General features: G+C 46.0%; 5 protein-coding genes and 1 pseudogene across 8 annotated transcripts; 5 read left to right on the forward strand and 1 right to left on the reverse strand.

Moving 5' to 3' along the window:
• The first annotated feature begins 14,612 nt into the window (after positions 1-14,612).
• On the forward strand, positions 14,613-26,834 carry MPZL2 (myelin protein zero like 2). The gene is made up of 6 exons (XM_027082187.1): positions 14,613-14,849; positions 15,830-15,996; positions 16,263-16,473; positions 19,243-19,390; positions 22,667-22,742; positions 24,962-26,834. Exons 1-5 carry the CDS (start codon positions 14,792-14,794, stop codon positions 22,728-22,730), a joined length of 648 nt encoding a protein of 215 aa, XP_026937988.1. The 5' UTR covers positions 14,613-14,791; the 3' UTR covers positions 22,731-22,742; positions 24,962-26,834.
• A 126-nt stretch (positions 26,835-26,960) lies between these two features.
• On the forward strand, positions 26,961-51,778 carry MPZL3 (myelin protein zero like 3). Of its 2 annotated transcripts, none has more exons than XM_027082186.1 (7): positions 26,961-27,432; positions 27,868-28,040; positions 38,162-38,328; positions 43,333-43,543; positions 44,891-45,056; positions 46,574-46,634; positions 50,755-51,778. In XM_027082186.1, exons 2-7 carry the CDS (start codon positions 27,968-27,970, stop codon positions 50,779-50,781), a joined length of 705 nt encoding a protein of 234 aa, XP_026937987.1. In that variant the 5' UTR covers positions 26,961-27,432; positions 27,868-27,967; the 3' UTR covers positions 50,782-51,778. The 2 variants fall into 2 exon arrangements, with proteins under 2 accessions (XP_026937987.1, XP_026937986.1); XM_027082185.1 differs by having other exon boundaries at positions 27,925-28,040.
• On the reverse strand, positions 40,014-41,028 carry LOC113607108 (egl nine homolog 2 pseudogene; annotated as a pseudogene).
• JAML (junction adhesion molecule like) lies at positions 45,029-87,580 on the forward strand. Of its 3 annotated transcripts, XM_027082183.1 has the most exons (11): positions 45,029-45,056; positions 46,574-46,634; positions 65,233-65,295; positions 68,159-68,313; positions 69,887-70,112; positions 73,886-73,998; positions 77,548-77,785; positions 81,411-81,549; positions 83,842-83,902; positions 85,381-85,464; positions 87,084-87,580. In XM_027082183.1, exons 3-11 carry the CDS (start codon positions 65,253-65,255, stop codon positions 87,174-87,176), a joined length of 1,152 nt encoding a protein of 383 aa, XP_026937984.1. In that variant the 5' UTR covers positions 45,029-45,056; positions 46,574-46,634; positions 65,233-65,252; the 3' UTR covers positions 87,177-87,580. The 3 variants fall into 3 exon arrangements, with proteins under 3 accessions (XP_026937984.1, XP_026937982.1, XP_026937985.1); XM_027082181.1 differs by lacking the exons at positions 45,029-45,056; positions 46,574-46,634 and adding an exon at positions 51,979-54,745; XM_027082184.1 differs by lacking the exons at positions 45,029-45,056; positions 46,574-46,634 and adding an exon at positions 64,223-64,247.
• Positions 87,581-96,396: 8,816 nt separating this feature from the next.
• Positions 96,397-109,919, forward strand: SCN2B (sodium voltage-gated channel beta subunit 2). Its single transcript, XM_027082188.1, has 4 exons — positions 96,397-97,291; positions 105,858-106,024; positions 106,326-106,536; positions 107,225-109,919. Exons 1-4 carry the CDS (start codon positions 97,222-97,224, stop codon positions 107,422-107,424), a joined length of 648 nt encoding a protein of 215 aa, XP_026937989.1. The 5' UTR covers positions 96,397-97,221; the 3' UTR covers positions 107,425-109,919.
• Positions 109,920-120,153: 10,234 nt separating this feature from the next.
• SCN4B (sodium voltage-gated channel beta subunit 4) lies at positions 120,154-139,383 on the forward strand. The gene is made up of 5 exons (XM_027082189.1): positions 120,154-120,555; positions 128,163-128,335; positions 129,299-129,527; positions 131,249-131,378; positions 135,703-139,383. Exons 1-5 carry the CDS (start codon positions 120,495-120,497, stop codon positions 135,794-135,796), a joined length of 687 nt encoding a protein of 228 aa, XP_026937990.1. The 5' UTR covers positions 120,154-120,494; the 3' UTR covers positions 135,797-139,383.
• The last annotated feature ends 1,339 nt before the right edge of the window (positions 139,384-140,722 follow it).

Consider the following 140,722-nt stretch of genomic DNA (forward strand, 5'->3'; position numbering starts at 1 on the left):
GTGAAGTAAGCCAGAAAGAGAAAAACAAATATCGTATATTAACACATATACGTGGAATCTAGGAAAATGGTACAGATGAACCTATTTGTAGGGCAGGAATAGAGACGTAGACGTAGAGAACGGACATGTGGGCACAGGGAGGGAAGAGGAGGGTTAGACGAATTGGGAGATTAAGTTTGACATAAATACACTACCATGTGTAAAATACATAGCTAGTGGGAACCTGCTGTTTAGCACAGGGAGCTCAGCTCAGTGCTCTGTGATGACCTAGATGGGTGGGATGGGGGGATGGGAGGGAGGTCCAAGAGGGAGGGGATAATATGTATACATATAGCTGATTCACTTCATTGTACAGCAGAAACTAGCACAACATTGTAAAGCAACTTTACTCCAATTAAAAAAAATAAAACAATAATAAAACACAAATATGTAAACTGTAAAAAACATAACATTTATGAGATAAGTGGAAATTTTAACACTGGATATTTGGTATTTAGGAAATGTTAATTCTTTTTTTTTTTTTTTTTTTTTGGGGTATGTGGACCTCTCACTGTTGTGGCCTCTCCCGTTGTGGAGCACAGGCTCCAGATGTGCAGGCTCAGCGGCCATGGCTCACGGGCCCAGCCACTCCACAGCATGTGGGATCTTCCCAGGCCGGGGCTCGAACCTGTGTCCCCTGCATCGGCAGGCGGACTCTCAACCACTGCACCACCAGGGAAGCCCTAGGAAATGTTAATTCTTTTTAGGTGTGACAATGGCATTGAAGTTATATTTATGGGTGAAATGATTTTTTTCCATTTGTTCAAAATAAGATTGGATGGATAGGTGAAGGTATAAGTGAAAAAAAGTTGACCGTGAGTTGCTGATAATCGGGGCTGAGTGATAGGTCCCTAGGGGTCATTATACCATTTTGTATACTTTTGTATATGTTTGAAATTCTCTAAAGTAAAATGGTTAAAAAAAAAATTGCCTTTGACTTTGTGGGGCTTTGTGAGAACCCATGGGAAGAGCTTTGGTTTTAAATACAGAACCCCCAGAATGGGCCATAGTTCTTCCATTTATTTTGTAGTGGGAGTGAGCTGGATAGCTGGGCAAATCGCTTCACATTATCCTCCTCATTTTCTTCATCTTTAAAAAAGAATAGTCATAATTAAAGGAGGTGATGTCTTCAAATGCTTTGCAGAGAGCTTTGCAGATGGAAGCTTCTAGTATCAAGTATCTGTGAATTCCTTAAAGCCCAATATGGCATCTTTTAATATTTCTTCAGCACAGTGTGGGGCATATATCAGTTGCTCCTTAAGTGTTTAGTCTCAGTTTTCTTATTCAATCAAATCATTATTTATTAAATAAATGAATGGATGAGTACATTCCAAATTCTAGGTTTCAGAACTCTAGGTTGAATCATCCATTCAGTAGTTAAGACCTAGAATAAATGAATAAAAGTAGGAGACACACCCTGACAATTATGATTTAATACATTACATTGTACATATTCAAATAGAATCTATTATATATATTATAGATTATATTTGCTCCCCTCCTTTCATGATGGCTACTAGGCTGAAAACAGTGGAAGGTGGAAAACTCTTGTTAAGTGTAGATTTTTCAATTATGGAGAGGATCTTTACTGAGATATAAAAATAAGCAAAGTTAAAGCTGGGACTTGGTTTTAGGTCTTCACCCTTGGAGCTTTTTTGGGTTCCACCAGAGGGCGCTCCATACCTCATGGCTTCTCTGAGGTGTGGGAGCCCAGCATGGAGCCCACAGGAGCCTATCTGGTAGGTATGCAGTCACTCCTTTAGCAAATGTACATTGAGCCTCTACTATGTGCCTAGCATGTTTAGGTGCTGAGGACACAGAGATGAAAAGACCTGGACCCTGCCCTCAAAGGACTCAGTCTAGAGTGGAGACAGACGTGTAAACAAGTAATGATGGCATAGTGCAGCAAGGGCCATAATAAAGGTGTCACAAGGTGTAAGGAACTATTAACTCTGGCTCCAGGGCTCAGGGAAGCCTTCATAGAATGTGAGCTTAATTTTGAAAAGCAAATAAGAATTCATCAGATGGACAAAGTAGACAGAATAGCATGTACAGATATATATGTGAAGGTAAGAACACATATGTGGTTAGTTTGACATGGCCAAGAGTGAGTTTCAAGGAGCCTGGAAAACGTGGAAGTGGGGCTGGATAGTTGGTGGGGCCAGATCATGAAGGGCCTTATTCCGTGAAAAGAGAAGAGCCTCTGAGTGTTTTTTTTCCTTCTTTCTTTTGGCCCTGCCTCTCGGCATGTGGGATCCTAGTTCCCAGATCAGGGATCAAACCCTCACCCCCTGCATTTAAAGGGTGGAGCCTTACCCACTGGACCTGCAGGGAAGCTCCCCTGCTTGTGTCTATATCCAACTCCGTAACCACAGGAGCGATCTTAAGCTCTAGGAGGGATTATCCTCTCATCATAGTTACGCACAAAAGAGTTCTTCAGTTTTTTTGTCTTTGAAAGGCTCCTCAGGGAGCATGTACACACTACACAAGATCTTCATTCTCCTGATTTTATAATCAGTGGTGTTTGGTTACTCACTTTCTCACACTTTTTGGATTTGATCTATGTGACTTTTAGATGTGTTGGAGAATCAAACTAGCTCTCAAAAGCGTGAAGATTTGTCATCGTTAATGATCTCAAAAAAATTTTTTTTTTGGTTCAAGATGCTAAGGCCGTTCCAGAAGAGTCATTCTAGAAAGGTTTGGAATAATGTCAGCATCATTAGAGTAAGAGCTTGCACTCAGGGTGACAGCTTTAAATGATCATTTTTCGCTCTGTCTTTGAAAGCTTCATTTCCTCTGCTTACTGCTAGTGTAGCCCAGCAGACACTGACACTCAGAGGGTGTATAACATGGGGGCAGGCTGGAAGAAAACAGCAACGTTGCTGAGAATTTTCCCCTGTCTTCCCCTTTCAGGAGCTGGAAGCTGGGGAGGCGGAGGGGAACCCCCCAGGGGGCTGGGCAGGCGTGCTTTCTCTATCTGGCTCTGACTCACCAGGGAAGACACATCCTGTTTGCCTGGACAAGCAGCCGGGCTGCCCTTTCCACCCAGAAATGCTTCTGAGCCGACAAGTCCAACCTGCTTGTTCCCTTGCAGGCAACAGGCCTCGATGGGAAATAGAGGGGAGTGCAGAGAGGCTGAAAGGCCTTAGCTAACTCAGCACCTTTGCTGCTTCTCAGCATTCAATGGACCTGTGATGAAAAAGAGTGGTTCTGAGGCCTTGCGACATCTGAGGTTTTCTGAGTAAGACTGAATTTTGAGGATGAAGCACGTTAAATCAGAACAGTAGACTCTTCGATGGTTAAGACTAGAAGGGTCCTTAGAAGTCAGTTGGTCCAACCCCCTCGCTTTATTAATGTGGAAACTGAGGACCCGAGAGTTTAAAGTAGGGTGACCCCTACATCCCAGTGTCCCTGGGAAAGCCCTGTTTTATTTTTCCAGTGTAAATATCAATAATGCCACTTTCAGTCTCAAAACAGTTCCAGTTTGAAGTGAACTAAGTCAGACAGAAAAAGAAAAATATCATATGATATTATTGCTTATATGCAGAATCTAAAAAAAAAAAAGAAGATACAAATGAACTTAATTTACAAAACAGAAACAGACCCACAGACTTAGAGAATGAATTTATGGTTGTGGGGGTTGGGGGGAGGGATGAATTGGGAGTTTGGGATTGACTTGTACACACTGCTATATTTAATATAAAATGTCTTTCCATGAAAAACAAAAACAAAACCAAAAACCAACTGTTCCGGTTTGGACAGTAAATTATATGGTCACCCACCCCCACCCTAAGAGAAAAAGAAGGCTGTGAATAGGTGGGGAGCAGTAAAGAATGTTAAAGGAAAGAAACAGTTTGAGAAAGGTATAGAGATGAAAATAAGAATGAACTTAGGATGGTAGAACTCTTTTTCAGTGATTCTGCTAAATTACATTTTCTTCATAAAGGTTTTGCTTCTCAAGATAAAATAGAGAGGAATAAATATTAAAGTTTTGGTAATCTACTGTTTATTACTAGTACCATGGTTAAATTCTCTTTGGCTGTTACAAACAAATTACTACAAATCATTCATATAAAAATACCAAAGAAATAAACTAGATTAGGGGAAAAACTCAAAATGGTAGACTTTTTTTGGTGAAAGAACACCTTGAGTTGACTTTGGTTTTATGAAGAAGAAAGAATTTTTAGTCAAAACTTATGCTTTCCCCATTATCCCAAAAGTACTTATTTCTCAGTAGAACTCAGTTATCACTTTTTGTGAACAAGTTGGAATTGTCATGTTACTGTGTATTTGATTTGCTTTAAGATGAACAATAAATTTAATTTGAAAAAAAAAGTGCTTGTTTCTGCTAACCTGAGATCAGCTTACTCAATCACCAGTGTTTACTGAACACCTACAGTGTGCTAAGTACTGTGTCTGATCAATGAGACAGAGCATTTTTTCCAAGGAACAGGTAAACTTTTTTTTTTATTGAAGTGTATTTGATTTACAATATTGTTTTAGTTTTAGATGTATAGCATAATGATTTGTTTTTTGTTTTTGCAGATTATATTCCATTATAGGTTATTATTAACTTATTAAGATATTGGGTATAACTCCCTGTTCTATACAGTAAATCCTTGTTGCTTATCTATTTTATGTACAGTAGTTTGTGTCTGTTAATCCCATACTCCTAATTTGTCTCTCCCCACCTCCGTGTCCCATTTGGTAACCATCAATTTGTTTTCTATGGCTGTGAGTCTGTTTCTGTTTTGTATATAGATTCATTTGTATTATTTTTTAGATTCCACATAAAAGTGATATCATATGATACTTGTCCTTCTCTGAGTTACTTCACTTAGTATGATAATCTCTAGGTCCATCCACGTTGATGCCAATGGCAATAGTTGACTTTTTTATAGTTGAGTAATATATATATATATATATATATACCCCACATCTTTATCCATTCATCTATTTTTTTTTTTTTTTTTGCAGTACGCGGCCCTCTCACTGTTGTGACCTCTCCCGTTGTGAAGCACAGGCTCCGGACGCGCAGGCTCAGCGGCCATGGCTCACGGGCCCAGCCGCTCCGCAGCATGTGGGATCCTCCCGGACCGGGGCACGAACCCTTGTCCCCCGCATCGGCAGGCTCTCAACCACTGCGCCATCAGGGAAGCCACCATCAAATATTTTCTTTTAGGAGAGATGCAGAGAAGAGGATGCCTAATGTTTATTTCATTTACTTGTGCTTCAGAAGTCTCAGAATGGTGGCAGTGGTAGTGATGGGGAGGGAAGGAAGGCACCACTGGTCAGAGAGTGGCCTGAACATACAATGGAGGGCTGACTGTAGACATGCTTGATACATTCTTTTTTTTTTTTATTTTGGCCGTGCTGCGCAGCTTGCAGGATCTTGGTTCCCCAACCAGGGATTGAACCCGGGCTCTGACAGTAGAAGCGTCGAGTCCTAACCTCTGGACCACCAGGGAAGTCCCATTTGATACATTGTAATGAGAAGGGGCAACTGGTATTGTAGGAAGAGTTCAAATTGGCTCTGGAGTTGACTTGAGAGCTGGGCAGGCCTGGTTTTGAGTTCTGACCATGTCACTAGGTAGGTGACCTTGGGAATGCTACTTGACTTTGGCCAATTTCTCCTCTCATTCCTGTCACCAACTGTGTCAGACCTCCTCTCCCTTTCCGACTTCTGCTCCTCTGTCTCCTTGCCTCATCCTAGGACAGTGACCTTTCTTCCCTAGTACACAAATGAAGTAGGAACCACTAGATGAGAATTCTCTCAGGAGGCGAAAAAAACTTTATAAACACACACACACACACACACACACACACACACACACACGCACGGATGAAAACTTCAATTTTTGGTCCCAACACTTTCACTTTCAAAGTTAGCCAAGTCTGTGCGCAGCCTGGGCTTCCCCCTTATCTAGGTTGACCATATAAATTATCTTCCACACTGTCACAGTGTGAAAGGGGTACTATTTTTTAATTTTAATTTTTTGGATACCCTGCACGGCATGTGGGATCCTAGTTTCCCACTCAGGGAGTGAAACTGTGTCCCCTGCATTGGAAGCGTGGAGTCTTAACCACTGGACCACCAGGGAAGTCCTCCGAAAGGGGTACTATTAACCATTACAGCAGGACAACAGGTATAAAGCAGGACTGTCCTAAGCATCCCCTGAGCATTTTTTAAAAAATATTTATTTATTTAAAAATATTTATTTATTTATTTAATTTTACTTGTTTTTGGCTGTGTTGGGTCTCCATTGTTGTGTGCAGGCTTTCTCTAGTTGCAGCGAGCAGGGGCTAGTCTTCATTGCAATGCATGGGCTTCTCATTGTGGTGGCTTCTCTTGTTGCAGAGTATGGGCTCTAGGCACGCGGGCTTCAGTAGCTGTGGCACGTGGGCTCAGTAGTTGTGGCTCATGGGCCCTAGAGAGCAGGCTCAGTAGTTGTGGCGCACGGGCTTAGTTGCTCCAAGGCATGTGGGATCTTCCCAGACCAGGGCTTGAACCCGTGTCCCCTGCATTGGCAGATTCTTAACCACCAGGGAGGTCTCTGAACATTCTTAACCTCTTGTTAACAATGAGGGAGGTACACTTCCTCCTGTTTGCTGGCTCATTCCAGGAAGCATTTTAACATGCTAATACTTTCCTTTCTTAAAACCAACAAATGAGCCAAAAGCTAAAAAACTTCTTTCTACCACATTGCCTTCCAGCTACCGCCTCTTCTGCTCTTCATAAGCTCTGACCATAAGTAAACCCCTTCCTCACTCCCGTTTACCCCTGCATCGACTGCAAAACGACCTCCACCTTTACTACTTTTCAGGTGAAAGTGCTTCCACCAGGGTCACCAGTGGGTGATCTAGTGAATACTTTCAGTCCTTATTTTACTTGACTCTCAGTAGCATTTGATATTTTGTATCAAAATACAAAATTCTTTTTTGGAAACCCCCCCTTTTTTTGGAACCCCCCCCTCTTCCTTTAGCTTTGGGACACCACTCCAGTTATTTTCTTCTCTCTCTCTTGCGTTTACCCACTCTCTTCAGAGATTCTCCTTTTCTCTTGTTCCTTAGGTGATGTTCAGCCTGTAGGTTCTGTCCTAGGACCGCGTCCTTTCTCACTCTACAGTGGCCCCACAATTGCCTTCTGGAAGGGCTGGAGACCTCAGTCTGGCATCTCTAGCCCAGAGCTCTCTTTGGAGCTCGGATCCATTTTTCCCATTTTGTACTGAACATCTCTGCTTGGCTGTCCCACAGGAACAGCAAACTTGACAACTCCTCATCCTCTCCATTTCAGAGAAGGGCAGCCACTGTCCACCAAGTTACCTATGCTAAAAATTTGAGAATTATTCTCCAACACTTTCCCTCACTTCCACTTCCAATCATGTACGAATCTCCATCTATTCTGCCTCCTTCGTAGCTCTCAAATCCCTACTTCTCTCCATTCCCTCTGCCATTGTTTCAGTTCCTGTCAAATCATCTGCCTGTTGATTACTGTTCCCAGAAGCAGCTTCTTGCTTTCGGTCTTGTTCCTCTCCATTGTCTCTCTCCAAATTGTAGTTGCGTGACCTTTTATTTTTAATTTATTGATTTATTTTTAAAACTTTGGCTGTGCTGGGTCTTCGTTGTGGCACACAGGCTCTTTGTTGTGGTGTGGGGGGCTTAGTTGCTCTGCGGCATGTGGGATCTTAGTTTCCTGACCAGGGATCGAACCTGTGTCCCCCGCATTGGAAGGCAGATTCTTAACCACTGGACCACCAGGGAAGTCCCACGTGATGTTTAAATATACAAATCTGATCAGATCACTTTCTGCTGAAAAGTTTTCAATGTCTTCCCATTGCCCTCCAGATAAAGTCCAAACTCCTTAACCCTTATCAAGGACCTTTAGGGTCTAGCCCCTAATTAGATTTTCAGCCTCATCTCTGGTCATTCATTCTCCTTTTCCCCCTTTTCTCTCCACCCACAAGGGCTCAATAGGTATTAGAATGAATGAGTCTCTTTGTGCCTCAATTTCCTCATCTATAAAATGGAGACCTCTGCTTGTCTTGCTATTATGAGGATCAGACATAATATCTGTGACATGCCTGTGGTGGTTCTGGGAACATATTAGGCACTTGATAAATTGTAATTTTTAAATAAATGGTAATTTTTATTTGTTAAAATTGATCAATATTCTAAGGAATGATGTCTAAACTAGAATGATGTAAAATAATGACTCTCATTTTTTTTCTAAGTTTGCTGTTGTCGTTTACTGAATGCTAAGGAAACTTGGTAAAGGAGGAAGCAGATTTTTGCCAACATTTTATTACGAAAAGCTTCAAACATGCAGAAAAATTGAGAGGATTTTACAGTGAACACCTATATTCCCTGTTTAGGTTCTTCAGCTAACATTTTACTATATATCAATACATGATTTATATCATATATCTATTCATTTCTCTTTTCATCCCTTTATCCACCTATCCATTAATATCTTATTTTTTGTATGCATTTTACAATTTCAGACATCAGGACACATCCTCCTACATACTTCAGCATTAATGAGAGTTCAATATTCATTTATAATTCCTTTTAAGAATACATTGAAATAAAATTTGCAGACAATGAAACACACAAGACTTAAGCACATACCATTCAAAGAACTGGGCAAATGCCTAAGCCTCTATAACCCAAATCCATATCAAGATGCAGAACATTAATATCACTCCAGAAATGTCCCTCATGCCTCTCCAGTCTATTCCTTCCCCCACTCACTCCCCCAAGGGCAAACACTGTTATGATTTTTTCCCACCAAACATTAGTTTTTTCTGTTCTAGAACTTCAAATAAGTGGAATCAAAGAGTAAGTACTGGGACTTCCCTGGTGATGCAGTGGTTAAGAATCCACCTGCCAATGAAGGGGACACAGGTTTGATCCCTGGTCTGGGGAGATCCCACATGCCACGGAGCAACTAAGCCCGTGCGCCACAACTACTGAGCCTGAGCTCTAGAGCCTGTGAGCCATAACTATTGAGCCCACGTGCCACAACTACTGAAGCCCACGCACCTAGAGCCCATGCTCCACAACAAGAGAAGCCACTTCAATGAGAAGTCCGTGCACCGCATGGAAGACTAGTCCCCGCTCACCGCAACTAGAGAAAGCCCACACGCTGCAACGAAGACCCAGCGTAGCGTAGCCAAAAATAAATAAATAAATAAATAAATAGAAATCTTCAGACAAGTTGGAAAAAAAAGAGCAAGTACTCCTTTATGTCTGGCTAATTTTGTTCAACATAATATATTTGAGATTCATGCATGTGGTTGTATGTATCAGTAGTTTGTTCCTTTTTATCCCTGAGTAGTAACCCATCGTACAAGTATTCTATGGAGTATTTATCTATTTTTCTGTTGATGGACCCCTGGGCTGTTTCCAATTTGGGGTATTATGAATAAAACTTCTCCAAGTAGTCTCATACAAGTAATTTTGTGGATATCTAACTTCATTTCTCTTGGATAAATACCTAGGAGTGAAATTGCTAAGGTGGTTAGCTTTATATGAAACTTACCTTTACAAGAAGCTGCTAGACCTTTTCCCAGTGGTCATGGGAACAGTTTTCAATATGTTAACTAAGTATAACCACAAACAACTAAATTTACTGAGCGTTTTCTATGGGCACTGCACATAGAGCTTTACTTAAATACAGCATTTCACTTGATTCTTATACTAAGCCTATGGGGCAGATAGTATTAATTAATTAATTAATTAATGGCTGTGTTGGGTCTTCGTTGCTGCGCACGGGTTTCCTCTAGTTGCGGTGAGCGGGGGCTACTCTTCGTTGCATTGTGCGGGCTTCTCATTATCGTGGCTTCTCCTGTTGCGGAGCACAGGCTGTAGGCGCACAGGCTTCAGTAGTTGTGGCACGTGGGCTCAGTAGTTGTGGCTTGCAGGCTCTAGAGCACAGGCTCAGTAGTTGTGGTGCACGGGCTTAGTTGCTCTGCGGCATGTGAGATCTTCCCGGGCCAGGGCTCGAACCCATGTCCCCTGCATTGGCAGGCAGATTCTTAACCACTGCGCCACCAGGGGAGACCTATGGGGCAGATATTATTCTCATTTTACGTGTGAGATAATTGAGGCACAGAGAATTAAATAACTGCCCAAGGTCACACAGCTAACTAAGTGGCCAAGCTTGGATTTGGATCTAAGCAGGTTGGACTCCAGTTCCTATGCCTCATGCTTCCTAATATTTACTAGCAAAACAAAAAAAAAAAAAAAAAGAAGAAAAAGAAGTATAAGAAGAGGCTATTTCTTTTCTCAGGAAATGAAATAATTTCCTAAGAATGAAATTGGTCATGGTAACCAAAAGGTACCACATTCATCAATAAGCACTATGTAAATGTAAATTCTCACCCAGTATTTAGATGTAGTGCCTATGGTAAACAGGGAGATAGACAAATGCCTCCAACAAGGTCTCTTTATCCTCCTGGGAGACTCTTCAAGTTTATCTTTAAAGACACCCTATCTCTCCAACCCTGTGCAAATCCATCTAACTTCTCTTTAGAACATGAAGGGTTAAACATCAGAGTCTCTTCCTTGGGCTGTTTAATAAGATTATGACGCCTCTCCTCTATAATTAAGAAAGGAGTCTGAGGCTTTACTGGAGAAGTGTACATATAAGACGCCAAGAGGTGGGGAGGTAGAAGAGCATTCCTACCCGTGGTTTCACTAAGCCGTTAGAGCTCAGGCTCAGATCCAGACTTGCCCTGGACTATCTGTAGGAACCTGGAGGCAAGGAGGAGGACCCAAGGGAACACACCTCTTCCTTGGACTGAGAACCCACCTCTCATCTAGGACTCTGACATTCTCTCTCATCTTTGAAAAGGTCTCTAAACCAGAGGAAGTTAGAAAAAAAACAAAGGAGCTATAGATTGGAATTGCTGGTTAGGGAAGGCTAGGAGTCTGAGTCTTCTGAAAACACGTAATAAGTTTATATTTTCATTCTGGCTCCTAGGCCAGGGGCCTTATGAGACGGTTGGTTGAGTATGTGGTGGTTGATGTCTCAAGGCCTTCCCTCCTTATTTGTTTTTATTTATTTATTTTTGGCTGCGTTGGGTCTTCGTTGCTGTGCGCGGGCTTTCTCCAGTTGCGGCGAGCGGGGGCTACTCTTCGTTGTGGTGCACTGGCTTCTCATTGCGGTGGCTTCTCTTGTTGCAGCGCATGGGCTCTAGGCACGTGGGTTTCAGGAGTTGTGGCACATGGGCTCAGTAGTTGTGGCTCACAGGCTCTAGAGCGCAGGCTCGGTAGTTGTGGTGCACGGGTTTAGCTGCTCTGTGGCATGCGGGATCTTCCTGGACCAGGGCTCGAACCCATGTCCTCTGCACTGGCAGGCGGATTCTTAACCACTACGCCACCAGGGAAGTCCCTCCTTATTTGTTTTTTAACCATTAAAAAAAAATTCTAGTTAATTTACATGCTCAAGTGTACAGCAAAGTGATTCAGTTATACCTTGTTATTTTTTATGGTTCTGGGAAATACCAAATTCTCTCCTCTGGTCACATGTTAGCTACTCCCAACGGATATATTTGTCAGGATCAAGTCCATACACCTTCAGATGGCGAATGAGGACCCTCAACATCTGGGCCCAACCTCTCTCCAGCCTCCTGAACTGCCACTCCTCCCTATGCACTAGATTTGAGGAATTGCTTGCAGGTTCCTGTGGATACCACATTCCACCCATCTGTTTCTCTGCTCTCCTCTCTATTCAGCCTTTTAGGACTGGTTCAAAAGTCACAAATACGGTAACTACTTGCTTACATACACACCCCACCTCCCAATTCTCTTTAGACTGATTCTTCCGCCCAGGCAGAAATGTCTTATTCTACTTTAAAAAAAAAAAAAATTTATTTATTTATTTAATTTAAGAAGTCCTTCTTATTCTACTTTGTATTTCCAGCCTAGCATATAACAAAAATTTCATAAAGCTTTTCTAGTAAGAAAGACATATGGACCAAAACTTTTGAGTAACTAAATACTTTATTTGAACCATCCCAAGAGCTCAATTATTTGTTTTCCTTGCTTCACAGAATGCTATTTTCATCTTGTGGTGAAAAAAAACATTTTTGCCTAGCATGCTAAGAAAACAATTTTTACAAATATTGATACAGGCCGGTTGTCCTCTTTGTCTTCTGAGCCCCCAGTGAGTTTCCTACTGACCAAGGTCTCAGTATCCATCAGAAATATTTTTAGGAAATGTGTAGGGGAAGGGACAGATGAGGTGCTTTCCAAACTTAGTATGCCACGAATTTTAATGACAATCAGAATTTTTCTCTGGAAAAGTTTAGAGGAAAAGTAATGTCTCTGAAAACTTCACTTTTCTTCTCTTTAAACTCCAGAACTCCTCTTCCTTTTCTCTCATTTGCCCAGATACAAACTGAACTGTAACTTAGGCCTTACCCAGATGCCTCCTGCTCTGGTCAGACTCCTGCTGATTGGCATCCTGGGGACGCTTAGGGACAAACGTCCTTTTTCTTTAGTGTTTTCTCTACTTAGCAAGTCCAGCCCTTGGCCTCTCCCCTCCCCACCCAGGGAGGAGAACCGGGTGACTCTCCTGCTAACTGGAAGGAATTGGGTGTTGCCGGGCACACAGCCAGGAACTTGAACTCTGCTGAGGAATGGGGTCTGGGCAGCGGCTGACTCCCCAGAGCAGTGCTGGCAGCCAGCTCACAGGGCTTCTGGCTACCTGGGAGGGGGGAAACTTCTCCTCCTGACAAAGGAGCAGTTTGTTCAGTCCTTCCCGCCCCGATTCCTCTCATGCTGCTGTTCACTGCATCCCTGAGCCTTTTGGTAACCCTACCTCGGACCAAAGTTTGCAATTTGTGGTAGACTTCAAAACCTCAGGCTTTACCTCTCCAGAGCTGCACTGCCCTGCAATTTGAAAGCCAACAAAGAGGCTCAAGTTTCCTTAACTCCTTTTCTTTCAGGCTCCTGGAGCTGAACTCTTTGGACCTACATACCAGAAAAGCTCTTTTATCCTATCACCATTTGAAATGTTTCCCCAGCATTTCCGACCTAGAAGCTGACAAAGGAGCTAAACATTCTGTGTTCAGAAACACTCTTCCCAGGACACTCACGCTGGGACACCGCTGATCTTCACTTGGGGAGCCCCTGTTTTCTCAGTTCTAATGGGGACTGATTTTTGCTGTTGTTTACCTTTCTTTGCTCCATCATCATGACATCTTTCTCCTGCTGCTTTTCTCTCCTCTTTTGCTTTTCTTCTTCTTCCGTAATCTGCCTCTCTCTTGGTGGAATTTTCTCTTTGCTTCCCTCTTTATGCTGTTTTATTTTTTCTAGTTAGCTTGCCCCTTCCTCCCCGTCCTGGAAACTTCTTTGTTCCAGGGTTTCACTAGGAGACTTTATGAATCACTAAAGAGTTTCTAGATTGCTAATCCAGGCATGAGGGCAATTTGTTTCTTCTGTTCTAGGTTCTGGTCAAGCCTACTTCTTAACTGTGTGTGTAATCTTCATCCCCCTCCTACTGCTGTTTCCACGCTGCTTCATTAACCTGTAACAATTACCCATCGTCCTTCCAGACAAGGAGGCACCTTTGCTCATTTAAAGTCCTCAACGCTTTAGATTTCTCAGACAGATGGCTGCCCCCAAAATGGCAGATAAAATCAGAGCTACAAAAAAGTTATTAGGAAAAACTTTTCCTTGAGAGTCCTCTGTCTGATTGTTCACATTAGCTATTATTTTGTGGAAAGAGAACTAGATTTAAGAGTCAAAAAAGGGGACTTAAGACTCTGCATTTCCATTGCAGAGGACATGGGTTGGATCCCTCCCTGGCTGGGGAACTAAGATCCCACATGCCGTGTGGCCAAAAAAAAAAAAAAAAGTCAAAAAAGTTCCAGTTCTGCTACCTGTTGGCTGTGCAAATCACTTCTCTGGGCTCTTAGCGTCTTCACTGGTGAAATGGGAATGCCTCACGGCAGTGTTGTGTAGATAAAAGCACTTTGCAAACTGTCTTGAGATAGGCTAAATGAGCTGGGATGATGTCCTGATTCCTCTTTAAATCCTTCAAACGTAAAGGGTCATTAAACACTGAGATTTGTTTTGGTCAGTCTATTTTACGTGGGTCTCGGGGAAAGCTAGCAGCTAGAAAAGGTACGGCAATCCTTGTGGTAACATTTGGCTAAAATTGAGGGTGTAAACTGTAGGACTTCTTGAGCACAGAGGGTCCTAAGGAATTCTGATTACTTTGGATTTGGAAACCCAGTTTCCGCTGCTGTGGCCCAAGGGAGGTGCTTTGATAAGTGGAATCACTGCAGGTAGGTTCAGCATTCACTTCTCAGACGAGCCTGAAACCTGTTTTTAAAAAAACGTGTGTGTGTGGGCCAGAACCAAAGCAGCCTGGGACATTTCAGACGGGCACCACCTCCTCTGGCTGTTTTCAAGGCCATCCAGAGGCCAGGGTCCAGATAAACTGAAAAGTTAAGACAGGACTGCATGGGACTTTCTGCAGGCGCGCTTGTAGCACAGAGGGTGGGAGGGAGGAAAGGAAGGAGGGAAGGAGGGCGTTGGGAGCTGAGGCCCCACCTTTCACTCCAGCACCGGCAGAGCAGGAATGACTCACAGGCACGGGTGCTCAGGTTCCCATAGGTGAGGGACTGACTCCCCTCTCCGGAAAAACGCAGTGCGCTTTCCTCCTGGAGTGGCCTTGGCGGGGTGCTGGAACGCTCCGTCTGCCCGGTCTGGTCTCTGGGGCCAGGGCTGGGTTTCCCTCATGTATGGCAAGAGCCCTACGCGTGCTGTGCTTTTTCTCCTCGGCATACAGCTCACAGGTAAGAGCTCGCGGGCTTCTCTGAGCCTACCTCCTTCACTGCCTACCTTGTAAAGTTAGCTAATTGTTGAAGAAGTTGCAAGAGCTTTGGAGCTCTTTGGAGCCTGAGCCACAGTTGCATTTCATTTTAGTTTTGACTTTAGTGAAACTGAAGTGGTGGGTTGTTTGGGGGGAGTTGCTTTTGGAAAAACAGGTTTAGGTGTGTTCTCAGGTGCCAGTGATTCAGGCACAGAGAGAGTTTTCTAATCTCAGGTTACACACCATTTTTTGTGGCTACTCTCAACCTCCCACTGCTGGCAGAACCTAGCACTTCGATTTCTGTGTGTGGGTCTTGCCTGGGGCTCTCGGCAGCACTGGGAAAGCTGAGATTGTTAAGGAGAGAGACCCACTGGGGCTTTGTAACTGCCCCAACATGCACATTCTAAATGTAAATATCATGCTAAAAAAATGCCATGTGGTATAAAGGTTCCAGTGGCGCAGGCAAGCTAAACTGTCTGGGACTGATTAACTCAGTTTCTGCAGAAGACTAGGAACAGTGTGAAATTCACACAACAAGGACACTTTCTGGAAAACTTACCTGCTAGGGGACCATCAGACACATAACATACAATGCTTAATCTGAATACATGTCTAATTCATGTTCTGATTAGTTCTGATGGTTTGTTTCTGCTTTCAATTTTATTTGCCGATGTTTGTAGTTTGTTTACAGCAGTGTTGAAGTGGGTACCATGAGGCTAGGGTATCATGCTTTGGAGAAAGCGAGAGCGCTGTGTGGTATTTGTAGTTGTTTAAGGAATGGGAGGGTGAAGGTTGCATGTAGGTAGGAGTATGCAGACTCTGGGTGAAGTGAGTTTGAGTGAGAGCTGAGGCATCTCAGTTCTGTTTGATGCCCTACTCATACTTTTATTTTGGTAGTGTCAGCAGAAATTCTCTTAATACACATCTCCTGTTAACCCTTCCTTTCCCTTTTTTTCATTGCAGCTCTTTGGCCAATAGCAGCTGTGGAAATTTACACTCCCCGTGTGCTGGAGGCTGTCAATGGGACCGATGTTCGGTTAAAATGCACTTTCTCCAGCTTTGCCCCTGTGGGTGATGCTCTAACAGTGACCTGGAATTTCCGTCCTCGAGATGGGGGCCCTGAGCAGTTTGTAAGTAAGGGTCCCTTGGTTAGGAAAATAAGCCAGTCCATTTCTCCTTGCCCTTCCTGTATTTTTCTTAGCAACAAGCACAGGGTAAAGCTGGGAAACAAATCAACAGAGAGAACTGAGAGGCCGGCGAAGGGGAAAGCAAGAGGTTCTTGCAGGAGAGCTGCAGATGGGGCAGTCAGTCTTGCTGGCATTTCTCTTCGGGTCCTGCCATCTCAGCCTCCCTTCCCAGGTACCAAATAAGACCTCTGGCCATTTCTCCTCTCTAGGTTTTCTACTACCATGTGGATCCTTTCAGACCCATGAGTGGGCGTTTCAAGGACCGGGTGGTCTGGGATGGGAACCCTGAGCGGTACGATGTCTCCATCCTCCTCTGGAAGCTACAGTTTGATGACAATGGGACATACACCTGCCAGGTGAAGAACCCACCTGATGTTGATGGGCTGATAGGGGAGATCCAGCTCAGCGTTGTGCAAACTGGTAGGTGATGCAGAGAAAAATCGTTTTGGAAAGCGTGAGAGCTTGTAGAAAAGAGAGGGGCAAACTTTTGTGATGGCTGAAAGAGTAGAGAGAAGGACCAACCCTTTGGATCTGGAAACTGCAGAGGGAGAGTGAAGAGTCTTGGGGTAAAAAAGAAGAAGGCTTTGTTTGGCTGTGGAAAGAAACAGAAAATAAAGGGACCTAAGGAATCTGTTACAAAAATGGCATTGAGATCGTGAAAGGGAGAGGAAGCAACCCTCCGATAAAAGGCTAACACAATAGGTCCATTCATTCACTCATTTATTCACAAGGTACTATTGAGTACCTATTCTACATCAGGCACTGTCCAAAGTTCTTGACATGTACTATCTCATTTAATTCTCGCAACCACTGTTGGAGGCAGATCCCAATAAGGGTAGTTATTGTTTATTGAACACTTCCCATGTGCTAGGGGATTTACATATCATATCTAATCTTTACATATCATATCATTTTATTGTGCTCTTAGTGTGCTTCCCCCCCCCCCCCCATTTTACTAATGATGAAACCGATGCTCATAGAGGTTAAGTCACTTGTCTAAAGTCATGGAGCTCATAAATGGAGTCACTCAGAACTCAAACCCAAGCATCTCTGTCTCCAAAATTGTGCTCCAAACTAAGGCACTGTATTGCCTGCAGTTCTATAAAGGACAACCTGGAAAACTGCCAGACAACAAAAAGCAAAGACCATAAAACTTACAAGTTGTAAATTTGTGTTTGAGTCACTGCTACAGTTTACCAGCTGTAAATAACTTTTCTTTTTCTCCTGTAAAGTGAGAATAATATGGCAAAAATTATGGTGAGGATAAAATGAAGTAATGAAAATAAACCCCCCAAACTCTTGAATTGTACTGAAAATTATAATAATTACCATATATTGAAACTTTATTATGTGCAGGCACAGCGTGGAACAATTTACATGAGCGATTTTATATTTTATAAGAACTCAAGAAGTGAATATTGTTGTCTCTATTTTATACATTGAAGAAACTGAGGCTCAAAGAAGTTAATTACCCCAAATCACACAGGACCTGGTACTTTTTTTTTTTTTTTTAGGACCTGGTACTTTAACCTAGCTGTCTCTGCTGTATGCTCTTAACCAACACACAACATTACTACCCAAAACGTAAAAGCCTATACAGTGGTATCATTTCCTCCTTTCATTCCTAGTATCATCCTTCAAGGCCCTATCAATAGAGAGCTGTATGACCTTGGAGAAGTCATTTGAGTATTGAAAGAAGTAATGTAATGTCTTTGGCTCTCAGTTTCTTATCCTGCAAAATGAACAGGTAGATAAGAACACATGGTTCTTCAACATATTGGGATCACTACTCTTAGAGAACCTAATGAATGCCATAACCCCTGTTTACCACAAACAATGTACACACACAATATGACATGGATTCTGTGGGCTTGTGCCCTGCCCGCCCCCCATCTTCCTTCATAGACTCCAGGCTAGGAACCCCTGGGCTAGATATTCTCTAATGTCTTTTCTGGCTCTGAGTGTTCATTGAAATTTAAGTCAGAAATTAAGGTAAAAATTAAGAGACCCAGGCTTCACAGACTCTAGCCTGGTTTAGGGACCTTTCCCTTTGGGTTCTCTCTTCCATCATATATCCACTAGACTATAGTTACTGATTTACTTGTCTATCTTTCCAGTGGGCATGAGTTCCTTGAAGGTAATGTCTCTTTTGGCTTTGTATTTCCATCAGAGTCCCTGGAACATAATAGGCCCTTAATAAGCCTGAATAAATGACTGACTGCATGACAGAGGAGAGAAGGATTCGGGGAGAAATAGTTTAGACACTGGATTCGATTAGGTCAGCAATAACTTTACCCCACTAGGTAGATCAACTGGCCAAGTGGTTCTCAAACTTTTAGCATGCGTCAGAATCATCTGGAGGACAAATTAAAACAGATTGCTGGGTGCCCCCTGTAATTCATTAGGTCTGGGGTGGGGCCTGATAGAACTCGCATTTCAAAGTTTTCAAGTAATTCTGTAGCTGCTACTCCTAGAACCAAAGTTTGAGAACCACTAAAGTAGTCTGTATGCTTTTCCTACTTTTTTTTTTTTTTTGGCCACACCACACAGCATATGGGATCTTAGTTCTCTAACCAGGGATTGAAACTGCATCCCCTGCATTGGAAACACAGAGTCTTAATCACTGGACTGCTAGGGAAATCCCTGTATGGCTTTTCTACTGCTACTAGACTTTACAAAATTAATATCGTAGAAGAAAGGAAGATTTCATTTAAAGATGAAAATACACCCTTAAATGATTCCATTTAAGGAATAATATCTTGGGACTTCCCTGGTGGTGCAGTGGTTAAGAATCCGCCTGCCAATGCAGGGGACACTGGTTTGAGCCCTGGTCCAGGAAGATCCCACATGCCGTGGAGCAACTAAGACCGTGCGCCACAACTACTGAGCCTGTGCTCTAGAGCCTGTGAGCCACAACTACTGAGCCCGTGTGCCACAACTACTGAAGCCCACGCACCTAGAGCCCGTGCTCCGCAACAAGAGAAGCCACCGCAATGAGAAGTCTGTGCACGGCAACAAAGAACAGGCCCCGCTTGCCGCAACTAGAGAAAGCCCGCACACAGCAACAAAGGCGCAAAGCAGCCAAAAATAAATAAATAAATTTATTTTTTAAAAAAAGGATGAATATCTTTAGATTTCATTATAGTCTTCCTCTTTTCAGAACCCCAACTTGATCTTTTCTCCTTACAGTACGCTTCTCTGAGATCCACTTCCTGGCCCTGGCCATTGGCTCCGCCTGTGCACTGATGGTCATAATAGTAATTGTGGTGGTCCTCTTCCAGCATTTCCGGAAAAAGCGACGGGCTGAAAGAGCTCATAAAGTGGTGGAGATAAAATCGTAAGGCTGGGCAGTTCTGGGAAAGTCTTCTTTTAACACTGTTTTATGGCAACTCTTGGTATTTTATAGTGGGGCTAAATAATTGTTGGACAGATGTTCTTCCTCTTGAGTTAATCTTACATAACAGAATTCAAATTCACAGGATGGATAAATTAGGGTGTGAATTAGTAACTTTAGCTTTTTTTAAATTGAAGTGTAGTTGATTTACAATGTTGTGTTAGTTTAAGGTGTACAGTAAGGTGATTTTTATATATATATATATATATATATATATGTATGTATTCTTTTTCAGATTCTTTTCCCTTATAGGTTAATACAAAATATTGAATATAGTTCTCTGTGCCATACAGTAGGTCCTTGTTGGTTCTCTATTTTATATATTATAGCGTGTATATGTTAATCCCAATCTCCTAATTTATCCCTCCCCACTCTTTCAAACAAACAAACCGTAAGTTTGTTTTCTATGTCTGTGGGTCTAGTAACTTTAGTTTCTTAATTTTATAGAAGATTTTATTATAAGCTTTCTTTACTATGCAGGATTTGATATTATAAAAATTTACTTATATAAAGCTTTTCTAGGATATTCCTCACTTTAAAAAAATTAATTAATTTTTGGCTGCTTTGGGTCTTCGTTGCTGCACACGGGCTTTCTCTAGTTGCGGCGAGGGGGGCTACTCTTCGTTGCGGTGCGCGGGCTTCTCACTGCGGTGGCTCCTCTTTGTTGCGGAGCACGGGCTAGGCGCACGGGCTTCAGTAGTTGTGTCAGGTGGGCTCTGTAGTTGTGGCTCTCGGGTTCTAGAGCGCAGGCTCAGTAGTTGTGGCACACTGGCTTAGTTGCTCTGCGGCATGTGGGATCTTCCCGGACCAGGGCTTGAACCCTTGTCCCCTGGCGGATTCTTAACCACTGCGCCACCAGGGAAGTCCTGGATATTCCTCACTTTTAATGTAAAGCATACATTTCTAAGAACCACTGGGCTGTCAGCAGGGGCTCTCTGAATTAGTGCCTAGCAAAGTCAGCCATGCTGATATAAGGTGCATAATATATTTTTTTATTGAGATAAAATTTACATATAATAGAATTCATTATTTAATGTTCACAAAGTTGTGTAACCATCACCACTAATTCCAGAATATTTTCATCACCTCCACAAAAGAAACTCCATACCCTTTAGCCATCACTCCCTATTTTCCTCCCTCACCTGCCCCTGACAACTACTAATCTGCTTTCTGTCTCTATGGATTTGCCTGTTCTGGACATGTCATATAAAGGGGATCATACAATACGTGACCTTTTATGTCCGGCTTCTTACTTATTTATTTATTTATGGCTGCGCTGGGTCTTCGTTGCTGCGCGCGGGCTTTCTCCAGTTGCGGCGAGCAGGGGCTACTCCTCATTGCGCTGAGCGGGCTTCTCATTGCCGTGGCTCCTCTTTGTAGCAGAGCAGGGGCTCTAGGCGCACAGGATTCAGTAGTTGTGGCTCACGGGCTCTAGAGCACAGGCTCAGTAGTTGTGGCGCACGGGCTCATTTGCTCCGCGGCATGTGGGATCTTCCCGGACCAGGGCTTGAACCCGTGTCCCCTGCATTGGCAGGCGGATTCTTAACCACTTTACCACCAGGGAAGCCCTGTCTGGCTTCTTTGACTTAGTATAATGCTTTCAAAGTTCATCTATGTTATAGTACTTCATTCTTCCTGTGTCTGCATAATATTCCATTGTATGCATATACCACATTTTGTTCATCCATTCAGTTGATGGACATTTAGGTTTTCCCCACTTTTTGGCTATTTCGATTAATGCTACTATGAACATTCATCTACAAGTTTCATGGGCATATGTTTTCAATTCTCCCGAGTATATAACTAGGAGTGGAATTACTGGGATATGTAGTAACTCTGTGTTACCTTCTAGAGGAATTGCTAGACAGTTTTCCAAAACAGCTGCACCATTTTATATTCCCACCAGCAATGTATGAGGGTGCCAGTTTGTCTACATCCTCAACAGCACTTGTATTGTCTGTCCTTTTGATTATAGTCATCTAGTGGGTGTGAAGTGGTATCTCATTGAAGTTTTCATTTTCCTAATGATGCTGAGCATCTTTCCATGTGCTTATTGGCTATTTAAATATCTAATTTGGAGATGCACCTATTCAAATATTTTGCCCACTTTAAATTTAGGTTATTTGTCTTTTTATTGTTAAGTTTTAAGAGTTTTTTTTTTTTTTTTTGCGGTATGCGGGCCTCTCACTGTTGTGGCCTCTCCCGTTGCGGAGCACAGGCTCCGGACGCACAGGCTCAGAGGCCATGGCTCACGGGCCCAGCTGCTCCGCGGCATGTGGGATCTTGCCAAACCTAGGCACGAACCTGTGTCCCCTGCATCGGCAGGCGGACTCTCAACCACCGCGCCACCAGGGAAGCCCTACGAGTTTTTAAAAATATATTTTGGAGTATACAAAAGCGTCTTATTATATATAGGATTTGCAATTATTTTCTCCCCTTCTGTGGGTTGCCTTTACACTATCTTGATTAGTGTCCTTTAAATTTTGAAGAAGTCCAATTTATCTTTTTTTCTTTTGTTGCTTGTTTTGTTGGTGTCATATCTAAGAAACCACTGTCTAATCCAAGGTCAAAAAGGTTTATGCCTATGTTTTCTTCTAAGAGTTTTACAGTTTAGTTCTTACATTTAGGTCTTTGATTCATTTTGAATCAATTCTTGTATATGGTGTGAAGTAGGAGTTCAAATTTATTCTTTTGCAGTTGTAATTTTTCAGCTGTCCCAGCACCATTTGTTTCTTTTCCTCAAGAAATATTTACTATAGTAAATAGAACTGATTTTTAAGGAGACTAATGAACCCAACTCTGAGTTGGTTTGAATAGAATACGTTCAATAAAGTTGACTTCTAGGTCAGTCTTTTTTTGTTTTTGTTTGTTTTATTTTTTATTTTATGCTTTTCTTTTTTGAATAGGAAGTAGAATTAGAGGTAGAATAGTAACGGTAAACTAAGGTGTCTGCTTTAAACCTGGAGTTCCAAAATAATATTCTCTTCTAGAAATATTCTGAAAAGTGTCTAAGTTCAGATACCCAGGGTCATGTGGAGGTATGAGTATTATTAGATAGCGCTAATAGGTTTAGTGCTCTGTAAGCTTGGATCTACTCCCAGGTGCATACAATTCTTCCCCAAATTTGGGGGAATATATCACACCTGAACCTTTGTAGGATTTGCCTCCCTTGCTTCTTGCCTTTTTCCCCTGACATTGGTTTCTGCTTCTATGTTACAGAAAAGAAGAAGAAAAGCTCAACCAAGAAAAAAAGGTTTCTGTTTATTTAGAAGACACAGACTAACATTATTATATGGTAAGGTTCACAAATGGGTTCATTTCCTTCCTTAGCTTTTTTTGGCTGCATTGGGTCTTCGTTGCTGTGCGCGGGCTTTCTCTAGTTGCGGTGAGCAGGGCCTACTCTTCCTCGCGGTGCGCAGGTTTCTCATTGCAGTGGCTTCTCTTATTGTGGAGCACGGGCTCTAGGGCAAGGGCTTCAGTAGTTGCAGGACGTGGGCCCTAGAGCACATGGGCTTCATACGTTGCAGCACGTGAGCTCAGTAGTTGTGGCTCTCAGGCTGTAGAGCGCAGGCTCGGTAGTTGTGGCTCACAGGCTTAGTTGCTCCGCGGCATGTGGGATCTTCTTGGACCAGGGATCAAACCCATGTCCCCTGCATTGGCAGGCAGATTCTTAACCACTGTGCCACCAGGGGAGTCCCTCCTTAGCTTTCTTATATGGCTCATTTCTACTGTGGATCTCCCAGATTATATGATACGTGTTTCCTGTATGAAATTAGAGGAGTTGGGCAGAGAGATAAAAGGCTTCTTTTGTGTTATCGATAGCTTCCCCTTTGAGTGTGTTTTGTGCAAAGGACAGGAAGCTAGACCCTACTACCAGTAAAGCTGAGAGAATTCTATGATTATTTGAGGCTTTGGGGTTATATTTACCACCATAAAGAATAATAAATTAACTTTCAACATGTAAATACATTTTTTTAAATGAAAGAATTAATATCTGCTTTTATTCTTTTGTTTTATTGTAACCTAATCATGGCATTTAAGAGAGTGACTCAATAGATATGCTTGACATTTTGACAGAAGAACTTTTGTATTATTTGGAATTGATTTCTACTACTCTCATTTAGTTATTGGGACTATGAATCCAATTTTAGTGGTGTTTAGTTTTGTTTTTCCAGTTTTTAGGTTTATTAGGCTTAAAAGGTAGGATGATTTACTTTTCATATGATCACAATTTCTTCTATTCTCTGAAGTAGGTCCACTATTATTATTTGCAAAAAGAGCCAAATTTTTATAGCCTAAAGCTCCAGTGAAAGTTCTCAAGGATTTATAAAATAGAATATGGAGAAAAATGGTTCTATTGTAAACCTAGAAAAAAAATCTGGTGTCAGAGAGATTTTTACCAAGGGCTATATTTAAAATCAAGCAGATTTTCTAATAAGCCAGAGTCATGGAAAATAAAGATGGAGGCTGTTTAAGATTGAAAAAAATTTAAGGATTCCAAAAAAGAGGGGATAAATGTATATATATAGCTGATTCACTTTGCTGTACAGCAGAAACTAACACAATATTGTAAAGCAATTATATCCTAATTTAAAAAAAAAGTTTAAAGAAGTAACACAATCAAGTGCAGTGTACGATCCCTGACTGGATGGATATTAATTTGAATAAACTAGTTATAAAAAAGATTTGGGGGGACATTGGGCAAGTCTTAATATGAAAAATTTCAATCTGGACAATAGGGAATTATTGTTAACTTTTATTAGGTATAATAAGGGTATTGTGGTTACACAGGAAGATATCTCTATTATAAAAATGCATATTGGAGTATTTAGGGTTAAAATGTCAGTAATTTGTTTTAAAAACTTTAGCCCCCACCAATATATGTATTTATAGCAAATACGGCAAAAAAAAAACCCTTTAAAATTAAGTGATAGTGAATTCCATACACTGCCTTCTTTACTTTTCTGTATATTTGATTTTTTTTTGCGGTACGCGGGCCTCTCGCTGTTGTGGCCTCTCCCGTTGCGGAGCACAGGCTCCGGACGCGCAGGCTCAGCAGCCATGGCTCACGGGCCCAGCCGCTCCGCGGCACGTGGGATCTTCCCGGACCGGGGCACGAACCTGTGTCCCCTGCATCGGCAGGCGGACTCTCAACCACTGCGCCACCAGGGAAGCCCCTGTATATTTGATTTTGTTTATAATAAAGGGGTTGGGGTGATGGTGGGGGGGGGGAGAGAGAGAGAGGAATGAATGCATGTGAGTGAGCAGCTATGGATCATCCAAGTGTCCATGCAAGGCAGAGACTATGAATTAAGGACGCTGACTCAGAGAAATATGTAATAAGGATCAGGAAATTTCTTTTAAAAGTTAAGTTAGAAGAGGACAAATATACTTACGAATATTTTCCTTCAAGATGGAGAATAGATCATATATATATGTATTCACAATGCCAGGTACTCCTATTGCACTCTTGCCATATACATTATCCATTTAAACTTTTGTTTTGTATTTCAGGAAGCTGAAGATTTCCAAGAACAAGAACCCTGAGATAAGTTGGTGTTAATGGAAGCTTTTCTTTGGCTTTTCCAGTTGTGACCTGTCTTCCAACCAGCTCTGCAGTATATAACCACCTAGACAAGCAACGTTCCTCTGGTGCCAGCATAGGGCCCTTCTTGAGCAGATACCAGCAGACTCACACACAGCCCTGTTACTAAGGTTTTATTTAATTTCAGAGTACAAATATTGTATTTTTTTCAAATGCTCATTAGCTTTTATATACTAGGAAGCTACATTTTTGCCCTTAAACACTCCTTGTGGATTATGATTTGTATACATATCTATTGGCATCAAATGGGATAAAAGTCCACTTGTGTGTCATAACATTTCCTTTAATATAGTAGTTTCCTTAGAGCAGCACTCTTGCTACTAAAGTTAACATGTTTACTCTTTCCTTCTCACACTCTCAATTAAAAGGTGAGCTGATTCTCCCAACTGTTTTTGATTGATTAACAGAAAATTCTAAATTCAACCTGTTAAAGAACAGTTTGATTTTTAGGGCTCTCCTTAAGTATGGGACACATCTTATTTTATTGAATTTCTTTCAATACCCTAGATGGCAGGTTTTTGTTTTTGTTTGTTTTTGGTCAATTGATCCAAGGTTTACAGTAGTACAAGTCTAAACCACAGAGTAACTAGGGAAGGTTACAGAAGTGCTAGTAGATTGACAAAGGCCACCTCAAGATGAATTGCTTGTCACCTTTTTTCTCTGCTGTGACAAGCAATCAACAGCTCAGATCTTTCATGAGCAGTGAATGACTGTTTAGCTTACTATAGTTTTTCCCCCAATTCAATTATTTATAACAACAGAGCAAAATCTATGCTTATTTGTAGATTGGAATCATTAAGCAGTTAAATGGAGTTTCTGAAGGAGTATATTACAATTAAAAAATTTAGGGCTAGTGAAAAAAATCACCCTAAATGATAATAATTTTGTATGGTGTTATACAAAGCTCTGAGAACTGGAAGACATTAAATTTTTTTCTTTTATTTATTTTTTAATTCAGTTGCTTATTTGGGGGGAGGATTTGGTTTGGGGGCAAAGAAATACCAAAACTAACAGAATGTAACCAACTTTTTTTTTTTTTTCTCTTATACTAGTAGATAAAACAAACTTTATAAGTGGGTCATGGAAAGAAGAGTGCTTTTCAAGAAGTGTCTAGTCTCCCAGTGTCTTTCCAAACTTAAGCTACTGCAGCACTTATTTAAAGAATAGAAAACATCTAAATGTTTAGGAACCTCTCCCCCTACCGCCTGCCCCCCATGTTTACAGCTTGATATTTTCAGTTTTCACCAACTAGGTTGAAGATGTTATTTCTTTTAAAACTGGAATTTCCAAATAGTTTATCTGTATTTAAAGGTGATGAGCTTTGATATTTTTTCCAACACTAAAAAAAAACCTGGTATAATTTACATGTGAACCTTGATTCGAAATGCATTCCATACCTGTCTCATTTTGCCTTTTATACTGTCTAAAAGAGTACAGTTTCAGTACCCAGTTTTGAAAGTAAAAATTGGATTTAAAGTCTCTATTACCTTTCACATTTTCTATTTTTCTCTATAATTCAACCTTTGAAAATATAGTAATTGGGCATTTCTTCAAACAGATGGCCTGGGTGATGTTCCATAAATGTAAAGAGGTAGTTAAAAACTCATGGAAGGTGTTTCCAGCAAAACTTGTAGCTTTTCTGTCTTGGCTAAATATTCAAGGGTTGATATAGCCCTGCTGTTCAGTGTCTTTTACTTGAAGAGAACTTTTGTATTGTAACTTATTTTTTATTGTGCTTTAAACACTATGTAAATAACCTTCAGTAATAAAGCATTACAATTATATAATTTGCTTTTATGCAAATCTAAAATTTTTACATAGCAGGTCACAGAAAACTGATGGGAATACATTTTATCTTCACTGAAAAATTTTCTTAGAGGCAGCCTGGAAGTCAATAATGGATAGAATTAGTTTCTACTGGATAAATAAACCTGTATGAATTTCCACATTGCTTCAAATAACTGAGAATTGGGCACAACCAACTACTTAGTTTGGGGACTCTTTTGAAGGAACAGTATCATCTCTTCCATTTGATACTCTTACACTACCTTCTTAATAGAGAAAACTACCAGCTTTCAAGTCTAGTAAAGGAATGGGAGTTGAAAAACGGAAAGTTATTAACTTTCCCAAAAGCTGAAGCATATTTTCGTTCCTCTCTTGCTTTCATTAAATATACATAGATTCCAGGAGAATAGGTTGACTAATGATTAGAGCAGGGTACCATCCCATCTCTTTTTCAGAAGAATGTGACACCATCTCTTCATTTCACTTCAAGCACTTCCTCACTGTTCCAACCAAAAGTGGCACAAATCTCAGCTCCTTTTTGTAATGATTTCATCATTGCCACTGTCAACAGCAATTTAATAAACACCCAATTTAGGTAAGTACTGAACTGGATGCTGTAATAGCTACACACACAAAAAATGAACATGAACCAAACAGTCTTGAGGCACAAATTGACAGGAAGGCCTAATACATATTTATCTATTCACTGACTGATCCTGTATGATCTCCTAGGTCCCTCTGAACTCTAAATTTATAGAAATCTATTCTGAGAGCATTCAAATAAAATAATCTGTAGGGAGTAAAAAGGACTTCTGGCTTAGAGTCAAGGGGATCAAGACGATTAAGTGCTGCAGAATTCCGTAAAAATAAATAGTAAGTTCTCCAAAGCCTGTCCGACTTCATTTTCGAGCAAACGGGAATAATGAACTCCTACTTGAAAGTTAAGAATCGCTGACTTGAAGTGAGCAAGTCCAGGTGTGGCTCTGGAAAGAAGCCACGTTACTATGGCAACTTCGAATCGCCATTTTAGGTCTTCTCGCGCCCTCCCGCCCTCGCGTCACTTCCGGTGTTACCTGTGTGGTTACAGGGAGCCGTAAACAAGGTGTGCAAACTTCTGGAGAGCTGTCGGGATGCTGCAGAGCGGGGCGGCTGGAGGCCGTGGCTGTGCTCTGTGCCCACTGCTGGGCGTCCTATTCTTCCAGGGTGAGTGAGTCGGCAGCGGGCTCGGTCGCACTTCCGGCCGGGGGCTTAGGGAAGATGGTCGCTTTTCCGGTTCCGGTGGGGGTCTCAGGAAAGACCCTACTGCGCTTCTGGGAAGGAAGGAAGCGGGAGGGCGTGGGGACAATGTTCTCTTCTCGTAATCAACACCCACTGAGGGCCGTCGGTAGCCTGTCCGTACTTTCCTGAGCCCCTGGCAGCTCGATCACTGTGCGTTGTATTGTGGTGATGGCACGGCTAGATAGAATCACGGAGGGCACTGGGTTTGGGGGCATCCGGTGTTGTCTTATGAGTTATCAGTGGTTGACTCGGCTGTGGTTTTGTGGGCCGTATATCCTGATTAGGAAAGGACAATTCTAGTCTTCAGGAGTTCCAGTAATTTTGTGAAAGAAAATGATGACTGTTGGTATTTTTTTTTTTTTTTTTTTGTAGGTGATTGTCAGGGCTTATGAAGTAAAACATTTATGAGTCACAGAAAGGATGTGCTTTGATTGCATTGTAACAGAGATGCATGTGTTGAGGAAAAGAAACTGCTCTGGTATTTTAATAACAGTTTTTTTTTTTTTAATACAAGGAAGGGAATATCAATTCTGTTAAGATTTTAATCTATTAACCAATATCAGAAGTATAGTATTCACGCTATCACATAATGTTAAAATTTGGATAAGTTTTGCTTTCATGCAATTTTCAAGTTGCATAAATTTCAGTCAACCTAATTACCTTCATTTAGGGTGCAATTATTCCCTGGATTTGTGTGAGTGTGTGTGTGTGTCTTCCCCAGGAAATCATATGTTAGTAGAGCTAGCATAGGAGTGTATTGTTAACTTCATAAAATTTCCCTGTGGGTAATAGGAATTTCTGAAGGGGATCTTTGATATAAAGGCTTCAGGTGTGCTAAGTCTCAGCAGGTAGGGCTAGGGAGTTTTAATTTATTTGATGACTAGTATTTATGCTGCCAGCATACTCCCTGATCCCTCCCAGCTGCCTGTGTCATAACAGGTGTCCAGTTTTTCAGCTAAATTATTTTGCAATATACTATTTAGGCAGACCTACTGTCACTCCAAATAATCCTAAATTCTTTTCCAATATACTGTTTAGGCTGACCTACTGTCACTCCAAATCATCCTAGTTTCCTCTCTCTGTCTGTCTGCCTGTCTCTCTCACACACACAGAGAAATGTTCAAATATTGTCCTACTGAAAAAAAATTCTAGAAATGGTGGGTGGTTTCACAAACTTGATGTCATTTCACATTGAAAACTGTCCATCAGTTCAGCAACCAAATAATTCAAATGTTAAAAGTTGAGTCTATGATCTGTATGTATTTGTTCATTTATCTTTTGCCTAAACCCCCCCACCCCAAAACCCCAGCTTTATTGAGATATAGTTCACATGCTGAACAATTTACCCATTTAAAGTGTACCATTCAGGGAATTCCCTGGTGGTCCAGTGGTTAGGACTTCTTGCTTCCACTGCAGGGGGTCATGGTTTCGATCCCTGGTTGGGGAACTAAGATCCCTCATGATGCACAGCATGGCACGGCCAGAAAAAAAAGGCGTACCATTCAATAGTTTTTAGTATATTCACAGTTGTGCAATTATTATGACAATCAGTTTTAGAACATTTTCTTCATCCCAAAGAAACTCCATAGTCATTAACAGTCACTCCTCATTCTTCCCTCCCCCCCTGCCTCTGGCAAACACCAATTTACTTTCTATTGCTGTGGATTTGCCAATCTGCACATTTCATAGAAATGGAATTGTACAATATGTGTTCTTTTGTGACTAGCTTTTTTCACTTAGTATGTTTTAAGGTTCATCCATCTTTGAGGGGGTCTTTTGTTTTGAGTCTCTTAGGTAATAGACTTTGGTTTCATACCAGTTTATTTGCCTTTCCTCTTCATATTTAGGACCCGTTAAATTATTAACTTGTTTGAATTCTTCCTAAGTTATAAGTATGGTCCTGCTATATCAGTTGTCTAAGTATGTAAAACCAGTAGATTAACAAGCCTAGGGCTCTTACACTTTTCTCTTTTCCACTTGAGTGTGCAATTTTATGAATCAGTTTGACAGATTTGTATTTTGGAAAATTGGGTGTATAAAATTGGGAGTTTTTGTCATTTTTTCCATTTCTTCCATGTATAAAATTACTTATGGTTAAACGTGATTTTCTTGTTTTCCTCCCAGATTAAATTTCTTTTTAATTATTATAATTATTTCTATAGTTGGCTGTTTTTACCTGGCAAGAATGCTTTTTCCCTCTGGGGAAGAGATAAATATCCATTAGCACATTAGGCCTAGGGTGAAAGTTTCTGAATGAATGTAACATTGGATTGATATTTTTTTCTTCTTATTTTACTTTTTGAGTGGAAGAGGAAAATTATTTTATATCCATTGATTTTAGAATAATTGTAATTTCAGTAAAACAGAGAAAAGTGCTTATAAGTGTACAGCTTAATGAATTTTCAGAAACTGAACACCCCTGGGCAACCAGCACCCAAATCAGCATGTAGATTGTTACTGGCATTCCAGAAACTTTCCCTGTGCCTCCTTTCAGGCATTCTTCCTTCTCCTCCAGGGGGAACCAATATCCTGATGTATAGATTAGTAGTGTAGATTTGTTTAGTTCATCCATGGATGTTATGGTTACTTTTCTGTAACTATATATTTAAGACCTGCTTATCCGGTGTTTAGATTATGTGAAGTGACTTTACATATTGATAGCTTTGTGGCAAAATTATGTTCATGAATATGGAGTTTATATATATTAAGAAGGAAGAAGCTGCTAGTAGGTAGTTTGATTAAAGGTGTACTTGCTGTAATTCAGTAACCAAAATTTGCTCAGAACTTGTAATTTTTATGCTTATTTTGTGACAATTTTTGTTTTATAAAAGGAAACTCTTGGTTTGGTTCAGTTGAATAAATATTACTGAGCATCCATAATGTGCTACGTTCTATTTCAATGAGCTTAGGGTCTATCGAAGAAGACAGACAAGTCAGCAGATAATTTTAAAATCTAGTGCTAAGAGAGAAATGCACTAGAAACCATGGCATCACAGAGGAAGTGCCCTTAATCTGCCAAGAGGATACAGGGAAGACTTCCTGGAGGTGTCTCCAAAGTTAAATCTGAAAGAAGGATAAGAGTTAGTTAGAGAAAGGGAATGAGGAAAATACCAGACATAGAGAAGAGCATAAACAAGGCATAGAGGTAACTTTCCAAGAAAATTTTCTGAAACTTACTTTGATTAGATTAACTTAAATCCCGTGTTTACTCCAAATATATCTCTGTGGTCAGGAGAATGGTGTGCTGGAGCTACCTCCTACTGGCTCTCAAGAGCCAATCATGCACATGTCTTCCTAACTCAGCATTCAGAGACTTTTACCTTCATAGCTTGAAATTAGCCATGGTGGGAGTATTTGTACCACAGAAATTTTGAAACCTACATATTTGGGTTTTCTATTTTTAGCTGTTCACCAGCACGCCTCTGGATGTAATGATTAGTTTAGGCCAGTCTGAGTTACCTTCCAGAGCTGGGAGGAGGGTCTCGTTATTCTTGGTTTGCTCCTCTCTCACCAGATCCATTCACTTCTCTTCTCTGTTTTGCCTCCTCCCTGGAAAGCTGACCTATAAACCACATCCTCCAGGCTCCCGTCCTCTGGGTTCCAGTTAGGTTTGGTCAGTGGGAGGCATTGGCAGGAGATTGGAGGGCAGGAGGAGAAAGACATTTTTCTTCCCTGCTCCCTCCCTGTCATGGTGCCATGGCTGATAGTGGCAATGATCCTCTGTGGCTACAGCTTCTGTCAAATGGCCCACAGATCCACCTCTTACCAGGCTTCAGTAACACCGTTCCCTCCCTTTGCCCCTTCAGGCGTGGAGTGCTAAAGGCGTTGTGCCTTTGTTGGCTTCCTTGATGCTGAGAAAAAGTCCCTTTGAAAAGTGACCCACACGCTTTTCAAAGTTTTAGCTGATTTTGCCTTCTGTTTCCTGCCTGGACCCTGACAGAGGCCGCTACCCCCAAGCTCATGGGCTATGTAGGAAAGGGTGGATATCTAAAGAAAATCTGGGTATTGTTAGGAAAGGAGATGAGGGGAATGGATATTGAGCTGGTAACAAGAGTTCACTACCTTCAGTTTGGGTTCCTGTGGTGGTGATAGTCAAGTGGGTATATCCAGTAATATTTGGACACTCAGAGGCAGGTCATGGCTAGCAACATAGTTTGGGGAATCATTAGCCTATTAGTGGTTGTGAAATCTATAAAAGTGGGTAGGATTGGCGAAAGAGAACATGTTGAAAGAAGGACCATGGGCTCAGGGTGGAACTCTGAGGAACACCAGTGTTTAAGGGATGGGTAGGAAAGGAGGAGCCTTAGGAAGAGATTTGATAGAAACTAGCAGAGATGTCGAGTGTGTGCGTGTGTGTGTATGTAACACAATCAGTGTGGAGAGTTGGTTGGAGGGAGACTAATTCTGATTTATAACTCTAATCCATAGTTCTTTTTTGCTCTAAAGCAGGGTTGGCAAACTTTTGTAAAGGGCCAGATAATATTTTAGGCTTTGTGGGTCACACGATCTCTGTTGCAAGTATTCAACTTTGCTGGAGTAGCACAAAAGGAGCCCTAGACAATACATAAATGAATAAAGTTGGCTGTGTTCTAATAAAACTTTATTTATAAAAAGACGTTGTGGGCTAGATTTGGCCCATGGTCCATAGTTTGCCCATCCCTGCCCCAAACCAACTGCCCCCTTTACATTATCCCTTGGATATCTCAAAGGCACCTTAAACTTCTCCAAAATCAAGCTCATGTTCTCCCCTGCCAAGCCTGGTACTTTTCTAGTCTTTCCTGTGTCAGTGAATGGTATCACCAAGCCAGAAATATGGGAGTCATCCTCAATGCCTCTCTTTCCCAAACATTCCACATATGATCTAACACCAGTTCTTGCTGATTTTACCTTGTATTGTTGTCTTCCTAGTTCTCTCCATGTCCACTGCCACCAACTTAGTTCAATCTTTCCTTATTTCTCACTTGACTATTGTAGTAGCTTCCTAAGTAATCTCTTTATATATACTCTTAGTGCCTCCTAATCGTCTTCCCTAGAGTGAGGTTTTAAAAATGCAAACTTCTTCATGCCCCTTCTCACTCAGTCCCATACTTAAGTATTTTCCATAGCTTCCCATTACTCGAATAAGGACCCAGATCTCTAAGGTCCTGCCTGATCTAGTTTCTGCTTACCTCCTAGCCATGTCTCAGTCTTCTCTCTCATGCTCTTTGTGTTGCTACCATTCTGCCTTTCTTTTAGTTCCTTGACTGACTGTGCTCCTTCCTGACACAGGACCTTTGCATACACAGTATCCTCTGCCTGGAATGCTCCCCCTCTCCTCACCTTGTTATCCTTGCTTCAGAACTCAACTCAAAAGTAGCTTTTTTCAGGCAAGCTTTCATTAACCAGTCCCTGCTCCCCTATCATAACTGCTACAGTTCTCATAACCACTCTGTCTTTTCTTCACAGTGCTTATCAGAGTTTGTAATTATACATTTGTCTTTATGACTGTTTGATTAGTGTATTGAACTTCTGCTGCATTTTAAGCTCCAAAACAGGGAGTGTATGTATTTTGCTCACATTTAATCCTGAACTTAGAGGGTGGCACAAAACAGACGCTCAATAAATCTTTGTTTGAAGAATGAGTGAATGAATGAGTGTATCATCCTGGAAGCCTTGAGACAGAGAAGGTCAAGGAGCAAACAGTTACTGCTGCAGAGGAATCCAGTAAAATCAGGAGAGAAAACTGCCTATTGGAGTTTTTGTCCCTTTGATTTTGCTGTTTTAAGACAATAATGCCTTTTACTAGAAGTGGTAGTGGAGTCCAAATTGTGCTGTAGGGGTCCAGAAGTGGATGGGAAGGGAGGAAAGGGAGACGTCAGATATAAACAACTCTTTCACAAACTTGGCTTAGGGTAGAGAGGGCAGTAGTTGGTAATGAGTAGGATTACAGGGTTAAGGAAAATTTGTTGTTGTTTTGTTTTATTGTTATGTATTTGTTTTTACAGATGGGAGAGAATTCTGTGTATTTAGAGGCTGAGGGGAGAAAGCCCCTCTTGAAAGGGAAATGTTGAAGATAGTAGAGAGGGTTTTTATTTTTTTTCTTCTTTCTTCCTGGAGCAAGGCTTGGAAGGGAGGGATCCAGGCAGAGAAGAAGGGCTTGACCTTGCGTAGAAAAAGGGACACCACATCCTTTCAGATTGGAGGTAAGAATGGGTGCAGATGCAGGAAGATATGTGACTAAGCAGTTTGTATGGCTTCAAGTTCCTTGAAGAAGAGAGACATTTTCTTCTGAGAATGAGGGGTTTATAGGTTGCACAGAAGATAAAAGAGAATGGCAAAGTTTGAGGGGTCAGAAAGAGGAGATGACCAAGGCTGGTTAAAGAGTCATCATGCCTCATTAAGGACTTAGCTGTGGATGGAACTGATGAATTTCTTATGGTAACTATCGGTGCAGTGGTGTGATTTTTCTCCTTCAGCGCACACCAGCCATAGTCTAGAAGTGGTCATCTAGGGCTGAGCTTTTCCTGATTCTGTTTAATGGGAAGGTAGGTGTCTGGGGGATTTAAGAATGTTGAAAATACTGTAAGAATGGGGATATGAAGAGAGTGGGTGACTAATAAGCACACTTTGTTCCTACATGAGAACTTTTGGTGACCTGTCCACCTCTTTCTCTTGGTCTCTCTCTGCCTTCTCCCTTCCCTCTGACTTTTGCTCATAAGGTACTTCCTTTAATTTAATGGAGGAAATTGTCTTTACAAATTGAGTGCAAGCAATGGTATATGTGCTTGAGTAGCATTATGTACTAAATGTTATGTGAAAATTGAAAAATAGTAACAAACTGCATCAGAGAATTTGGGAAGGCATCACAAGGGGGGTGATATTTGAGATGGGTTTTGAAGGGCGTGAGTATTGGGGATGTGGTTACCAGGCAGGATTGGTAGGGATGGGGAGAAACTTCCAGATAAAGACATATTCAAAGAAAGTCACAGTGGCATGAAGGACATAATAAATTTGGGAAATGGCAGGACATTCTGGGCATAGTGAAGGGGATGGGATGGGTAGGTGGGCAGAGTAGCAGAAGTTGGGGGCCAGATTGGCACTATTTAGATTTTATGTTATAGCCCAATAGAGAATTACTGAAGGTTTTTGAGTGTTTGTGGTGTTCATTTTAATGATAATAGTTAACATTTATTGAAAGTTTCAATTTCAGGTACTATGCTAAGCATTTTATGTGTTACCTTCTTTAATCTTCTTAGATCCTCACAGTGACACAATGAAGTAGGTCTTTTAATTATTCCCACTTACCAAGTGAGGAAATTGAATCTTGAACAGGTTAGGTAACTATGATCAAGGTCTCACAGCCAGAAAGCAGCTGGGCTAGAACTCAAGTTCAGGTCTGTCTAATTCTAAATCTAAACTTTAAAGTCTCTTTGCTATACTTATGTTTTGGGATATATAAAGAGTATATAAAGGATATATATCCTGAGTATATAAAGGATATATAAAGAGTATGGGGAGTGTGAAGATTATCCATTCATTTCTGCCTTCCTTTTTTTTTTTTTTTCCCTTTTTTGCGGTATGCGGGCCTCTCACTGCTGTGGCCTCTCCCGTTACGGAGCACAGGCTCCGGACACGCAGGCTCAGGGACCATGGCTCACGGGCCCAGCCGCTCCGCGGCATGTGGGATCTTCCCGGACTGGGGCACGAACCCATGTCCCCTGCATCGGCAGGCGGACTCCCAACCACTGTGCCACCAGGGAAGCCCTCTGCGTTCCATTTTTTAGAGCTTTATCTTAAGTCATGAGTAAAGTGGGTCAGGAGTGAGGGCTTAGGAGAGAGTAGGGATTGAGAGATGAAGGCTTTCCAGGCAGAGGAACAGCATTTGCAAAGGCATAGGAGGAATAACAAGTTTAGCATGGCAAAGTCAGAGAGGATGTCTTGGATGAACCAAAGGTAGTCCTCATCTTTGGGATGGTCAGATTCTTAGTAGAGTTGTGAGCTCAGTCTTGTTCTCCTGCTATTTTTTTTTTTTTTTTTTTTGGTCTCCTGCTTTTAAGAGGAATGTGAACAGACTGGATTGTCTAGAGAGGAGCAAGAAACATGATTCAAAGCAGCAGAGGTAAAGGCACTGGAAATGATGATTCATAAGTATGTCTCTGATAGGAAAGTTTGAGAGACTAAGGACAGAACTAAAGAGGTGTCAGTAACGATGATGAAGCTATCTAACGTGCATTGAGCACTTACTCTGGGTTAGGTAGGCTTCTTAGTGTGGTACATGTTTTAATTCATTTATCCTTCACAGTGACCTTCTAAGGTAAGTGTTATTATTATCTTTCCTACCAGGATGAGAAACTGAAGAAATCAAGTAAACCTACGAAGGCCACAGAGTCAGCAGGTGATAGGGCTGGGATTTGTGTCCTTTCTCAACCAGAGGGACTGCTGTTTTCCAGGATGGTGTGTGGGTTTGCTCTCTTCTGAAACCTTGCTGCTCTGTTTGCCTTTGGCCTGCCAGGTGAATCATGGCTCATTGTAGTGGAGAAGGAAGCAGGAAAAACAAAGTGCTGGTGGCTTCCTTTCCTAAAAAATGGCTCCCTAATGGAAGAGAAATTTCTACCACTGTTCTGTGAAAGCAGAGGGAATGGTCAGAAGAAAGTGCCAACTCTTTTGGGGGAGATGGGATGTCAAAGTTGGATATACGAGGGGACTTCCCTGGTGGCAAAGTGGTTAAGAATCCGCCTGCCAATGCAGGCGACACGGGTTCGATCCCCGGTCTGGGAAGATCCCACATGCCGCAGAGCAACTAAGCCCGCAAGCCACAACTACTGAGCCTGCGCTCTAGAGCCTGCGAGCCACAAGTACTGAGCCCACGTGCTACAACTACTGAAGCCCACGTGCCTAGAGCCCGTGCTCCACAACAAGAGAAGCCACCGCAATGAGAAGCCCGTGCACCACAATGAAGAGTAGCCCCCACGGGCCGCAACTAGAGAAAGCCCACATGCAGCAACAAAGACCCAATGCAGCCAAAAATAAATAAATAAAATAAATAAATTTTTAAAAAGTTGGATATACGAAGTGGTTTTGGAAAGAGGAAGTCTCTAAAGAGTTTAAAAATGATATCTTATTTTTACATTTTAAAATGCATTAAATTGTAAATTTAATAAACTTTTTCCTCCCCATGATTTACTTTTAATGGATGAGTGATTCATTAACGAGCCTTAAGAAAGGGAAAAACAAAACAAAACTAGATAGAACCTTGGCGTAGATTTATAAAAATTATTTTTTCTTTGAAAAAAAATTCCTATTCTTGTTTTCTACTCTTATTTTGCTGGTGGTTGAGGCAGTGATAGCTTCAGGTTACAGTCGTGCTGTACTTGGGGTAAATCCCTCAGACCACAGCAACTGCCGTATTCCTGGAGTATAAGTGTGTCAAGGGAGTGGGTGGTGTTGCCTTTTAGCCTTCTGTGTGCTGACCCGCTTGGCTGTAGTTAATTTATCCACAACTCTGTATTTGGAAAAAGTGCTGATGTGACCAGGTTTTAAATTTTTACCCAAACATTCATTCTATGATTTAATATCGTAAAATGACAAAAATAGCACCCTTGATTAATGCAGATATCTGCTCCTTATCCTTTTGGGTCTGCCTGAGAAGACATTTATTGCTACAGCTTTCTGATGAGAGCCCTAAAAGTGATAAATAGTGTTTCTAGGGCTTCCCTGGTGGCGCAATGATTAAGAATCCGCCTGCCAGTGCAGGGGACACGGGTTCGAGCCCTGATCCGGGAAGATCCCACATGCTGTGGAGCAACTAAGCCCATGTGCCACAACTACTGAAGCCCGCGTGCCTAGAGCCCGTGCTCCGCAACAAGAGAAGCCACCACAGTGAGAAGCCCGCGCACCTGCTCGCTGCAACTAGAGAAAGCCTGCGCACAAAAACGAAGACCCAATGCAGCCAAAAATAAATAAATTAAAGAAAGAAATAAAAAAAATACGGTTTCTATATTGTTCACTCACGTCTATATATTCCACCCAGTGTACACATTTTAAATGTTTGGGCTTGCTTTGACTAGGTGTTTACATCGTCCTTTCCCTGGAGATTAAAGCAGATGCCCATGTCCGGGGTTATGTTGGAGAAAATATCAAGTTGAAATGCACCTTCAAGTCAACCTCATCTATCACTGACAAACTCACCATAGACTGGACATATCGACCTCCAAGCAGCAGTCGCACAGAATCAGTAAGTGTATAATTTTAAGGATATTTCTTTGAGCCTTCTGTGGTCAGCAGCTCTGGAATCCTTTTATTTTATGTCACAGGTACACCTTAAGCCTTCTCATCTTAAAATAGAAGATGAGCTTCTATTAAATAGAAGGAGATGAGCTTCTACCCTATATCACATTCATCTGGTCATATAGGGCTTTTTCTTCTTCTGTGTAAGAATCTTGCAAATAAGCTACAGGAAAAACAGTCAGAAACTCAGAGGAAATGTGGTTTAGTTTTGTTTCTCTTTTTTGTTTCTTTTTGCTTGGCTTCATAGCTTGAGTTTCAGATTTGTTTTACTAAAAAGAGTACCTCCAGGCTGTTGGACAGAGAAATTCTATAGGTCCCAGTCTTAGACATCCTTTTGCTCAAAGCTGCTCATTTCCTGTCCTGTGAAGTTGTCTCAGTGGGTGTTTCTGTTTGTATATCGGTACTTGTCGATTTGTCTTGGCACCTTCTCCCAGTGTATAAACATCTGCACTGATTTATACAGCTCCCTTTGAAGGAAATTATAGGGCACCTTATGTTGATGACAGATGCTGTTGATGACAGATGGTCTTGCAATATTAGAAGCAATATATTTTAATCACACAGATAAAACACATTTATGGCTCAGATCCCATTGCGGATGTCTAATTGAAGATGCAATGCTATTAAAAAACCCTTTTTCTGTACGCTTCCAGCCATATCCTAGGTCAGGATACTTTTTATCGAGAATGTGAATATCAGAGTGGCATGTAAGATTGTATTTTTGAAAGTATCCTTGATTTGTTTATCCTGTTTCCTTCATTAGAAGTACTTTCCCTTTGATTTTAATGTATAAGCTTTGGATTTTGTTTTAGGAACCATTATGGATTGCCATGTAGCATCTCTCAGTAACTGCAGTAGGTGCTCCAGTTGTCCTAGTGAAGGTGGCTCCAGTGAGCTAGGCTGTATTTGTGGTCCCTTTTTCTCCCTTCCTTCCTTTCTTCCTTCCTCCTTCCCTCCCTCCCTCCCTCCCTCTTTCTCTTTCTTTCTCTTTCTCTCTCTCTCTTCCTTCCTTCCTTTCTCTCTCTCTCTCTCTTTCTTTCTTTTTTTTCTGAGGTGAACTTTTATTTCTTGGCTGACAGGACTTGCAGACCCATGCTCCTCCCAGCACCTTTCATCCTGCCCAGCAGCGGCAGCCTAGTCCAAAATGTGCCATGGCCAAAGGGGCTGGGGAGTCACTTCCCATTCCAGGCTGGAGGAGTGGGGGGCTTGGGGATACTCCCCCACAAACCTTTGCCAGCAAGAGGCCATGAGTCACCCCAACCCCAAATCCTGCATTCTGGTAGGAGGTGGCAGTGCCTCCTTCCAGCTCTCCAAACCTGAGAGGGGCATGCATGACCAGACAGGGCAGGACACAGACCCCCACCTCCAGTAACGGCAGTCCCCAACACCGGCCTCTGCCCAGGTCACAACCCCAACCCCCATCCCAGGGCAGCAGAGGTCTCTCCTGCTCCTTGGTCCTCAGCGATGGATGGAGCCCTCCACACCAGGCAGAACAGAGGCAAAGACAGAAGCAGCGGCAGTGGCGGGGAAGGAGCAGGCACCGAGACTGGTGGGACTGGGGCCCAGGGCTCTCCCGAAGTCAGGGCAAGCTGTCTGTACAGGCAGCTCTGGGGCTAGACACTAGGTGGGCGTAGTCGGCTGTGATACGGGTGCTTGGACACCTTTCTGTCCTGATGCTATAGCTGATACTTGTCTTTGGCTGCTGCCTGCTCCTTGGCATCAAAATACCAGACAGTGATGGCGTACCTGGTGGCATGGGCTGGTTTCACCTCATGGGGGTTCCGCCGATCAGACCAGAAAATGAGCAGCCAGTCAAAGAGTGGCTCAATGTTGGCTACCACAGGACGGCCCTCAGGGAACATCTGCAGCAGGCCACCATGCACCTTGACGTCCCAGTTCTGATTCAGGTAATAGATGCAGGTGATGCAGCACCCATCGCCATACGGATTGTCAACGTGTCTCACGTACCCCAGCCCGTTACCTGGGTAACACGCCACATGGCCTTGGTGCGCCCATTGATGACGTAGCTGCCCAGCCTCCCAGCACAGTGGCGGATTACAGCATCCACGTGGGCCATGAGGGCACCGATGCTTTGGCAGCCTGGCTCATGGCCTTCCACCCAGGCGATCTGCTCCCCACGGATGCTGCGTGGCAGGATAGCCCGCTGGCTCATCACGCAGGCGCCCGCCCCGCTTCAGGGCCTCCACCTCTGCCAGCACTCAGTCACCCAGTGCCGCCCCCAGGAAGCTGTCCTTGACGCAGATGCCATAGTACCGCATGCAGGGCACAACATAGCCCAGGGCCAGGCGCTCAGGTGCAGCGGGCAACACCTCCTCCCTCAGCCCGGCGCTGGCCTCACCGCTGCCACTGCTGCAGCCCTCCCCCTCTGCCTCACCTCCCGGTTCTCCTGCCCGGCCCAGGGCCGCTTGCTGGGGGCGGGGGCATCCCCACCATCCTCTGCCCATTTCCGTTTGGGGGCCTCGGCCGGGCGCCCTGGGCTGCCAGGCGCTGGCACCCCTTGGTGACCAGTGCCCCATCACCGTCACTCCGCAGCGGCCGCAGCTCGCCGCCAGCCTGCCCACCGAAGCCCTCCCGCAGGGGGCTGGCTGTGGCGGAAGTAGCTGTGGCTCTGGGGGTCCCACTCCCCGCCGAGGCCTCACCAGGCGCTCCCGGACGGTGGTAGGAGGACAGCAGGGGACAGGGCAGGTAACTCTCCACCCCCATCCTGGCCCTGCTAGGCTCCAAGGGCTCTGACACCGAACCCGGCAACTGAGGGAGAGCCTGACTCAGGGGCTGCGGCTGGCGCGGGCTGTCCACGACAGCAGTGTCTTCATCCCCCGGGCGTGGAGGGCGCGGCCCAGGCCCCTGCTGCCTCCCTCCTCCTCCTCCTCCTCCTCCTCCACTTGATGCAGCCGCGCGCTGGGGCGCTGGGCCTGGCGTGGGGCAGGATGACGCAGGACAGGTGGCAGAGGCCTTTCTCGTGCCCTGGGGCTGCTTGCTGGTCCCCAAGTCCTCTGCTGTCCCTCGGGGCTTGGGAAAGGACCTGTCACGGTGGCGAGGTTTTTACTCCCGCCTCGGCGCCGCCGTTTGTGCCAACCGCCCTGCGCAGCACAGCATGCCATTCCCCGCCCCACCACCTGCGACGCTCTGCCTTCCTCCCTCCCTCCCTTCCTTCCTTCCTTCCTTCCTTCCTTCCTTCCTTCCTTCCTCCCTCCCTCCCTCCCTTCCTTTCTTTCTTTCAACTTAAAAAAAAAATTATATTGAAGCATAGTTGATTAACAATGTTGTGTTAGTTTCTGGTCCTTTTTTCTTTAGACTTAAAATAGGTCACTTTATTTTGAGTGGTCAGGAAACTATGGCTGGCTTCATATGGCTCTTCCTCCTTGGCCAAAAGTAGGACAGTACAAACAGTGGGGATCTTCCTGGGGCAGAAGCCTTAAATGCAAACAGCAGTTCTCGTATGGCGCTGTTCTCTGTGAGGCTAGTTGGGAAATCAGCAAACTCATCCAAGTTGGAATTAGTGGACCCTTAAAGTTGCATAACACTATGTTGCAGTTACGTGATCAGTCAGGATTCTGTCAAACTAATCAGTTAGCAGGATTTGAGTATCACTAGTTTAACTTGAAACTCACAGGTCGGATTAATCTTGCAGATTCACAGCAGGCTTTGTTTTGTCAATAAGGAGTTTCAAACCCTTTTATACTGATGCTGATAATCAGAGATAGGTATTCTTTAGCTCCCTCTTTGGAACATTCTACACATTTTATTATTTACTAATATCTGTATTTCCCACTAGATGGTAAATTCCGTGAGAGCAGGGACTGTGCCTGATTGGCTCCCACTGTATCATTTTGCTTAATACAGTGCCTAAGGGCACATAGTAGGTGTGCAGTAAATATTTGTTGAATGAATGCATGAACAAATGAACCAAGAAGTGATTCAGCATCTTCTCTGGGAAGTTGCTTTTCAAAATTGGGCAATTCGGTGTTTGTAAGTGCCTGGGTTCTTAAGTGGGAGGTACCAAGTAAGAAAAGAACTAGGAAAGGCCTGAATCTTGCATAAGAGAGAGAGAAAGATCATATTGTATTGTAGTGCTTGCCCAGCCTACCACCAAATATAATTAGGTGTTTTTGGTGATGAAATATATGATTACCAATCTGAAGTAGCATTGTTTTAATTCAATGTATATTCATCGAATGCCAATCATGCATCTGACTTGAGGTTTTTATTAATTGCCAAGATAGATAACTTGAGAGAGGCTTATGTTACAGCCTCCCGGTGATTTTGAGAATAAACAAAAATCTCCCCTTTCCCACTTATTAGCTGTGTGCCTTCGAGTAATTCATTTAATTTCTTGTTTTTGTCCTTGTTTCCCTTTCTGCCTGCTCCATGTATAGTTCAGTGTTGTTGTGAAGCTCAAATGAGTAAACGTATAGAAGTAGTTTGCACACTATAAAGTACCATATGAATTAGATGCCACTTTAGCATAGGGTTTCTCAGCTTTGGCACTGCTGGCATTTTGATACAGATAATTCTTTTTTGTGGGGGCTGTCCTCTGCTTTGTAGGATTTTCAGCAATATCCCTGGCCTCTACCCACTAGAAGCCAGTAGCACTCCTCCCCGTTGAGACAACCAAAATTATCTCCAGATATTACCAAGTGTCTTGAGGGCAAAATTGCCCCTGGTTGAGAACTGCTACTTTAGGACTTGGGGGAGAATTTAAAAGGGGTTCAAGAATTAGGATCCCTGGATTCTTTCATCAGGCCTTTTTTGGGACAAGTTTTATTAGCCTGTCTTTTAATCTATAGGATGGAAGTGAACAAAACATAAAAAAAAATTGTCCAACTGGGAAAACCCACTACACATTTGTATTTTATTTTGGACCCACTTAGCTTTACGTTTTCATTGCATTTTCCAAATTAACTTTTTTCTCATGGTGTTGCTTTCTTAGATTTTTCATTATCAGTCTTTCCAGTACCCAACCACAGTGGGCACGTTTCGGAATCGAATTTCCTGGGTTGGAGATGTGTACAACGGGGATGCGTCCATAAGCATAATCAACCCTACCATAAAGGACAATGGGACCTTCAGCTGTGCTGTGAAGAATCCCCCGGATGTGTACCATAATATTCCAGGGACAGAGCTAACCGTCACAGAAAGGGGTAAGCTAACTGCCACCAACCTTCTTCTGTAGTGAGTGCTCTCTGACTACAGTAGTGGTTTGTGGGGAGATCAGTGAGAAGCAAAACTACCTATCTTCATAAGCCGGTTGGTCACTGGGACATTCTGCCATTTTGAATTGTCTGAGGATGAGTTTTTTTACCTTTATTTTTCAAACTGACTTTTTTTCAAATATCGTCATAGTTTCTCCATTATCCTTTTAAAATTTTAATTTCAGGTGACCAGAGGTCTTGTGGAATGTATGGCAAACCCCTGAATAAATGGAGGGTTGCTGTCTGTGTGAAATAGAAGTCATTCTGGTTTCCCTAATGTGTTCATACCCTCAGTTATGAGACTGTGTTCTTGCCTGTTTCTTGAAAGGGTACCTCCTCTAAAGACGGCGGCAGCACATTTCTTTTATGTTGCAAAGAGCAACTGTTTCCTTTTAGTGTGAAACATGAGGAGAGTGGGTTAAGGGTTGACCTTTTTTTCTACACTATTCCCTAGTGACTGTTGAGTGGTCATTCTAGTCCTTATTTGAATTTGAACCAAAGATTTAGAGATTCAGAAATGACAAGGTATCTATGGTTCATTATAGATACCTTGTCATTTCTCAAATCTTTCTGTATGTCTCTCTCTCTCCCTCCCCTTCCTCTTCCTTTTTTCTTTATTTTTTTAAGGCAACTCATAGGTTTCAAAGACATAGGAACGTTCATACTGCTGGTAGAAGTAGAAACTGGTATAGTTTTTCTGGAAGACAGTTTGGTAGTATAAATCAGATGCCTTAAAAGTATATACCCTTTGATCCAGTAATTCCATTTTAAAATTTATTAAAAAAAATAGAGCTAAATATTTATATACAAGGATGATCATCATTATATAACTCATAGATTCAAAGAACTGGAAATAATTTGAATATCTAGCAATAGAAGATCGATTCAATAAATTATTTAATATGGTAGAATACTATGCAGCTATTAAAAAAATCACACCTGGAAGGAATACTTATGGAAAATATTTATAATATAGTATATAAAAAAGAGGCTAGAAATAGTATGTAAACTATGATCAATACTTCTGAACATGTACTCTCCTCCCTATATTCAGACTCATACCCACATACTCCTAGAAAGAAGATTGAACGGGTAGATATTGACATATTGAGCCTAGGGAGTGGGATTATGGGTAAAATTTAATTCTTCTTTGTCCTTTTGTGTATTTTCTACTGTTTCTACAATGAATTTATGCCCTTTGTAACCAGAAGAAATACAAGAGCAAATGTAAGACTATCTCATGTCAAAGGAAGCACTTTGCATGTCCCTCTCTTTGACCTCTTTTTCCTCCTCCAGGTTTTGGCATGATGCTGTCCTCCGTGGCCCTTCTTTCCATTCTTGTCTTCATTCCCTCAGCTGTGGTGGGTGTGCTGCTGCTGGTGAGAATGGGGAGGAAGTCTGCGGGGCTGAAGAAGAGGAGCAAGTCTGGCTCTAAGAAGTCATCTATTGAGGTTTCAGCTGAGTAAGTCCAGCTGCAGTCCTGAGCAGTCAACCCTCTTCAGAGCCCTGGCTTGTGGACAGTACCCAGGCTTCTGCATCATGCCTTCCTTTCTTCCAGGCTGAATTTAGTTCTGCTGAAAGGGAAATGTGTGGATGTTAATTTGGAGAGAGAGATGGAGGGATTGATAGCATAGTCCTAGTCTCTTTTTTTTTTTTTTGAAATGAGATTGTGTAGTGCTGTGGTTCTGAATATAAATTCTGAAGTGAATCTCTCATTCCTTCAAAATGGACAGGAAATTCCAACAAGTCAGTTATTTTCCCCTTTTCCTTGTTTTGGCACTGAGCTGATGTCTCCTGACAGAAGTGCCTGAGCAGTGAGAGAGGCTTTAGAACAGCCAGGGAGAGCAAAACAGTTTAAATAAGTGAGAACTACTCTTGGTCAGCAGATGCTCGGAAGGGGCTAATTTGATTCTGGTTATCAAAAGCATTTGCCAGTGAGCAGGTGTGATCCAGTATTTTCCCTAAGAACAAATCCACCAAAAAACAGGTAACAGAAGTCTACATAAAACCCTGTTGATTCTCCATTATCTATATCAGGGGCTCTTAACCTGGGGAGAGAAGTCTTACTTTGAGAGAGTCTAAAATCTTCTTTCTGTGTGTGTGTGCATGTGTGTGCGTGTGCACATTTATTTAATGGGAGTAACAGTGCCCTTTACAAGGAATCTGTGGCCCCACAAAAAGGCAAAGAACTCTTGGTAAAAATACTAAAACGTCTATTTCGAAGCATGGTCTAACAAGATCCTTTATGATCTAACCCTAAGTTGCATTGTTTCTTGCCATTTCTTCTCATTTGCTCCACATTCCAACTACAGTGAGCCGTTTCCTTCTCCAAACATACTATACTCATTTAGACCTTTTAAAAAATTTTCAACATGCTTTCCTCTTACCTAGGATCCCCTCCCTCCTTCCCTTGTTTGCCTGGAAAACTCTTCCTTATCTTCCAAGACCCTGATGAAATGTCTGCTTCTCAAGAGTTTCCCTGACTCTTTCAGGGAAAACTGATCACTCCCTCCTTTTTGCTGCCACAGCGGTTTGACCTTAACTCTATGAAAACATTTACCACATTGTATTCTAACAAAATGAGCTCAGGGGACCATGTTTTATTTATGTCTTTATCCCCAGCCCAGCACAATGCCTCTGTCATGGTTGGTGCTCAGTACATTTCTAAATGAACGATTGTGACTGGCTCCTATTTATTGAGCACTTACTATGTGCCAAGCACTGTGGTACCTGTTTTACATGTACTTATTTTGCATTTACTCCTAACCATTACCCTTTAAGTGTAGCTGGTAATGTCTGCATTTTGTAGATGAGGAAATAGGTTCCTGGAGTTTAAGTCATTTTCCCAGTCATCCTGCTAGTAAGTGGCAGAACTGAAATTTAAAAACAAACCTGTCTAACTTCAACACTTGTCCTCTTAACTGCTCTACCATACTGAGGATAGTGATTGTTCACATTTGGTTTGTCCTCTTTCTACAGCAGTGACCAGGAGAAGGATGACTGCATGGGCAAGCTTTGTGTCCGTTGTGCCGAGTGCCTGGTAAGTCCATGCCATTTCTTCTGTTCACTGTTCATGCTTCATTTTCCTGCTTAATTAATGGAATCCTTCACCCTCAGAGGCAGCAGAGGATATGCAAATAGGTCTGAAGCAAAGTATGAACCAAGGTCTTTCCCCAAAGCATTTTGGTCTCAGGGGACCCCCACCAATTCTAAGCATTATTTTATTTTCTGTCTTACGGGCAGAGTGGTGTCCTTAGGTTAGGGAAAGGGATTGCGTAGGCAGCCTCTGCTGACTGACAGGCAACATCCTGAAAGAGGAGTGTCCTATGCTGCTGAGGTCATACTAGGAGACCTGGCTGGACTGGCTGAACCTAAAACCCTGAATTGAACTTTTCTTCTGAGCCTCAGTTTTCCCCAGTGATATAAACTTTTAGGTGACTCGATGGCATTTGTCAATAAGACATACCCATGTTGCAAGGCTTGAGTTTTGATTTACATTTCAGAAAACTGTCATCCCTCCCCCTTTGGGTGCTTGCTGTGACTGGTAGGCTTGTGTGCTGTTCCAGGATCCTAGGAGGGAGAGAGACTCTCTGATGTGGTACTGTTGGAAACAGGTCAAAAGCAACTCATGATCTAATACAAAGCATACCTGTCATGTCAGGGTTTAAACTTGAGCCTTCTTTGTACTTACTGCCAAATTCAGCACTTGGCCGGATGACTGCAGCCCAATTACTCACCACAGTGTTCCTTTTTCTCTTTCTCTCACGTACTTGAGTATTATAGGTAAGATGAGAGAAAGGTGGATAGGATCTAATTCCAACCCTTTGGGATTTGAATATTTTTAATAACAAAAAATAAGCTAATGTCCTGAAACTAATACAACATTATTAATCAACTATACTCCAATATAAAGTAAAAATTAAAAAACAAAGAAAAAAGAATCACTTTGCTGTACACCTGAAACTAATGCAACATTGTTAATCAACTATACTCCAATATAAAATAAAAATTTAAAAAAGTAAATAAAAAACTAAATAAGCTAATGTTCATAAGATTATTGTCCACATTTCAGATATTGATTTGTTCAACAGTTATTCTTCGAGCATGTATCTGACATGCCCCAGCTGTGATTTTAGGTACTTCGAAAACAACAGTGAACAAAACTGACAAAAATCCCTGCCCTCAGAAGAAATTACATTCTTTCCATTCCTGGAAAACTCGTGGTCTGAGACACAGTTGAAATGTTACCTTCTCTTAAATTGGGTACAAACAATAACAAACTAAATCCTTTAAAAATTAGTAAAATATATAGTATGTCAGATTGTGCTTAATGCTGTAGAGAAAAAATAAAATAGGAAAGGGAGATGGAATGGCTGGATAAGGGAGTATGATACCAAATAGGATGGTTGGGGGAGTTCCCTGGAGGTCCAGTGGTTAGGACTCTGTGCTTTCACTGCCGGAGCCCGGGTTCAATCCCTGGTCCGGAAACTAAGATCCTGCAAGCCACAAGGTGTGACCTAAATAAATAAATAAATAGGATGGTTGGGGACACCCTCACTGAAATGATATTTGAACAAACACTTAAAAGTAGAAGCAAGCAACTTGGCTATCATGGAGGAACATTTCAGGCAGAGGAAGTGGTTGGTGCAAAGTCTCTGGGGAGAGGCCATGATTGGCATGTTCTAGGAGCAGCACAGAGGCCAGTGTGGCAGGAATGAAGTGAGCAAGGCAAAGAATAGTATTTCTTCGGAGAGATAATGTCGTATCTTATAGAACATTATAGTGAGTGTAATCACCTAGAATTTTATTCTTTTTTAAAAATAAATTTACTTTTTTTTTATTTTTGGCTGCGTTGGGTCTTTGTTGCTGCGCATGGGCTTTCTCTGGCTGAGGCGAGCGGGCTCTCCTCTTCGTTGCGGTGCACAGGCTTCTCATTGCGGTGGCTTCTCTTGTTGTGGAGCACAGCTCTAGGTGCACGGGCTTCAGTAGTTGTGACACGTGGGTTCAGTAGTTGTGGCTCACGAGCTCTAGAGCACAGGCTCAGTAGTTGTGGCACATGGGCTTAGTCGCTCTGCGGCATGTGGGATCTTCCTGGACCAGGGCTCAAATCCGTGTCCCCTGCCTTGGCAGGCAGATTCTTAACCGTTGTGCCACGAGGGAAGCCCTAGAATTTTATTCTTAATGAAACAGAATCCACTGGAAGTTTTTGAGAAGAGAACACTTTGAACCGATGTATGTTTTAAAAGGATAATTCTGGCTTCTCTGTTGAAAACAGGTGGTGAGGGACCATGACAGAAACAGAGTGCAATTAAGAGACTTTAGCAACAGTGCAAGTAAGGGAAGAGGGTGATGATTTGGACCAAGGTGGTGGTGGTGGTGGAGGTGGTGAGAAGTAGTTGTTTTCTGGTTATAGTTTGTAGGTAAAGCCAGAAGGACTTCTTGACGAGTTGCATGTGTGTGTGTGAAAGAATGAGAGGAGTTAAGGATAAATCCAAGGTTCTTGACTTGAGCAACTAGTAGAACAGAGTTGCCATTTTCTAATATGTACAAGCCTGTGGGTGGAACAAGCTTTAAGGGAGCTTAAATTTGAAATACTTATTAAACATTCAAGTGGAGATGTGGAGTAAGCAATTGGTTATATGGGTGTGGAGTTCAGAAGAGAGGTCTAGAATGGAGATATAAATTTAGGAGTTATTCGTATATAGAGACTGGTAGAGATATTTCCACCAGGGAAATGAGAGTAGATAGAGAGGAACTCAAAGGACTGAGCCCTGGAGCTCTCCAAGGTTTATAGATGGGGGAGATGAGGAGAAATTATCAAAGGAGGCTGAGAAGGAATGTCCAGTGCGGTGGGAGGAAAACCTGGAGAGCTCTGTATCCTGGGAGCCAAATGAAGAAAGCGTTTCAAGGAAAAGAAAGTGATTAACTGTGTCAATTGTTCCTGAGTCAGGTCAAGTAAAATGAGAACTGAGACTTGATTACTGGATGATCTGGTAATGTGGAAGTCATTGGTGGCCTTGGCAAAAGCAGCTTCAGTGGAATAGTGGGGATGAAAGCCTGACTGAGGTAGGGTCAAGAAAGAATACAAAGAGATGTTTTGGTGAGAGTGGGTATAAATGACACTTTCAAGGAGTTTTGCTGTGGAGGGATGCAGAGAAATAGGGCAGTAGGTAGAGAGAGGTGTGTGTCAAGGGTTGCTCTTCTTTTTACAATGGGAGAAATTACAGTACATTTGTATGCTGATGGGAATGAGCCAGTAGAAAGTGAAAATTTGATGTTACAGGAGAGGGGGGAGGATTGCTGGAGTGACTTCAGGATCTAGTGCACCAGTGGAGATGTTGGCCTTAGATAAAAGCAGCGAGAGTGTATCCATACGAAGAGTAAGGAAGGCCAAGTAGGTGGGCCCAGATGCAGGTGGGTGGGTAAATATGATGGGAGCTTGTGGAAGTTCCCTACTGACTGTTTCTCTGTTCCCAATGATGGGAGAAAATAAGGTCATCAGCTGAGAATGAAGTGAGCTGAAGGTGTTGGAGGTTTGGAGAAAGAGGGAAAGATATGAAACTAGTCACCTAGGAGAATAGGAGAATCAGTGGACTAGAGAAATGTGGTATGCCAGGTAGTACTAATGGCCTACTCGAGCTTAGAAATCATGAATACAAGTTTGAACAATAAAGATAAGAATAATAGTGATAGTAGTTCATCATGAATGAGTGCTTACAAATTGCCAGGCACAGTGATGGAAACTGAGGTTTAAAGAAGTTAAATACCTTTACTCAAGGTCACATAGCCAGCAAGGGGTGGAGCTGGGATTGGAACCCAGAGGTAGACTGACTCCTAGCCTAAACTCCTAGCTACAGTCTTGCACATTTTGCTACAGACAGGCATGTTTTCATGTGTGTTGAGGTTTTAAAAAATAGTCACCCAGGAAAAGGGAACCCTTAGGGTTTCAAAGCAGAAATTAGCCCAATAGATACCAATTATAATGAGGTCCTGTGATGCTTCTTGGGAATTTAGGTGGGTTGAGTCAGTGCCATTTCACTGTTGATGTCTCCCCTAGCCAAGTTCCATCTGGGGGACCCTAACGTGTGGTCTTTGCCTGAATTCTGACTGTGGCATTGTGCTTCATATACACACCACAACTACTGTTCTTTCCCCTCCAGGATTCAGACTATGAAGAGACTTATTGATGAAAGTCTGCATGATAGAAGAAGAGTCACCTAATAACAGAAAATATCCCATTCCACTGTCAGCTAAAGCCTCCCAGAGAAGTGGAGCTGGCTTGGACAGTAGTGATGGAGAATTCTGGAAGCCATCAGTGAAGACTTTAGGAGCCATTTATTTATTGAAGAAATGTTCTTTTTGTATTTATAAACTGTTCAAAAACTCTCAGAAGAAACTTATAACTACCCCTTTCAATAACTTATACTCTAATTGAATGAAGGAATTCTTTTCCTAAATAGAAAGATACTTTTTGTTTTGCCTTTGCTCTTGAATGTATTACATGTTTTCTTCCAATTTTTTGAGGGAGAATCCTAGATGTTGGCCACACTGCTGATGCCAAAATGTGTACATATATTTAATGAAATGGAGCTTGGAGCTTCCTGATGTGCTCCCAGGCAAAATGTTTGTCTGGGATAGCTATTCTTTATTTTTTGCTCCATGAACATTTTCAGCTGTGAGTTAGCATACAGCATATACTCGTTGGTTTAATGATCTCATCATCAATTGTGTTTGCGAGGCTTGGAGTGCATAACCCCAGTTTTTTTTTTAGAGTTGGTAGGCTTGGGAGTCAGTGGTTTACTTTGACTGGGTTTTTAAAGTGTTAAAGTGCATTCAGTTTACAATTAAGGAAAGAAATAATGAGATAGAGGGATTCCTTTCTTTTGTCTTACTAGGTGCAATTTGTTATTTTACTTTCTGACAGCTGACTGATTTATGATTTCCTTCTTGACTTTTCAGATCAGAGGCAAGAAAAACTCTTCAAAAGGTTTTAGTGGGGCTAAGTAGACTATTTTACCAGTAATTTGCAATGAAATCATCTTTTAACCTACGCTGTTCTTCAAAAGTTGTTTGATTTCTAAAATGCGGAAAATATGAGCAAACTAATGTATTTACAAACCGTTTTTGCATAATATTTGAGATAAGGAAGTGAGGGTGTGAATAACCTATACTTCCTCCTTCTGTTCTCCTGATACCTTCTATGAGCTTCCTCCATTCTACTGCAGCAACATATTTCAAATTTTAATTTACATGGGATTTTCTAGAAGCCATTAAGAAATATGTATGAGCAACAACTACTGAGCTTATGTGCCACAACTACTGAGCCTGCACGCCTAGAGCCCCTGCTCCACAATAAGAGAAGCCACCATATTGAGAAGCCTGCGCACTGCAACGAAGAGCAGCCCCCACTCGCTGCAACTAGAGAAAGCCCAGCAACGAAGACCCGACGCAGCCAAAAATAAAAATAAATTAAAAAAAAATGTATGACATATCAGGAAGGGTTGACTGTGCAGTCCTCTGTAATAGAGGGATGGAGTTCACTTCTTAATTATGAGAGACAAAAATTATCCTCTCTTCCCATCTTTGATTTTTTAACAAGGTAGCCCGTTTCCATGATTTTTTGCTAGGTGGCTCAGGAGGTTTCCATATTATAGCATAATATACTGTATGCTGTGCAAAAATCACTTTTATATTTTTTTGCTAAGCCCTATTTTTAAAAATTTGGGTTATTCTCATAGATTTGGCCTGGCCTCTTTTGTTAATCTAGTCCATCGATTAGAGAGTCTGATTAGTTAATAGATGTTATGATTTACCTCTGGTCATATAAAGAAGAAGAGGCAAAGGCGAGATTGGCAGTCTACATTTCCAGTGGTTAAATCTCACAGTCTTGGGCTACTTGTTAAGTACGTGGATGTCTAGGGCCAATCTAGTGAGACAATCTGACACCTCAACACAGAGAGGAAAACAATTTGAGCAATGAAAGTAAATAATTTGGGCTCTAGGACATTTGAAGATAGAGATCTAGCTGTGAGGTAGAATTTTTGTGGGTCCTCATTTCTTTGAGAAAGAGATGATGTTATAGGAACCCAGGTAAAGTCACATCCCATTGAATAAAGAACGAGTTTTGGCTGAGTTTTCTTGTAATTTCTTTTCAGGCATGTTATGAGGATTAATGCAGTGGGATATGTTTATCACAGTCTTAGGGCTGCTCTCAGTTTCCTTCTTCAGTCCTTATATTGAGGTCTGGGTTACAGCTTTTTTTCTTCAAAGGAGCACAAAGCAGTGTTGGGACACATGCATTTTAAGGATGGAAGGAAGATTAAGTTTTTTCTTTTTTTAACTTACTGTTTTAATATCTTCTAATATCTTTAATATCTTCTGTTTAATATCTTCTATTTTTCTTTTTGCTGCTCCATGAGTTCTTATCACATTCTATGGAGACCAGCCTTGTCTAGAAAGGGAATTGAATTCTGAAAGCTTCAGAGAGGCTTAAAAGCCTTTCAGAATTTTTCTTTGCCTGCTGAAGTCTTTACTTGTGGTTACATTACTTTATGAGTTTTGTCCATTGAACTCTTAATTCTGTTACCAAATGTGAACTTATAAAATGCTTTGTGTTTCCCATGTGGCCTGTTACCTCAAGCTTCTTGGGGGCACATTCTCTGCAGCTCTCAAACTGGACTCTGGTGCTTCATGAGGGGATGTTGCACATCCTTGTTTAGAAAAAATTCTGGCGGCCAAATCCTGAATCTGAATATTCTTGTGTGTCACTCAGTTATGGTTCCAAAGGGGACCTGTAAGAAGACCAGTAGGGCATGGACCAACACTCTCATTTAATTGCACAATTTAGAACTTTGCTGCAAGACGAGGCAGCTCCAACCCTTTGACTCCAGTGTTGGACTGTTAACTGCTGCATTTCACTGTGTTTGTTGTTTGTTTGTTTGTTTTTGTAGGAGGGTATGCACTATTGGGTCATGCACACAGACGTGTAACTCTTGAGACCTTTACCACATCATAGTTAATAAACTTCTTTGCACTTTCTGGCTACTTTTTGGTGTATATCTACATATTAGATGAGAGCTGTCCTGTTAAAGAGAAGGGGGGTGGTTTGTGGTTTTCAGCATCAAGTAACCATTCATGACTGAGCCGTACCCCAGCAAGAATCTGCATAGATTCCAAGGGGTGCTGCAGCCAGCTCACACCATAAGAGCTGATTGTTAAATTTTTAGGAATTTTGCAGGCCAATTGTTAAAGTGTTGGTAGCTTGAAATAGGCCATGGTGGGGGTATTTACTCAATTGCTGGCTTATCAGCACACCAGTTTTCAAGAACCATGTAGCATAGCCCTGGTAAAGAGCAAGCATTCAACAGCTTTTCAAATGATACAGGACAAGTTCCAAAAAACAAGTATGCCCATGTGTGAGGCAAGCCAGTGCAGGCAAGGTTGAAGGAGCATACACTGAGAACACTTATTTTCAAGTGGCAACTTAAAAGCAAAAGATACCTCAACGTGAAGAAGCTTTGAGTTTTTATCTAGTCACCCACAGTATTCTCTGGGGGAATAAGATGCTTGTTGTATTCTAGAAATGCTGATATCACATGGTCAGTGGAAACTGACATGCCTAGGTGGTGAGTTGGAGGACTGGGCAGGCACATCTTTGGAAGCAGGGATTGAGTGATTGGCTATATTGCCCCTCTGTGTTGAGAGAAAAAAAATGAAAGGTTGCTATATTTTAGATACAGAGCAAAATGTTTTGTGTTAATCTTAAATTTATTTTGTTTGCAAGAGGCTGATTTCTTTCTCAGCATGTTTGCCTGGGACCGTTTGAGATCCCACCCTTGGAGAGTTTGTAATCTAGAAGGGGAGATGACACCTGCAGAGGTCTGGAACATGAGGCTCTCCTCAGTAAGGTGAATTTGTTACCTCATTTTAGACTGAAAGTGTAAATAACAAGTGGGTAATAGGCCAGATGACTGAAACAAGAACCTTGATTTAAAGGTTCCTGTTTGTGTCTCTGCAGCCAACTCAGAATGCACGCATTGGTTTGCTCTGAGCTTGAACTTCTGTGCAGGCAGAAGTGTCTTCAGTTGGACTTGGCAATTGCAGTTGTGGGAGAGCTCAGTGCATTGCTTCTCCTGGCATTCCTCATCTTGGGTAAGCAGTTTCTTTGTATTTCTTAAACAGTGACTTGAACTCTTCTCACTCAGAAGAAGGCTGGTTCTAAAAGTATTCATTTAATGGCAATCCTTTTGGATTGTGAGGCCACAATCCCAGAGCTGTCAATTTCTGCAGGAGGACTGCCATAAGGTAGTCTAATGCGGACACGTTTCCTTTCTGTAGTGTAGAGTAACTTGTGTTAAGATGCTCAGAGAAAAAAGGAGTAAGGTTTGCTCTTAATAAAAGAGTAAATGATAATGATAATGATGATGATGGTGATAAGGCTTTAGCTTTTTTTTTTTTAACATCTTTATTGGAGTATAATTGCCTTACAATGGTGTGTTAGTTTCTGCTTTATAACAAAGTGAATCAGCTATACATATACGTATATCCCCATATCTCCTCCCTCTTCTGTCTCCCTCCCATCCTCCCTATCCCACCCCTCTAGGTGGTCACAAAGCACCGAGCTGATCTCCCTGTGCTATGTGTCTGCTTCCCACTAGCTTTCTATTTTACGTTGGGTAGTGTATATATGTCCATGCCACTCTCTCACTTCGTCCTAGCTTATCCTTCCCACTCCCCGTGTCCTCAATTCCATTCTCTATGTCTGCGCCTTTATTCCTGTCCTGCCCCTAAGTTCTTCAGAACAATTTTTTTTTTTTAGATTCCATATATATGTGTTAGCACACAGTATTTGTTTTTCTCTTTTTGACTTACTTCACTCTGTATGACAGACTCTAGGTCCATCCACCTCACTACAAATATCTCAATTTCATTTCTTTTTATGGCTGAATAATATTCCATTGTATATATGTGCCACATATTTATCCATTCATCTGTCGATGGACACTTAGGTTGCTTCCATGTACTGGCTATTGTAAATAGAGCTGCAGTGAACATTGTGGTACATGTGTCTTTTTGAATTATGGTTTTCTCAGGGTATATGCCCAGTACTGGGATTGCTGGGTCATATGGTATTCTATTTTTAGTGTTTTAAGGAACTTCCATACTGTCCTCCATAGTGGCTGTATCAGTTTACATTCCCACCAACAGTGCAAGAGGGTTCCCTTTTCTTCACACCCTCTCCAGCATTTATTGTTTGTAGATTTTTTGATGATGGCCATTCTGACTGGTGTGAGGTGATACCTCATTGTAGTTTTGATTTGCATTTCTCTAATGATTAGTGATGTTGAGCATCCTTTCATGTGTTTGTTGGCCATCTGTATATCTTCTTTGGAGAAATGTCTCTTTAGGTCTTCTGCCCATTTTTGGATTGGATTGTTTGTTTTTTTACTATTGAGCTGCATGGGCTGCTTGTATATTTTGGAGAGTAATCCTTCGTCAGTTGCTTCATTTGCAAATCTTTTCTCCCACTCTGAGGGTTGTCTTTTTGTCTTGTTTATGGTTGCCTTTGTTGTGCAAAAGATTTTAAGTTTCATTAGGTCCCATTTGTTTATTTTTGTTTTTATTTCCATTTCTCTAGGAGGTGGGTCAAAAAGAATCTTGCTGTGATTTATGTCATAGAGTGTTCTGCCTATGTTTTCCTCTAAGAGTTTCATAGTCTCTGGCCCTACACTTAGGACTTTAATCCATTTTGAGTTTATTTTTGTGTATGGTGTTAAGGAGTGTTCTAATTTCATTCTTTTACATGTAGCTGCCCAGTTTTCCCAGCACCACTTATTGAAGAGGCTGTCTTTTCTCCATTGTATATTTTTGCCTCCTTTATCAAAAATAAGGTGACTATATGTGCATGGGTTTATCTCTGGGCTTTCTATCCTGTTCCATTGATCTATATTTCTGTTTTTGTGCCAGTACCATAATGTCTTGATTACTGTAGCTTTGTAGCATAGTCTGAAGTCCAGAAGCCTGATTCCTCCAGCTCCGTTTTTCTTTCTCAAGATTGCTTTGGCTATCTGGGGTCTTTTGTGTTTCCGTACAAATTGTGAAATTTTTTGTTTTAGTTCTTTGAAAAAAGCCAGTGGTAGTTTGATAGGGATTGCATTGAATCTGTAGATTGCTTTGGGCAGTACAGTCATTTTCACAATGTTGATTCTTCCAATCCAAGAAAGTGGTATATCTCTCCATCTGTATGTATCATCTTTAATTTCTTTCATCAGTGTCTTATAGTTTTCTGCATATAGGTCTTTTGTCTCCTTAGGTAGGTTTATTCCTAGGTATTTTATTCTTTTTGTTGTAGTGGTAAATGGGAGTGTTTCCTTAATTTATCTTTCATCATTAGTTTATAGGGATGCAAGAGATTTCTGTGCATTAATTTTGTATCCTGCTACTTTACCAAATTCATTGATTAGCTCTAGTAGTTTCCTGGTAGCATCTTTAGGATTCTCTATGTATAGTATCATGTCATCTGTGAACAGTGGCAGGTTTGCTTCTTCTTTTCTGATTCCTTTTATTTCTCTTTCTTCTCTGATTGCTGTGGCTAAAACTTCCAAAACTATGTTGAATAATAGTGGTGAGAGTGGACATCCTTGTCTTGTTCCTGATCTTAGAGGAAATGGTTTCAGTTTTTCACCATTGAGAACAATGTTGGCTGTGGGTTTGTCATATATGGCCTTTATTATGTTGAGGTAAGTTCCCTCTATGCCTACTTCCTGGAGGGTTTTTATCATAAATGGGTGTTGAATTTTGTCAAAAGCTTTTTCTGTATCTATTGAGATGATCATATGGTTTTTCTCCTTCAATTTGTTAATATGGCTTATCACATTGATTGATTTGTGTATATTGAAGAATCCTTGTATTCCTGGGATAAACCTCACTTGATCATGGTGTATGATCCTTTTAATGTGCTTTTGGATTCTGTTTGCTAGTATTTTGTTGAGGATTTTTGCATCTATGTTCATCAGTGATATTGGCCTGTAGTTTTCTTTCTTTGTGACATCTTTGTCTGGCTTTGGTATCAGGGTGATGGTGACCTGGTAGAATGAGTTTGGGAGTGTTCCTCCCTCTGCTATATTTTGGAAGAGGTTGAGAAGGATAGGTGTTAGCTCCTCTCTAAATGTTTGATAGAATTTGCCTGTGAAGCCATCTGGTCCTGAACTTTTGTTTTTTGGAAGGTTTTTATTCACAGCCTCAATTTCAGGGCTTATGATTGGTCTGTTTATATTTTCTATTTCTTCCTGGTTCAGTCTCGGAAGGTTGTGCCTGTCTAAGAATTTGTCCATTTCTTCCAGGTTGTCCATTTTATTGGCATATAGCTGCTTGTAGTAATCTCTCATGATCCTTTGTGTTTCTGCAGTGTCAGTTGTTACTTCTCCTTTTTCATTTCTAATTCCATTGATTTGAGTCTTCTTCCTTTTTTTCTTGATGAGTCTGGCTAGTGGTTTATCAATTTTGTTTATCTTCTCAAAGAACCAGCTTTTAGTTTTATTGATCATAGCTATTGTTTCCTTCATTTCTTTTTCATTTATTTCTGATCTGATCTTATGATTTCTTTCCTTTTGCTAACTTTGGGTTTTTTTGTTCTTCTTTCTCTAATTGTTTTAGGTGTAAGGTTAGGTTGTCTATTTGAGATGTTTGTTGTTTCTTGAGGTAGGATTGTATTGCTATAAACTTCCCTCTTCGAACTACTTTTGCTGCATCCCAAAGGTTTTGGGTCATCGTGTTTTCATTGTCATTTGTTTCTAGGTATTTTTTGATTTCCCCTTTGATTTCTTCAGTGATCTCTTGGTTATTTACTAGTGTATTGTTTAGCCTCCATATGTTTTGTATTTTTTACAGATTTTTTTCCTGTAATTGATGTTTAGTCTCATAGCATTGTGGTCGGATAAGATACTTGATACAATTTCAATTTTCTTAAATTTACCAAGGCTTGATTTGTGACCCAAGATATGATCTATCCTGGAGAATGTTCCATGAGCACCTGAGAAGAAAGTGTATTCTGTTGTTTTTGGATGGAATGTCCTTTAAATATCAATTAAGTCCATCTTGTTTAATGTATCATTTAAAGCTTGTGTTTCCTTATTTATTTTCATTTTGGATGATCTGTCCATTGGTGAAAGTGGGGTGTTAAAGTCCCCTCCTATGATTGTGTTACTGTCAGTTTCCCCTTTTATGGCTGTTAGCATTTGCCTTAAGTATTGAGGTGCTCCTATGTTGGGTGCATAAATATTTACAATTGTTATATTTTCTTCTTGGATTGATCCCTTGATCATTATGTAGTGTCCTTCTTTGTCCCTTGTGAAGACTATTTTGTCTGATACGAAATTTGCTATTCCAGCTTTCTTTTGATTTCCATTTGCATGGAATATCTTTTTCCATCCCCTCACTTTCTGTCTGTATGTGTCCCTAGGTCTGAAGTGGGTCTCTTGTAGACAGCATATATACAGGTCTTGTTTTTGTATCCATTCAGCCAGTCTTTTGGCTGGAGCATTTAATCCATTTACATTTAAGGTAATTATCAATATGTATGTTCCTATTACCATTTTCTTAATTGTTTTGTGTTTGTTATTGTAGGTCTTTTCCTTATCTTGTGTTTCCTGCCTAGAGTAGTTCCTTTAGCATTTGTTGTAGAGCTGGTTTGGTGGTGCTGAATTCTCTTAGCTTTTGCTTGTCTGTAAAGATTTTAATTTCTCCATGGAATCTGAATGAGATCCTTGCTGAGTAGAGTAATCTTGGATGTAGGTTTTTCTCTTTTATCACTTTAAATATGTCCTGCCAGTCCCTTTTGGCTTGCAGGGTTTCTGCTGAAAGATCAGCTGTTAACCTTATGGGGATTCCCCTGTTTGTTATTTGTTGCTTTTCCCTTGCTGCTTTTAATATTTTTTCTTTGTATTTGATTTTTGATAGTTTGATTAGTATGTGTCTTGGCATGTTTCTCCTTGGATTTATCCTGTATGGGACTCTCTGCACTTCCTGGACTTGATTGACTATTTCCTTTCCCATATTAGGGAGGTTTTCAACTATAATGTCTTCAAATATTTTCTCAGTCCCTTTCTTTTTCTCTTCTTCTTCTGGTACTCCTGTAGTTTGAATTTTGGTGTATTTAATGTTGTCCCAGAGGTCACTGAAACTGTCCTCAATTCTTATCATTCTTTTTTCTTTATTCTGCTCTGTGGTAGTTATTTCCACTATTTTACCTTCCAGGTCACTTATCCATTCTTCTGCCTCAGTTATTCTGCTATTGATTCCTTCTAGAGAATTTTTAATTTCATTTATTGTGTTGTTCATCATTGTTTGTTTGCTCTTTAGTTCTTCTAGGTCCTTGTTAACTGTTTCTTGTATTTTCTCCATTCTGTTTCCAAGATTTTGGATCATCTTTACTATCATTACTCTGAATTCTTTTCCAGGTACACTGCCTCTTTCCTCTTCATTTGTTTGGTCTGGTGGGGTTTTACCTTGCTCCTTCATCTGCTGTGTGTTCCTCTGTCTTCTCATTTTGCTTAGCTTACTGTGTTTGGGGTCTCCTTTTCCCAGGATGCAGGTTCGTAGTTCCCGTTGTTTTTGTTGTCTTCCCCCAGTGGGTAAGCTTGGTTCAGTGGGTTGTGTAGGCCTCCTGGTGGAGGGGACTGGTGCCTGTGTTCTGCTGGATGACACAGGATCTTGTCTTTCTGGTGGGCAAGACTGCATCCGGTGGTGTCTTTTGGGGTGTCTGTGACCTTATTATGATTTTAGGCAGCCTCTCTGATAATGGGTGAGGTTGTGTTCCTGTGTTGCTATTTGTTTGGCATAGGATGTCCAGCACTATAGCTTGCTGGTCATTGAGTGGAGCTGGGTCTTAGAGTTGAGATGGAGATCTCTGAGAGAGCTTCCGCTGTTTGATATTACGTGGAGCCGGGAGGTCTCTGGTGGACCAGTGTCCTGAACTTGGCTCTCCCACCTCAGAGGCACAGGCCTGACACCCGATCAGAGCACAAAGACTCTGTCAGCCACACGGCTCTAGTTACAAACAATGAAGCAGGGCAGTCAGGCAGTTTAACACAGCTTGAGTTCAGCAACCACCTTACACTACGATCTTCATTCAAATCTCAAAATGAACTCACATCAGATTTGTCCTTAGTCAGCAGAAGACTCTCAAACTCAACTGTGTTGCTTCCTCCTTCTTACACGTTTTCTCACATCACATCTTAGTTTATCACCTGCTCTACGTATCTTTAAATGGTTCCTACTCCTTCTTCAAGGCTTTAGCTTTTAAGTTGCTTGTGGCTTCGGGTAGAGCTGTGACTAGCTGTCCTTGGACTCATGGCAGAACTCTTCCTGCACTGTTTCTCTTCTCCCCGTCCTAGACAGGCCAATATTTAACCTTAAGAAGTCAGGAAGTTAAACCTCCCTAGAGAGCTAGGCTGTTGTCTATACTTGCCACACCCTCTGCATAGCCCTGATCTCAGGAAAGATGAAGTAGGATGGTTTAGATAGAGCCCATTCTAAAGGAGAGAGCAAGAGTAATGACTCTCAAGGTCCCCTTCAAGTACAAGGTTGACCGATGTAACTGAGACTGTATTATAAGAAGCCATGTAACCTACCAGTCTGTACTAAATGGTCTTGGAAGGAAAAACAAGGATGCATTTTAAGAGGTTCATGCCTCAGAGTGGTTATGTGGACTCGTATACCTAAAAACATCCAAAATCCTGGAGGTACACAGTGATGTGTAAATTGAGGGGACTTAGCCTTGCAGGTAGAGCAGCTGTCTGAGTGAGGGAGGGCAGTGAGGTTGTCTGTGTGCTCAGTGGTTGCTTGTCCTCACTAGGGGCAAATGCTTTGACTGAGAGAGAGAATGCCTCTCCCTTATTTTGTCTTGTAATATTGTAATATTTGGGGGTCATTTCCACATCCTGTGTTGTAGTCTCATTGTCATGAGTCTCTTTTCTGAAGATCTTTTTTTCTGTTATAATTGTGCCAAGGACAACAATTCCCCTACACTGGGGAAAAGGGGGTCCTGATACTTACAACTCCCCAGGAGTGATAGAAAGTATTTGCCAAGAGTTATATTGTGAAAGAGCCATAAGCTCAGGTCCAAACATTTGGCCAACATGTGAGATAATTTACTATGCAGAATTATCTCAAGAACATGCTGGTGAAGAGATAAGTCAGTATCCGGGAAAGGAAGCAGGCTAAGTTGAGGATTCAATTGGAGTCTATCAAGGTGCTGAAGGTGCATCTGAATGCTTTGGTTAGATTTTTAGAGACTGAGATTAATATATATATATACTGAATTATATATCTGAATGATAAAATTCTGAACTATTATATATGTGTGTGTAATATCTATCTATCTGTATTATATGATAGGAATTTCTGAATATTTGCCAACTAACTAGGAATCTTCAAATTTGACTAGTGTTCTTGGCCTGGTTAGGTGTTATTAATTCATCTGATGAGTGGTCCCTGGGCTCCCACTCTGCGTCTTACTCTGCGCTGGTGTTGGAGATGCACTGGCCCATAGCCACAGCTCTTGGCCTCGTGGGGGTGAGGGTGGAGAGCAAGACTTTAATCAAACAAGCATATAAGTAAATAGATAATTAGAAGTTGTGACAAATGCCCTAAAAGAAAGAGAAATGGTACTATTAAAACATGTGGCTAGGGTCTTCCCTCGGAAGGGTGGTTCAGGAGAGGTTTTCCTGAGGAAATTACATTTAATTTGAGATATGAAAGATGAACAGGAGTTAACTAGGGCAAGGGGATGGGAAAAGCATTCAGTCAGGGGGAGCAGATTAATCTTGTTTTGGTAAATGAAGTTCAGGGAAGCTTTGCTGTAAAACATTGATTACTTTCACGCACATGGAAGAGCAGTACAGGCTAGTAAAGAGACAGGCTCTGATCCAGAATGCCCGGGTTTGAATCCTGTCCTACCACTTGCTCTGTGTTATTAGGCAAGTCACTTCACCAATCCGTGCCTCAGTTTCCTCATTTGTAAAACCTCATAGGGGGTTGTGAGAATTAAATTGGTTAATGCGCAGAGCGCTCAGACAGTGCCTGGCATATAACCTTCTCTAGTCTATTGAGTATCCACTACTGATTTCTAGTGTGGTGCTATATTAACTAGGGGGAAAAAGTCTGACCCTTTAATGTTAAAAATGAGGCCTGGGGAGACTGAGTGGTTTCCCAAATATCAAAGAATTAGTTAATGGAATGTCTGATCTAGGAAGATAATTTTTTAAAAACTTAATGCTTTTTATGTTAAATCATTGCTTCTCTATGCATTCACACAGAGTTCTAGTGGTGCACTTGAGTACTTAAGACTGAAAATGGGTATCTTCTATTTATCAGATTTTTGCACACTTCTTAGAATTTGTTTGAAAATGGTTTGGGTGTGGCTCTGTGTGTCTTGAGGTTGGTGACTAGATTCAGAGTCTTTTTGGGGTCTCCGGTTTCCTCTTAGAAGAGAGTGGTGCATTTGCACGATGTCTAAGTTGATTTCAGTTTGATGGTTGTATTGGCAGCTGTCAGCACTTGTCCAGTATATGCCAGGCACTTCACTGATACTGTAACATGGGCGTGGGACACTCATAAATGAGACGCACATGGTCCTGCCCCTGAGAGTATAGATAACTCTACACTGTAATCAATGATTACTCCTCCATGCAAATGGCGCACTGCTTTGGGGAATATATGAGAGCTGTTTGCTGGGCAGTGAAGGGAGCACAACCAACTCCCTGGAGAAGAATTCATCCAGAACACAACAGGGATCTTAGATATCTGAGATATGATGAATTAAAGTTATGATATAAAGGAAGCCCTTTATCATGCTCACCCATGTATGCGTAGGGTAAGGCATGTGTCATGCAGCAGGAATAAAGCTGTGGCTATCCTGAGAGCTTGTATTTTCATTAGAAGTACTCATATTTGGGGAAATTTAATGTGACTTTTGGTAATCTGAGTCAGTGTAATTGTTATCTACATTGTAGTGGAATTCAAGAACTGAAACTTAAGAAGTTTCCAGTTCATTCTGATTCATCATTTGCCGTTCTTGTAAAGGTAGATTCTCAGAACCCAAAATCTCCTCTAAGGCTACAAACTCTGTTTCCTATCTGACTTTTAGGCTATAAAAATAGGATCTCATGTGGTAATGCTTTCTGTTTTTCAAAGCACTGTTATCTGCATTATCACATTTGATCCTTGTGTCGTTATCCCCATGTTATAGGCGAGGAAACTGAGGTTCAGCAAGGTCAATGGACTTTCTGCATAAGTGAGACCTAGGTAGGGCCACCTTAAACAGTTTGACCCTGATTTTTCAGATGGAGGACTTTGTTGATTAGAATACAGGTAAGAAATCTCTTACTGTGCTGTAGAGCCTGCAAACCACAACTACTGAGCCTCTGCGCCACAACTACTGAAGTCTGCACACCTAGAGCCCATGCTCCGCAACAAGAGAAGCCACCGCAATAAGAAGCCCGCGCACCGCAACGAAGAGTAGCCCCCGCTCACCACGACTAGAGAAAGCCCGTGCACAGCAACGAATACCCAATGCAGCCAGAAAGAAAGAAAGACAGACAGACAAAACAGCAAACATCAAACAGACAAATTATTAAAAAACAAAATCTCTTAGGTAATCATTTTTTATACATTAAAATGGCCACCATACGTGCTGGACTTCCAGCAGAGCTGGGTAGGGTACTATGATGTTAATACACAAAGAAGACCTTTCCTCCTAGCATATTCTGAGGTGGAATTACTCCAAGATGTTAGGGGTGCAGGGATCATGACGGAGACCAGCCACAGTAGTAGGTAGGAACCCAAGGCTTGTTGAATTGTAACTCCTGGGAGTTAGGGTTCTTCTGTTTTGTTAAGAAAATTGCAGGGCATTGTGCAGACAGTGAATTCTTTCCCAGGAGCTGGTGGATGCAGTGAAATTAATACCACAGAGATAATATAGATGTTTTAAAAGTACTTTTGCCCATGCACAACCCAATTCGCATTCTATCCATGCTATCCTGCCTAAAAAAATATAAAAAAAAATCTCACTGTGGACCTTTCATGTGGCTTCTTCGTGTCATAACTGAGTTTAAAAAATGTCCTCGTATTTGCGTATCTCTTTTCTTACATGTCCAGAACATTCTTTATATATTTAAAGGTAGTCATTTTAATTTAGTTGGAGAGATAGGTAAAAATTTCAGGCTGAGTATCCTGTAATCTTTTGTTTATGTGAAACTCTCAGGTTGTAGATTGTCTAGGGTTGTCACCTCAAGGCTATCCTGGAATTGTTTGCTTTTTTTCTCTTTAAAAGCAACTTTCATCTAATCTTCCCTTATAGCCAGTCTGAGGCAGCCCGCAAGTGACTCTCCAAACACCACTCTGTTTTGCTTCATCATAGCAGTTACCAGCATCCACTGTTTCTTATTCATTCATTTGCTGCTTTTTTCCTCTCCATCTCCCCTCCACGTGCAAGCTGCTATCAGCCGGGACCTTGTCTTCCTTGCTACGTGCTGCAGCCCAGTGCCTCAGACAGAGGCTGACTCACAGAACTCTCCATTGATGTGTTAAATTAATGCACTTCTCTTGACACTATTTTCTGACTTTTTTTTTCTTTTAAGGTTGAAAAATTGAGAGCAGCATGTTTTACCCACCGAAACTCATCCTGGTGCCGGTGTTACTCAGTAAGTAGAAGCCAAGGGACCAAGGAGGGTATTTGATTTCTTGTAAGTCTCATGCGTGTTCAGAAGCCAGTTTTATATATTTTCATTTCCCCTTGCTTTGTTGAAAATGGAAACCCCAACCTGGAACTTCACAGTTTTGTTGAAACAGCTGTTTTGCTTCAACAGCTGTTTTAGAAGCCAGGTAGGAGACTCTTCCTTGGAAAGCTGAATATTCCTCTGCTGCTATTAGAAACAGAATGCCTTTGGGTCCTGACTGGGTGTTTTAGGACCTTCCTATGGGATACAAAGAGAGTTTCTCGCTGGTATTCCTGCACTTTAAATTGTTATCTTTAAAACCACAGCTAGTCTCAGATCAGGAAATGAAATTACCAAAGGGAGTCCCAGAATCCCTGTAATTGTTTTCGTGCTTTAGCTACACTAGTCTTCTTGCAGTTCCTCAAATGCGCTGAGCTCTTTCCCAATTTTGGATGGTTTCTTTTGCCTGGAACCTTCTCTCCCCACCTCACCCTAGCAAGCATGCCTAAGCCTTCCTTATCCTTCAGGTTTCTCCTTAAGCTCCACTTTTAAAAAGCCTGCTCTGGAGTCTCCTGTTCCTACGGTGCTCAGGGCTGCTTCTTCTTGCTAATCCCATCTCTTTCTAACTTTTTCATCCTTTTGTCCCCTTGTCTTCTCTTTATCCCATGGATATAGCTCTGTTGGAAGAATAAATTAATGAGATGCTTTGCTCTCATAGCTTTTTATTTTTTTCTCTTTTTTAAAAAACTTTAAAAAATTATTTGGTTGCTCTGGGTCTTAGTTGTGGCAGGCGGGCTCCTTAGTTGTGGCATGTGAACTCTTAGTTGTGGCATGCATGTGGGATCTAGTTCCCTGACCAGGGATTGAACCCGGGCCCCCTGCATTGGGAGCATGGAGTCTTAACCACTGTGCCATCAGGGAAGTCCCTATTTTTTTGTCTTTTTAAAGTATGGTTGAAGTATGGTTGATTTACAATGTTGTGTTAATTTCTGCTGTACAGCAAAGAGATTCAGTTATACATATACATGCATTCTTTTTTATATTCCATTATGGTTTATCACAGGATATTGACTATAGTTCCCTGTAATATGCAGTAGGAGCTTGTTGTTTATCTATTCTATTTTTCTCTTTATTATTAGTTTTTTAAACTTTGCATGGTGACCTAAACACTGACTCAGCAAAGTGCACAAAAGAATTGTCTTTGCTCTAATTCCAGGCAACATAGCATGTGCACAAACATGCAGTCAGACATACACACACACATGAAACTGGTATGTATTAGAGAATTTTTTTCCCCATGGAATCAGGGTTATAAAAATCTCAGAGGCTATTTAGACATTTCCTGGGTGAAGCAGCCTGCAGGTTTTTGCCCTTCCATCCAGAGACTTAACAATCCAACCCCGTGTGGAGTGGCCTGGTGACATCAGGGGGTATTGTACTTCTTGGAGAGGTTTTCCTCCCCTGTAGAAAGTCTCAATTTCTTCAGCCATTTCTGTACAAAGGTTACCTATCAGGTATAAGTTTCTCTTTGCTTTGGTTGTTGCTCTTGCTTTCTAGCAAACTCATTTAATTCTACAGACAGTGCTCTTCATATTACATTAAATAAGCTTCTTATACCTTTAACCACACTTAAAGTTGCTCAGTTCTTCCTTACAGGAAAATTCCAGGTCGCTTTTGCAGGTACTTTTGATTTCTTTCAAAAAATAATTCCCTCCAGAGAGTGGAGAGTTCATGTTTTCTTTCACATCCTCCCCACTGCGTGTTGCCTGCTGTGGGCAGGAAGTTAACACTCTTCTCCCGGGGCAGCAGCTTGGATGGAGAGGTTGGCACATTTTCTGTTTACTCCAAAATTCGTTCACTTGGCTCTTCTTTGATAGGAACTGGCCAGCATCTAAATGTGTCTTTCTTGCTATGGTTATCCCTTTGCATAGAGCATGTCCTGTGAAAACAGAGATATCCATGTAATGGTTTTCTCTTTAGAAATGGTTTTTTCTTTAAGGGAAAAGAGAAATTACTTGAGCAATGGACAGATAGTGGAGGGGTACCGCATGGGCTAACCCTAGAGACTGGAAAGCCAGGGCTGAGGGCAGAGCTGGAGGAGGGAGGTGGGGAGAAGGCAAACAAAGGAAATTCAAGGGAGGAGCTGTGCTCTGTCCTGGCCTAATTACAAGGACCTGCACTACAGCCAGAATCAGCCAGCAAATTCAGAGATAAGCTTTTGTAAAGGAACTAAAGAAGGAGAAAGGCAGAGGGAAGCAAAAGTACCTGTGAACTGGCTTTTCAGTTCCCTAACTGAAACTAGGAGCCAGAGACATCCCATTTCCTGTTTATGGATGTCTAAATTCATGACCTGAAAGGAGAGACTTCAGGGTTTCTCTTCTCTTTTCTTCTTGTTTTCTTTTTGTTTTGTTTCTCTGGCCATGCCACACCGCTTGCAGGATCTTAGTTCCCCGACCAGGGATCGAACCTGCTCCCTTGGCAGTGAAAGCGCAGAGTCCTCACCACTGGACCACCAGGGAATTCCTTCTCTTCTTTCTTTAGAAAGGAGATTGCAGGGATGAATCCTAGAAAAAGGGAAGGGACTGGCTAGGAGCACGGGACCAGTTAGCATCTATATAGCATGAAGATTGTAGAACCCCTCTGACTTGAGCTATGTGGGGGGAACTACAGAGTATTTCTCTTACCCTTGGGAATGCCATGCTGGTTGGAATGAAGGGCCTCTGAATGCTTTGTCCACGTTGGGTCATCTGGGGTGGAAAGGTGCATACACTTGGAGATTAATACTAGTTTTTGTTGCTGAATGTATTTGTCTGAATGATGCCTCCTCTTGCCTTTTCCACTTCTGTAGGTTATTTCTTGGGCCTGAATGACTTGATTGTTTCCTCCGTGGAGCTAACAGTCCACATGGGTGATTCAGCCCTGTTGGGATGTATTTTCCAGGGCACAGAAGAGAAACTTGTGACCAAGGTAGACTGGATGTTCTCATCAGGAGAGCACTTCAAGGTAAGAAGGAGGAAACACTGCTGTGTATTAAAAGTCCCTGGCCAATGGTGTCAGAATGTGGGGAGAGGGAGAATCAGGTCATCCAGTGCCATGAGACGGGGTTGCAGGAGCTTGGGCTCTGGAGCTTGCCAGAACTGAGCCTCCTCCTGGCCTCTTGGCTGTGTAATCAGCTGGGTAAATGGCTCAAACTCTCTGACATTCAACTTCCCCATCTGTGAAGATGTAGGTGATTATAATAATGGTAATGCTTACTTTTCAGGACCTTGAGAAGCTAATGGGAGACATGCACATAAAGTTCTTTAGTTCCTTTCCTCTATTTCTCCCATTTGTAGAGTAGCATAGGTGGGTGGGAGGGTGAGAAGAGTGAAAACTCATTGGTCTAGACAAAAAGAGTTATGGGCTAGGCACAGGAATGGTATCACAGGAATCTTTTCTTTGGGGAGGGGGCAGATTCTTTCAGCCTCCACTGACCCATTTATGTGCTGGGGAATCATCTCTTTCTCCTTCATGGCTGCTTGAAGTGTTGGCATTAGCAGATTCAGCATGGCTGAGTGAAGGCCTTTCATGGGAGCTCTTTGGATTAGGAAACAGAGTGTATTAAGCCTCACCTGAGATTCTGTGGAGACACTTGTATGTCAGGATCATTTGCAAAATATGTCCTAAGTAATATATTATTGACAATAAAGTCCCAATGTTTGCAAATGAAATATCGCTTTTGTAGCTCAGAGCATGTTATCCCTATCATGCTACTGTCACTCAAATTTTTATTACTATTTATTGTTATAAGAGGGAAATACCCATGGTCTAAGTGGCTCCCCCTCCCAGTCTGTAAACCATTCCCTGTTGATGACTCCTTCTCATGCCTTATGATAAGCTGCCTGGAGGAGGGCAGAAAGGACAGCGGTAACAGCCAACATGCTGGGGATTCTCACAACAGCCTGTCTGTGGGATTACATTTGGATGCCATCGAATGCGGAGGCCATGGCAGAACACAGGGTGAAGATGGGAGATGCTTTTCAAAAGTTGTGAGTTTGAATCCCCAGAGTGATCTTCAGAGTGGGTGTTACATTTTACCTTAAACTGTAAGAAATGGAAATGTGTTGACCCTGTTTCTCCAATTGTCTTTGTGTAAAATGAGCCACAGAGCCTTGTGCAAGTTAGTGTATTGCCAGGCACACGATGATGGTGATGACAATGATGATGATGTTGATGATGAATTGGGTACCAAGTACTATTTTTTTTTTTTTTTTTTGTGGTACGCGGGCCTCTCACTGTTGTGGCCTCTCCCGTTGTGGAGCACAGGCTCCGGACGCGCAGGCTCAGCGGCCATGGCTCACGGGCCCAGCCGCTCTGCGGCATGTGGGATCTTCCCGGACCGGGGCACGAACCCATGTCCCCTGCATCGGCAGGCGGACTCTCAACCACTGCGCCACCAGGCAAGCCCCCAAGTACTTTTTGATCACAGTGGTGATGATGACTATGCTGCCTCCACAGAACAGGGGCTTTTGAATCCAGACTCCTGGGTCTGGTGCCATGGACTTCACATTTTCTCTGATGTTGTATTGCCCTCCAGGATGATTACGTGCTCTTCTATTATGCCAACATCAGTGTGCCTGTGGGGCGTTTCCAGAATCGTGTGAGCTTGGTGGGGGACATCTTACACCATGACGGTTCTCTCCTGCTGCAAAATGTGGAAGAGGCTGACCAGGGAAACTATACCTGTGAAATCCGCTTCAACATGGAGAGCCTGGTGTTCAAAAAAGCAGTGGTCCTGCATGTACTACCAGAGGAGCCCAAAGGTACATAAATGCTTACTCAGAGAAGGGCGAAGGGGCAAGAGATTTGGTGTGCGGTGAGGGAAGCGAACTGATTTTGTTGAGCAAGTGACAGCCATTGTGCTATGTACTTACCATGGAGTGAGTCCTCAATAAAATAAAAATAATGATGATCATTATTTTATTATTACTTTATCATGTTTCAACCTCATGAAAAAGCTGTGAAGGAAGAACTGTATTCTTTTCATTTTACAGATGAGTTAACTGAGGCTTAGAGAGATTAAGTGACTTGCCTAAGGACATATATTTATTAAATGGCATATCCAGTACTTGGACCCTGGTACCTCTGTCAACAAAGTCCATGTTTTTTTTTCACTATACCCTGATGCTTCCCATCAGTTATCCATGTTGATGCTGTGTCCATATTTTGTAGGTGACTATGTTAGGTGTTCTGGGGGATATAAAAGAAATGAGCAGATCTCTCTAACTTCGTAGGACCTTATGTTCCCATTTATAAATGGCTTCAGTAGATTGTTGGTTTTAAAAAACATGTTCTATAGAACACTCAAGGTCCAAGGAACCTGGTGGGCCACACAAAGCATGAGAACAGGGCAGGGGATTGATAAAGGATCTAGTTGGGCAGGACCTCAGGCTTCCACCTCCACTACAACCAAAGTCCTTTTCCTTTTTCCTGTTATATTCATTGGGCTGCCAGATAAGATTTCGTTTGAAGAAAGAATTCTGCTGCTTTAAAAAGTTTGAAAACCAAAAAAAAAAAAAAAAAAGTTTGAAAACCACAGAATTAAATACATTCTTTAGAAGTGTGAGATAGAAGGAACAGTCTTTGGCCTCAGGAGAGCTTGCTGTTTAGTGAGTGAACTAGAATCTGGACGCCCCGCTTCCTGCCAGCTAGTTTAGGTCCATTCTTTCAATGAGCTCCTTTGGAGCACCCTGTCCCCGTCTCTGGTGATATTCAACACACCTGTTCAGTTGTGTCTCCCCTGCTCACCTGGATCTGTGTTCTTTGTCCCATGACCAGCCCTAGACACAATGCCTGGCATAGAGTAAGCATTCAGTAAACATTTGTCAAATGAAGGAAATTCTTAAATTAGCATCCCTCACTTGAATCTGACTTCTAAAAAATGGAAGGGTAGAAGGAATTGTAGAAGGTGGCCTCTGGCCTCTCTCCTAATTTTTCCTACTTTTTTCAATTGCATTTTTCTTTCGATTTTAAATCTATGGCTCTCCAGGAAGAAGAAATGAACCAACTGTCTGTGTCCCCCAAGGATTATCTTTGAGTTACCCCTTTCTACTTTGTTCTCTGATGCTGGGCCTGAGGACTACAAGCATGTCCTACAAAACGGGTGCCTATTCCTGCTTAGAAGAGACACAGAGGGAAGGAGCCCAAAGGAGGCAGTTTTAAGAACTGAGTCCATGGGAGCAGGCTAGAGCAATTTTAGGGGTAGTCAGATTTCCCAGTAGCCAGTGGAGCAATTTGTATTTACTTTTCCTTTCCAGCCGGCGTGGGAATAGCTCTAACTCCTGACCATTTGCCTGGTGGCCATCTCCTTCCATGTGAAAACTCATCTAGATTTCTTCCACAAAGTTTATCCTTCAGTTTGTAATTTTTCTGTGTTTCTACTACTTCAACTCTTTTATTCGTAGTTCTTATTTTAAACACTATAGACAATTTTCTTTTTTCTTTCTTTCCCTTTCTTTCTTTCTTAGGAATTTGCTTCCATTTTATTCTGTGAAAGGATTTTAAGGCATCTGAATGTGTGTGTCCTCAGATTATATACTTATACTGTATAGATATATTGTATAATAGTTGATGAAAAGTATAAAGAGAACAAAAAGCAATTTTTATTCAAACTTGTGCATATAATTTCAGTCAGATGATCTTCATTTTTAAGATTCAAAATTGAATTAAAGTTTTCATATCAGATGAATTGCTTGAACAATGTTTTGAGTTTGGTTTAACATTTTGGAAAATATGTTGTTCAAGGAGAGAAAATATTCTTATTGAAGGGATTCGTGCACATGGTAGGTCGTATAGTATGTGAGCTTTAGGTGGCCTCTGGATCCCTAACTTCATTACTCTATTATTTTTATTCTATTCTAATCTCTTTTCAATTTATAAAGGTCTATGATTCTAGAAGGGAGGCAATCTAATGAAATAATTAAAAGCCCATGTTTTGGAATCACACCTAACAATGCTTTATATCCTAATTTAGAGAAAGTTCCTAATATTTGGAAAACAAAATTTCAGTGGTATAGACAATTTTCTTACAAATAAAAATAATATTAACTTCCCATATTTTTGCTCTAGAATCAGCCATCCTTCCACTTATGTGAGGTGGTAACAGTAAAGGGAGTGAGAAAGCGTGGGATTTGTTTTCACTCAGGCCTGGGTTTGAGTGCTGGCTCTGCCTTTTACTGGCCATGAAGCTCTGGGCTCTTTCACTTTCTTCCTCTGTGAAATGGGAGAGTAATAGTGCATATCTCAAAATATTGTAATGACTAGGTGATATCCTACGTGTCTAGCACATGCCTGGTGTGTTGAAGGAACTCAGAATGTTCAGTTCTTATTATTGCATTTAAAAAACAGGGTTCAATTCTTAATATACTCATAGATTTAGAGGGTGTTTCCTTCCCTATTGGTATTCTTTGCAGTGCATTTTTATTACTTCCAAAATAATTCCCTCCATAGAGTTTTGAGTTCATAATATTTTCTTTTGCTTTCCTCCCATTGTGCGTCTTTCCTCCTGGGTGGGAAGTTAACGTTCTCCCAGGGACACAATTTGGATGAAAAGGTTAGCTGATGTACTGTGTTCCTTTATGAGCTCCGCTTAATGCTCTCTTGAAGGAACTCTGTCCAGTTAAGACCTAGGCTTGTGTCTCCCTTAAATATCATCCTGCCTTTCTTTTCTTAATTGACTTTGTGGTCAATTTGTATAGAGCACTATTGAAAAATCAGAAGCATCTTTCCAATTGTTTTCTTTTTCAGGGACTTGTTGAAATGACTAAAGCAGTAAACATATGATGGGGTCAGCTGCTTATACAAATGAGCAGGAGGAAGAGACTATTTGTTGGAAAGCCAGGAGCAGGGGAAGGGGGAGCAGATGGGGAAGTGGGGGCAGGGATTAAAACAGAAAGAAAAGCCAAGAGGAAAACTGTCTGTTGTCTTGGCCTAATTAGCAAGCAGTCCTGTGACCTGTACTCTAGCCAGAATTGTCCTAAGCAAGTCCTAAGACAACTTGTAGAAGAATAAAAGAAGTTGAAGAGAGTTACCCGTGATTCAGTTTTTCAGCTAGGAGAGCCAGTGGATTATTTATAAGAATGAGAGTTATAGAACTTTCCACTTCCTGTTTATGTTAAGCAGATGTGGGTATCTAAGTTGGTGAACAGAAAGTGGGGGGCTTCAAGGTTTTCTGTACTTTCTTTATCACAAGCTTGAAGTGGAGTTGGGGCTTGTGGGAGAGGTTCTAGAAAAGGAGAAGGAGAAAGGAATTAAGAGAACCAGAAAGTGTTTACTGAAGTTAGTGGGACCCCAATGTTGGTAGCTAGAGGGTATTGTCTTATCCTTGGGGTATTGCGTGGATTTGAGTGAGAGACCTCTGAGTACTTTGACCACACAGAATAATCTGGATCACCTGTGGAGGGAAAGTGTGCAGTGTTTGGTGGTGACATTGATTTTACTGTTGAGGATCTTTGGCTAAATATTATCTCTTCTAGAAGTTCTTTGGCTTCTATAGATTATACCTTGAGTTTGACTTGATTTATCATTTTATCCCCAGAGCTCATGGCTCATGTGGGTGATTCGACTCAGATGGGATGTGTTTTCCACAGCACAGAAGAGAAACACATGACCAGGGTAGACTGGATGTTCTCATCAGGAGAGCGCACCAAGGTAAGGAGGAGAAACCCTCATTGTGTATAAGAAGCCCCTGGCCAATGCTGTCAGGACAGAGCGGGGAGATCAAGAATCCAGGCACCAGGTGCCATGTGGTGGTGTTGTGAGGGCTTGGGCTTTGGACCTTGGCAAAGCTGGGCCTCTCAGCTCAGCCACTTGGCTGGGCAATTTCAGCTTCCGGTTGGGAAAAAGGACTCTAATGAAGATGATGAAGAAGAAGAAGTAGATGCTGCTGCTGCTCAGCTTTTCAGGTTGTCAGGCCGCATATAGGAGATGGCTGGTGTAACACATTTGTACATGACTTGGCCAGTGCATTTTAGTTTAATTCCTCTTCTCCCTTCCCCTTTTCGTAGAGTCCATGGGATAGCAAGGGGGATGATTTTGGTGGCCTAGCCAGGAAGGCAATGGGCTAGGCATAAGCACAATTGCATTCGTATTCTTTTTTTAAAATTAAAAAAATGTTTTTGATTTTTATTTTTAATTAATTTTTATTGGAGTATAGTTGCTTTACAATGTTGTGTTAGTTTCTACTGTACAGCAAAGTAAATCAGCTATATGTATACATATATCCCCTCTTTTTGGGATTTCCTTCCCATTTAGGTCACCACAGAGCATTGAGTTCCTGTGCTATACAGTAGGTTCTCATTAGTTATCTATTTTATACGTAGTATCAATAGTGTATATATGTCAATCCCAATCTCCCAGTTCATCCCATTCCCCCTTCCCCCTTGGTATCCATGCGTTTGTTCTCTACATCTGTGTCTCTATTTCTGCTTTGCAAATAAGATCGTCTATACCATTTTGCATTCTTATTCTTTTTTTAAAAAAAATTATTTATTTAATTTATTTTTGGCTGCTCTGGGTCTTCATTGCTGCGCGTGGGTTTTCTCTAATTGCAGCGAGCGGGGGCTACTCTTTGTTGCGGTGTGCGGGCTTCTCACCGAGGTGGCTTCTCTTGTTGCTGAGCACGGGCTCTAGGCACACAGGCTTCAGTAGTTGTGGCGCGCGGGCTTCAGTAGTTGTGGCACACGGGCTCAGTAGTTGTGGCACACGGGCTTAGTTGCTCTGCGGCATGTGGGATCTCCCCGGACCAGGGCTCAAACCCGTGTCCTCTGCAATGGCAGGCGGATTCTTAACCACTGCACCACCAGGGAAGCCGTCTTATTCTTATTTGGGTTATTTTTGTGAGTTTTCTTCTGTGCCCCATTGCCCCATTTATGTGATGGAGGGAATTTTCTTTATCTTCATGGATGCTTCGAATGTTGGGATTAGTAGGTCCTGGGGGCCAGGTTGAGGAGTACTTCATGGGAACTCTGAAGTAGTAAACAGCAAGTTAGTTCATTAGACCAGTAGATGTCAACTATGGCATGGTGATATCCTGATGAGTCAAGGTGTGTTGTAAGAGATATCTCAGGTAACTTATTGTTAATAAAAGTTAAGATACAAAGTTTAGAAAAGATTTAACTTTTATAAATGAAGACATATTCCAGGTCATCCCTACAAAAAGTCATTTATACTCACTTGATTCCTATATGCTGAGTGGGTCAGAAATGGTGGCATCCAGATGTAGAGAACAAACGTATGGACACCAAGGGGGAAAGTGGTGGGGGGTGGTGGTGGGATGAATTGGGAGTTTGGAATTGACATGTATACACTAATATGTATAAAATACATAACTAATAAGAACGTGCCGTATAAAAAATAAATAAAATAAAATTCAAAAATTCAAAAAAAAAAAAAAAGAAATGGTGGCATCATGGTGGGGTCTGGGGAATTACATGTAGTTCCAGATTCACCTCTGGGAACTCGTCATGCATTTATATGTCATCCACCAATTGAGACACTGCAGAAATTAGGATGAGAGTTGACGTTTTGGGTTGTGAATTTGAATCACAAGAGACAAGCCAGGTCTTTTCATTCATGTTTCTGTTTGTATGCCCATTTCCTTTTCTTAAAAGCTTTTAAAAAATAATAATATTTATATAACTTTATAAAAAACTCCAACACATTTATTTAACAAGTGTTTTTAAAGCATCTGCTATGCAGTGAATACTCAAAGCTCCTGCCCTGATGGGGGACTTACAATCAAGATGGAGGGACAGAACCTAGGGGCAGGACAGGAATAAAGACGCAGACATAGAGAATGGACTTGAGGACACGGGCAGGGGGAAGGGTAAGCTGGGACAAAGTGAGAGAGTGGCATGGACATATATACACTACCAAATGTAAAATAGGTAGCTAGTGGGAAGCAGCCACATAGCACAGGAAGATCAGCTCGGTGCTTTGTGACCACCTAGAGGGGTGGGAGGGAGACACAAGAGGGAGGAGATATGGGGATATATGTATATGTATAGATGATTCACTTTGCTATGAAGCAGAAACTAACATACCACTGTAAAGCAATTATACTCCAATAAAGATGTTAAAAAAAAAGATGGAGGGATATACATAGTAAAACAATGAAGAAATAAATACATGATATGTCAGGTAATAGTAAGAGCTATGGAGAACAAGAAAGCAGGGTTTTGTGGTTGTTATTTTATGTAGGTGGTCAGGGAGACCTCACCAAAAAGGTAACATTTGAGCAGAGGTCTCAAGGAAGTGAAGGAGGCAACCGTGCATCTGTCTAGGGGGGAAGACTGTTCCAGGCAAAGGAAGCAGCAAGTGCAAAGGCCCTGAGGCCAGTACTCAAGGAGCAGCAAGGAGACTGGTGTGGTTGGAGTGAAGTGACCCAAGTAGGTGAGGAAAAAGCCAGTAGAAGATGAAATCAGAGAGGAGATGGGGGTGGGGCAGCTCATGGAGGACTTTCTACTTTTAGGAGAAATGGAGGGCTCTTAGAGGGTTTTGAGCAGAGGAGTGATACGATTTAACTTATATTTCTAAAGGTTCATCTGCTGAGAATAGACTGTAGTGGGGAGTATAGAGGGATACAAGTTGAGAAGCTCTTGTAGAAATCCAGGTGAGAGATGGTGGCTTGGACCAGACTGTGGAAAAGGTGAGAAGTGGCTAGATTTGGGATGTATTTCGAGGGTAGAGGATTTGTTGTGGGATTAGATGTGAGTTGTTCAAGAAATAGAGGAGTTAAGGATGACTGCAAGATTCTTAACCAGAGCTTAAGGAAGAAGACGTTGCCATTTACCAAAATGGGATGGATAAGAAGGAACTGGTTTGGGGGAGAATTTTGGAGTTCAGTTTTAGACATGTTTCAGGTGCCTATTGGAAATCCAACTGGATATGTCATAAAAAGTAAAGGAGTACTTTTACTTTTTTTACTGGAGAAGTGCAAAAACCTGAAAGTCCCTCATTCCCACTTTCCTCATCCCTCTCTTGAGATGGAAGAGTTGTTTGTGGTTTGGTGGCATCCTGCACAACTATGTGCCCGCAGACACGTGTGTCCATGGATTTGTGTTACTTAATACCTTCTGATAATACCTTTACTGTTTCCACACACAGAGTCTGTGAGTCCTGATAGCCCCCCCCCTCAACCTTCCCGGCGCCCCTCTACCCCAGCCCTTCAATCTCATACGTTTTGCCTTTCCCTTCTAGGAAGAGATTGTGTTGCGCTATTACCCCAAACTCAAGGCAGCCATGGGATACCCCCAGAACTGGGGCCGCTTCCAGAACCGTGTAAACCTGGTGGGGGACACTTCCCACAACGATGGCTCCATTGTGCTCCACAGAGTGAAGGAGTCTGATGGAGGAAGCTACACCTGCAGTATCCACCTGGGGAACCTGACAGTCAGGAAAACCACTGTGCTGCACGTGATCCTGAAGGAGCCTCGAAGTATCTAACATTTGGTTGGAGAGGGAGGAGGAGCCTCATAGCTGGTAGGCAGGGCCAGGACTAGGGTGAGGCTGGAGAGGCTTCTAGGGTGCAAAATTTAAGGAGGCATCACTCCCAGGTGCTGTACTTGCCTGAACCTGATAAGCCCAGCACTTATCAAGCACTTGTACCCTGTACTTGCATGACCTTGAGAGTGAGACCTCCTTAAATTTGGTGCCCTATGCACCTTACTTGCCTCACCCTAGTTCTTCCCTGCTGGCAGGTCAAGGAAAAAAAAGCTCATATTGAGTGAACACCACCCCTCTGCCGGACCTCACTCATCATTAGTGTAATATACTAAGTTAAAAGTACAGGAGCTCAGAGATGGATTGGAGTTGTTTTGACTTGGCTTCAAGGGAGATGCTCTGTGCTCTGTAGTGGAAAGGAAGATGGTCCCGAGCTGGTGAGAGACAGCAAAGAACAGAGAGAAAACAGGAAGGGGTCAGAACCAACAATAGAGGGGTTTCCTGATCAAAGATTCTGTATTCTGGCAAAACACTGTGTATTAAGGCCATTGGTGTGTAGGAGAGTAAAGACGAAATTGTGTTGACTGATAGAGGTTGATAAGTGAGGAGTTCAAGTTAAACCATAAACCAGTTAGCAGTCAGGATGTGGCCTGTGGACTTTGCCTTTTGCTAGGGACCCAGGGCTGGGCTGTGGTTGGTTGGGGGCAGGGATAGAGGTGAGGGTGCAACACACCCCAGTACCTCTGGCCAGAGACCTAAGTCTATGGAGGCGCCTTCTTGCCAATAGCAAAGGATCCCAGCTGGAGAGGGAAGAAGACAGATGGCTTTCTTCACTCTCAGAAGTCTTAGCTCCACTTCACAGAGAAAATAGAAGCCATTAACAGGAGCTCATTCAACCTTGGAGCCCTCCCCACCCACAAACGGACCTACATCCACTCCCATCGTCCTCCCTGCCCTGCCATCCTGAGCTCCCTTCCACCCAGGGCTTATCTGAGCCCCTGTGCTCGGGTGGTGCTCTCTCTTCCTTCTCAGGATCCTCACAGCATGGCTCTTTAAGCCCATACTTTCCAAGGGCTTCTACCACTCAGCACAAACATACACTCCACTCTTCCTCTTACCTATGTCCTTGTCTCCTTTAGCTCTCATCCTATATCTTTATTTTTCTTGAAACAGCTTTATTGAGATACAACCCACATACCTTACAATTTACCCATTTAAAGTGTACACTTGATGGTTTTTTGTAGATTCCGAGTTGTGCAACCTTCCCCACAGTACATTATGTATTTCTTTCTTTACACAGCCAGATAGCTTGCTAAAGGGCTGGACATGGTGTCTCCTATCTCATCTCCCATTAATTGATAGCACACTGCATTCAGTCTTCTGCTTCTACCTCTGCTCTAGCATAGATCACCAATGGTACTCTAAAGGCACGTCCTTGACCTTCTCTACCTCAGTAGTATTGAACACCATGTTCTATATACATTCAATATATTCTATGTTAGATACAACTTTATCTGTCTGCCTATCTATCTATCTATCTCTATGTATTATATGAGCTCCACCCAAATATTCCACAAATACTCAAATACAACATATCCAAACCTACCCCTCTCACCTCTCCCCAGCCCATCTCTTCAACCTCAGTTAATGTCACCACCATCTACACAGTTATCCAACTGGATGCCTGGGAGCTGTACTTGATTCTTCCCTTTCCCACGACCCCCAGTCTAACAAGTTGACAAGTCCTGTCATTTCTACTACTGACTTTAAAAATATATATATCTTTATTGGAGTATAACTGCTTTACAATGTTGCGTTAGTTTCTGCTGTACAACAAATTGAATCAGCTATGTGTATACATATATCCGCATATCCCCTCCCTCTTGATCCTCCCTCCCACCCTCCCTATCCCACCCCTCTAGGTCGTCACAAAGCATTGAGCTGATCTCCCTGTGCTATGCAGCAGCTTCCCACTAGCCACGCATTTTACATTTGGTAGTGTATATATGTTGATGCTACTCTCTCACTTCATCTCAGCTTCCCCTTCCTCCACGGTGTCTTCAAATCTGTTCCCTATGTCTGCGTCTTTATTTCTGCCCTGCCGCTAGGTTCATCATACCTTTTTTTTTAGATTCCATATATGTGCGTTAGCAACCCGTATTTGCTTTTTCTCTTTCTGACTTACTTCACTCTGTATGACAGACTCTAGGTCCATCCACCTCATTACAGATAATTCAGTTTCGTTCCTTTTTATGGCTGTCTACTACTGACTGGATCTGCCTCCTCTCCCATCTGTCACCACCGCCTTATTCTGGCTGTCTCATCCCCGTCTTGGACTGTAGGCCTCTAACAAGTCTCTGCTTTCATTCTCAGTCACTACCCCTCATTCTTCATGCAGCTCTGAGTGCCATCTTTCTCAGTAACAAATCTCCACTGCTTATAATCTCTCAATGTCTTCTCCATCGCCAAGGAAAAAAATCCAAACTCCTCATTGAGATAATCAAGGTCCTGCATGACTTAGCTCCTGTTATTCATCCAGCCTCATTCCCCACCACACTGACAAACACAACCTTTGAACCAGACCCATGGAACTCTTGCTAGTTTCTAAAAGCACCATCCTGTCACCTAAAAGCACCTAAGAGGGCCTCCCTGGTGGCACAGTGGTTGAGAGTCCGCCTGCCGACGCAGGGGGCACGGGTTCGTGCCCCGATCCGGGAAGATCCCACATGCCACGGAGCAGCTGGGCCCGCGAGCCATGGCCGCTGAGCCTGCGCGTCCGGAGCCTGTTGCTCCGCAACGGGAGAGGCCACAACAGTGAGAGGCCCGCGTACCACAAAACAAACAAACAAAAAAAGCACCTAAGAGCTCCAGACCTTGGGTATAAGGTCCCTACCATCCTTCCCCATACTGTTTTCCAAAAAAACCTTGATGTTTCCTTTAAGACTCAACTTAAACTCTTAAACTTTTGCTGACAAATTCTCAGGTTCTGCTCCCATAGAATTGGGTACCCTTTTCTCTATGCTGCTCTGTACTCTATATGGACAGCTCTCAAAGCATCTATAAGCAGTCTGTGGTTTTCTGTTTACATTGTCTCTCTCCTTGAAGGCAGAGACCACGCACTATTTGTCTTTGTATCTTCTGTGCCTAGTGATATCTGGCACCCAGGAGGTTTTGATGTGTATGTTCAGAGTGAACTGAAGAAATGAGTGAAGGGCGCCATAAGGGTGGAAGTGCTTTACTTTGTATCATGACTATGGGGCTGAGTGTTGTAGAGCAGGCTCTAACATGTCTGTTATTTCTGTCATTTGGTAAACCACATTTTAAGACAGAATTATTAACGTGAAAGGAAACTCTACTGTAGGTGAGGTGATATTCTCTTTTCCCACCGACCTTAGTCTACATTTTAATGGTAAGCGGGGGCGGGGGTGTGTGTGTGTCAGCGGACTTTGGTTCTCAATCTAATGGGGACAGCTGGAGTCCTAGTGTTTCAACATGGAGTGGAGTCTGACCTTCTCCTCCCACTTCTGACGTGGCTGTTGCTACTTGGTCTAGAACTGGTGAGGCTCCCAGCTCTTTTCTGGATTATTGAGGCCCTGTCATTACTTGTCTCCTTCCCCAAGCATTGGTGACCTCAGTAACCCTCAGACCTGAGATCCTGGGCGGTAATCAGCTGGTGATCATTGTGGGAGTTATCTGCGCCACTATCCTGCTGCTTCCGGTTCTGATATTGATTGTGAAGAGGACCTATGGGAATACGAGGTACAGGGCTGCTCCCATCTCTTGGGCTGGGGGGCTGGAGATGCGTCTAGCCTGAAGTGGAAGAGAGTGATAAGGCTCTAAGTGTGCCATTTTCACAGAAGGGGGTGTTTTAAACCAGAATCATCTGTGGTTACCACATCAGACGTCATCGTATAGTGACCCCCCCCCCCGCTTTGCTCACTGTTATCCTGAAAGGCCTTGCACATTCCCACACCATCCTCATTTTACAAAGATTACACAGACTTACAAATGTTGGTCCAAGTAGAGCACAATTAAGAGTGTAAATCTTATGCAAGAGCCGTAATGGTGCTATTCAATGCCCGAAACGATTTTTGAATTGCCCACAGTATGTATGTACTTCGTAGAGAAGCTCAGACTTTGAGGGTTGTCAGTGGCTTTGTCTGAAGGACCACATTTTAATTATGAGAAGCTACTTTTGAATGAATGGCCTCAGGTCCTAAATTATTTATTGTTGAAATGTGTTTTTAAAGGCTTGAAATTCTACCAGTACCTCAGAAATGCACCGATGCTCTGGGCACGGGCACTGGTGTTTCACCGGCTGTTGGCAGGCTCATATCCTTCCGTTTATCCAACTATGGATGAACTATGTTGCTAGGGCAAATTGACTCTCTTTTTGAAATAGTGTCAATGGGCAAGAACCCCCATTAAGACTGAGTAGTGCTCACTTTTGGGACTCCTTTCCCCATGGGACATGTATTACCCAGAAACTTCTGCTGCCTGCTAGGTTTGCACTTGACTCCCCAGGGGCTCTCTGACTTGGTTTTGAACTTGAAGGTCTTTGCTTTGGGCATGTGGACAGCACTGAACCGAGAGTTAGACAACCTGGCTTTCCCTATCAGCTCACTTCCCTGCTCTGGGCCTCAGTTTCCCTCAAAATGAAGAGCAGCATTCCCATGTCTGTCTACTAGTTTATTCTAAAGAAATAGTCGGACGGATGTGCCGAGACTTGTGCATAAACGTGGTTGCTGTAGCAAAGATTATAATTAAAAACTGAAATCAGGGCTTCCCTGGTGGCACAGTGGTTGAGAGTCCGCCTGCCAATGCAGGGGACACGGGTTCATGCCCCGGTCCGGGAAGATCCCACATGCCGCGAAGCGGCTGGGCCCGTGAGCCATGGCCGCTGAGCCTGCGGGACCGGAGCCTGTGCTCCGCAACGGGAGAGGCCACAACAGTGAGAGGCACACGTATCGTAAAAAAAAAAAAAAAAAAAAAAAACTGAAATAATTCTCAGTGCCTGTCAGAAAGGTAATGATTCAATGAATTGGTATTCCATTCAATGAAATACCGCATGGCTCTGTATGTAATGATGGAGAAAGATGTCCGAGGAGTAGTATTATACAATATATAGTATGATCTCATTTTAATCAAAAAGCATATTATGTAATTCTCTCTTCAGCAGCATATATACTAAATATATTTCGTGTGAGTATACTTATGCTTGCATTGAGAGAGGTTTGGAAGGATAATTCTAAAATATTAATAGTGCTATTTGGGATAAAAGAAAACGTGGGTCCTAGGAGGGTAGGGGGTTTGGAGCTTCAACTTCAGACTGTCTACATTTCTGTATTATTTGAGTTATTTTACAATCAGAGCATACAACTTTATAATCAGAAAATATGATTAAAATATTTCTACTCTGAGACAAAAAAATATATATACATTCCTTTCTAGCTTTAACCCTGGTTGTTGTTGTTATTTTTCTTTTTTCGCTCCATCTTAGGCCAAAATAGGAAAAAAAGGAAGCCTATTTAGTGGCAAATGCAGAAGACAGATGGTCGAGCGATCAAAGGCCAAGGGCAGGGAAGGGGCCGGAGCTCCCAGCCCTGGGTGTTTGAGGGGATAATTCTGCTTGGCCTCCTCCCTGGAAGAAAGAAGCTGGAAGCCTTTGAACCCGTGTCTCGCTGAGCTTCTGCTGCTCCCTGCTGGCTCAGCTCCATCTCCCCAGTCCTCGGAAATGTTAAAATCGAATCCCATGGCCCCTCTCTATTAATTCACTTAAAATTGTTATGGGCAGAAAACTTGTTAGTGTGACAATAGAGAGGTTGAAGCTGTCGTTCAGCCTAAACTATCTCCAGATGCCTTTCTGCTCTCGGTGAAAGACATGCATCTCTCAGATCTCAAGCGGAGCTGGGTAGTGTGGGCTGTAGGTGTCTGGGAGTAGTTCCTAACCTGGGGTCTCTCTCTTCATAAAACTCTGTGTGGTCTCATGTTGTCACCCTTGGATATACAGTGCTGGTTGGGTAATTCCACATGCTTTTCATGCCTTTGCAGTTCAGTAACTTCCACGAGCTTGGTCAAAAACCTGGAGAACACAAAGAAGGCAAATCCAGAGGTAAGAGAAGAACTCTGCCATTTTGCTGCTGTGCTCAGTGAGGGCAAGGTGGAGGCTGCTCCAGGATCCAGGTGGTGTGAACTGTGTCTCACTCATCGTTATGTCTCAGCGCATCCAGTGCCTGGCACAGAGCAGCGGCTCAGGAAATCTCCATCACTGCAATGAGTCCCTGGGAGAGTGAGTGGCGTGGGGCGGACAGGGCCAGCCCAGCAGCCCAGTTCAGGCCCCTTGGAGGGCCCTGGGAAAGTCCCAGTTCAAGCCCAGCTCTGCCACCTCCCTGAGCCTCAGTTTTCTCATCAGTAAAATGAGTTTAAGGACAAACATATTTGCCCCGTTGTAAGGTTCAAATAACATGATGATAGGCAAGTGCTTTGTAATCTATGAGGCACGGTATCAATATAAAGGATGATTACGATCCATTCCAGAGTTAAGTGAAGGAGTTAATTGTTCAGATTAAATATTCGGGAACCTTTAGAAAGAGAGGATCTAGAACTTTTTCAACCATATTAGTTGTGATAAATAATTGCTACCAGGGACTGAGAAATGGATTAGTTTCCTTGAACTCTTTTTTTCCCCTTTTGTTCTTTCTTTTCTTCCCTCCTCCTTCCCTTTTTCCCCCTCCCTCCCTCCTTTCTTCCCCCCTTCCTTCCTTCCTTCTTCCCTCCCTCCCTCCCTCCCTCCCTCTCTCTTTCTTTCTCTCTCTCTCTCTTTCTTTCCTTTGAAAAACTCCTCTTATCATATTTACCTTTCCATCTTTTGGGCTGTTTGTGACCCAAGAGTAGGGTTTTCTCACAACATAGTGCAGGGGACTCCAGAAGTCCAAGACTTTGTCAGTGGATGATATCACTTCTCCAAATAGTGACAGGAATGGGAATCACAAATTACCTCTGACCTCACAGATGTGAAGTTCAGTGAGGGCTGTTGCTGGCATATAAGCCCTCTGGAAGAGATGATGACAGTTAGCTGCTGATGAATGCCATCCTGCCATGACTCTAATTAGGAGGAAATAATCACAAAGTACAAATAATTTGGCAAGATAAGAATTTTCTGCTGCTACCTCAATGCCCATCCAAACAAAGATGTTTGATTTTTTTTTTTTTGGCCACGGCATGCAGCACGTGGGATCTTAGTTCCCTGACCAGGGAGCGAACCCGTGCCCCCTGCATTAGGAGCGTGCAGTCTTAACCACTGGACCGCCAGTGAAGTCCCAGATGTTTGACTTTTGAACCAAAGAATTTGGTTCTTAAGATAGTGCTCTTTGCTGATGAGCTAATTTTCTTAATTTCCAGGAAGTCTGAGGACTGGATTATCGTGACCTATGATAATTCTCTAGCTCTTAGTAACCCTCTGACCTACTGATTTTTGTGGTTGATACCCTCGAGAACCCCTGTCCCCTTGAAGAGTGGTAGATAACCTTTTCTCTGGCGTGTAAGACTTGTTGAGTTTTAGGAATATTTACATGATTTTCTCCCCTCTAGAAACATATCTACTCCTCAATAACCATGCAAGAGGTGACTGATGAAGAATCAAGTGGGAAGTCAGAGGCCACCTACATGACCATGGTGAGGAATATTCTGGGTCCAGCCAAGCCAGGCATCTGGAGGCAGGAAAAGGAGCTGGGAAGGATATGGCAAACTCATGGGGGATGCACATTGCTAGGTCCCCTGGGGAGGCCACTCTGCTGAGGGCAGAGATTCTTCTAGGTAGTAGGAAAGGGTGAGAAGCTGAAGCTCTGCTGGATAGAAAAGTCATATCAAACTTGTCCTTGTACCCAGTTTCGAGTATTATGAGCATCTCTAGGGCTGGAAAGGATTGATCTTAGCATAGTAACGAGGGGGCTGTAAGATCCTTGCACAAGCATCGTGTCACAAGGGATGGTTTTCCTTCCTTTCAAAAGGTGCCTTCCAACTCTTAGATTTTTAAATTCTGTGACTTATTATACCTTGACATCATCTAATTGCCGGCAAGACTTCATGCTGAATTTCATGTAATAATACAGAGTCTGATTCCTACTTTCTCTTTGCTCAACTGTCCAGGGAAGTCCAGCACCTAAAAAAGACACTTGCTGTGTAGTGAGTAGGGGTAAGGACAAAAGGACTGAGCTGGCGAGAGATATGATGCTATCTGTAGACTAACGTTAGGCACCCCAGCCATGGAGGGAGCCGTGTTCTGCTGGGTTCAGGAAGGCTGGCCTCCTCTGTTTATAGGATGATGGCTTGTGTTTGTTCCTGTCACACCAGCACTAAGGACACATGAACTTCCAGATAATTACAGCAGAGAAAGGTTCTGCCAGGGAAGTGTGAGATCAGAGCCCTGGCCTGGCTCCACCAAGGGAAACATAAGCTCCCCTCTGAAGTTGAATATAGTCATTCCCCTCCCCCATCCTTCTCCTGTTATAGCCATGTGGTGCTACAGTGACGGCCAGAGCCTCATCTTAGAGACCTGCTGATACAGCTGCACAGCGGCTGCTGCGGAGTGTGTCAGCCACCTGGGTGGTACTGTCTGCAGATAGTCTGCGGGGCAGAGATGATGGAGGAGGGAAAGCCAGTTTCAAAGCCAGCTTCCCCATGTTCACTGCCAGGTGCTTGCGGTTTAAACTTTGCAGAAAATGGCAGCCCTGTCCCCTTGAAACGGTTTCACTACAGCGAGTGTGATGAGAGGACAGGGCCACAAGCTCAAAGCCCTTCAGGGGTTGTCAAGTTATTTTAAAACACTATGTACCAAATTAAACAAGCCCGTGGGTGAATTCTGGCCTGCGTACCACTTGTTTGAGACCTCAGGTAGGGAGGTGTTATCTGAAAGAGAGCAGGGTAACAAAGAACCTTTGCTTCTTGATTAAATTTACTTAAATGAAGGGGGCACCGCGCCGTGTCCCCTTTCTGAGGCTGTATAGCACAATGGTTAAGATCACAGGCTTTGGAGTTGGACACACCAGGGTCCAAATCTTTACCTTGACTTAGAAGCTAGCTCAGTCTTAGGCAGGTAACTTAGCTTCTCTGAACTTCAGTTTCTTAATCCTTAATGGGAATAATAAAACCTATCTCTCGGGTGGTAAGGATCAAATGAGACAGTGCATGTGAAATTCAGAATTGGGCCAGACAGATGGAAAGAGCTCAATAAATGGTAACTATTATGATTGAAATGCTTCTTACAAATGTGCTTTGTTTCTCTCTCCCCACAGCACCCAGTTTGGCCTTCTCTGAGGTCAGCACCAACTAGCCCATCTGACAAAAAGTCAGATGGGGGAATGCCAAGGACAGAGCAAGCTTTTTGAAAAGAAGGGGGAGTTCCCTTTGCCCTTGGCCGTGGCACAGACTCTCTCTTCCTTGTGTCCTGAGTCCATGTCAGACCCCCTGCCCTCCAAGTCCTCCCCCGGCCTCATTGCTTGGGCAAAGGGCTGAAGATGGAGGGCTTGAAGCTTGGCAGAGAGATGGGACAGCTCTGGAGGAACAGGCCCTGATTAGGGGGAGCATGGACTTGGTCCCTCTGGAGCGGGACACTGGCCCTGGGGACCCTGACTGAGCTGCCCCAGAGGCCGCAAGCATCCCATCAGGTCAGACCCTCTGCTTGGACGGTGCTCTTTGTGGATGGTTCCAGGGAAGAATCACAGAGATAAAAACCAACCCAAATGATTTCTTTGGCCAATTATCCCCAAATAAATGCAGTTTGTGGAAATCATCCTGTGTTTCTACCCTGGCTGAGGGGCAAGTGGAGTCTTGGTGAGGAATCTATGGTCTGGAACTCCTGAAACAATTGAAGTGACTGGAGGAAAGCCCTGCTGTGACTTACACACTGGGGTTTTGAGGGGGTGAATGGGGTTGGAAGTGGGGTATGAATACGGCTCTTTGACTTAACGCAGTGCTTCTTGATTCTGGCTGGGTTTCAGAGTGGCTGGTGGCTCTCTGCTGGGCTCCACCAGAGGTGCTCTGGTTTGGAATTCTTGGGTGGAGCTGGGGCACTTACCTTTTACAAAAGTGACACTCACGCGTCGCCAAAGTGGACAGCCAGTGATTTAACTCTTGGTCTGAAATGTGAGGCTCCCTTACCTTTGGGTTACTATTGTAAGATTTAATGAGGTTAGTTTTTAAAATCCTTTGGTTCTGAACTCCTATTTCTAGTCTGGGCCCAGCTCAGATCTCCTCGTCTTTATTCCCACAGGGCCTTCCTCATTCTCTGCATCCCACTTTTCCCTCTTAGCCATTCAGGGCCTGGATAAAGAGCAGGTCTTTTGTGGGTCTCTGATTTCTGATCCAATCTTAAGTGAGCTGCACTTTTTAAAATTGGAGTATAGTTGCTTTACAATGTTGTGTTAGTTTCTGCTGTACAGCAAAGTGAATAAGCCACATGTATACCTATATCCCCTCTTGGATTTCCTTCTCATTTAGGTCACCACAGAGCATCGAGTAGAGCTCCCTGTGCTATACATTCTGTTCTCATTAGTTATCTATTTTACACATGGTGGTGTATATATGTCAGTCCCACTCTCCCGATCCATCCCACCCTCGTTTCCCGCCTTGGTATCCATACGTTTATTCTCTACATCTACAGCTCTATTTCTGCTTGGAAATAAGTTCATCTCTACCATTTTTCTAGACTCCACATATATGCATTAACACACAATATTTGTTTTTCTCTTTCTGACTTACTTCACCCTGTATGACAGTCTCTAGGTCCATACACGTCTCTACAAGTGACCCAGTTTCGTTCCATTTTAGGGTTGAGTAGTATTCCATTGTATATATGTACCACATCTTCTTTATCCATTCCTCTGTTGATGGACATTTAGGTTGTTTCCATGTCCTGGCTATGGTAAATAGTGCTGCAATGAATATTGGGGTACACGTATCTTTTTGAATTATGGTTTTCTCCGGATATATACCCAGGAGGGGGATTGCTGGGTCATATGGTAGTTCTATTTTTAGTGTTTTAAGGAACCTCCATACTGTTCTCCATAGTAGCTGTGTCAACTTACATTCCCACCAACAGTGCAAGAGGGTTCCCTTTTCTCCACACCCTCTCCAGCATTTATTGTTTGCAGATTTTTTGATGGTGGCCATTCTGACTGGTGTGAGGTGATACCTCATTGTAGTTTTGATTTGCATTTCTCTAATAATTAGTGATGTTGAGCAGCTTTTCACGTGTTTGTTGCCCATCTGTATGTCTTCTTTGGAGAAACATCTATTTAGGTCTTCTGCCCACTTTTTGATTGGGTTGTTTGTTTTTTTGATATTGAGCTGCATGAACTGTTATATTTTGGAGATTAATCCCTTGTCCGTTGATTCATTTGAAAATATTTTCTCCCTTTCTGAGGGTTGTCTTTTCCTCTTGTTTATAGTTGCCTTTGTTGTGCAAAAGCTTTGAAGTTTCATTAGGTCCCATTTGTTTATTTTTCTTGTTATTTTCATTACCCTAGGAGGTCGGTCAAAAAAGACCTTGCTGCGATTTATGTCAAAGGGTGTTCCGCCTGTGTTTTCCTCTAAGGGATTTATAGTGTCAGGCCTTAGCTTTAGGTCTCAAATCCATTTTGAGTTTGTTTATTTATTTATTTTTTATAATGTGTTTTCTAAATTTAGATTTTTTAAAACATCTTTATTGGAGTATAATTGCTTTACAGTGGTGTGTTAGTTTCTGCTTTATAACAAAGTGAATCAGTTATACATATACATATATCCCCATATCTCTTCCCTCTTGCGTCTCCCTCCCTCCCCCCCTCCCTATCCCACCCCTCTAGGTGGTCACAAAGCACCGAGCTGATCTCCCTGTGCTATGCGGCTGCTTCCCACTAGCTATTGGTTTTACATTTGGTAGTGTATATATGTACATGCCACTCTCTCACTTTGTCCCAGCTTACCCTTCCCCCTTCCCGTATCCTCAAGTCCATTCTCTAGTAGGTCTGTGTCTTTATTCCCGTCCTGCCCCAGGTTCTTCATGACAATTTTTTTTTTTTTTTAGATTCCATATATATGTGTTAGCATATGATATTTGTTTTTCTCTTTCTGACTTACTTCACTCTGTATGACAGACTCTAGGTCCATCCACCTCACTACAAATAACTCAATTTCGTTTCTTGTTATGGCTGGGTAATATTCCATTGCATATATGTGCCACATCTTCTTTATCCATTCATCTGTCGATGGACACTTAGGTTGCTTCCATGTCCTGGCTATTATGAATAGAGCTGCAATGAACATTGTGGTACATGACTCTTTTTGAATTATGGTTTTCTCAGGGTATTTGCCCAGTAATGGTATTGCTGGGTCATATGGTAGTTCTATTTTTAGTTTTTTAAGGAACCTCCATACTGTTCTCCATAGTGGCTGTGTCAACTTACATTCCCACCGACAGTGCAAGAGAGTTCCCTTTTCTCACACTCTCTCCAGCATTTATTGTTTGCAGAATTTTTGATGATGGCCATTCTGACTGGTGTGAGGTGTTACCTCATTGTAGTTTTTATTTGCATTTCTCTAATGATTAGTGATGTTCAGCATCCTTTCACATGTTTGTTGGCAATCTGTATATGTTCTTTGGAGAAATGTCTATTTAGGTCTTCTGCCCATTTTTGGATTGGGTTGTTTGTTTTTTTTGATATTGAGCTGCATGAGCTGCTTGTAAATTTTGGAGATTAATCCTTTGTCAGTTGCTTCATTTGCAAATATTTTCTCCCATTCTGAGGGTTGTCTTTTCGTCTTGTTTATGGTTTCCTTTGCTGTGCAAAAGCTTTTAAGTTTCATTAGGTCCCATTTGTTGATGTTTGTTTTTATTTCCATTTCTCTAGGAGGTGGGTCAAAAAGGACCTTGCTGTGATTTATGTCATAGACTGTTCTGCCTATGTTTTCCTCTAAGAGTTTTATAGTGTCTAGCCTTACATCTAGGTCTTTAACCCATTTTGAGTTTATTTTTGTGTATAGTGTTAGAGAGTGTTCTAATTTCATTCTTTTACACGTAGCTGTAAGTGGAGCTACATTTTTGAAGGGTTTCCTTAATTCTGCAAATATCAAGAACCCTCTATAACACACTCATCATTATCTTTCTCTTTTACCAAAGGCTCTCAGGTCTCCACTTGGAGGCCTGAAGCCTCTTTTTGTTCATCCATGGCTAAGAGTCATTAAATGTCTCCTTCTCACCTGTCAGCTCTCAATAAGGAGTATGTCAATAATTTACAGTATGTGAATTGAAGGCAATAGCCTGTTCAAGACATACCAGAGAGGGGACATGTGTTGACATGATAAGGAGTGGGGGGAGGAGGAGTCTTTCATATACTAAGAGTTCATGGGAAGGAAGTGGTTTCATTTCTGGGCTATAAGGTAACATGCTCTCCTGGGCTAAGGGGCCCTTTTCCATTTCCTCAATTATTGTTTTCCTAGGATGATGACCTTCAGGATACCGAGTGAGATGGATGGATGGTGACTGTACATCTGTTGCTCTGGGTGGAAGGGGATACTTGGGATAAGAGCTGGAGGGTGGGCTGGGTAGCTTCTGCATACGTTCCTTCCTGCAGAGGGTGCTTTCCCCCGGGAACTGTGGGCATGCCCCTCCAGAGTCTGACTTGCCCACCTCAAATGTGAATTTGATTCATCCAAGGTTTGGCTTCCATTCTAAGGAGGAGGAAGAGGAAGCCCACCTCTTTCCCACAAGCCTACCTCTCCACAAATTTTCCTCTTATACACAGGCATGGAGTCAAAGTTGAGAGTGCAAGTCCACAGCTGTCAAATATAATTTTGCCCCAAACCAAAATAGCCCTGCAAGGGACCATGGAAAAGACCTGCTTGCTCCCTCATGCCCTTCGCCTAGGGGTGCTTGTCTACTAAATCCAGGGCCATGAAGGCATATGGCGTAGGGAGTGGCTTCAAGGTCAAATAGGCCTGGTTTATATCTTGCCTCTGCCTCTTACTCTCTCTTCAGTATTGCAAAGTTTATGTCAATTCTTTGAGGCTATTTCCCAGATATAAAAATACATTGTGGGGACTAAATGAGGTCAGTTAGGGGCTAGAGCCTGGTCTGGGCCCTCCATCCTCTTCCAGTGTGTTTCCCCCAGTGGATTTGTCTTCTGATGATTCAGTCCCCATCTCCCATTAATTTTTATTTCTATGGGCAGGAAGCCCTTGCAACCCTAAATACCTAAGTCCCTCTTCCCATTCAAAGAAAGAGTTAGGAACCTGAGCTCAGGGAAGGGCTTTGCATAGCTCCAAGGGGTGACATTCTGAAGGGTATGAAACCTGCTGGAGATGGAGCGAGCTGGATCTCCTGGTAGATCCAAGCAGTTTTGTTACTCAAATTTGTAGTATTTTAAGTCTCTAGGACACCAGATGCTCCCATATTCAAAGGCTTCCAGAAGCAAGCAGGCTTTTGCCAACAGAAAGCAGCATAAGGGTAGAGGGGGTGGGACCATCCAAGAATAATGGATAATCTGGCACTGTCAGAGTTTGGCTATTGGAATTGAAAACAGTTCAGCCTGTCTGTCCACTGCGGACCTGCAGAAGATGTGCCTCCTATTAAAGGCTGCAGCCTTCCGCCAGCCCTTTGGTCTTTTGTTTCTCTTTGCCACCCCACTCTTTCTCCTTCTGGCTAGCCCATATGCTTACATGTCTATACTGGCAATTGTTTTTTATAAAATGCTAGCTCTGTGTGTGTGTGTGTGTGTGTGTGTGTGTGTGTGTGTGTGTGTATGTGTGTAAGGGGTCACACTGCCACTGATTTGGCTCAGTTGCTTAGACCCAAAGAACCTTAGGTTGCAAGTTTTATCCCAACACAGACCAGTTATCTTCTTACTAAGAATAAACAAAGTTTCTCAAGACTCCTGACCTTCTGTCCTGGCCAGCTGGTTTGCAAATGTGGTTTGGTCTTCCTCAAGGGAGATCAGGCGATCCATTACCACTTCTATAAAGCCCAACTTTCGAAACACCCCTTCTTTATCAAAAAATAAGGGAACTTGGAGTTTTCACAGAAAGCTAAACCCTTTCTTATTTCATAGGTGGTGAGAGCAATCATGATTTACTTGTCCCAGAACTTTCAAAGCCCTTGTCTGAAGTCCACATCATATGTTCATGGCCTTCTGAGGTTGGGTACCATCTTGTCTACCCATCCACGTCTCTCATTTTTTTTTTTTCTTTCCGTGACAGGAACCCTCTGCTCCATATACCTTGGTCTTTTGTGCTTCTGAGCCTTTGCTCTTGGTGTTCCCCTGCCTGGAATTCCCTTTTCCTTCTTGCCTGCCCAAGTCAACATTCCTTCAAGGCCCTGCTTGAGTCTCGCCTGGGTGATCTCCTATTTCTCACATCTTCCTAGATGTCTCTACACTTACCAGATTTTATCTTCTGATGTTCTCTAATTGTTTCATGGGTGTGAGGCTTTCTTTTCTGTGAGAGATCTTAAACTCTTAGAGATCCTGCTTAGGTCTTTTCTGTGAGCTTTGCAGCACCTGACCCCATGTGGGACAGTCCCTTGTTGAATGGAATTCCTAGGGTGTGGAGTGGCTGGACCTGGCTCCCAGTCCTGGTTCTACCACACTTTGGCTGTGAAAGGTCAGGCTGATGGAGTTTCTGCTGTTTCCCCAGATGTAAAATAGACATTCATTCATTCATTTTCATCTGCTCAGGGACCAGTAGTGGCCCAGCACAAACTAAAAAGAGTAAGACACAACCCCTGTCTTTAAGAAGCTACAGTCTAGTTGGGGAGGTAAGATGTATAAACAAAAAATGACAATACTCCCTGACTCGGGCAACCCAGGTGTACTGTAGATGGGGATTGATACATTTGTCTCTCTATTTAGAAGGTAAGCTCTCAAAGGATGAGCTGTATATCACTCGTTTCTGGGTCTCTGGTTTCTAGCCTAGCGTCTGGCACATAGGGGACATTAAATAGATATTTGAGTTTGTTGACTGAGGGAATTGATAAATGAGTGAATGGACCCAGGGTCACAGCAGCAGAGAGAGGAGAGGTATGTAGGTACGACAAAGAAGGGGTTACTTTGTAGCAGATTTTTGAAGAAGGGCTAGGAGCTGGCTGAGTAGACAAGGGAGGAAGGGCATTCCTAGAAGAGGAAACTGCAGAGGCAGAGACACCATGATGTAAAGCCCTATGCGGGGGTAAGAGAAACCTCGCCTGGTGTGGAATGGCTTGGGAAGGGCCCGGGCAGAGGAGAGAGGTGAGTGAGATTGTTATCCCTGAGCAGGCCGCCGGTTGCTCTGCCCATTTACCCCTAAGTTTGTTTCTGCTTGCCGGTGCCTTCTCCCCAACCCCACAAACCTGGCCTGCATTGCCCCTTGCTCCTGGGATGCGAACCTTTTAGTATTAGCTGAAGGTGTTACTTCTCAAACTTTACTGTGCTCAAGAAACACCTAAAGATCTTGTTAAAAATGCAAATTCTGATTCTTTGGGTCTGAGGTAGGGCCTGTGACTGTACATTTCGAAGGAGAACCCAGGTGATGCTGAGGATGCTGGTCCAGTAAGGCAGTGGTACCTAGGGAGCCTCTTTGTAGCTTCAACCACGAATTCCAAAGGCAAAAGGAAGCTACCTTCCTTTAGATTATTTGTAACAGTCTTCCCCAGCAGGGTAGGTAATTGAGTGTTGTCTAATAAAATCTTCATGGATGAATGGCACTGGGTAGAAATGCCGAAAATAGGGCTTCATTTCCCAAATGGCCAGTCTTCAACAGTGGTGTCTTCATTCTGCAAAATACCTCTTCAAGTTTCTGCTTCTCAGGCTTGTATTGGCTCCTGGGGAAAGCGTATTCTTTTGGAGCAAATGGGCATCTGGAGGCCCACGTGAGTTGAGGGGAGGTTCTGGGGTAGCTCTCCTCCCGACTCACCCTGCCAGGGTGTCTCTCCCCTGAACTGGAGCCTTCTGACCCTTGGTCCTGGAGGGCTGAGTTGGACAAAGTCTATAAAGTCATATACTTGGTTTCTCTTAGCCAAATTCTGGATTGAGGCAAAGGAACTTCTGGATCCCCTTCTTGTCTCAGATGTCCCCAAAACAGAAGCGTCTGGACCCAGTGTGAGACCAAGTGAGCCCAGTAATCAGCTTCCCTGGGCCTCACAGGCACGCTCAGCTGCATTAAGAAAAAGGAGGAGGCCGGCTATGTCAAACGAAAACTCTTGGGCTGACATGGTGCTGCAGACCTGGCCGAGGGGCTGTGCGGGAGCCAGGGCACGGGCTGGTGCCAATCTATCTCTCCGGGCACGCCTGTGAGCCAGGCCACTGCTGACAGCGGAGGAGGCCTGGGGCCTGAGGGTTGTGGCCACCGGAAGACACTTTTCTCCCTAGGCTGCCCCATCTCTTCTTCTCTGATTTTCCTTCCCTTGGGCTGTGAGCTCTGTGAATGCATGAGCCAGCTGCAGGCAGACTCTGGGGAAGTGACAGAGGAACTTTGGCGACAGTCTGTGCAAGATGCAGGCATGGACAACCACCTCTGGTGTGGAGAAGCACAGAGGCCTCCTCTCCGCCTTTCTGCCTCTAGCAACTGCCACCCAAATTTGGCCCACTTCACTCCTCCCCAGCCTAGGACAGCCTCAGCGGCCTCAGCCAGATTTTACTGCCTTCACGATGATGTGGACGATGTCTCACTCCTCTCCAAATTCATTCATTCATTCATTCATTCATTCAGGGTGCCCCCGTGCAGCTATGCACACCTGTTTATTGAGTGTCTGCTTTGAACCAAGCACTGTGCTGGCCTCTCATTTGGTTCCTCCATGCCCTGCCTCTTAGCACCTTCTTTTACACACACACACACACACACACACACACACACACACACACACGCACACACACACACACGCAGAGGCCCCTTGCTTCATCTAGTCCAGTCTGCTCTTCTCTGTGTCTCTAAACACCCCAAGGGAAGGTGTCGTGTCTCCTCCCCTTGGCAACAGGTGATGTGGAATACTGGACATACCCAGTGTTTCACACAGACCTCAGTTTGAGTCCTGGCTCTGACTCTGCCCTTAACTATCCTAGGTAACTTGAGTGGGTTAGGCCCTGTCGGCCTCTGTTTCCTCATTGCAATTTAAAAAGAAAAGAGAAGAAATCACCTCTTCCAGGCTTACAATTAAGTACAAACTTTTAAAGACTTGGCACAGAGTTGATGCTCTAAGATGTGGGTGGCTCCCTCCTTGCTGCACCAGTGGCCCATCGCAAGTGCCTGTAGTGGCTACAGGAGAACCTGTGTTCTCTTCAAATGTCTCCCCAGAGGAGTGGGGGTCACCTTATCTGCTTAGGGCCACGTGGGTACTCCACCCCAAGTTCTCCTACTTGTGACACTAGCCTATTGTTTTCTCCCTTTTTCAACATCTGTTGAAACAACCAGTTTCAACATCTGGTCTTGTGTCACCTACCTCCCCCCCACTTTTTTTCTTGGAATATTTTAAAGCAAGTTTCAACCATCGTATCATTTCACCTATAAGCACTCCAAGAACATAACCACAAATATTTTTTTTTGGCCATACCATGGGGCATGTGGGATAATAGTTCCCTGACCAGGGATCGAACTTGTGCCCCCTGCAGTGGAAGCACGGAGTCTTAACCACTGGATGGCCAGGGAAGTCCCAACCACAAAAAATTTTTAACGTCCCCCCCACCAAATCAAGAATTATTCATTAATATAATCTAACACCCAGTCCATATTTATTTTCTTCCCAATGATCTCAACAATGTCTTTTTACTGTTGATTTGATTGAATCAGGATTCCCCAAAAGTTCATGTTACAAATGACTGTAAGAGCTCTCAGGTATTTTTACACCAACCTGCTGTTCTGTTTTCAGTGGAAATGCTAGAAAAATGAGGAAGTTCTTACTTCCTGAAAGTCTCCCACCTCATTTCCCTGAACCCTTTTCAAACAAAACAAAAACTAGCATCTCCTTTTTTGGGTGTTTTTAAATGACAAAAAGAATTCACCCCTCACAGCAGCTTTGAAATAAATGGGTTCCTCAAACAACTTTCCAACTCCAACCATCACCCAAGTGGAGAAGAAAGGCAGGCCATGCTTTAGTTCTGGTTTTGGAGGGTAAAAATTTCCAAGGAACTTTGCTCTTTGCAGACAGATTTTTTTATGCCCTCCCACCTGCTTTTCGAAATCCACCAACCACAAAATTTACTCCATCCACTTTTTTCTCTCTCCCTTCCACACTCCCTCTCTCTTTTTAGCAGCAACATACAAGCCGGCCATATTAGAGAGATGGAAATAAAGCTTCCTTAATGTTGTATGTGTCTTTGAAGTACATCTGTGCATTTTTCTTTTAGCATCTAACCATTCCTCCCCTGTAGCCCTCGGCCCCTCAAATCACCCTCTCCCTATCCCACCCGACTAACATCTCAGTCTCTGAAAATGCACAAAGATGCCTGGCTACCTCGCCCTGCCTTCAGTCTCACGGGGCTCAGTCTCTTTTTCTCTTTGGGTAAGTTAGACTGCACATCTGCATGCTTCTGAGGGTACAGAAGTGCAGCCGCAACAGGAGGAGGATGGGGGCCGGGGGCAGGAAAGAAGACATCGCTTGAGCCTCCCTTCGGCGTTGTCCTTGGGAAGGGAGGCGCGGGGATGGGGGGAGATGTGGCTGGGGACTGCATAACGCTGGGACAACTTGGTCGCAGAAACGTTGGGTCAGGGGATCTGAGGGTTCCTCGGAGGTGTCAATTGTCAAGGGAGGTGATTTTTCTTTGGATTTCCCTGAAATGGACATATGTGGGGCTGGGGGCCGAGGGTAGGCTGATGTGCAGAGCCTCTTCATGGATTTTTTCTTTTAGCTGCTACAAATCTCCTGGGACTTAATGCTCCCTTAAGGGGCTTCTTCTGTGAACCTTGATCTTTGGAATCTGGTGGATTTAGGTTGTCAGAAAAGAGTGTACGGGGGGGAGTAGAGGGGCAGAAAGTTGAGTCTGGGTCTGGCTTCCTGGAAATCTGTACCACCGATTTGTTGCAGTGTGTGGAGGCGTAGGTGGGAAGCAGCCTTGGGGAGCGATCTCTGCATTGGGAAGAGAACTGCTGAAGCAGGCACTGATGGAGAAGCTCTCTGGCTTGGGCCAGATGGAGTGGAGGAGGGGTCAGGTGAATGGATCAGAAAAAAAAAAAAAAGAAAAAAAGGGAACACATGAGTGTGGTTGTGGCCCTTTGGATCACATCTCTGAACTGTCCAGCCCCACCTTGCCGACTGTCAAGAGATCCAAATGCTAATTTCATACATGGCCACTTAAGGGACTTCCTGGTGGGTAGGTGGGCTAGGGGGTCACTTGCAAGCCTGCATTATAGGTAGTCTCCTTTTTGCTCTTAAACTTACTCATTGCTGGCATAGCAATTGAGGATCCAGTCCAACGGCTGTCAGTGGGAATATTCCCCATCACAAAGTTTCTCTCTCCCTCCTTCTCTTGCTCTTTTTCTCTCCTTCTCTGGCATGCTGTGCTGGATATTGGGCTGGAGTGCTAGAGACAGCCCAGGGCCCCTGGCAGCCTGCACGGTAAGGCCTGTGAGCTTTGCTGAGTTACTGAACATATTAACAACAGAGCAGGAGTGTTAGGGAAGCTCAGGCAGTAGAGACAGCATGAGCCTTGGACTCGATCTGGGTTTAAAGCCACCTTTGTCATTTACTTCATACTATCAGCAAGTTACTCCCCTCTGAGCTTCAGTTCTTTCCTGGGTGAACTGGAGAATACCTACTGCCTGGGTTTTTTGTGAGTCTGGCACATAGCAAGTGCTTAAGAATAGCTACGCTTTATGAACTCTTTTCACGTGCCCACGCGCTGTGTATCTTGTTTAGTCCTCGCGGCAACTGGTAACCGCATGGGGCAGATACATTATGATCTTCACGTTACAGATGAGGAAACAGGCACAGAGAGGTTAAGTAACTTGCCCAATAAGGTCACAGTAGTTTAAGGGGAGCTGAGATTTGAACCCCTTGTTTGACTTCACCCCTTTCTTTTTTATTTTTTAACATCTTTATTGGAGTATAATTGCTTTACAATGGTGTGTTAGTTTCTGCTGTATAACAAAGTGAATCAGCTATACATATACATATATCCCCATATTCCCTCCCTCTTGTGTCTCCCTCCCACCCTCCCTATCCCACCCCTCTAGGTGGTCACAGAGCACCGAGTTGATCTCCCTGTGCTATGCGGCTGCTTCCCACTAGCTATCGGTTTGGTAGTGCATATATGTACATGCCACTCTCTCACTTTGTCCCAGCTTACCCTTCCCCCTTCCCATATCCTCAAGTCCATTCTCTAGTAGGTCTGTGTCTTTATTCCCGTCCTGCCCCTAGGTTCTTCATGACCATTTTTTCTTTTTTACATTCCATGTATATGTGTTAGCATACGGTATTTGATTTTCTCTCTCTGACTTACTTCACTCTGTATGACAGACTCTAGGTCCATCCACCTCACTATAAATAACTCAATTTCGTTTCTTTTTATGGCTGAGTAATATTCCATTGTATATATGCGCCACATCTTCTTTATCCATTCATCTGTCGATGGACACTAAGGTTGCTTCCATGTCCTGGCTATTGTGAATAGAGCTGCAATGAACATTGTGGTACATGTGTCTTTTTGAATTATGGTTTTCTCAGGGTATATGCCCAGTACTGGGATTGCTGGGCCATATGGTAGTTCTATATTTAGTTTTTTAAGGAACCTCCATACTGTTCTCCATAGTGGCTGAACCAATTCACATTCCCACCAGCAGTGCAAGAGGGTCCCCTTTTCTCCACTCCCTCTCCAGCATTTGTTGTTTGTAGATTTTTTGATGATGGCCATTTTGACCTGTGTGAGGTGATACCTCATTGTAGTTTTGATTTGCATTTCTCTAATGATTAATGATGTTGAGCATCTTTTCATGTGTTTGTTGGCAATCCGTATATCTTCTTTGGAGAAATGTCTATTTAGGTCTTCTGCCCATTTTTGGATTGGGTTGTTTGTTTTTTGTTACTGAGCTGCATGAGCTGCTTGTATATTTTGGAGATTAATCCTTTGTCAGTTGCTTCATTTGCAAAATTTTCTCCCATTCTGAGGGTTGTCTTTTTGTCTTGTTTATGGTTTCCTTTGCTGTGCAAAAGCTTTAAGTTTCATTAGGTCCCATTTGTTTATTTTTGTTTTTATTTCTATTTCTCTAGGAGGTGGGTCAAAAAGGATCTTGCTGTGATTTATGTCATAGAGTGTCCTGCCTATGTTTTCCTCTAAGAGTTTTATAGTGTCTGGCTTTACATTTAGGTCTTTAATCCATTTTGAATTTATTTTTGCTTCACCCCATTCTTAACCACTGAATTCTACTGCCCCCGATATTTAAGAAATGATGCTGCTATAGTAACAGTAATTTGGATCAAAGAATCTTAAGTACAGGCAAAAGAGGGGAGTTGGGTGAGTGACCAGTGTGCAAGGAAATGAGGATGGAGGACAGGCAACCTGTTTGGGGAGTTAGGGAGAGCTTCCTGAAGGAGGGAGAGCCTTATCTAAGTGAAGAAAGTAAGGGGGCTCGGGGACCAGGACCAGGGTGTGGCTTAGAGGAAGATGGAATCTAGGGTGAAGAGGTCAGGGCATGGGGGCTGTGAGGCGGTGGTGGGAGGAGGCTAAAGCCTCTGCAAACCTGGATGGGGGGAGGGTGCAGGAGTAGGGACCTTGAACTTGAACTTGATTGGTGCTGTGATGAGACAGGCCCTGGTACTCCGAGGCCGAGGGCTCAAGTGGACAATGGAACCTTGGTGGTTGTAGCAGCATCAGTCCCCAAGATGGAGGGATGTCCCAAGTGACAAGGGAGGGGACTGACACAGGGCCTGGGTTTGCGAGGATGACTACAGAGCTGACAAAGGGACAGGGGACAGCTGGCCAACCTGCTGTACACACCACAGAAGCACATGGGACTAGTTTTCAGTTAGAAGCAATCCAAATGATTGGTTTTCCTTAGAGTTTGTCTCAAAACTCTTGGCTCCACGGTCACTGGCCTGGTTACCAAAGTCTGGGTTATGTTAGGCGAGGCTTAGAAAGTGGAGTCTGGTCCTCACTCAACCCCACTGCACACGGACACACAGGGGAAAACACCTTCCCTTCCCTCTTCAGACTTTTATCGAGTGCCCACTGTGTGTCACATGCTGTTCCGGGTCCCGGGATGCCAAGATAAATAAGAATCAGCTCCCCAGAGCCTCCCGAGGGACTAGGGAACATAAACAAAAAATAGTAATGCAGCATCCCATGTGCTGTTAGCAGCTAACCTTTGGTGGGGGCTGACCATGAGCCAGGCACCGCTGTGAGCTTTATGTTTTAGTATTCAATCCTCACAACGGCCCCAGGAGGTAGGACCTATTGTTGTCTCCCATTTTACGGATGAGGAAACTGAGGTGCTGGGAGGTGAACCATCTTGCCTAAGATCAGACCACGGTGCTAGAGCGCTGGTCTTGGCCACTATGCCATTCTGCTTCCCGGTCTGGAAGTGACAGAAACCTCCCGGTCTGGGGAGAGGTCACGGGCACTGGAGAAGCTGCCATGGGGGCGATGCCTTGTTAGCTGGGATCTGCGGGGTAAGCAGGAGGGCTCAGGGGCAGCAGGGTGAATGAGCTTTCCAACCTGCAGCAAAAACACATGCAAAGGCATGGAGGAGTGGAAGAAGGTGGCGTTTTCAGGAAAGTAAGAACTCCAGGGTCACTGGAGTGGAGGAAGCGTGAAGGGTTGGGAGCAGGACAGGAAATGAGGCTGGGATGCTGGATGGTCCCAGATGGCAAAGGGCTCAGAAGCCCAGGAGCCTGGACGAGATCCTGAAAGCAGCAGGGAGCCAATGGCAATTGGGGATGAGGGGTGACAAGGACAGGTGCTCTCCCGGCTGCATGGGGGTGGCCTGGCCTGCGAGGGAGACCTGAGGTGGTGGGTCTGAATGGTAAGGCAGCCCAGGAGTTGGGCTGCGTGTCACAGTCACCTGGGTAGCAGGGGCTGCCCTGGGACACAGCGTGCTCCAGAAGGGTGGGGACTAATTTCTCTGCTTAGACAAACTCTGGTTTTTTTTTTTTAACCAAGAAAAAAATTAACCTACCTCATAGGTTGCTGTAGGGTTGGAAAGAGGCATGAAGAGAATTAACTTCTAGTCTGTGTAGGAAATAGTGTTTGACAGGAGATGAGCAAATTTTTGTGATCTCTGCAAGACGGGCCAGTTAGAAAAGTATATGACATGGGGCCTGAAGTGCCCAGATACACCTTAGAGAGAGTGAGGGGCCCTGGGCATTGGTGAAGTTTTGGAACTGAGCTCAAAAGCCACATCCTTACGGTACCCTTGTTGAATCATTTCCTTTCTGTGAGTTGGAGATCAGAGACTCAGGCTCCAGACATGGTCCCAAATGGGAAAACCAGGAAGATTGTGAGCCCCCCTTGTATGGAGGTTCCTTTAAAGAAGACCATTCCCCTCTGGCCAGCCTGACTGCCTGGGGGCTGACATGGGGGCTGGACCTGCCATGTAGACAGCAGGAGGACTGAGCCCTGGGACCCCTTGGTACAAAACTCACCCCCTCACCCAGCCTCCACCCCTCAACCTGCTGTCTAGAGCCTGGCAGCCTGGCAGCCTGCGTTCCAATCTAGCTTTGTCACTTACCAGCTGTGAACTTGGGCTATTCATTTAACTTTTTTGTGCTCCATTTCCCCACTTGGAAAGTGGGGGTGATAATAGGGTTGCTGTATTAAATGAGGTGATATCTGTAGGGTATGTAAACAGCGCCTGGCGCACAGTAAGCATCTTGTTGTTACTATGAAGTCCCTTTGTGGCCCTAGCCGTGGATTCGGCTAATTTCCCGAAGCAGCAGAGCTCACCAGGAGCCCAGGATTTTGCTCACAGCTCTGTCCTCGCTGCACGATGATTTCCTCATCTTTAACGAGGGCCTGGATTGGTGAAAGGCCTAAGGCCCTTGCCCTGAGCTGGGACACTGGGAGACCTCAGGCGGAAGTGGGCGCTCTACTGGGAGTCAGGAACCGTGATTCGGGACCCGGCTTGTCCCTACCTGCTGTGTGTCTCTCTCAGGCCTCAGTTTCCTCGTTGGTAAGATGATGGAGCTGGATCTACAATTTCTGAGGTTCCCCCTGCTTTGGTGACTCCTGTTCCTCTCTCTGCAGTTGGGACTTGACGGTTGACCTCTCTGACCACTAGAGGGCACACGTGTCCGCCTGGTGCCTCCTGCAGGCTGTGCCGTAGGGATGCGGGGAAGGAGCCGCATTGCACCTCTCAGTCTGCCCCCCTCCTGCTGGCCAGAAAAGGCCCCTCACTCCCCAGGGCTCTGCCCTCCCGCACAGCAGAGTGCTAGCTCCTTCAAGTTGGAGGCAGCTCCTGGTAGGGTTCAAGTTCTGTCTCTGGAGTGATGTTGTGGCCTGGGGCGGGACACAGGCAGGGATGGGTCAGCCAGATGTGTGGGACCTACTTCCTAATGCCACTTGGAGGCTTTTTTTGCTCAGGTGCCCTGGGAAGGTCGCGGAACCTTCCCAGGGAAGGTGCTAGAGAAGCAAGGTGTTCCTGGGATGTGAGGTAAGCTCAGGACAAGGCCCTGCCGGGCTCCTTCCCTGAAGATACCTCCGCCTCTGCAGAGCGGGGGCGGAGATGGCATTTTCAGCACACCTCCTCCTCGCCTGGCGCTGTGCTCAGTGCTTTCATAACGTTGTGAGAGCGAGGAGATGGGAACTGGGCTTTGTTCTCCTGGGGCTGCCGCTCAGCCTCTCCAGTTCGTATTTCCCTGATGAGCACTTCAGCACACCTGGCCTTGCAGGTGGAGCCGTGTGCCTGTCCCTCCATCTAGGGCTGGGTCCTGACCTCCCTGGCCAGCAGTTCAGAGCATCTCCTGTTCTTAAGTCCTGCCTGCTGGCCCTGGCCACTCATCCGAAGGGATGAGCCGAGTGGAAGGGCTTCGCTATCCCTGCTTCCAGGCTGCAGTGCTGCTGTTCCTGGGGTGGGGCCCGGCAGCTTTGCACAGCGAAATCTTCTGCAAAACGCGAGCCCTGTGCAATCCGGGGGAATTCCAAGGGGCTGCCCCGAGGGGTCAGGCTCCAACGTGGCCCTGCCTAAGCCCTTCCTGCTTAGGGGGCAGAACTTGAGGAGAATTTAGGCTACCCTTTGCCTTATTTTTATTTTGTATTTTTTTTTTTTTGGCGGTGCCTTGAAGCTTGCGGGATCTTAGTTCCCCCATCAGGGATTGAACCCCGGGCCACCGCAGTGAAAGTGCTGAGTCCTAACCACTGGACCGCCAGGGAATTCCCCTACCCTTTGCTTTACATATTTTATCTTATTTAATTATTACCGTAACCCCAGGAGGTAGGTATCATCAGCTGCGTTTTACAGAGGAGGGGCCTGAGGCTCAGAAGATAGAGGAACTTGCCCATGTTCTCCCAGCCGATAGAAGGCAGAGCTGGGATTGAATCACATCTACTGGGGTCTCCGTGCCTCCTAGCTGCCCCCCTGCCGTCCCCTAGCGGCTTCTTCTCTCACTCAGAATAGTGTCCTGGTCCTGGCCTAACTCTGGGACCTCAGCTCTCTCCAGTTGCCCCCTTGATCACTCTGCTGGTTGTGCTTCAGATACGTGATGCTCATTCCAACCCCTGGAACTTCCCTCTTGATGTTCGGCTGCCTTGCATTCCTTCAAAATTTCAAATGGCTTCACTCCTTCACTTTAGTGTGGGGCCACCTACAGGGCAGCGCTCGGAGCAGCTCTCCCTGACCACCCGATGTCAAACACACCCTGCACCTTGTTTATTTTTTACAGCCCTTGCCTGTGAATCAATAGCTAAAGTTACATTATTTCTTTTCCCTGTTAATGTCTGTCCCCCTCCCTAGGATATAAGCTCCATGTTACAGTACCTCTGCCTGCCTCCATCATAGCAATAATCCCTGGGCCCTAGACTGAGTGCCTGGGGCACCGGAGGTGATTTATAAATATTTGGTAAATGAGTGAATGAATGATTGATACTGAGCATTACTGCTTCTCCTTTATAAAGAATATTCATCTTTTGGGATGAGGTTTTGAGCATACTGGCAGAGAATTTTGGAATTCAGCCCAGGGCTAGGGTGAGGTGAGTGCAGTGCCTAGGGTGCAAAATTTAAGGAGGTGTTTGCATGACCCTGAGGGTGGGCACCCCCTTAAATCTCGCGCCCAAGGCTTTCTGCCCCTCTGTGGGCGGGGGGTGGGATGGGCACTGCAGCTTCAGCTGGGAGGGCTTCGGCTCACTCCCCTCACCCTAGACTCTGCCCTGCTTGGAATGTCAGAGTGGGATGGGCCTTCTCAGGCCACACGCCCAGGGCTCCTGGACCAGGTCCAGTGTTCCCCAGAGGATTCTGCACCCTGCTGTCCCTGCAGCCTGTATCAGCTCCTTGCTGCGGTGTGTCCAGGCCTGGCATCTCCAAAAGGGGCTCCTGTCCTTGTAGACCCATCAGTTGATCCCTTCGAATTGTGCCTATTCTTCTGGGGCATCTCTTCCTTCCCGTTGCCCATCTGCTGTCCCTGCCAGGAGCCTGAGGAAGAGAAGGGGGCTGGGCTGGGCTGGGCATATGGCTTGACTCTTCCCTGCGGTATAGAGAGCGAGGCCTTCTGTATCTGCATCTGTCCTCAAGGCTGCCTGCCCCCAGGGGACACTGCAGCTTCAGCTGGAAGGGCTTTGGCTCAGCCGAGATGGTTGAAAGTGGTGGGAAGAAGGGGGAACCGAGGCCAGCACCGTGCAGCCCCTTGTCTAAGCCATCAGGTGGCCATGACAGGCCTGTGGCAGGACAGCCAGATGGAGGGAAGGCTTGAGGCCATCTGTCTGTCCCTGGCTTGACAGATGATGTGCTCTCTCTCCACCCCAAGGGCCACATCAGTTACCGCTTAGGAGCTTTGCCCACCCCACTCCACCCCACCCCCTAATTTCAGCCGTAAGGGACCCCGCCAGCTGTCCTAGCTCTGCTCCGCTCCCCACCAGATGCAGAGGCTTGCCCCCTCCCTGGCCTTGTCTGCCAGAATCCTCACCAGCTTGTGGCTTTGTCCACAGTGCCACCAGGGAGGAGCATGGAAGTCACAGTACCTACCACCCTCAACGTCCTCAATGGCTCTGATGCCCGCCTGTCCTGCACCTTCAACTCCTGCTACACCGTGAACCACAAACAGTTCTCCCTGAACTGGACTTACCAGGAGTGTAGTAACTGCTCCGAGGAGATGGTGAGTTCTCAGATGGAGGCAGGGGTGGGGGAGGCAGGAGCCCCACAGCGTGAAGCTCCCCTTTCCCACCACCTGCCCCTGCACTGTACCAGGACCCTAGCATACCCTGGTGGGCTATCTGCTCCTGAGGGCATTGGCAGAGGTGTGCTGTCGTGCCTGGGTGGCCCTGGGAGGGTGGCAGAGACCTAGAGGTGACTGCCTCTCTTCCAGGTAGAAGGGGGCATGGGAGGAGGGGCATCCTGCTGTCCTTGCAGCTCCTTGCTCATGCAGCCCCCTATCCTGTCGCCTCCTGCCGCCCCAGTTTCTCCAGTTCCGCATGAAGATCATTAACCTGAAGCTGGAGCGGTTCCGAGACCGCGTGGAGTTCTCAGGGAACCCCAGCAAGTATGACGTGTCAGTCACGCTGAGAAACGTGCAGCTGGAGGATGAGGGCACCTACAACTGCTACATCATGAACCCACCCGACCGCCACCGCGGCCACGGCAAGATCTACCTGCAAGTCCTCATGGAAGGTGAGGGGCTGCTGGGGGGCCCTGCCCATTCCCACCCAGCTACTCTCCAGCAGGACTAGCTGGGGCTCCTTGGGAGAGGCTGTGCCCTCCTGAGGGGCGGGAGCAACAGCACGTGCTGGGTGGAAGGCATCTGTTTTACTCCTTCCCGTCCTTGAGGACTATGTCTCAGGGAGTCCTGATGATGCTGTCCAGCACGATCACGATCTTAAGAATCCGAAGAGCAGCTTTCATTTGTTGGACACTTGCTATGTCTCAGTTATAGCTAGGGCTAAACTCTCGAGATGCAATATCTCACTTCATCCTCATACAACCCTATGAGGGAGGTACTATGATTATTCCCATTTTACAGATGAGGAAACTGAGGCTACGTAAGGTACCTAAGGTCACACAATTAATAAATAGTACAATCAGGACTCAAATTGGGTCCATTTGACCTCAAAGTCCATCTTCTTGGATACTGCATTATAGTGCCCTCCCCTGGGGCTTTTAGGTGTCCTGGGATTATGGGGTGGGTGGGGCGCTTAGAGGTCCATGGCCTGGGTTGATTTTTGCTTTGACTAGAGTGCTTTCCACGGAGGAGAGTAAAGTCAGGACCACCCCACACCTACTGCAGGGAGCAGGGACCAGTGGACGAGGCTCCCTTTTCCAGCCCTAGGGCTCAGCGCGTCTGTTTCCTCTCCTTCTCCAGAGCCCCCTGAGCGGGATTCCACTGTGGCCGTGATCGTGGGCGCCTCCGTCGGGGGCTTTCTGGCTGTGGTCATCTTGGTGCTGATGGTAGTAAAGTGTGTGAGGAGGAAAAAGGAGCAGAAACTGAGCACGGATGACCTGAAGACGGAGGAGGAGGGCAAGACGGATGGAGAGGGCAACGCGGACAATGGCACCAAGTAACGGGCGGGCGGCCGGCCCTGCAGCCCCTCCCTTGCGTCCTGTCTCCCTTCCACTCTCCGCCCCGCACTGTGTGCCCCCGCCTGCCCTCTCTTGGTGTGCTTCTCTCGAACCAGGATCCCAGGGCTGACCTGGGGCCTCCTGAACCCCTCCCTTCGTATCCGCCACCCTGCACCAAGAGAGACTCACCTCTCTTTGATTCGAGAAACCTGCCCTGGCGTCTGGGATGTGTGGGCCCTGGGGGGAGGGAGAAGCAGGCTCAAAACTGCCAGCCTCTGAGAAGAGGCAGGAGGCCTGTGGGAGGGGCGCAGAGAGAGAAGGGGGAGGGTGGGCAGTGGAGGAGGAGGAGGCCAGCTGTCCAGTCTGCCCAGTGCGTGGACTGGTCTGGTGGCCGCTTCAGAGGGGACCTGCAGCTGGGATGGGGCTTTGCTGGCTGCCTCTAGAAGGCCTGGGGTGTGGCATGCCTCTGCTCCCAGAGCTGCCCCTAGCCCTGGGCAGCCTTGTCACGGGGGTGGTGATGGGTTCCTATAACTTGGGGGTGTGTTGAAGGGATGACCGTGCGTTTCCTGGGCCTTGAAGGGAAGGAAGCTGGAGGCAGCTGGAGACAAGCCTTGGCCCAGGGAGCTCTGCTCTCACCTTTCTCCTTCGATAGCTGCTACCACAGAAGCCTCTGGGTTTCTGTGGGCTTGCTTAAGCCCTTGGGATTTTTGGCAGGAAAAGTACCAAAGGGCTGCTGAGCTAGGCCGTGGGGGGCGGAGAGTCGTGTTTCTCCAGGTGCTGGTCATTTTTCACCGCAGTTACCCACTCACAGGAGGCAACTGCAAAGTTAGCTGAGGGACCAGGGGCTGCGGGCTCCGTTGTAAAATGGAGTTCAAGGTTGACTGCCTCCTCCCCCAGGGTGGCCACCATCACCTGGGCCAGGAGCAGCTGAGGTGCGGAGACAAGGAGAGAGGGGGTGGGAGCCACGTCAGAGGAGTAGGTGTGCAGAGCAGGGGCCTCGCTGGGGCTTCTGTTCAGACTTTCCCCGTTACCCTCAGCAGGGTTTCATCTGGCTTTTGGCCCTGAGGGAAGCCTGAGGGGAGCCCTGTAGCCTCTGAGACCCTGTGGCCATGTCACATCTGGAGCCATGTCACACCCTCCCCTGCCCCGACAGTTCTCTCTGCGGGGGAGGAAAGCAGCATTTGTGGGGAGCCAACTTTCACTGCCATTTTACTCACATGAAGAGGGAATTGCTCAAGCCTCAGGAGCGGGAGAGAGACAGAGAGAAACTGCCTTGGAAGATCCTCAGAGATCAGCTAGCCAAGTCACCCATACTACAGACTGGGAGACTGAGGTTCAAACTCACAACCGAGGGGCCTGCTTCTCCTCTGGTTCCTCAGTCTCCAGGTTGGATGAATAGAGCCACGCTTTGCCCAGTGGGAGGGGCCTCTGCAGACAGAGAGATGAAGGAGATGAGGGGAGGGAGGTGAGCTCCTCCAGCCCTGCTCACCTCCCTGGAGCCCAGCCCCTCCAGGCTGTGACTGAGGCAGGGATGGGGTGATGGGAGTGGGAGGGTAGAGCTGCTGGAATGCCCCACGCCCACCCCAGGCTGACCCTCTGCAGCACTTCCCAGCCTTTCTCAGAGCTCAGGCCCTGCCTGGGCTCAGGGGGTCAGAGCCCAGGGCAGGAGTCTGGGGAAAGGGGGTAGAGATGGGACTCTGACAGCTTCCGGGACCCCTCTCTGCCTCTGCCCAGCAGATGGCCTTTTTGGGGAGAGAGTAATAGCATATGGGCGATTCAGTTTAATTCACTTCAATTCAACACCCATTTATTGAGATCTCCTGTGTGCCAGGCACTGGGCCAGGTACTGGAGATGTACACAAAGCCATAACAGAGCTGGGAACTGCTAGGTCAGCACTGTGGGGACCAAGATTAATTTTCTTTTGGTGCATCTAATTCCACCTCTGCAGCCACTGCTTCCAGGGCTGGAGTAGGAGAAAAAGGAAGAGATTCCAGAATCTGGGCCCTGGGAAGGGGGGAAAGGAAGGAAAGAGGGAAGATGCAATAAGGAAGAGGGTGAGAGGCCGGACAGAGTGGAGGGTGGGCAATCAGCCTGAGAGCTCCTGGGTGGGATGAGTCCAGCTCACCTGGAAATTCTAGCTCATCAGTACCTAACTGCCAATCAACACACTGCCAATGGGGGTGGGCTAAGCCCCCAGGATGCCTGGGGTAGGTGGACATTGCCCATCCTTGGAGCCAACCAGCTGAGAGGGGAGAGATGGGTAGTGGGCACCCTCGTTCCAGCTGAGACCAAGCGTGGTTGTAATCACATGTCTGCAGCTTGCAGGTTTCACTTTTTGGCAACTTCTTAAGTGCTCTCCTCTTCCGGGATGAGTGAGGATCTGTGTGGATGCTGGGAACTTTTCTTTTTCCAGGACTCATAACATTTAGGGAAATTGTTTGCAAGATTCCCTAGGTTTATTCTAAGAAGTCCTAACTCTCTATTAAGAAGCCCAAGACTTCTGGGTTCCTTCCTTTCTCTGCCCTGCCCTAGAGGGTCCTAGGGAGAGCAGTGCCTGTCCAGGGGCCTCAGGCGCCCAAGCAGATGGGGATGGGCCAGGAACCACCTTTGTCTCAGGTACCCATCCTCATATGCACTTTCTCCCCAAGCCTCTTAGAGTCTCTTCCAGAGGCCTCATAGAGCTGCCTCCCCCAGGGCAATGAGGCTGGGAACAAAATGGAGCTTCTGTGCGTAGAGGTGGGAGACTGGTGAGATGTTTCCACAGCACCCTGCACCGTGGGGCTCAAGCCCTACTTCTGGCTGCATGTTCCCATCACTGCGCTCTGCTGGGTTCAGTCTGCTGGTTTTCTCAACTGCCTCTGCCTCTCCTGCTCTCTTGGAACCCTGTATCTGTCCCTTTCTCCTAATTAAGGGCCCCCGTGAAGAGAGATGGGCTCGCCAACCCATGGGATTTAGCTTGTAGGAACAAAGCACACTTTTTCAGGACTGAAATGCCTTGAGGTGCCTTGGAACTGGCTTTGGAAATAGCTATCTGCCCCCTGGCTCTGGACTAATCACAGTTATTCCCAATTTATAAAAAGGAAAAGCTGGATCCGTATTTCTCCCTGTGAGTCTCCTTGGTGAGGTTGGGCTGGTAAGTATTTGCAAGGTCAGTTTAAGCAGATGGACAATTGAAAATGCTGGCCAGGTCCAAAAGACAGTCCCAGGCCATAGGAATGGCTTGGTGCAATTGGAACGGGCGATGAATGGAGAAATTTTTCTTCCTACATACGTCTTAAGGATAGAAAGCCTGTGTCTCTTGCTGTGCCTCTTGCTGATGTCTTCCTTTATTGAAGCTTGCTGATGCGTTTGTACATAGTCTATATATAGGTAGAGATATATTATATATACAAATATAAAACATCTCACTACATCCACCCTGGAAGTTACGTTGAGGGGGCAACAATCATTTCTCAGTGTTTTGAGTTGATTCACCAAAGGCAAATTATGGAACGTTCTTATTGCTCTTTGTGCACTTGGAGGGGAAAACACAACTACTTATGCACTTTCTAGGATTTATGTGCTATGTGGTAATGGAAGAGGTGGTGGAGAGAGAAACTGAAATGGTCCTCTGTGACCCAACTGCTGTGATGTGTCTGCTTTGGGGAGCAGACAGTTTCTGTTGCAGTTTGTCTCGTTGCTTGGATTTATTGGCTGCAATAAACAGATGGTCTCCCCTGAACATCCCTTGAGTGTGACTTTTTTCAGGGGTGCAGAGTGGGGCAAGTTGAGGCGGTGCCAGGATTTTCACAGGGAGTCCTGTTGTTCCTTTCCTGGTGATGCCATTGACACTGCTGGGTCCCCATCAATGATGAGATCATTCTGCTCCCCTCTTGTTAGATGTTTCCTCTTTTCCCCTCATTGCCTTCACAGAATCCTGGGGGACTCCATCCACCTTGAAAGCACCCTGGGGACAGGGTGTCTAAACACCCACTTCTTGGAGGGCTCTTGGTTATTTCTGGAAGATGACAACACTTTATGTCCCCAAGGCTAACCATCATGCCGATGTTGTCTATTCTTTCCATGGGTGGACGGGCCATCCTTCCTGCCCCCTGTTTCTAAGCTGTGTCTGACTAGGCAGACATCTGTTTCATCTGCTCTGGGCTCAAGAGGAATAGCTGACAGCTGGTGCAGAGTCTGCCCTCATGCAACTTCACGGATGAGGGTGGCTGCAGGGAAGAATCAGGTCGCTCATGTCCCATCTGCGAACTGCTCTATCCTAGTTACGTGCTGCTGAATCGGTCCTCAATTCAGGACCAAAGGCAACCACCTGGCCCAGGGGCTCTGCTCTCCCAGACAACCCAGTCTTCTCCTCTCTTGCCTTCTGGTTTTGTATCTCTTTGCACTTTTCTCTTTCTTACACACACACCCACACACCCTTGCCAAGGAGGCTCACCCGATAAGAAAGTCCTCAGCTTTCTGAATGCAAGGGAATGCTGAAGTGCTTGGTTTCTACTTTTCTCATGGTTCCTTTGTCATTTCTGCCTGCTCCCTGGTAACCCAGAGACCTTCGCCACTAGTTTAGTGGTCAGATGCATTTTAGACTATTCTAAGAGTAGCCTAACATTCGTAGTCCTAATGCCGGCAGCTGCTACCCGAGAAAGAAGCCAGATAGAAGGTGGCAGTGTTAAACAGAGGTGGCTGGTATTTGACAGAACCAAAGGTACCTTGGTTTAAAAGGATGTCTGCCCTTGGAGCCCCTGAGTCCTTCCAAGGATGGGATGTCAGAGAGGATGCTTCCCTACTTAACAGATAGGAAACTGAGGCAGGGGATGTGGACTCAGGTGCTGGGTTCCTTCCGGGTGGACGCAGCATCTAACTCAGTCCAAGGCTTCTCCCCCAGAACACTTGGAGGACACTGTGGAGCTGGGCCTGGCTTCTGGGAGGACTGGGTTTGGCTCAGGTGTCTCCCCTAAACTGATGTTTTGGGGCTCAGCCTGCTTGGGGCCTGGTGAGGTAGTTCTGATTGAGGAGGGGGCTGCCGTGTGCGGGAAGGGCTAGCTCCCACCCCGCAGCTCAGAATTGCTCACCGGCTTCCCGTGTCCCCCACCTGAGGTGCTGGTGCCTCTCCATTCCCACCGTTCCTTTGCTTCCCGCCGGAGCCCCTGCAGGGCTCAGGCACAGCCATCGGCCTGCCCATGGCCGGCTGCCCCGGAATAGTAGTCTGTATGCGGAGCCTCTCAGAGTCCCCAGGACAGGTTTTGAGGCCCAAAAGGAACGGGGGAGGGGGAAGAGTAGATCTTTACAACATCAGAGAGGGGAGGGATCCCGGGGACTACTTGGCCAAGTCTCCTGATTATCCTGACAGGGAAACTGAGGACCAGGTCGGGGAAGTGATTTGCTTAAGGCCACAAGATGAGTCAAGGACAATCCAGGATCTCCCAGCTGGCTCCAGGCCGCCTGTTCTTCCCACAGCCCACACCCAGTCTGAGCCTAGCGCTCGGCACAGCTCGGCACAGCAGCCCACACCAGCCCAGGCTCCTGCCTGCCCCTTCCCAGTGGGCTTGAGTTGAAAAAAAAGAAGCCCCCATGCTTCTTGTAAGGGCACAGTTTTGAAAGCTGAGGTTCAGAGAGGGAAAGTCATTCTCCCAAAGTCACACAGTAGGCTAATGACAGAGCTTGGTTTTAGTCGCCATTCCAAGTCCCATTCCACACCTCAGTAGAGTGCCTTTCCTCATGCTGGTTTGTATATGGTCCATCTTAGGCCACTTGTCTCCCTCCCATGTTGCAGGTGTTGTGCTAAAAAACTTCAGGGGAGAGGAAGCTGGGGCAGTGCCTGGTGGGATATGGGTTGGGCAGCTGGGCACAGGAGCACAGGTCCCCACTGAGGTCTCCTGCCCTCCGCCTTCGGCACTGCAGGGGCTCAGAAGGTCCATGCTGGCAGGGCGCTGCGGGCTCTCTTCTCGGATGGCCATGGTGAAATTGACCCTGAAGGCTGCCAGGTTCTAGTCATTCCTGGCTGCCTGCTACCATGCTGATGTGCAGGGTACCAACCACCTTTTAGGACAGGCTCCGGCCACCCAGTGTTTGAGAGCTCCAGAGGGCCATGGGGAAGGAAGCCCATCTTAGAACTATATCCTGGCATCGTGACATGGCCCATAAATTTGGTCCTAAAACAGATTAGCCTAGGACCCCACTCCTCTGCAGGGCTGAGGAGGCCTCTGTCTAGAAAAGGGAGAAAGACTGCGGGAGGGAGGTGGTGGGAGTAGGTGAGTTGGGAGTAGGGAGCTTGTAAAGCAGCTTCTCCTTTTCTCTGGCAATAATGACTTCGAGAGCCCACGAGGCGCTGGGAAGGGGGCCAAGTGGACACTGGGTGCTCAGCTTGGCTACTCTGGAGTCCATGAGAGGGGCTGTCCCTTACAGCCTTGGCAAAGGCACTTTTATCCCAACTGCAGCTGCCTCTGCTTCTCAACGGCGACAAATTCCCTGTAAACAGGTGGCATAGGACTAGAACTGTTTGCCTCAACAGACTGAGACCCTCCTGTGGGCAAATGGGCAAAAGAAGGGGGTGTGTACCTCCTGGAGGGGAAGTGTGTGTCACAGCTGATGGCTAATACAGTGAGTGGGGCTGTGGCCACAAGGAGAGGGATTCGCCTTGACCCATTCTGCCCCAGGGCGAAACATTAGGGCTGGCGGACAGAGGCAGATATTGATCCAATGGAAGTCAGAGCTGTGCAGAGGGTTGAGTTTCTCTGAGGTAATGAGCTCCCCATCCCGGAAGGTATTCAAGCATAGCTTGGGGGTGTTGTCGAGAAGATTCATATGTCAGGGCATACTTTTAGATGCTGTCTAAATTTACTGACAATGGCCCTCTGCAGCCCTCATTTTAGGATTCAAATGATAGAAGTAGGATTAACTCTTGCTTGCCTGCCTGAAGATAAACAGGACACATGAATGGGCAAACTCCTGTCCCTCTGCCTTGTTACTCAGTCACGCTCTACCCCAGGCTGCATCTTTACCCGACTTAGCGATGGTGGTAGGGAGAGGGTAGGTGGCGAGCCCCTATTCACAGTGAGAAATAGGCCGGAAGAGGGTGGAAATTTGGAGTTAGGAACCCTCAGGAACTTCTTTCCAAAGATCAGGCCAAGTCTAACTTGTACCTTTGGGCCTCCAGCTGGGGCAAAGCTTCCCCTGTCCTTCAATCAAGACTGTAGAAAATGGTGACAATCTTTTCAGCCTTCTCCTCCCTTCACCCTCCCAGCTTTGTCAAAGTCTTCAGCCTTCCCATCCTGTCCCATAGCAGGCTCACACCCTGTGGGCTCTCCACAGGAGCTGATGCTCTTGGGAAGGGCTGTGGGATGGGCGGGCTCATATCCAGCCTCAAAGGGTTTGGAGGGTGGGGCCGGGGTGGTAGCAGGGTGAGTGACAGCTGGCTAGACTAATCAGGATGAACACCATTTACTGAGTAGCTACTCTGTGCCTGGCCCTGAGCTCAATATTCTATGTGTATCAGCTGATAGTACTCAGGACAACTCCCCAAACATGCATTCTTTTCTCACTTTTACAGATGAGGAGACCTGTTATACTAAGTTATGGGTACACTCAAGGTGACACAGAAAATAGCAGAGAATTCAGACCCAGGGTGGAGCGATGCCAAAGCCATCAATCACATCAGGCTGTGACTGGGAAAGGGCAGTGGACTGGCCTCTTGCAGCCCAGAGACCTAGGAGTGGGTGGGGGAGGGGTGACTGGGAGCCAATCTCAAAATGACCATGGACAGCCAGAGATGGGCAAAAGTGTTTGGAAGCAGAGGCAAAGGCTTCCCAGTGGGTCTCTAACATCCCACCTCCTGCCCCTGACCCCACAGCTCTGTGCAAACAGCTCTGGCTCCCGCTGGCCACCCTCTCCTCTCCTGGTTTCTGAAAACCTATAAAACCTTTTCTTCACCTGCTGACCAGTTGTCTCCATCCCTACCCCTCCTCCTCGGCCTGTGTCTCACTCCAACTTCCCCAGGTTCCCCTTCATTCCAGGCAGACTCTCCCTTGCTCCCATGCTTCTTCCCTTCCTCTCGGCCATCTCTCCTGACCTTCTGTCCCTGCCATATCTCCTCTTCTACTCCACATCCTCTCTCTCCTCTCACTTTGCAAGATCCACTGCTCTCACACTAAAATATTCATAGCGGATGGGACCAGAACACTAGGGGAGCCCTGCCTGGCGCTCTGCACCTTTTTATGCTTCTGGTTTGGTCAGTCTGTCCCAGCGCCCAGTTCAGCGGCAGGACCAGGTCTACGGTTCCAGGAGGACATCTAGCCATTCAGCGGACTAGGCAGTCCCCCTACAATGAATGACAAACCTTCCCAATGCCTCCGACCCCCAGCCCTCCTGAGCCCCCATCCTCCCATGATGGACAAGCAGTGGGGCATGGTAATCCATGAAACACAGAGGTAAACACAGCTCTGGGGTGCTGGGTAGGGTGGCTGAGACCCTGCCATGGGGCTTCACACCCTACCCCAAAGTGGCCCAGAATAAAGGGATGCCCAGGACTCACCCCATCTCTGAGCTGCAGTGAGGGAAGCAGACGCCTGCTCCTGCCAGGGGGCACATGCCCCTCTCCAGCTTGGGACTGTCCAGTGAGCACCTCCCTGGTCAGGATGTTTTAGCTCCCTCCTCCCTCTGCCCTCCTCCTCCCAATGAGCTCATCTGTCTGGGGCTCCCCACCCCCCTTTGCCTGAAGGGATGTTTGGAAAGAACCTGGCAGAAAACAGAAAAAGAGGAAGGGAGGGATGGAGGAGGTGCGTGCACCCAGAGCCCTTAGAGAAAGTGGAGATGGGTGAGGAGAGCTCAGGAAGAGTTCATCGCTGCTCCAGGTCGGATTCGAGGTGGGCTGGGGAGCAGCGGGCGAGGGGGCCAGTACTGGTTCCTTGCTGGGCTGCTGAGCCACGTGCCTGCGGGTTGGTTTGGTGCATGCTGTCCTGTTAACCCCCTCAGCACCTGCCAAACTTCAGTGGATGCTGAGACTGTGGCTGAGGCAAGTGAGCGCTGAGCTGGAGGGCAGGAATGGTGAGTCGGGATGGGCAGGGAACAGACCTAGGTGCATTAGAAGGAGACACCCAAATGCCTGGCCAGGTAGCATCCACCCAGCCCCAACCCCAGAGGCAGAAGGATTTGGGAGCATTCAACTTTAAGTTACTGTATGCAGAGCATCCCGGCTCCTGCAGTTCCACTGTCCTGAGGTTGGGGCCCTGTTGATAACTGGGCTATAAGCTCCTGGTGTCGATCTGAGTGATCTGAGGTCAGAGGGAGAGGGCCTGGGAGGTGGGGGCATTGCGGGGGGATGGATCCCTGCAGAGCTCCCTCTTCTCTGCCTCTCTGAGCCGGGTCAGCGTGGCTGCCGTCCAGCTCCGTTACCTGCAATGCCCCGACAGGAGCCAAGAGGGCTTATGCGGGAGGGGGAGAGGCAGGCAAGGGCAAGGGCAATAGGGGAGCCAGAGGGGGAGGAGGCTCCCTGCCAGGCTCTTATTACTTAGAAGGAACTCCTCCCAAAATAGCTCTGGAGGCCTCACCGGAGCTCTCCCTTCCCCCCCCTGCCAGGGTCTTGGCTAGCTTTCTGAGAATTGACAGAGATGGAATCTTCCACCTACCCGCCCCGGTGTAGGTGGAAGGTGGGAGCACCCCCAGGGTTGAGTACCTGCCTGGATAAAAGCATCTCCTGGAGGCTGGGAGCCGGAGCTCGGCCCCCATTTCTGCCCGTGTCACTTCCCCACCACACACTGAACCTCATACCTGCGCTGCTTCCTAGCTCCCATCCTGGCCCTGAGGTGGAGGCGGAGGGCAGGAACCCAGAGGCTTGCCTGGTCTCAGAGAGGACAGTTGGACTAACTGCTTCAAAGATGCTGAACCCTCCCCCGCACACCCACCCCCCTAGAAAAATCTCCTTTCCCCTTAAATCTAGGCCCATCTCCTCCCACCTGAGAACAGCTTCCTGGCAGCTCCTTGGCTCAGGGTCCAGCCCGTCTCTGTATCCCTGAAAACTTGCTCTTCGAGGTATTTCTGAACCAGGCTGCCCAGGACCTGAGAGTGCAGGACCCCACCACCGCGAAGCCAGCCTGCTGGGCACAGCAGGGGGCTGTGTCCAAACCACCATCCTGCCCTCTAGGGACTTGCAGCGGGAGGCGCAGAAAGGGCCAAAGTGCCCGTCCATCTGATGGATGCACTAGGGTTTTGAGAATTTTTGAGGAAAGTGCTCTCTAAATGTAAAATTCCTCTAGCCGCTAATGCATCTTTCAAGCACTTTTCCTGCCCAGCTGTGGAGCCCTCCTGCTCTCTAGAGGAAAGCTGGGGGTGTGGAGGGAGGGAATCAAATAATGGGGGAAGTTCTAATTCTGACTTTAAGAATCACTTTCTCTGTGACCTTGGGCCACACATTCTACCTCTTTGGGCCTGTTTCTTCATTTGGGAGGCGTGTGGGTTTCCTAAGGACCCTTCTGGCTCTAAGAATTGGTGAGCAGCGAGGCAGCCTAGAAGGTGGAGGGTGCGGAGGAAGCTGGCCTGTTTTTGTGTCCCCAGGGTCTAAAGATATCCAGGGAATGCTGTCCCCTCCCTTCCCCTTTCTCTGGGCAGGGGTCACTTTCCTTCCCTTTGGCTCACCTCCTGGCTCAAATCAGCCTCCGGCTCTGAGAAACTTGACCCCTGCTGTAAAAATAAAGTGGGCAGTGTGGATGTCTGGCCCTGTGGATCTAGGGTCTGGAAGCTCCTGGAGAAGGAGGGGGTAAACGTGCAAACTTGGAGACAGGAAAAGTCTTAGCCTTTTTAGGGCCACAGACCTCTTTGAGAATAATGAGAGCTAAAATGGACTGCGGGCTGACCCTATGCCTAGAACTCTGTTAGCACTTTTACGTATGATAATATCTCATCCAGTCTTCATAGGTCCACATCTGATGTTTGTGAGGCCTGGGGCAACTGCACAAATGATAATTACATATATGTCTAAATATAAGTTATGAATCAAGATAACAAAGTGTTAAAACTCATCTATTATCCTCCACCTTTGATGAATTTTCCTCAGTCTTAATTTTAAGGCCAGGCCCAAAAGCCATTCCCTGGTCCACTCTTCCCTGGTCTTGCTGGGACAGGGTCTCTCATGCATGCCTGGGAACCCTCCATCTGCATGTCAAGTTCCATCCACTTCCCACCCTCTGTAAACAGCTCCCCTTTGCCCCGGCCTGTGGGTGCACATCCGGCATGGGCAGCTCCTGAGAGGATTGACCCGGGGAAGAGGCCTGCTAGGAATCGGGTCATGTGAACAGGGAATTCCAGGGTCCCGGATGTTCGGAGCATGGTCTAGAAGAGGAGGTGTATAGACTACCCTCCCTTCTGTCCCAGGAACCACTTTTCCAGTGAGGAGGTGTAGGGCCAGAGGAGGGCCAGAGTGAGGCCCTCCAAACTCAGGAGCCCAGGGCTGAGGCCCCTGTTGCCCAGGTCTAAGGGTGGCATTGCTCTTAACGATTGCAAGAGGTGAATATCGTCACTTTCACCATATTACAGATGAAGCTGCTGCAGAAGATTGCATAACTTGCTCAAGGTCATACGACAACATATGCTGGAGCTGGGACTTGATTCCCCAGTGCCTAACTCCAGAGCCCCTATACCACTATCACAGCTATACTGAGCAAACCTCTCTCCTGGAAAAAAAGAGAGACATTCAGCATTTCCAGTACAACCTCAAGGGGTCCATGATCTCTGAAGCCCCCCAGGGACCCCAGGTTAAGAAGGTGGGCGGTGCGGGGGCAGTAGCAGAGGTCAGGCCATGAAGTGGGAGCAGGTTTCCAGGTCTGAACCAGTCTCCAGACAGGCAAAGGTTGGAGGGTCAGGACCTCAGACAGGCCCTGTGGTGGCAGGAGGGGGCTGGGATGGCTGGGAAGGGGCTGCTGAGGAGGATAGCAGACATGAGTCACCAAACCACCCCAAGTAGCACTAGTCACTTGTAACTCAAGAGGGTCTGGGAAAAAGCCCTCTGACCTGGCTGCGACCCCCACCAAGCCCGGACATCTGCCCTGGGCTCCTCGACCCCCACCCCAAAAGGGAGGCGAGGCCAAGGGAGTCCTCCAGGATTCTGAAGGACTCAGGACACCCTTGGAGGGGGGTAAAAGGGGAGGGTCTGAGGGGGCTGGCCTAGGTGGGAAAAATGAGAAGTAGGGGTGCCGCGGGAGGGTGAAGCAGGGCTTGGACCCGATCGGCGGTGTCTGGCCGATTCCCTAACTAGGAGCATCATGATTTTCAAGGAGTCCATGAAGCAGTGGGAGAGGATGGTGGGCGGTGACGGGGGTAGTTTACAGTTGGAAGCCGGGTTCCCGGGACCCTGCACAGCGGGGCTCCGTGAGGCTGCACACTCGTGGGTCGGCGGCCGCGGCGGGCAAGCCCGCACACGCCCGCCGGCTGCTGCAGTGCTGGCTGCGGGCATCCGAGCGGTCCCTTCGCGGCCCCGGGAGAGGGAGCCGCTACCCTACTCGTGTTCCTCAAAGCAGAACATCACAGCCTTCCAACAGCCGAAAAGCTCCATCTCTACCCCTCCCCAAACTATCCTCCTAATTGGCAGCTCAGCGCACGGGATGATGCGCGCGGCTGAGGGCGGCCCTGCAGTGCGAAGCCGCAGCCGCCCAGCCCGAGCCGGAGCGGAAGCAGGGGTGGTGGTGGTGGGGCCGGTACGGCTGGCTCCCGGGGCTCGGGCACCACGAGGCGGGGGCGCCCGGGGCTCCGCGGCGGCCACCGCCCCTCCTGCGGCTGGAGCGCTTCCAAAGCAGAGGAGCAGCGTCGCTCGCGTCTGCACTAGCTCGGAGGTCCTGCTGCTCCGGGTCCTCCTCCTCGGGCCCCTCCTTCTCCTCCCCTTGCCCTCCGCGGCTGCTCCCGCAGCCGGCTCCTCCTCTCCCTCCCTCCCCCTCTTCGCCCTTTCCGCGCCAACTTTCCCGAGCCCCGGCCGGCGGCGCACAGCTCCCCGGCAGCCTCGGGGCCGACTGCAGACCGAGGGCTGCGAGCGCTGCTGTGACCTGTGTATCCTGTCCCCGCGCCCCTGGTGCGCTCGGCAGAGAACAGCACGATGCCCGGGGCTGGGCACCGAGGCGCAGCCCGGGCGAGATGGCTGGGCACTGGGCTTTTGGGTAAGGCAGCCCCGGCTTGGTTTCTTCTGCCTCTTTCCGCCACCCTTCCCCCACCTTCCCCCAGAGGAGGAGACACTTAGAAGAGCAGCGCCTTGGACGGGGTGGGCTTTGGAGTGCGGCACGGAATGAGCATCGCGGCTACCACTTCTTGCCGGACGCGGGCTCGGACTGCTGAGCTCCCTGGGGACCGTGCGCCGTCCCCTGCCCCATCCGGCCAGCCAGCCCCGAGATTAGTTCTTTGCTGTCTGTGGTGCCTTCAGCCCCGGGCTTCTAAAGCTGAATCTTGGGGCCCAGAGTTCGGAGGTTTAAGCGTGCTGGGGGAGGGTGTCTTTGCCTTGGGTGTAGGGGATGCCAGGTGGGTTTGCATCCCAACGTGTGATTGTTCGGATGCTGGTTTCTACCTCTGCCCAGAGCCGTTTGCAACTTGGATGCTTGTTGCCCAGGCAGTAGCGTGCACCAGTTGGGGGTGGGGGAGCTCCCCTTCCTCCTGGTCCTTTTTCTGTTTGACTCCTCTGCTCTCTACTTCCCCCAGTGCCCATTGCCTTCCCTGCAGACTGGATGGGGTTGAAGGGACTTGGAGGACAGTTCAAGCCCCTATTTATTTATTTAGTTATTTTTGGCCCGCGCCTGCTTGCGGGATCTTATTTCCCGGACCAGGGACTGAACCCGCGCCCTCGGCAGAGAAAGCGCGGAGTCGGAGTTGTAACCACTGGACCGCCAGGGAATTCCCCAAGCCCCCTTTTAGGAAGGATCTTATCTCTCTTCTTAGGTAAAGGTTCCATGGGGGTGTGGGGGAACCTGTTTAGCCTGCTCCTGGCTCTTCATTTTTGGGATGAGTATGAAGACGGAGGGGGCACATCCAGAGGACACAGAAGGAACAGATTATTATCTATTAGTATGCTCGCGATAGTTTCGAGCGTCAAACTCCAACAGATTGGGGGATGATATTTATTAAGGCCAGAATGTAACCGCCTCACAAATCATAGCTGGATTTCAATGTAAGCCAACTCCATCTCCGGCACCTGCCCCGCTTCCTGTTTATATTAGTCACATTTGGCTTCTGGCAGCTCCCCCCTCGCCGGGTCAGGCACACCATGTAGGCATTTGGGCTGAAAACAGGGAGACAGAAGCCTTTAAGGGCGGTCACTGCTGCTTCTGCAGATGTAAACTGTGTGCAGACCCGTCACGTTGGCACCTGGTGGAGGAGGGTTAGAGGATGTCTTGCACTCAGGGGCCACTGATGTTATTACATCCCCACAGCTGGATCGAAGTCACTGGTGTTCTCTCTTGTACCTTAGGCACAGATGTGCTGGTTTCACAGTGATCCTAGGAAGTGGGCCTCTGTAGGACTGAGGCTCCTCTTCATGGGCTAGGCACAGGGCCACTCTACACTAGCTGCCCCTCACCCCATCCCTGATCGGCCTGAGTTCCCACTGTGGCCATGGCCGTTTTATCCTCAACTGCGAAGTTGAGGATAAAATGGGTACCAGTCCCTTCCTAAGCATGTAACTGGTAATGTACGTGTCCTGCCCACCCCTTCCTGTTCCCTGATTTGCTTAATTACTGTGACCTCTGTGTAATGATCACTTGTGAGGGTGCTATGTTGCCCCACCCTCTTTCCCTTGGTATGTGTTTATTAAGGGCTTGTTTAATGAGAAGGCAATGAAGGAGAGGGTGCTGAGTCCCACTCAGAGGAAGGAAAAGGAAAGGGTAAGTGAGGAGTTCATGGAGAAGAGGATGGGAAAGGGGGGAAATGGAGAAAGACCCCAGGTTTGAATCTGGAACGGGGGATTTGTTCTTCTTCAGGAGATGCAGGCCTGTGGGGTCTCCCGAGCCCTAATGCCTGCCTTGGCTGGTGGGACCAGCATGCTAGGTAGACCCCAGGTACAGATCCTCCCGCTTTGCCCTGTTGCTGTGGGTGTAGGGCTCTCTGCATAAGCCACGGGCTGGCTGCACGAGTGCACCCGTTCCGTGGCCTGCAGGAGGAGGCATGGGCACTCTGCTTGGACTTGCTTGCAGAGCTGGTTTTGTTGAGCATCCAGTGTTGTCTCAGGGGCATGTTTCTATCCCGGCAAAGCCCCTCGGTGTGGGCCGGAAGGAGGCAGGTTGCCTAGGGTGAGGGAGCTGAAATCTTTCCTCTGTCTCTGGGCCCAGGGGGCTTCCTGGCTCAGCCTTGCCCCCCCACCACGGCCCCCAGGGCCTGCACCCCAGGAGGGGTCTTGTCCTGCTGACCTCGGCCCACTTTCTGCCTCCCAGCTCTAACTTTGAGCCTGTCTGACTCCCCCGGGGGCCAGAGTATATCAGCTTCCTTATTAACGTCAGCTGTGATTCCGCCTGCCCTGCCAGGAGAGCCCTGGGAGCTAAACTTAGAGAGGGCACCACGCTGCCCCTCTTTCCTCCCTCCACCCCAAGGTGGGTGTCACTGTCCCCGGATGTGGGAAAAGGTGGCAGAATGTTTCTGCCTTGGCATCTGCCTTGGAAGGTCTGATGGTAGCCCTGAGATCCCTGCTGGTGTATTTAATGATAACATTTGCATGTACCCAACACATTTTTACTTTAAATGGGAGGCCTGAGTCAATCCTTAGACAAAACCGCAGCACCCAGATGATATAGGAGGGGGCTGATCAGTAAATAGCAAAGGAAACGGCTGCTCTGAGAGTGGCTCCATGGTTAGGGTCTTTCAGTGAGCAAAGGCAAGGCTTAGGGGCTTAGGATTGAATTCCACAAGATCATGAGTAGGAGGACTTGTTCATCAATCCCACGATGCCAGAAAGAGGCCCTCAATCTGAAACACACACAAGAAATTCTGAAGAGTTTAGTTTGGGACAAAGCAAAGGAAGTCCTTCTTTATCTAAGGAAATAACCACATGGAAATAATTACCTCCAAGAAGTAATACAAGGGGAAAGTATAAAACAGCATGTGAATGGCCTGGAGATATTGTTGACTGACACTGGTCATTGAGTTGGGGTGCCTTGGTTACATCTAGACCTGTGATGGGGGCCACCTCTGTCTCCCTCCCTTTAAACACTAGCCTCCACCTGCAGAGTGCCCAGGCCAGAGGATGGACTCACTGAAGCCCTTCTTGTGTTTTTTTTTTTTTTTTTGCGGTACGCGGGCCTCTCCCTGCTGTGGCCTCTCCCGTTGCGGAGCACAGGCTCCGGATGCGCAGGCTCCGGATGCGCAGGCTCAGCGGCCATGGCTCATGGGCCCAGCCGCTCCGCGGCATGTGGGATCCTCCCGGACTGGGGCACGAACCCACGTCCCCTGCATCGGCAGGCGGACTCTCAACCACTGTGCCACCAGGGAAGCCCCCTTCTCGTGTTTTATAAGCTCATGTTATACCAAGCTCAGAAGGTAGGAAAGACAGCCATCCCTGGTTTGGGGCTATGGCACCTCTGACTTTCTCCAGGTCAGCGGGCAGAGTGGGGCCTGCCTTGTGTCTGCTGACCCATCCACCCTGGCTGAAGTACCTCTCGGGGTCCTCTAGTGGATTTATACCTGCCCCTGCTCCCTCCTCTCCCCGCAGCGCAGGCTCACAGGGGAGAAGGTACAAGAGGCAGGCCCCTGGGCTTTCCTGTGCACGAGTCTCCCAGACACAGCTGGCAGGACTTTTGCCTGCTGGGAGGGCGTGCTGTGGAGAAGCCAGGCTTGTTTGGCCTCTCTGATGCCTTAACTCGGGCAGGGCTCTGAACTTCTCCGTGGAAACGTCTCTGCCTTTCCTTTGTCCCCTCCGGGCTACGATGGAAATGGCAATGCTTCACTCTGAGAGTCGGGGAGTCCCGATTGTATTAGAGTTAAGTCATCCACATGGGCACACACTAATCAGGCAGAAATGTGCACTGTCATCAGCCAGACCTTAAAGAAATACTTTTCTCCTCTGTTCTGGACTTTTATTTTTTTTGCTTCTTTTTTTTTTTTTTGCTTCTATTTAAAGCAGTCAAATAATTTCACTTTTGATGTGTATCTTTGGTGCTCTTGGAGAGCCCATTCTGGCTGAGGTTGGGGAGAGGGATTTGGCCCCTGACTTGCATTCCCCGCCACCTTCCCCAGGATCCCGAACGCTGGAGGCTGGCGGTGTGGTGATCTTTGGAGCACATGCTCAGGCCCCAAGGGAGCACTGTAGCCATCAGGAAGCTGCCTTCTCCCGAGAGCTTCCCTGTCACAGCTCTGTACTCTGTTCCTTGGTTTGCGGGGGCGGTAGGGGGAGAGCAGCGAAGCTGGGGTCTCCGATCAGAAGGCCATCTTCTAGGCTGGAGGGTGACCTCATGTCTGGCTCCCATCCCTAGACCTCTGGGGCAGGGGGTTGGGGGAGGGGAGAGATAAAAAGAAAACCAAGAGTGCTAAGGAGAGCTTGGCCCTGACAGCACTGTTCTCTTGGAGAGGCACCGTCACAAAGGGGTGGACAGCAGAGTGCCGTCGGTACACTGCTTATTCCACTCACCAGTTGTGTGGCCTTGAGCAGGTTAATCTCTCTCAGCCTCTTTTCTTCATTTTGTATATTGGAGATAAAAATAATAACTAACTACCTCATAGGATTATTATGAGGATTAAATGGGACAGTGCATGTAAAATGCCTGTCCTATTTTATAATAGGTGCTCAACTCAGATTCACCATTTATTATGTGGCCCTGGGCAAGTGACTTAACGTCTCTGAGCCTCAGTTTCATTGCCTGTGAAATAAGAAAAATGATACCTACCTTTTGGCATTCTAATAAAACTTGGAGTTAACAGGTAGCAATCCTCTTGCACAGTGGTTCTCAAAGTGTCATCCCTGACCACAGCATTCCCTGGGACCTTCTTAGAAATGCAAATTTCCAGGCTCCATTCTACTTGCTAGATCAGTAACTCCCCGGCAGAGCTCGCTGTAATTGCCCTCCAGGTGATTCTGACGCTCTGTGAATTTGAAAGCCACTGCTCTAGAACAATTCCTGGCACAGAGGAGCTGATCAAAGAATGAAGGCTAATTGAAATGACCTCTCAGCACTAATTGGAACCCAGCAGGTGGGCAAACCCTGCTGCTTAAGGATGTAAGGAAGGACTTTCTTGCTTTGGGGCTTTGGGATGCTAGAAATGTCTCTTTTTTTTTGACCTTAGGTTAAGTCACCTAACCTGTCTATGGTCAGTTGCCGTGTCTGTAATAGGGAGGTATTACAGTACACCACTCATAGCATGGATGTGAAGGTTAAATGTGCCTGGCACATAGTAATTGCTGAGTAAGTATCAGCAGTTGTTGACAGTGGCAGGGGATCCTGGACCCGGGGTATTATCTCTGAGCTTCGTGGTAAGAGCAGTCCACTTTGCCTTCAGAAGTGAAGTGGACATGGAGCAGCTGAGGGGGGCCCTGCGAGCAGAGCTGGGCTGCCAGCTCTCCTTGGAGCTCCTCTTATTTATTTATTTATTTGGCTTCGCGCAGCATGTGTGATCTTAGCTCCCCACTGCCGGGAAACTCCTCCTCCCCTATTTAAAAAGCATCGCCCATGTGGTACCAGGCATCATTATCTCATGTGGGCAAAACAAGAGGAAGCTGGTTTATGATGTACCACGAGGGAATTAAGTTTGACAAAAGAGGTCCTTCCCTGAGAGTGAGGATGGGAGAAAGAGCAAGGTCGGTGGCCTTTAAAACAAAGACTGACCGTAGCTGTCTTGGGAACCAGGGCAGTTCTGGGAATTGCCTTTAGAGCTGGGAGCTGACCTGGCCTGGAACGGTTCTCAAGTGGCTCGGCCACTAAACCCAGTCAGTTCAGCCAAGTTTCCTCCCATTTTAGGTCTTGTTGTCCTGTCTCTAAAATCACGCAGTGGCAACTTAGTGTCTGTAACACGGATCAGTCTGGATCCTTAAGCTCTTACACTCTGGGAGCTCTAGGCTGGAGGGCCAAGTAGTTGAGAGAAATTACAGTCTGGGAAGAGATGCCAGGGAAACTTTGGCATAGGAGTTGGTACAGCCAGATGGATGCTCTCAACTGCCCACTAGACCTGGGGTCAGACCCCAGTTCAGATTTCAACTGCCTCTAGCAGTTGTATGACTTCGGCCAAGGCACAGGGCACTTTGCTCTTCTGAGCCTCATTTTTCCCACCTGTAAAATGTGATTAATAAGACCCTCTTACAGGTGTGAGGTGAGGGTGATATGAGATTACTCACACATAGCCTTAGCAAGCATCCCGGCCCAGGAAAAGGTCATTATTCTTAGGATCACTGGAAACCTGAGAAGGACTCCCTCTGAGTCCTCACCCAGGGTGACCCTGGGTGCCTGGTTCATCTAGGGGCAAGGAGAGCTACTCTCTGATTCCGACACCCCTCTTCCCCATGACCTTGAGGTACGGTGGACTATCCTCAAGGACTTTGTAGGACAGGAGGACCAGGTTTCCTTACAAGAACTCATGAGGCAGAACCCGGGGGCCACGAGTGGAAATTCACGATTGCCACCTGCTCAAGCGGTAGGGGTGGTTTTGATGCGAGGGTGTGGGAAAGAAGCAGGGGCGGGGGTGTAGGCCTCGGGGGATGTTCCCAGGACAAGAGGCCGCAGTGGGGCTGCGGGGAGTGGGGGGCAGGATGGGCCACTTCGGGTCACGAGGGGACGGAGTGTGCAGCGCCCTCTCCAGGCACCCCGCTTGCGTGCACCTGGTTGCCCGCAGTCGGCTTCCACAAAGCGTCTTCCGCCCTCACTTTCTCTGCGTTATTGCTTTAACCGTTCGGTTCTCGCTGCTGCTGACCGATGCCCAGACGTGCTCTGTTCCACCCCACCCCTCTGGATGCCATCCCAGTCCGCCCTGTCTCCCTTCTCTTCTCGGGGTCCCGCTCGGTGGTTCAGCAAGGTCCAGCGCGAGGCTCCCCTCTGCCTCTCCGCCCCTTGGGGCCGGTGGGAGCCGCCAGGGTCGGTGATGAGTGGCTGCTGCCGTTTTCGTCTTTTTCACCTCACGGGACCCCCTCAGCCTCCCACTACCCCACCCCCAATCCCGGAAACGTAACGGGGATGCCGCGCACAGCCCTCGGGGAAATTCCCAGCGCGAACGGGAGGCGCGGGTCCTGCCCTTGGGGGCGATGCAGGGACCGCATCCGCAGGTTAGGGGGCGAGGACTCGCGGCATGGAGGCAGGGGCCTGGGTTTCCTGGGTTGGGGTGACTCCTGGTGGTCACTTAGAATGCCCCAAGGGCTGCTAACTGGCTCGGAAGTCCATCCAGCTCAGCCCAAGCGGGAGAATGAATCACGGCGGTGGCCCAGGCAGTGTACGTTGAAGTAAAGAGAACCATCTTCCTGATATTGACACCAAGGGTGACAGAGACCTCTCAGCCTGACCAAGCCACTCCACCCTATCCGAGAGGTCCCTTCCAGGCCTCCAGCCTGGAGGTTCCGATGGGTTTTTTTTTTTTTTTTTTTTCCGGTACGCGGGCATCTCACTGCTGTGGCCTCTCCTGTTGCGGAGCACAGGCTCCGGACGCGCAGGCTGAGCGGCCACGGCTCACGGGCCCAGCCGCTCCGCGGCATGTGGGATCCTCCTGGACCGAGGCACGAACCCATGTCCCCTGCACCGGCAGGCGGACTCTCAACCACTGTGCCACCAGGGAAGCCCCCGATGGGGTTTTAAGGGAAGTGGTGCCCCTCACACAGGTCTCTTCCTGGTCCCTGTGTCCCTGTCGCTGGAGGTATCTGTGGGAAAGGCCGCTACCATCTACGCTGTCAACGGCACGGAGATCCTGCTGCCCTGCACCTTCACCAGCTGCTTTGGCTTCCAGAACCTGCGCTTCTGGTGGTCCTACAACAGCAGTGATACATTCAAGATCGTAAGTAGGCGGGGAAGGGACAGGACAGCTCAGATTCTCCTCCCTTCCTTGTCGCCTCACCCCTGCCTCCCATCCCAGGCTCTGGTCATTTCTGGCCTGACCCCACGGTGATGGTCCCCAGGACCTTTCGTCACCTTTTCTCCCAGTATTGTTGTCGGAGCCTGTCTAGAAGGATCTAAGTGGGAAGGATGCTTAGATTGTGTTCCCAGAATTTGGGGTCTGTTGGAATTCTTGGCTAGAGTCCTCTGTCTGGTGTGAAGAAATACCTGAAACTTGGTCAGCTTGTATAAAAATTAATACTTTAATATAAAAAACAGGAGAGACAAGACCTTTGGGAGACTTGGAGAGGGGGAATGAGGAGAGTCCAAATCGGAGGAGGGCTGGGGAACAGGCCTTGGAAGGATGGGAGGGCAAGGTGGAGAAGAGAAGGGGCCAGGGCTGTGGCCACGGGTGGGGATGGGGCAGTCAGCAGGTGTTTATTGAGTACTCACTCTGCAATCTAGTAGGGGACCAGCAGTCACAAGACACCAACTCTGGATGTAATTAGATGCTGAATTCAGAGGGTACCGATGCACAGTGCTGTGGGGTCGATCCACGTCCTGATGGAGGGTCAGAATCGAACAGATGGGATGTGGCGTCAGCAGAGGCCGGGGGGAGCGATAGAGGGAAACGAGTGTGGTATTTGCAGCATTCGTTACTTAAAAGGCTTTTATGAAGAGCACAGTAAAAGCATGCTACATTCTAGGGAGACCTTAATAACAGAAAGTGGGTTTAGCCTGAAGCCAGTAAAACCCAGGTTAGACAGGCAGAGCTATCGATACTGGAAGGAAACGACCGGGGGAGGGCTCTTCCTGGACCTGGGCAGGGAGATACCCAAGGAGTGGGCTGGAGTGACGTCATGACTCTCAAAAGGACCTTGATTCTTTCTTGGCCACCTCCTGGCTCCCCTCTTCTCCCCCACAGCTCATAGATGGGATCGTGAAGAATGAGAAGTCAGACCCCAAGGTGAAGTTGAAAGATGATGACCGCATCACTCTGGAGGGCTCTGTGAAGGAGAAAATGAACAATATTTCCATTCTGCTGAGGAACCTGGAGTTCAGCGACACGGGCAAATACACCTGCCACGTGAAGAACCCCAAGGAGAATTATCTTCAGCACCAGGCCACCATCTTCCTCCAAGTTGTTGATAAACGTATGCAGTAAGGCCTGGGACAAGGGCAGTAAAGTTGGAAGGACGGGGGTGGGGGTGGGTACCCAATTCAGTGTAATGGTGAAATGGACCACGTTGGTGTTTTCTTTCGCTTTATGCTTTCAAGAGCTACTGGAGTTACATCTGGAAGCTTGAATAACTTAGCTTGAATACTTATTCTGCCCCTGAATAGCTTGTGATATACGTTTAGGCCTTCTGAACCTTGTTTTCCTCATCTGTAGAATCTGCATTCGCTTAGGGTTGTTGTGAGAGTTACAGAAGCTACTACACGGCAGTGTTTTGTAAAGTTCTCCGTATATGCTGATTATTACTGTGGATTCTGTTAGCGACAGCCGATTGGATGCCAGGCATCAAACCAAAGAGTGCTGTGAATGATACACAGTGTTCTTTCTCGAGGAATTGACAGGTCAGGGTAGGACAGCAGACAGGTAAACACATAACTGAAACAGGGGCAAAGCAGGTAGAGGCACAGGTACCCGACTGATAAGAATGATCTCTCCCTCTGGTGCTTAAGTCCCAGCTGGTGGGGTTTCATTCTGACACAGGTGAAACAGACGAGGAAGCATGTGATGAGGATGTCACCTGATCCCGGACACTGGAGGTGTTTAGGGAAAGGGCTGGAGGAGTTAAGCTGGGTGGGCATCTACGAGAGGGGAACCTGGAAGGCTAGGGAGGTGCAGAAGCAGAGAAAAAGGAAGGAAATCTGCTTAAGGATCCTGATCGTGCTGTGTTTCTTGTGTGCCTGGGGGTCCACTGCTCCCTAGATGGTGTGGAATTTCTACAGAGGAGATGCTCATGATTCTGGAATTTTTTATTTTTATTTTTTAAATTATTTTTTTTGCGCCACGCGGGCCTCACTGCTGTGGCCTCTCCCGTTGTGGAGCACAGGCTCCGGACACGCAGGCTCAGCAGCCATGGCTCACAGGGCCCAGCCGCTCCGCAGCATGTGGGATCTTCCCGGACCGGGGCACGAACCCGTGTCCCCTGCATCGGCAGGCGGACTCTCAACCACTGCGCCACCAGGGAAGCCCTGGAATTTTTGAAGTTAGGGCCATTAGGATTCTCAGGTGGATTGGATATGGGGGTTTGTAAAAAAGAGAGGAGTCAAGAATGACTCCAAGGATTTGGGCCAGAGCAATTAGAAGGATGGAGTTTTCTCAGCAGAGATGGGAGCGACTGTGGGTGGAGAAGGTTTGGGAAGTCAGGGGTTCAGTTTTCAGTTGAGGGAACTGAGGCTAGAAGAGTTAAGTGACCAGTTCTAGGTTACCCCCTAGTAAGTGACCATGGAAATCCTGTAGTTGAAATCCAGACTACCTGGCTCCAGTGCCTTCTGATCACATAAGAGATGTCACAGGGAGATTCTCAATTTCTTCTGCATGGGCAGCGGAGACCTAGGAAGAGGCAAGTGAAAGTCTCATGTTTGAGGGTCAAGTCAAACCTGGGTGCTGTGGTCCCTGAGTCTGAGTTATTCCAGAACTTGTGTGGGTGTCTGCGGGAGGGCGTATGTGCAGAGTGTCGGGGGAGAGGGCCGTCTTCCTGTTATGCCCTAGCCTGATGGATGCCATATTCTAGCTTCTCCTGCTTCCTGCCTGAGGTGGGCATGTCCCAGTTGCCCAGGTTGGAGGCTCTGGAGCTGCTGGGCTGCCATGGTGACTCCTGTTCCCCTTTTCCACCCCCCTTCTCTCCCTGCTCTGGCCATGAAGTGGAAGAAGTGGACAACACAGTGACACTCATCATCCTGGCTGTTGTGGGCGGGGTCATTGGGTTCCTCATCTTCATCCTGCTGGTTAAGAAGTTCATCGCCTTCATTATCAAGAAGACTCAGGAGAAGAAGTGAGTTGACTCCTGTCCTCCCACCAGCCCACCACCCACTCTCATATTATAGGTGTTCCCAGCATCTTCTCATCCACCGTCATCTACCCCATCTGCCCTTCATCCTTCTGCCTATCTCCTAATCCCAGCCTCTCTTCCTAATTCTCTCACTCTCTTCCCTATCCCTGCCACCCTCCTCCCATCTTCCAGCCCCATCCCTAATCTCACTTCCTTTTCCCCATCCTCCCAGTAGGTGTTTGTTAATGCACTGACTTCACTGAGAACATAAATACAACCCACTTGCTCTTCCTCATTCCCCTGTCTTCCTGCCCATCCCGTTAGCCTGTCTCTATTTGTACCACCTAAATCTAAAGTCCTACCAAAGGCTTTAAGATGCCTTTTTTTTTTCAGATCAGGGAAAATATAAGATTCCGTGTACAGAAGCTCTAAAATGGGAAGATCCTTCTAGGGTGATGGGAGTCTCTTATTGTGAAATTCTGAAAATCCTAATGAGGGAGATAAAAACAGTCTGAAAAGGCTGATATGGCCGCCTAGGAAGCCCTAGGATAAATTCAGGTATAAATCAGATATCTGTAAGAGGAAGGGGAGGAAAGATGGGGAGGTACAAAGGGTGCGACCCAGGCCCAGAACTGCCGGAACAGGCAGGCTCCAAAATTGAATGTTGCAAAACCAGAGCAGGCAAAAGGCATTTGAAAGTTGTGTTCTTGGCAAGAAAGATGAGATGAGGCAGGCCTGCCATTGGAGCAGAGAGGGTGAGAGTAACAAGGAGAGGAAGAGAGAAGGGGGAGATGCTCTGTTGGTATTGGCTTCTGCTCTGTTGAGAAGAAAGAATTAGGCTTGAAAGGGCAGAAATTCCACTGGTAAGAAGGGAAGGCAGCTGACAGCAGGGAGGGACTTTAGAGAACGGCGGAGGGGAGGGGGAGCAGGGAGGCACTGGTTGAGATGATGAACTCTTGGGTTGTCCACCTGTATCATGGCCAGAGGCTGGGAGGGTTTTGGAGATCTGAAGAGGGGCCAGGAGCATGCAGCTGGACCAAATTCTGTTTTTAACCATCAGTCTGACTATTGATGGCGAGCAAATTTGGAGAACACATTATTTAACATATGGTTTAAAAGCACTTAGAAAAGAAAACAGTGATCCTTGGGAGCCGCCACAGGTTCATCAAAAACAAGGCAGGCTAACATTTTCTTGCTAGCACACAGCTGGATCAGGGCGCTATAGATAGTATTACTTCCTGTCATTCACCGCATGCCTACCATGTGTTAGGTACTCCACCAGGCATTTTTTAAATAAAATATGTACAATTTTATTTTGAAGTTGAGCAAAGTGAGGTTCAGAGTGGTTTAGTGACTTGACTAAGGCTAATAAGTGATAGAGTTGGGATTTGAATCCTGACTTCTTTGCTTTGAAGCTTCAACCATTGCCACCATACCCTGCTGATTCATGCGGTGGATCTAGAGTTCAGTCAGTCGTTCTTTCATTCGGTGGCTCTTTTTGAGGTGCTGTGTGCAAGGTACTGGGCCAGGTGCTGCAGGAAATTCTGGAAGGAATGAGATTCTGTGAAGAAGACATGTACACAAATCATTGTAACATGAGGCAGAGGGATTAGGGCCGGTGTAGAGGTGTGAGAGAATGCTGCAGGGGTTCAGGAGAGGGTGAGATACTAGGGAAGGATTTCTGGCCAAAGAGACATTTGTGATCAGCTTTGCAAGATGGATATGATTTAAGCCCTGGGGAGGGTGAAGAGAAGGGTGTTCCGGGTGGGGAACACTGAGAGCAAAGACAGAGAGTCTGGGAAAGGAGCATGTTCTGGGGAACAAGGCATTTATTGTTGTTGTTGAGAGAGTGGGGGGGTGTGATAGGGAGGAAGGGGAGGAAAAACGAAGGGGCTTGGGACAGACTCTTGAGGACCTGGGAGTCCAGGCTGAGACTGGCTTTCCTCTGACTGCAGGGGAGCTGGGGAGGGCTTGCAGGGCCTGACTCCATCAGAGGACCCGGAAGAAAGGGTCTGGCCTTGGTGGGCACAGGGACTGGGTGGGGAGGTGGGAGACAAGCCACGGGGAAGCCTGAGGAGGTTCTCTGAGCAGCAAGGAGAGCCTGCATAACAGCAGAGATGTGGCTTCTTGCCGAGAAGAAGGGAGGTGTGGGGCAGCATCTCATGATCAGTTCTGGGCTTTCACATGTGGGTGCAGTTCCCTCTGCATGGAGTGTCTCCTCCCTCTTTTCCTGCTGATCTTTCTTGGTCTCAGCTTAAAGGACACTTCCAAAGAGTCTTCCCTGACCCTAGAAGGAGCCTTCCTAGGTTGAGTCCCTCCCTGGTATGCCCCACATCCTATCATTTACCACATTGTATTGCAATTACTTGTGTAATAGCATGTCCCCTGGAAGACTGCAAGTGTTTGGAGAGCAGGCACCATGTCAATTGGACACCCTTCTAGCCTGATACGGTGCCTGGTAGCCAGTAGGGTCTTAGTAAAGAAATATTCTTAGTAAAGAATTGGCCAGGTTGACTATACCTAAGGTATTGAGATAGATAGATAGATAGGTAGATGATAGATAGACCCATCTGAATAGAGGTCTTTAGTGGTATGTCACAGGGCTCTGTTTGTTCATTGTTATTATTAAGACTTGAACTACACTAGGAGTGATATAAGAAACCTAGCAACTATATTGGATGGAGAACAAAATTGAGATCTAGGAGGATCTTTTTTTTTTTTTTTTGATTGAAGTGTAGTTGATTGTGTTAGTTTCTGGTGTATAGCAAAGTGATTCGGTTATACATACATACATATATATTCTTTTTCAGATTCTTTTCTATTATGGTTTATTACAAGATATTGAATATAGTTCCCTGTGCTGTACAGTAGGACCTTGTGGTTTATCTATTTTATATATCGTAGTTTGTATCTGCTAATCTCAAACTCCTAATTTATCTCTCCCCCTTTGGTAACCGTAAGTTTTTTTTTTTCTATGCCTGTGAGTCTGTTTCTGTTTTGTAGATAAGTTCACTTGTATCATATTTTAGATTCCACATACAAGTGATATCATATGGTATTTGTCTTTCTCTGTCTGACTTACTTCACTTAGTGTGATAATCTCTAGGTCCATCCATGTTGCTGCAAATGGCATTATTTCATTCTTTTTTATGGCTGAGTAATATTCCATTGTATACATGTACCACATCTTCTTTATCCACTCATCTGTGGATGGACATTTGGGTTGTTTCCATGTCCTGGCTATGGTAAATAGTGCTGCTATGAACATTGGGGTGCATGTATCCTTTCGAATTAGAGTTTTCTCCAGATATACGCCCAGGAGTGGGATTGCTGGATCATATGGCAACTCTATTTTTAGTTTTAAAAAACTAAACCTACGTACTGTTTTCCATAGTGACTGCACCAATTTACATTCCCACCAGCAGTGTAGGAGGGTTCCATTTTCTGGATCTAGGAGGATCTTAAGAGGCTGGAGCTATGGACTAAATCTTGCAAGATGAAATTGATGAGGACAAAATGTTAAGTCCTTCCTGAAGGCCTCAAACCCAGGTATAGAAGCCCAGGGTGAGGCTAAGATGTAGTTTAGCGACAACAGCAGTGAAAAAGACTTGGAGATTTTCATGAGCTGAAAGGTGGGAGTGATGTAGCAGTCAGGTCTTCCCTGGAGAGCCCTGTGCAGCCTGGGCACTGCTGTTGGGGGGCGTTATACTCAAACTGGAGCATGTCCAGGACAGGGTGGCCAGGGTGTTGATGCTCCTGGGGGGTGTCTTCCGCCTAACCATCTCTCCTTCCTACTGCCCTGTCCCACCCCCCACGTTCACATCTGCTGTGCCCCTTCCATCTCGTTCTTCTACCTCTGGTCACAGTGAGCTTCAGGAGGAAGGGCCTGCGGGGCCCTGGGTGAGGAGCGCTTTGCCCTTGGCATACTGCCCACTGGCCTGTACCCTTCGCCTGGGTTGGCACAGCCGGACAGTTGCCCCTCAGCACTGATCCCTAGGAACAGCGCCTGGCACCCTTGCCTTCTGCCACGTTGAGATGACTGGGTGATGCTAGCCTTACTGAGACCTTCCTGTGGGTCAGGCACTGTTCCAAGGGCTCACTGACTCCTCCCAGCAACCCCATGAAGAAGGGGCCATCGTTATACCCATTCTACAGATGAGGATATGGAGGAAGAGAGGTCAGGCAACCTGGCCTCTGGCTAGCTCTACAGAAGGCCAGGGAGAGGGTCCAGCACTGGCCCAGGGCACCATGGCTCCTCCTCTACCATTTACCCATCACTTGGGTTCCTCCTCTCACCAGCACCCCCCTCTCTCCTCTCTCCTCTCAGGAAGGAGTGCCTCGTGAGTTCGTCAGGGAACGATAATACAGAGAATGGGTTACCTGGCTCCAAGGCGGAAGAGAAAGCACCAAAAAAAGTGTGAGCCCTGCTCGGGGCCAAGCAGCCGCCGGGAGCCTCGCTTTCTAACGATGAAACTGATGCCTGAGCCGTGTCCGTGAACCCACGTGCCTGAGACATCTGCTGCTTGGCTCAAACTGTAGTCTTTCCGGGCGGGGAGAAACTGGGGTCCTGTCCAGCCTGCCCCACCCCCTTCCCCCCCAGGGCTCCCCAGGGACAAGGGCTGGCCAAGGGAGGGGCCCTGTGGAAGGTTCAGGAAAGGAAAGGAGGGGCTGGAGCAGTGTGGAGGGCCGGTCCCCCGACACCTGGGTAGATGGTCTCTTTCAGTGTCCCCACCCTGGACAGGGAATGCCTTGGTTTTCCTCCAGATGTCTCTTTGTGAGAGACTTGGGGGGTTGGGGAGGGCTGCCCCAGTAGCTGGACCCTGAGTATGGAGGACTAACCCTTCTACGGTGGGAGTGGCCAGAGGACTCTGTACGGGATCCGAGGGTGGGAGGCTGCTGGAGGGTCCTACAGTGAGAGGCTTTGATGGATTCCTGCTGCCCCACGTCCTTCTAGTGAGGAACTCCCCTTTCCCCCCACCCCTGGGTGCCTGCCTGCCTGTCTTGGTTCTGCCCCCACCCCCAGACCCCAAGCTGCTCAGTCTCTGAACCCTCCCAGCTAGGGCTTCCACCCTGGTCTTGGGGGGTCCTAGCCCACCTAGTCTGCTCCTCTGATCTCTGGGCCCTGAGGGCTCATGCAGGGGTCCCTCAGGCCTTCCCAGAGCACTGGGGCGCCACCTACACCTTTCCTAGTATTTCTCCTTGGGGGATCAGGGCTGCAGAGGTGGGCCTCTTGGCCACGGAACGCTCACCCCAGCCCTGCCAGCGCTGGCTGCCCCTGCTCCTTGGCATGGCAGGACCATGGCCACTGCTGGGAACTCGCTGCCAGCTCCGCACTGCTCCTCTTCCCCTGAAGCAGCAGGTGGCGCCATCTTGCTTGAGGAGCTGCTCCTGTGCTCCTCCAGCTTCTCCCTGCCCAGGGCTGTTCATCTCCATCCCTGCGTCAAGGCTGGCCTTCACCTCGGGGACCCTTTTGCTTTGGATGAGAGGGCCCTTGGGTTTTCTGTCTGCCTCCTGCTCAGCTGTGCCCCGCTCTCACCCCAGGGTTGGGGAGGTGCAGGGAGAGAGTGCCCAGGGTTTTCCTTTGCTTTTCCACGCACTGGTTTGCACACCCCTTGCGTGTGGGGCTAGACTGTGCCTTAGCTCCTGAGTCCTGGCTCATGCGCTCCCTCCCCGCTTCAGCCCCTAGGGAACAGCCAGCTCTGGTGGGCCCTGGTGAGGGTCCCGCTGCCCTCACCCAGGGTCAGGCAGGGGACCAGGGAGCTGGAGTTGTGTCGTTAATAGCCCGCTGGCCAGCCACTGAGTCTTGGAGGCGTCTGCCAAGTGCTCCCGTGGGCCCCTTACAGGCCATGTCGTGGTATTGTCCCTGTGGGGTTGGGGAAGTGAGGGGGGCCGGGGCTGTGATCATGGAGGAATCCGCCATCTGCTCCCACCCCCTCGCTCTCTTGTTGAATTCCTGATACTCTGTCCTCTGGGCCCCTGGGAGGGATGAGAGGGGAGTAGCCCCCTTTTCCAAAGTGTGTGGGGACTGCCTGAGGACCCTCCCTGCCAAAAAGCAGCGGCGAGCGTCCCCAAGGGTGCAGGTTTGGGGAGGGGGAACAGGAGTGCCTGCAGGGCAGCCACGGCTGTGACCTGTGACCCTTGCCCAGCCTGAGGGGCTTGCAGGGTCCCACTGAGATCTGCCTCTGTCCCTTGCGGCCTCCTCCACCCATCCTGGGCTCAGGTTCAGATTTCCCTGGCTTTGGGAGCAGACAGACAAGAGCCACCAGTCATTCGGGAAACTTCGTAGGCTGCCTTCACGCAAAAGTGCTTGCTTCTCCTTTCCCAGCGTTAGCATTTGGAAGGGCAGAGTGTCTTGTGCTCCTCTTACTCCCTTGAGAGGAAGCCAAGGCGTACAGAGCGGGGGAGAGGAAGAGCATCATAGGCGGGTCATGCACGTTCTCTGGGCTCAGCTTTCCCTATCTATAAAATGGGTGTAATAATACCTACCTCACAGGACTGTTGTGAGGCAAGTTTTGGTTTAAAAATCTTTTTTGGCTTGGACAGGGATCTAGCAGTCCAGGTGTCATAATTGGAGGGATGGTTCCAAGTCTGTCCTGTCCTCATCTCTGTGTCCCATCCCCATAGTTCACACACGCACACGCACACGCACACGCACACGTACACACACTCTCTCTCTTCTCTGTCTCTCTCTTCCCACCCCTCCCCCTTGGAATTATTTTAGTCTTTGTAATGTTAGAACCCTGGCTCTGATGCTTAAAGTTTCCTGTGCATGGCTTTTGTTTGGTGGTTTTCAGTAGAGGTGGTTGGGACTGTAGCGGGGACGCTTTTGGCTGCCCAATGCCTGAGGGCTCTACTGACATTTAGTGAAGGTGGGGGCTGAGGATGCTAAACTTAGTCCCCACCACAAACACTGTCCTGCGCCAAGGCCGGGGTTATAGCCATGGAGAAACCCTGGCATGGATTTACCGTAGAAGATGTGTGGGCAAAACCATCTTCCCAGGCAGACCCTCAGCAAGTGCAGGTCTCCAGGGGCTGCTGAGGGTGTTTTCAGGGCCTGTGGGCTAGAGAGAGCTGTTCACAAAGTTGAACTTGGGAGCCCTGGACACACGCATCTATGCTGACAGTAAGGTCAGGAGACCGTAGACAAGCGTTTCCCAGCTCCCCGTCCTTGACACCGCATAGGACCCGAGCATTCCAGGCCTTGGGATTCTCCTGGTGCAGGAATTGAGCAGAAGGCAGCCAGAAGGAACCTGGGGTGCTGGAGAGGTCTGGGAGAGGGGCCGGTAGAGCTCAGGGAGGGGGTGAGAGCGAGCTCCTGAGATGGGGGCAGCTGAGGGTGTGCCTGGGTGGCGTGCGTGTGTGGAAATGCATGACTGTGGGGTGGGTGGGCCATGCATGGACGTCGGGGTGTATGGAGGTGTGTGTAAAGGCTGAGTGTGCCTGAGATGGGGGAGGTTCTGCACGTTTCAGGAGCCATCTTCCCTGGCCAGAGCTATATCCATTGGGGCACCTGGAGGCTGAGAAAGGATAGGAGACAGAGGGGGAGATCAGCCGTGCTCCTGGGCTCCGTAACGCCATGACTCTGTCTCATTGTCACAGACAGATGCCATCAGAGTGCTGGGGGGAGGGAGTGCCAGGAGGGGGCTCTTCTCTGGGGAAAATCCTACAGCTTCACTTTACTTTGTCCCAGGTGGGAGTCCTTACCCTCCCACCCGATACACAGTGCTTTTGACTATCTTATGCATGGTTTATTCCTCTGCCTTGGAAGACAATACTCATAGTCAATTTCCTATGTAACTATAGATCGAAACAATGCAGCACAAACGGGCCTTGGGGGGCCTCAGATCTGCAGGTGCCTCCTGGGAGGCGCAGATGTGCACACACCCAGCACTGACTTGTGTTCAAGCACAGAATGAATGTGATCAGACTGTCTTGCCTTGACAACATGTTTTGCATTGTAGAGTTTTATCTAGCTTTGCCTTGGATGAAATAAAAATTATGTTTAATAGAAACGGGTTGGGGTTTCTATTTCTGGCTGACTGGAATTTGGGGCCCAGTTTTATTACTTGCCAGCCAAGCCTCAGTCTCCTTGTGTCTGAAACGTTCCCTGCCTTGGTGAGATAACAGATGTAAAAAGTCTAAGGATGCCCGGCATATTCACAGGCATTCAGGTCGTATTAGTGCTGATAGTACTTCTTCTCTGGAGAAGCTGCAAAGATGGCCCTCTAATACTGGAATCATTGCCAGGGCCCTCCCTGTACCGATGACCTTGGCAATGATTCTGGTACCACTAAATATCATCACACCCCCTTCCCCAGGCCCTTCCACCCCAGATTAACATTTATATCCAGGTGAAATCTGTTTCAAATGTACAACGTAAACCTTAAAGAGGAAAAGCACAAAACAATTTACTGACTGGCATATGTGGGCACACTGAGCCCTGCTTGTCTGGTCCCTCCAGGTTGCTGTTTTAGGGGACAAGCTATCTGGGGGGGTGAGGGAGGGAGGAAGTTTAGGCTTATATCCCAGGAATGACTCCACCCATGCACATTTCATATTGTCCATCTTAAACCACTTGAACATGGATTAACCAAGCGCTCATGCCTTCTTCCTAGCTGCTGGGCGCAAGGCCAGGCTGGGAAAGAATTGGGACTATGTATGCGTGTGTGTGTGTGTGTGTGTGTGTGTGTATGTGAGTGTGTGCTTGTATTCATGGATTTTATCATACCACACTTTCTCACCATACCATATCCTTCTCTTCAATGGATTCCCCTAAGACTGCATCTCAAAGGGTTTCAAACACTAAGTCCTCAAAGATCTTGTTAAAAGACTCTTCTTCCTCAGTCAAGGGCCCCAGCAACGCAGAAGTCTGTGAGGTCCTCAGTTTCAGCTGATGTCCCTGACAGCACTCTTTTCTGAGCTCTCAGCTAAAGAACCTGCTCTGTGCTCTCACCCTGAATGGACTCACCTGGATCCCCACGCCACTACTCACCTGTCTTCAGGTACAGCTTGTGGCCTGGGACCTCCTGCCACCTTCTCATCAGCTATAGACCTGTTGGATATTGAAGTTTCCTGGTCCATGTCTGAGTTTATAACACTCTTGGAATGCTGTTCATTGAACGTGCCATTCTCCATGCGAGGATCAGTCCCAAGGCCTGGGTAGGTTCCCATCATTGCTGTTTCATCCCTACTTCCTCTCCCCATTCAACTGTCATCATAATGGATAGATAAACAATTGTGTCAAAGCCAAATTAGGAACTGGGACTGTCCTGGGCAAACCTGGACATACGGTCACCGGTTAAGGCCATACTGACTCAACTAGGACAAAAATACACATAAATTATGTG

The sequence above is a fragment of the Aethalodelphis obliquidens genome, unplaced genomic scaffold (genome assembly GCF_003676395.1).
Source record: "Aethalodelphis obliquidens isolate GAN/ISIS:26980383/991018 unplaced genomic scaffold, ASM367639v1 scaffold46, whole genome shotgun sequence".
Taxonomy (NCBI): domain Eukaryota; kingdom Metazoa; phylum Chordata; class Mammalia; order Artiodactyla; family Delphinidae; genus Aethalodelphis; species Aethalodelphis obliquidens.

Bases quoted from the DNA above. Each gene is read 5' to 3' on its own strand.
- MPZL2 (XM_027082187.1), top strand. From the start codon at position 14,792: ATGTATGGCAAGAGCCCTACGCGTGCTGTGCTTTTTCTCCTCGGCATA. The intron at 15,997-16,262 runs GTAAGTAAGGGT...TCTCCTCTCTAG, and splicing joins ATGGGGGCCCTGAGCAGTTT to GTTTTCTACTACCATGTGGA. The intron at 19,391-22,666 runs GTAAGGCTGGGC...TCTATGTTACAG, and splicing joins AAAGTGGTGGAGATAAAATC to AAAAGAAGAAGAAAAGCTCA.
- MPZL3 (XM_027082186.1), top strand. From the start codon at position 27,968: ATGCTGCAGAGCGGGGCGGCTGGAGGCCGTGGCTGTGCTCTGTGCCCA. The intron at 43,544-44,890 runs GTAAGCTAACTG...TTCCTCCTCCAG, and splicing joins GCTAACCGTCACAGAAAGGG to GTTTTGGCATGATGCTGTCC. The intron at 45,057-46,573 runs GTAAGTCCAGCT...CTCTTTCTACAG, and splicing joins TCTATTGAGGTTTCAGCTGA to CAGTGACCAGGAGAAGGATG.
- JAML (XM_027082183.1), top strand. From the start codon at position 65,253: ATGTTTTACCCACCGAAACTCATCCTGGTGCCGGTGTTACTCA. The intron at 65,296-68,158 runs GTAAGTAGAAGC...CCACTTCTGTAG, and splicing joins CCTGGTGCCGGTGTTACTCA to GTTATTTCTTGGGCCTGAAT. The intron at 85,465-87,083 runs GTGAGGAATATT...CTCTCCCCACAG, and splicing joins AGGCCACCTACATGACCATG to CACCCAGTTTGGCCTTCTCT.
- SCN2B (XM_027082188.1), top strand. From the start codon at position 97,222: ATGCACAAAGATGCCTGGCTACCTCGCCCTGCCTTCAGTCTCACGGGG. The intron at 106,025-106,325 runs GTGAGTTCTCAG...CTGCCGCCCCAG, and splicing joins GTAACTGCTCCGAGGAGATG to TTTCTCCAGTTCCGCATGAA. The intron at 106,537-107,224 runs GTGAGGGGCTGC...CTCCTTCTCCAG, and splicing joins CCTGCAAGTCCTCATGGAAG to AGCCCCCTGAGCGGGATTCC.
- SCN4B (XM_027082189.1), top strand. From the start codon at position 120,495: ATGCCCGGGGCTGGGCACCGAGGCGCAGCCCGGGCGAGATGGCTGGGC. The intron at 120,556-128,162 runs GTAAGGCAGCCC...CCCCTCACACAG, and splicing joins GCTGGGCACTGGGCTTTTGG to GTCTCTTCCTGGTCCCTGTG. The intron at 131,379-135,702 runs GTGAGTTGACTC...CTCTCCTCTCAG, and splicing joins AAGAAGACTCAGGAGAAGAA to GAAGGAGTGCCTCGTGAGTT.